This window comes from Chiroxiphia lanceolata, chromosome 12 (assembly GCF_009829145.1).
Source record: "Chiroxiphia lanceolata isolate bChiLan1 chromosome 12, bChiLan1.pri, whole genome shotgun sequence".
In the NCBI taxonomy this organism is placed as follows: domain Eukaryota; kingdom Metazoa; phylum Chordata; class Aves; order Passeriformes; family Pipridae; genus Chiroxiphia; species Chiroxiphia lanceolata.
This window is the reverse complement of record NC_045648.1, coordinates 8,677,009-8,798,904: the sequence shown is the minus strand read 5'-3', so window position 1 is coordinate 8,798,904 and position 121,896 is coordinate 8,677,009. Positions and strand designations below refer to the sequence as shown.

General features: G+C 41.2%; 1 protein-coding gene across 4 annotated transcripts; it reads right to left on the bottom strand.

Annotated features, from left to right (window-relative positions):
- Nucleotides 1-14,569: 14,569 nt before the first annotated feature.
- On the bottom strand, nt 14,570-112,423 carry ARNT2 (aryl hydrocarbon receptor nuclear translocator 2). 4 transcript variants are annotated; one of them, XM_032699982.1, is made up of 20 exons: nt 112,229-112,423; nt 87,200-87,311; nt 81,468-81,515; nt 78,336-78,380; nt 75,526-75,739; nt 73,888-74,101; nt 57,026-57,128; nt 54,993-55,058; nt 54,432-54,517; nt 47,182-47,258; nt 45,005-45,139; nt 44,090-44,164; nt 39,786-39,937; nt 33,955-34,027; nt 33,676-33,799; nt 29,556-29,652; nt 26,943-27,081; nt 24,324-24,489; nt 21,645-21,781; nt 14,570-19,211 (listed from the first exon to the last, which is right to left on the bottom strand). In XM_032699982.1, exons 1-20 carry the CDS (start codon nt 112,257-112,259, stop codon nt 19,113-19,115), a joined length of 2,193 nt encoding a protein of 730 aa, XP_032555873.1. In that variant the 5' UTR covers nt 112,260-112,423; the 3' UTR covers nt 14,570-19,112. The 4 variants fall into 4 exon arrangements, with proteins under 4 accessions (XP_032555873.1, XP_032555872.1, XP_032555875.1 ...); XM_032699981.1 differs by having other exon boundaries at nt 29,556-29,655; nt 112,229-112,421; XM_032699984.1 differs by lacking the exon at nt 112,229-112,423 and adding an exon at nt 93,363-93,495 and having other exon boundaries at nt 29,556-29,655.
- Between the last annotated feature and the right edge of the window lie 9,473 nt (nt 112,424-121,896).

Below are 121,896 nucleotides of genomic sequence, written 5' to 3'. Positions count from 1 at the left end.
ACAGACAGGCTGTATTTTACAAGCGCCTGCTGTTGACCATGTGCCTGTTGACTTCCAAGGGTTAGTGCTTCAGACTAGCCTGTAATTCCAGGTGTTACTGCACATCATGTAGTACTAAGGGTCCTTGCAAGCAATGGCACCATGAAAGATAGGCATGAGAAACTGGGGGTTGAGTAGGATCATGTTTGCCTTGTGCATGGTACCAACATACCCGCTGCATTCACTGGGTCAATGGGTACACCTTTAAAGGTCTTCTTTTCTCCCACCACTGGCTTCATGGCACACTATTTAGGGAGGATAACTGGCTAAATATTGCAGTGAAATAAACCTCTCTGGATCTGCGGTAACTGCAGTGACTCTGGTTGACTTTCAGCTTAATTACACTAGTGCTCAACCAAGAGCAATGGTCCCACTAAGCCAACTGTGTGATGTACAGGTAATAACTCTGAAAGTGTATGTTTGCCTCCTTCTCCATTGAGAAACTATGCATAAAACGCTCTGGACGCTGACTATTACAGGTCATGCTTAACAAACAAATAAAAAAGGTGATGAGTCCAGAACCCACTGATGTCAATGGAAGATTTTGCTGTTCATTCTACCTCAGCTGGTGGTTTTCCTGTCCCCAGTCCGCAGGCAAGACTGGAAAGAGTGAAGTTGGTGCTTGGAGCTTCATGAGTGGTGTGACTTCTCCTTTAAGGTTGTTAACTCCTGTTTATTTTCAAAAAGCCAGTGCGTCCCTTAGTTGTCAATGCATGCTGCTCTGCGGCTGGCAACCCCTTTGCCTCTTAAATTTTAATTAGGCTCTAATCTCTAGCAAATTAGCTTGATTGCAGATGTCCACTTTTATTAGGCAAATATTTGACTTATATGTTGTATTTATAGCTTTCTGGCCAAAAAAAGATCCAGACTCACCACTAGGTTTCCCCAGGTCCACACATAAGCTTTTGGGGCTATAGGCAGCTTTGCCCTACACCCACTACAGTGCAAAGGCATGTGAGCTGAACTGGAAACTGCTGCCAAAACAGTCAGTTTTGATGTGTAAACCAGAAGAAAGGTCAGCATGTTGCGGAGCAGACAGGCACCAACACCAGTGACGTGTGCAGGAGCTGTAAAAAGCATTAACCTCTGCGGGTGATATGATGACAAGTCAGTCTGGAGCTGGGCCGCTTTGGCCGGTCTCATCCTCCACCCTGTACACTGCCTTGGGCTACCCAGTGTGGACACTGTGAGCAAAGAGCAGCTCTGGCAGAAGTTTAGGGGTTGTCAACCACTGGCACTTGTTTTCATGCTTTTTAAAATGTAACTGTTTCATTGAAAGAAAGGGAAGAACCAGACAGAGTCCTCAATCCAAACACTAAACCACTGTTTTGAAGCTTGGAGAGAAATCCTATTTTCTTCCCACCCCCAGGAAATGACTCAGTAGTAGAGAAACATCAAAAAAAAAAATCAGCTTAATTGTCTGTTAGTATAAAAATCAATTAAAAAAACCCAAAACATGAGACGTGCAGCTGGCTTGGCTGAACGAGTCTCCTAGCAGTGGTCTTCCCTTGTCTTGCCTCTTTCTCCCTTGGCCTCCTACCCCACAGCTGCATCTGCTCTGCTCCTTCTCCTTCCAACTGCTACTTCTTCGAACAAATCAGTGCTACCAAGAGTCAGGAAAAGGCCAAGTTCCAGTGCTTTCACCTCATCTCCTGGTGTCAGAAGCTCCTGTGGAGCTGCCTCTCTGAGGTCGCCTCCTCTTTCCTCAGCCACGGCCCCTGGGATCAGAGCTGCAGTCATCTCAGTCCTGCAGGAGTTCAGGACAGCCAGAGCTGCTGCCAGCAGACCAGCAGGGAACAGGATCTCCTCCCTGGTTTGCCCTGAGGCCATGATTTGGCTGTCCCAGCAGCAGGCTGTCTTAAGCAACTACTTACTGGTTGTATTCCCTGGATATATCCTTTAAACCCCATGATTTTCATGGCCTGATAAACAATGCAAATATTTTCTGTGATCACTACCCAGTCAACATTTCCAGCCTTGGACATCCATCAGCCCCCACGCAAGCCCCGGAGGGAACACACCAGTCCCTATGGATCACCACACTTCCACACTTCCCTGCTGGCTGTGCAGGGAGAGTTCTGTGTTACCCACGTTAAAGGGCTGCCTGCTGCCCAAAAGAGACGCTGGGAATGGGCCAGGTCCGTGCCCAGTTTGGCAGCTCCCCCAGGAGCTGTAGCAGCAGACCAGGGCAGGGGTAATGAGTTTGTAGCAAAGCATCTGGTGTGGATCACAGGGCTGACTTCACTTCCTTCCTCCTGGCTCCCTTGTTGTGCCCTGCCCCACCATTTCGTCCAGGCCTGGCTGTTATCCAGACAGTACCTTGTTTCATCAGGGCAGAGCCACAGATAGCACTGGCTTCCCAAGGTGTGGGACAGCTAGTAATCACTCCAGTGAGCCTTCATGGGCACATTTTCTTTCTCAGGAGCCATCAGGTCTCCCCAGTGGCATCTGGAGAACATCCAGAGCTGATGGAGCAGCGAACAGGCACTTCCCTGTTATACCTGCCTGAACTGGAAACCTCAATCAGTAAAACAGAGAGGAAGATTTCCAGTCCCTTGGCCCACAGGGCTCTCTTAAAAGCTGGAGACAGGAAACGCTATCTTTTAGGGACTGATCAGTATTTGTGCTGCAGTGACTCTGGAGGCTACCACTGACATCCTGCTCCTGTTATTCTGGGCACAGCCACCAGATTGAAAACAGTCCTGGCCACAAAGGCTTTGCAGTTGAACTCACCTATGTGAATAAATCGGGCCTGCCCTACCAACAGACCTGCAGCTAAGGGCTTGGCTCTTCCTTTTCAGCTAGGACCACCAGGGACCTGTGCAACCTGCCCAGTTGACTCCAAGTCCAACATACCCATCCCCAACCTGGAGAACACTATTGAGTACCTGGAAGGGCAGCAGCAAAGACGAAGGAAACCCAGGCACCTTCAGCCCTGCTTTCCCTCCCCAACAGCTCCTCATTTCATCAATGGTTTTATTCTTAACTCCACCAACTTCAGTAATTCCTGTAGGTAATAAAGCTAGACAAACACCAGGGCTGGGTGAGAGACAAGGACCCTAACTCATGGTCCACAGCACAGCCAAGGGCTGAACCCAGGTCACCTGAAACTCAATCCTGTGCCCAGTCAGCTTAGCAACACCATTTCTCATGCTTTACCAGCCTGCAAGTCTTTTACTTATGTATTTAGAGAAGGATTCACTTGATTTTTTGATAAATACCTGTTGCTGGTAATGATGACATTGAAGAGTTATTTGGCTGTAGCTGTGGTCCTGGCAGCTCCCTCAAACAAAGGCTTAAAAAAAATTCATATTGAATCCAGGCATCTGCTCCAGTGACTCTCCTGGTAAGAAACAAGGCAAAGAAAAGAGTTTGATTTCAATTCTGCCAGATCCTCCCCCTCTTACTCGTATCTTTTATAGTCCTCAAACCTGTACAGGGGCACACACGACAGCGTTTGTTTCCAGGAGGAGTTCAGTTGCATTTCATATCTCTACCTAAAGCAGTATCTAAAGTTGGTACTACATTTATGACAAAACCCTAGATATAAAGAAAAGCTTTGTCAGATATCCACTAGTATCCATTGATATCATCAATACTCAATCCCACTTTTATTTGATTTCAAAGTCATTGGTACATGCTTGGATAGGATAAGGGGGAAGAAAACAGAGAGGAGAGAAACTAACATTTATAGACTATTGCTGAAGTATTTTCTTCTTCTTTGTGTTTAAATGACTGGAAAAATGTTTTGTCCAAGTAATTTCCTGGGGTTTTCAAACTGGAATAAAAACCTCCCAACTCTGCAGACCTACCTACCTGGCACACAGTGCTTCTTGTTGTTGAATGGGAAAGATGGAGTTAATTACCAGGAAGTGGAAACTGCGCTATAATATCTTGGCGAAAGTGTATACGATGAAGAGCTGTTTGCTCTGCTGGCCTTGCAGAGCTAATAACACCCATGTGTGTGCTGGACTAGGTGCCATCAGGAGTCAGCAGTAACTGGAGGATCTGCATGGCGTTGGTGTGGATCAATCATTAATCAAAACCTGGCAGCAGAGTCTGGGGTTGTGCAGGAGGGACAAGGAGTCAGCTGGGACAGGCAGAGGGATACACAGAGGGAAACACAAAGGGAAATGCAGAGGGATACGCAGAGGGATGTGCAGAGGCTCTCCCCACACCAAGCACTGCCTGTGCTGACCCATCCCTGCAGGCAGTGTCAGCGTGAGCCAGATCCTGCACAGGGAGACCCGTGGCTGCCTGGATCTGGCATCCTTCTCTGGGCTGAACCAGGACACCAGGGCAGAAATATCTGACCTTGAAATCAGTCAAATACATGCATGTAAATTAATAAACTGTAACAAAGTGCTTATCAGTCCCTCATTATTAAAGATTATTCTCCAATGCCTGCACCACTTGCAAAACCTAGAACTGGCTGGGTTTGTTCCTCTCCTGTTCCTCCCATAAGGTATACGTGCAGTCAGCACTATTTAACCATTCCCAGGAAGAGATGAGTTTTCCGATGAGCTTTCCTGAAAGGAAATCGGTGTTTCATCTCCACCCAGAAAAGTCAGCAGGACTGGATAAAATCTGCAGTCCTGTACGTAAGCCTGGGGGAATGGCAAGCGAGCAAGGCTTGTACAAGCACTTTTGGTCCAGATGAAAGGTTCATGCAAAAAGAATTAAGCCCCTGAATTTCTGCACTTTCAGTGTGAAACAGAGGGCGCCCAGCCTGGTTCTGCTCCCTCCGATCTCTTTTTTTCCCCTTGGCTTGCTGCCATTGTCTTTGGCAGAGCTGAGGTGGCTGAGGGAGCCCAGGGAAAGGGGGCACTTGCTCCTCTTGCCCACCATAGCAATTATTTGTAGCCCTTTCAGGTATTTTCTAGCCATGTAAGTTTTGCTCAGGAGTCCGTAGACACACAGACATACATTTATACATCCACACACACCTACTTCAGATATATATTCCTGCACATAAACACATTTATACAGTGACCTTTGTCCTTCAGAAAGTGTGTCAGAATCATTTCTGCCATGTCCATGTAATTCCATCAGCACACATGCAACTCCCAACGCTTTTCCTGCAAAATGATGACACAGAAGGGCAGGATGAACACACCATGGGAGTGTAGTCAGCCCAGTGCTGCCTTATACACTGGTACCTCAACATGAAACTGGAGGGCAGTGGATGGCCAAACTGGTTTGCTGGTTGTGTAATACAGCTGGTCACAGCTCATCTCCTAATCGCTGTCCCCATCCAGGAAGGACCCTGAACACCTACACAACTTTTGCGACAGCAGGCCCTAAGGCCAGGCTTTGGGCTCACTGGGGCTTTGTTTAGTGCACCAGAGCCCTGAGTGCCCTGAAGCAGCTTTCAGCATTCTCCCCTCCCTCCTGGCAAATCCTGGAAGCAGCCCAGCCCCTGGAAGCTGCTTTATTTTGTGTCAGGAGCTTCAGTCCCCTCCACTGCCCACATGAATGGTATTTTGGTGTCACAAACACATGCCCTTCCTGGGCTCCTCTACTGCTTGGGAGACCCTGGGTGCAGAAGCAGGTTCCTATAACTGTAGATTTTCAGGCTGCTGAGGTTGGCTTTTCTTCCCTTTCCTGTTCCTTGGACAGGCCAAGGCACCTGGCTTTCATTAGGTTTTAGTGCTCTACTCTAGGAAGCAAATTGTAGTTTAAGAAGGACTTTTTGCTTCTCACATCTTGCTTTGAAGAAACTACTGTTTAAAAAAAAATGTTTTCTCATCCGATGTCATCACTGGTAATGTTGAAAGGCTGCTTTCAGCCTGCTGGAAACCGGCCTCAGGGAGACCTCAACACCTGCTAAAATCCTGCCCCGAGTTGGGGCCTCTACAAAAACTCTCCACCACAGCCCTCGTCAGCAGAATTCAGAGCCAGTCCCTCTCCTCGGACAGCTCACAAGGCAGCCAGGTGCTCTTCTTCCAGCCTCGGAGGGCTGAGGAGCCTCATGTGAGAAAGTCAGGTCTGAAGGACCCACCAGCAACCTCACGCAGCTGCCAAGAGCTGCCTGGTCAGGATGGGGCTGGTGAAGCAACAGCATCTCCTTGTGAATCCTGCACGGATTCCTCAGCCCGGGAGCATGAGGCTTCACACCCGTGTACAGCTCATCCTCACTCCTGGTGTAACAGCCAGGGGAGGCCCAGACCTGCCCCCCCAGGGGAACAGAACAGCTCCCCTGTTGCACCAAGGCCAGGTCACAGGTTAATCCACCTCACTGCTATTGCCAGGGCCCAGCACAGCCAGTGTCAGCTCCAAATCCCTGTTTGTGGGGCAGGTATCACACTCAACACATCCACAGAGGTGTTTTCTCACCCACTGGGTGGGGTGATCCCCTGGAGAAAAATCCAGCCCAGAAAGGGCTGAGGATGGGAGAGGGGAGGGCAAGGAAGAAGAGGAAAATTGTGGAAGCAACAGTCCCAGCGGGAAACCCAGATAAGAAATAAGCCATGAGAACTACCTACCCCTGACTTGCTCTGTGAGAAATATCCGCTCTCAGCGTTGCCAATGCCAGCATTATCTTTAACATCCAAGACTCCAACTTTCTTCCTGCCTGTACCAGGCATTCCTGCTTCATTAGCATACCTGGAATTTCTGAATCATCTTTGATTTCTTTCACTGTGACTGCCTTTTAGTTTCTATCATCCACTGCCCAACATGATAGCATCAGTGGGGCTTGCAGGCTCCAACACAATCCCATTGAACAAAGAATAAAATACTTCATTATCAGTGCTCAGAGCCCCAGCCTGAGCTGAGCCTTTTTGCTCAATACTTACTGCTGTCAGTCAGCCTCCAGCCTCAGAAAACCTGTGGAACAAGCCCATTGCAGGTGACACAGAAGGTGAGCGTTTCTCTTTCCTGTTGTCGCCGTGCACTCAGTAGCAGAGGAAGACTGCTGGATCTCCAGCCCTGCATGGGTGCAGCTCCCTGGGGAAGTCAGCTCTGCATGTAGCTTCTAGAGAGGAACAGAGACAGCACTACTGATAAATGCTGCAGAAACAACATGATACACGCGTAAGGGCAAAGCTGAGAGCTGAAATGCACTGCCAGAGCTTGCTCCCCTGGATAGAGCATTCCAGTGCTGTAGAGCAGAGTACGGAGCAGTGGGATCACTCAGTGGGATCACTTAGCAACTGCATTGACACCAAAACCTGAACCAAACTGTTTGGAAGTGAGAAATGTCACTACTTTTTGATGCAGCTGTGCCCACATGCTGGAGCAAAGGGAAGTGATTTGAGCCCCGGGTTGCCTGTGCCACCTACACAGCCAAGAGAAGGGCCCTTGACAGTGAACTAGGGAGCAGGTACAGCAATGGTTTTTCTTTCAAGACATCAGTCAGTCCCACTAAGCCTGAAACATTTTGTCTCAGAGGAATCAGCTCACGCAAGTGCTGGGACATTTTACTTAACAAACCCACTGCTTTTTATCTTCATAGTGGTAATAAATGGCAACCCATTCTCTGTTTTTTATACCAAAAACCAGTGACCAAGATGGGTCACATTACTGTTAAATACATCCCTTGTTCTTCTGAGGGTGCTCAGACTCATTAACTGATAGCTCTGATTCTGACAGCAACATATTTTTAAGCAGGGGTGATTGTTCATCAGCTGAGGAAACCCCATAATGTGAAAAGAGGTGTCTTTCCTACCTGCCATATGGGCACCAGCCCATCCACCCCCAAAACTAGCTCTCAAATCAGAAGCCAGGCTAGCAAGTAGAGTCTGGTAGAGGAGAAGAGGCTCACTGTTCAAGGGGAAATGAACTTGGTCATGTCATCAACATTTTCTATAATGCTTTTGTTTTTCCTCATTTCCCTATTTTTTGTTTGTGAAAATATCATCCTGGAGGAGGGATTATTGCTTACAAATAAAATAGACTACAACTTGCCTAATGGGAGCAGTTCACTTTTACATGGTCGTCTCTTGACATGTTTACACAGCTGGCCAGATACCATTAAAACATATTTTCTCAGGAGGCAGTGTGGTCTAGTGGAATGAGCACGGTCCTAGGAGTCAGGAACTCCCACGTTGTAATTTTGGGTCACCAGTGATTTGCTTTGGTGCATAGAGTCATTTAACCCCTGTGTATGTCAGTGTCCCAAAAAGACACCTCCTTGTCACACTGTGATGCTGAAGATCAACGTGTGAGTTCTGGGGTGGGAGGGGATCAGAGTCCTGATGTGGTACCCAGGGTTGAAAACACCCAAATAAAGACTGGAGAGGGATGGATTGGCTTTAACTTTCTTCTCCATCTTCACCTTTGGTGGGTTCGGGTTAGGCAGTCTCTGAATCAGAAATGATGCATCTGACATGGTCTTGTGTAAGTTGTCCTGCTCCAAACAGAGACCATCCGTAAGCACCCTGCAACAGCTTGTTCCTATTCCCAGCAGTAAGGAACACAGGCCTTCTTGGAGAGATCCCCACAGCTTTGCAGATCCTTAGTGAAGAGAAAAAGCCAACAAGTAGAGTGCTTTTACCTCAGGAATCTTAAGGACTAAAAAGCATCAATTTCCAAAAAGCTGATGAACCTATCAAACTACATCTGAAAGGGAGCTTGCATGACAATGGGATTGTAAGAGCCATGGAATGACTGGCTCTAGTTCCAGCTCAGACAGTTAAAAATCAAGTAAAACCTAAATTGATATAATTGATAGTTCACTGATATTAAACTAGGGCCTATACTTTGACACCACTGGAAATTACAGCCTCCCTTCTTAGACTGCATCAATCCAGGATACTTCTGCCACAGCATCGTGCTTCCTGAGTAGACTTCACATTTGACCTACAAAGTGCATGGACACCAATCCACAGTGCTTCTGGGTGATGGTGGAAATAATCCTATAGGAAAACATTTTAGCTGGCAGCTAAATTGTGACATTACCTATTAAAGATTGTAGTTTACTTCTCCCACTGGTGTTACGTCTGGCAACTGCTGTGTTTGCGTTTCACTCTGTAAATAACGCTTTAATTTGATGGGATATTGGAGATCCTCCAGCAAAACAACATTCCAAATCAGGCAACAGCTATTGTGTTGCATCAAGATGGTCTCTATCTTCCCTCTCTTGGTTTCTCAGGGCCTGTAATAAAAAGGAAAAGTTGCTTGCAAAACTCAGGGACTGGCCATGCTGATAGGCTGTATCTCTGGGCTCCTGTCAGCAGCCTTGAGGGATTTTTGTCAACAACTTGAGTCATTTCAGAGAACTGATCTGCTCTTTAAAGGAGGATGGGTGTGGGAACAGCTCAGCAGCAGAACATCTGACAGGCAGTGTGTGGTACAGAGCACTTTCTCAAGGACTCTGGATATGGGAAGGGATGAGTCAAGGGGTGAGGAGGTGGTCGCAGCCCAAGAGTCTTGTGGCCAAGTATGTTCAGTCCTGTGGCTGCTCTGCCCGGCTGAGGAGGCCAGATGGATTTTTTAACTGGCTCAGGGTCAGTGACCACATAAAGGTCTTTGTGCCTTCTCTGACTGGGCTGTGCTGAGGGCTGGAGCTGACCCCACCAAATCCCAGGAACACTGGAGCTACAGCACCCATGGACCTGCCTCTTCCACCTCCTGGGGAATCGGGGCTCTCCCCAGCTTGAGATCTGGTCAACCAAGGCTCTGCCCAGCCAAAGATGGAGACAGCAGAACCCTTGGCAGACTGTTTCCAACTGCAAAAGCTCTCTGATAGAAGTTTTTCCAAATGTCCAAACTGCACCTCCTGAGCCACAGGTTGTGTCTGCAAAGCTCTGCTGTGACCTGCAGTTCAGCAAACAAACCTTCTCCACTACTGCCGAGCTCGAAGTCCAGTGAGGAACAGAAGAAGATGGAAACCATTTCAGCAACATTTCTGGGCACATTTGAGAAAAGTATTTTTTTAACTCAATGTCATAGGTGACAGGGAGCCAAAAAATGCAGCACTTAGTATGTATTCTCTTCATGAGAAACAACTAAAAGAACTAAAAGTTTTTTTTCTTTTCTTTTTTTTTTTTTTTTTTTGAGAAAAAGAGTTTCTCTTCTGGATGGGGGACTTAAATAGCAAAAAAATTTGTGCCTTCAGGATATCTTTAACCCAATTTCAGAACCTCCTGGAAGTTGGAGTTATTAATGGACTTGTTGCTGGAAGCTCAGTTCCAGTGTTTTAAATGGCTGTGAAACATGCTCCTGATGGATGAACGAGCACAAAACCAAGAGGAAAACAGGAATCTGTTATCTGATATTCCCACCCCTGTTAATAAAGTTCTCTTTTTCAATGCTGAGGTCTTGGCTGGTGTTAAAAAGAGTCTTGAAAAATTGCCTTGACGCCTTATTAACATTGGTACAAAAATCTACTCACCCTTCACCAACATGGGACAAAATGGGGATTTTACAAACCTGTCAAAGGAAATCTGTAACCTGAGCTCGGAGCTGGTGCTCAGTCTGCAATGAAGTGTCATGTGTATCTATAGTGACCTACAAATATCAAATATTGCCTTTGACTGATGTAAGGCTTTTGTCTTTTAGTAGCCTTATTTATATAACTGGCACTTGCTTCAGTGGGTTTGTTCCAGTATTTCATTACCAGCTGATGTATCCAGGTCAGCCTTGGTAGGTTAGTGCAGAACCCCACTCCCTCAGCAGGATCTGAAAATTTAGGTCAATTCGCATAACTTTTATGAATCTTTAGAACTAAAATGATTAAAGTGACAACTTCCATTGACTCCCCGCTGAGGTCTCTGACCTTAAATGGTGGAGGTCACAAAAAATATGTGAAGAATCTAAATAAACTCCGATTCAGACCTCCTTTAGATTAAGCATCTCTGTGGAGTGGAGGCATCAATATGGCTTAAAGGAAGTGCACAAAATAGTTTCTCAATAATTAAAAAACTTTTCATAGGCATTTAACAAATTTCACTGCATATCTTTTTTTGTCAACCCCATGAAATGCAGTTTTTAAACAGACAATGACAAAGATAAACACATCAAGTTACCATGGTATAAGTTCTGGTAATTTTTCATAAAGCTGTAATCATCATGAAGTTACAGGGTTGCACAGAATAAAATCCAGACATTTTTCAGTCAAAGAGTTTGACTCTTTCCATGCCACACCAGAATAGATGCAAACATTCAGTGTTTAAGCTTCATGGGTGCAATGACAAAGATCCCTTTTGACGTCATCAAATAAATCATCGGGCAAGAACCTTTCCTGACTGCACAAGAAAACCATGATGACACATGGGCTTGGTATTAAAGGAAGAGGCCATGACTGGTTGATGCTGCATAAAATCAATGTTCAAACCCAGATTTTCTTTCACTATAGCATATTTTTTTTTCCATTTTGGTACAGGAGCCTTGCAGGAGCTCTGGTGGGCTAAGTCACATAGTGGAGAGCACTGGGGGGAATAGGGATGAACAGGGAGGAATGTAATTCCACCTCTGCCAGCTGTGCCAAGGAGAAACTGCCAGGGGGGGCCATGAGTTGGTGTTTCCAGGTACCTCTTATGAAGGTGGGATTCACGTTTGCTCATGTTTCCCAGAGAAAAGCAAGGTAACTGTATCTGTCCCTCACATCCAGAGACCAGTCTGGGTCACTTCAAGCAGCTGTGAATTTTCAGAGCATTCACTCTGTGCTCTCTTGGTGGCTGGAGATGCCAGCAGTAGGTAACAGAGGAAGGATGGGATGGACCCATCAAGAGTCACATTTTAAAATAGAAAGTATTTATCATCACCAGCACTTTACAGTGTTGCCTCCTGATGACTTTTGCTCCAAATTACATGAATCAGAACCTAATGGCATCTGTTTGAGTGAGTGGAAGGAAAGAATCCCACAGCACTTATGTCCCCTCCATGAGTCATGTTTTGGTATCCCTGGGCTGCCACACAGATTTGGCTCTGGACACACTGAAATTACATACAGCAAAGGAAACCCAGGGAGCAGAGTGCTGCTTCTGAGATAATTCCACAGGACAAACACCTTCATGAAATGGAAAGTATTATGATCCAGCCTTTGCCCCCTACTACACACACTGCAGTGAAGGCAGAGTGGGCTGTGTGTACATGTGCCAGGGCAGTGTTTTCTCTTGTGTGTTCATTTAGCAAATTGGAGGCCTCAAACAGGTCTTCAAAATCTTTGCTCCTCAGTAGCAATGGGTCTGTGAGGTCAGTAATTCCAGTGTTAAGTGGAAAACAACTGCACTGCGATTTTAATTTGCAGACTGAAGTCACTTCCCATCAGGTCCACACACAGAACTGCTTTGGGCTCTAAGGGAAGGGTCATTAGCCACAGCAGCCAGGGATGGGCAGCAACTGTGGGGAGGCTCTGAGAGCCACCCCAAACATGTTTGGGATGACAGGGTGCACCAAAGTAGTTCAACCTTGCACTTACTCCCATGTTTCAAGACCTCTTGTTTTTAAAAGCATTCCAAGTATCTAAAACTTCACCTTCTTCACTAAAAAGAGGAACCTGCTATTTCTAAGAGGCAGCAGCACACTGAAGCTTTGGGGGATTCAGTCTCCTGTAACAGGGTGTGTGCTTTGGGGAAGGCTTCCAAACTGCAGTATGGACTTTCTTCAGTCTCTGAGCTCTGCCTGCACATTTGTAATTACAGCAGTGTCTGTACAGCCACTGTATGTTTTTTTGCAAAAGCCATGGTAATTGCACTTCTGCACTGCTGCATTGTCCAGGTGTGAGCCTTGGGTTGACATTTTCTTCCATAGGGTCCCAAATGGCACATTTTGTATATTAGTATTTAGTGCCAGTCTATTATTAGAAGATAATTTTTTCCAGAGCTAATGAAAAGATGCCCTAGCGACCTCTGGATCTGATCCCACGTCCATTAATACAGCTCAAGTGATTCCATTTCATTTTATGTGGGACAGACCACAAAGTTTGAAGAAAGATGCTGCCAGGTATTCCCAACCAGGAATATGATGAAACTTGGTAAAACACGAGGGAAGAATTCAACCTGTATCTCTCCCTGTTACATTCAACTTGGAGAAAATCTGGGAAAATTAAATGAGTAATACTTCCTGAACCATGACGGTATAATGATGGAAATATGGTTAAGAATTAGCTCCCATGGAAAAATTAAGAAAAATGTATTTCTATCATCACAATGAATACTTGACCTGTTGTAATGAGTCATTAGTGCCAGTTTAAGTAAGTGCAGGGATACAGTGAGGCTTAGCTCCATTTCTTTCCTGCACACCAGACTCTGTGGATTTCTATCCTGGTGCCCTGCAGTGACTACTGGTCACCAAACATCTGGCTCCATCCCACACCCAGCATCTTCAAACCCAGATTCCACACCAGAATTAATATCTCCCAGCACTTCCACACCCAGCTGTCACCACGGTGCCCAGAAGTACACTTGATTTAGCATGTGAGAGCACATTTAATGATGATCCATATGAAAGGAGTGCTAGGTGGGATCCTAAAACATCCCAACCACACTGTACCCTGCTTGCCATGGATGCAACACCCACTCTGTGTGGATAATGTTCTTCAAAAGCAACTAAGAACCTATTAAAAAACACTGGAAAAGCAACCGAAGAGCTGCCAGGCAGCTGCATTTCCAAAAGGGACTCACGGTCTGGCACATGCCCACTCATCAAAGATGCTCACAAACATCTGAGCAAATGCCAAAAGAACATCTCTTTGCTGAAACCCCAATTTTCACAGCAAAACAGCTCGAATGGCACATTTTCACGGACCAACCTCTGTCTTTGGCACAAGCAAAAGCGAGCAGAGCCTGACAGAACAGGGGGGGCTGGTGGCTGAGTATGACTAAGCCCATCTGAGTGCTCCAGTTTCCTTTGGGGCCCAGCAGAGCCCACAGCCATTCTCCACAAGCAGAGCCCTGAAAACGGAGTATGAGCTGTGAAAACACCACCTACCCCACATCAGGAACACAGGTCCTGGGGCTCAGCACCTTCAGCTCCTGCCATGGTCCAGTCATCAGCTTTTTGGATTTATTAGAAAGGTAAATCCTGCTCACAAGCTTTCAAGTTGACAAAAATACAGTATAAATGCAATGAAGAACCACAGTGAAAGGCAAATGTGCCTTACATAAGAAGGGCTGAAAAGGTCACCAGAACAGTTGTGGGAAGGATACAAGTATTTTTCAACTTCGAACAATGGGACCAAAAGGTGGACAAGGAAACCACTGTGATACCACCCCAGGGAGTGAATAAATATTGCCACAGACCATGAATTAACTCTAAATCAATTGTGCTCTAATGAAACCCCGTACAATACAGACACCGATTCACACACCTCAGCAAAACAGGCTGTGAATTAATGTTTTTCTGGAACTTCTTTTAGCAGTTGAGCTCTCAAACTATCATTCCTCTCTTGCTCCCTCTGGACAGCCTTTACAAGACAGATAAAAGGGGAACATCCTGTCCCCAACCACAAAGTGCAGGAGGAGATTTCAAAGACAAAGATCAATGTTTCATCTTCTGATTTCTGGCATGAATCTTATAATTCAGGATTACTTCTTACTTGACAGTTCCCAACCGTATATCTTACTTATTTACAGAAAGACAGGAATTAACAACAGCTCATGACATTTTTATTTTAATGAAATTTAAAAAGGCAGTTATTAGTTATACATACACACAACTGATTCTGTACTTGTTAGTCATAAATATAGAACATTCAGAAGTACAAAATACACTTTATCCACAGCACAATTTCACATCAATATGAAGAGTTTAAACAGATACGTAACCAAGTGCCTAACAATGGCAGAAGCCCATTTTTGGAGTTGTTTTCTTTTTCTTTCTTTTCTCTCCTTTTTTTCTTTTTTTTTTAAATACCATTAATCTACACAAAGTAATCAGTGCCCACAGTCATCAGTTTCATGAAATGCACTCTGGAAAAGACTGACCTTTTAAAGACAATTAGATGCCATCACCTTTTCTTTGCTCCATTAACAGCAACAAACCCAAGCCCATATTCTCTTCTTCTACTCACAGTTAACAACTGTGAAAAATGGGACTCTGGCAAAAATCACCTGAAGCCAAACTTGAGCACTGCCAGAAAAAGTGAAAATATCTGAACTAGAAACTAGTCCACTCGATACCTTGCAAACAAAGAGCAACAGCAGTATGACACCAATAAGGCATTAATGACAAAATGGCTGTATTATTCTCGAAAAAAGAGTACACCTATGTATAAAAATATATGTCATAGCAATTGGGTAAATCCAACACTATTTAACACTGTGCCAAAAGTAATTAAGAGTTAAAAAGGCAGTTCTGCAAGAAGTATTTACAGTTTCATACTGCACTTCAAAAGAAAAGAAAAGGCAACAAAGCTACAAATGGAACTATCTGGTTAAAGCATCACTGTAGTACTGCCAGTAGCACTTGCACAAGTAATGTGATGGAATCCCTCTTGTTAAACAGGATTTCTTGTCTGAATAAATGAATATAAATATTTTCATAGCTAAAATCTTCTCAGTCTACATGTCTGCTCCTTGAAATAACTCACCCAGACCATCACTATTTGCAGTTTCTTGCTCCCTTAGTTTAAACCCCAAAAGATTCCGTTTCAAGAAACACTGTGTTTGCAACAGTTTGATCAGAAATCACGGCTTTATTTCCAGCTTAAAAAAACACAAAAGAAACAAGAAATCCACCACCTGTGAAATTCTGGAAACTGGAAGCCAGAGTGCCAGCAAAGCTACACCGACGGCACGTAATAAAAACATCAGCATTCCCAATGCACCTTATAACTTCAGCTATAGGATATAAGTAAGTTTGCTTCAGTAACCAAACACATGACAAAAAGATACAGCACAGCCAAGGCTACACAGCTTTGTCAGCCACAAGGCCTGGGGCGTGGCTGTTGGAGAGGAGCAAGCCACGGACACGAGAGTGCGGAGGGAGGGCAGCGCAGGTGCCCGGCGGCAGCAAAGGCTCAACTTGATCGTTTGCTTGGTCAGAAGTACAAAGTTGCCAAACTCTTTAAGCTCATTAATTGCTCCCTCCTCGCTGGCTTGGGAATGGTAACCCAGTGCCTCCCACACAGGCTGGGAGAGCACTGCAGGGATGGGATGGCCAGGAAGAGGAGGGGAGGAAGGGTGGAGATGCCAAGAACAAAGCACCGGCTCGGGATGGCACAACAGAAATGGGGGGTGATAATGGCTCATGGGGAAACCCCAAACCTGGCACTGTCCAGACTGCCCTTAACAGAGTAGCCCTCACCTTTCCCTACCAAAAAGGCAGGAGTAGTCCACAAGGTAAGAAGCAGTCCATGCCCTGATCCCTCAGGTACACTGATTTAAAAAAAAATAATACTGTATTTAAAAACAACAACAAAAAAAGAGATGTGCTTCAAATTCTGCTAACAGTGCACTTCTAACTGCACAACCAAATCCTGTACATGAGAAGCCTTCTCCAGTAGTATAAAAACCACGATACGCTGAGGAAGTTACCATTGCTGAGGTCAGGAGAAAGAAAATTACTTAAAAAACCCCATTTTTAAATTGAATTCAGGAAGTAATGTAAATTATAAACATACTTAAAGTAGTTTGTTGGGTAAAATAAGACAGAGGAACAGCATTTTTTCCAGTACTTTTTTCACTTTAGGGAGAAATATTTTATAAGAAATTACATTTATCATGTCAAGCATCTTCTGTGCAGGGACACAAACTGCTCACCTACTGCTCCCTCCCTCGTGATCAGCCCCTTTTTCAAGTCCCTGTACAGACACTGAGTGCCTCGCTCAGCCAGCGCTGCACCCAGGCACCTCTTACAGACATCACATGAATTTCACTCTGGGGCAGCAGAGCTTTGCCTGTCCAGTTCCATGAGCACTCACTGATCCGAGCAGCACGAGGGAAAAGGGAGATGGCTCTGAGAGAATAAACATCCATGTATTTAAAAGAATAGTGCGTAAGAGCATGGCTTGCTCACCTAAAAAGGTGTTTTCCTGATCTCTGGGAGAGAAGAGATATGAGGTTTTTTGTTTGTTCTCAGTGTGATTTGGTGAGGCAGGTACAGACCAGGAGATCTGAGGCCTCTCAAGTACTGTATCTACAGATATACAAAAATTTCCTACAAAAGGAGTCCCTAACCCCACTTGCTCATAGGGTAAGAGATTGGTCCCAGAATTAGTGAAAGAAACAGTAGAAAGGACTCTTTCTGGATATGAAACCTACATGCTGATCTCGGAGAAGGCTGGGAAAGCAGTGTCAGATGGGCACACCACCACATGGCCAACTGTGACAGCTGTGTCCCTGGGCCATGCTCACAGCCCAAAACCTGCATGGCCAGAGTGGGCTGTAGGGCAGGGCCTGCCTGCTTCCCAGGACAGAATCCCGACAGGATGGACTGTGGTGATGTGCACCGTGCCCTCTGTCAGAGGCACCCCAGAATTCAAGAGGGGCTATGAGAAGGAAGAGCTTCATGCTGTGAGGTCTAAGAATTACTGCACACACTGAGATCTTTTGGATGGGACTGTGCCCTGGGGTTGCTGTTTCAAGGTCCCTGATGGCCCTTGAATATGCAAAAGCTGAGGGAAGCTGTCCCCTTCCTCCTCTGCAAAGGCTGGCTATCACTGTCCAACCTCAAAGGTCGTGAACAACCTGCACGTGGGAACTTGGGGGTTTCTTGTCCTCGTGAGCGATTCCTTCTCCTCCCATTCCAGAAGAAATGATCTGGATAAAAATTCCGACCTTACAATCCAACCTTTGTAACTCATCATGCATATGAAATACTGAATAAAAAAACTTCCTACCACATCTCTGATGAAGACATACGGTAGGCGACTCATTGAAGAGGAAGATGATTAACTTACCTCTGCAGAAAAGCATATGGCATTCAGAGTAGTCAACATACTTGGTAAGCTGAAAATCCCATATTTAACATAATAGGGTTAAAAGGGTTTAACAGAAGCAATTGCTTGGGAATCCAAGCAAAAATTCAAGTTATCACTGTGTACGCAGTGGACAATAGTCCAATCGATATCTATTACCAACTCACTCTAAAAAAATTATACACTACAAAACCATCTCACTGCTTGCAGCAAATGAGCTTGAATGATTTCCTAGTAACAGGCCACCACCCTGCACTGTTAAAATGTGAGGTTTCACAGTATAAAAAAGTACTTCACAGAAAGGAAATGCAGCTAATATAGAAAATGCAATATCGATGTGTTTACAGTCATTTTTTACGAGGCAATTTTTTTGAGAAAGTAAGAACAATAGAAATTAAAGCAGCCAGTGAGAAATGTACAAGGTTATAGGCCTCAATTCAGTGCAAAACCAGACTAATAGCTTATGTAAGTAAATGTTTGTTCTGAACAGAGAACCACCTGAATTAAAAGTAAGAACACCTATGTGAAGTGATGGAGATTCTCACGATATTCAAATCCGTCACATACATCATCAAACTTTTCAGTACACTCCAGAATGGACCCTTTGTAAAGGCAAAAGAAACCAGTACAGGAAATCACTTCATACAGCACAAGATATACATAAAGTACCAAAATGTACACACATTCAAGTTTAAGTTAGAAAAGGCAGAGCTGAATCTTCTGGTGAGAGAGGCCTACATTATGTTGCTTAATCTCAACATTTAAAGTGACCTAAAAACTACAAGAATCAAAGAAAACAGAATATTGTGTCTGCTTTCAGAAACTTAAGCTTAAAGCAAGGCATCGAAATCGAGCGGTAGGCACTGTAACGAGACATGACCTTACCTTTTCTCTGTTAGTCTTTGTTACTTTGTTATCTATTTAAAAATTACCATTCAAAGGAAATATTAGGCATCATTCACATTCAAATATTTAAGACTCAGAGATTTTTTTTTTTAAATCAAGCAAAGTTTTTCATCTCTGAGGTAGATGACAATAAAATTAAAAAAAAAAAAAATGGAGCTGTCAATGAACACTAACAAGTGCTGGAGCTCCTCTGTCGGCACTGATGCACCCCAAGGAGGAGAGAGCAAGCCCTACACCACTATCTGAAACATGAGAAACGTGTCTTCTGGTTTAGTAGCTTCTACAGAAAAGCAACACAGAAAAAGCAGCGCCAAAATTACACTGAAATGGCCTTGGAGAAGAACTTCCATTTCTGCTTTGCAAGCTACTCAGAAAATGGTGGAAACATGCCCAGGTCAGCAAAATCTTCAATGTTGTAATTGCCAGTGCCCTGCGTCGGATCCCCCGGCATCGGCAGCATGTCCTGCACGATAAGGAAAAATCAAAGTGAAGTGTCACTTGCTAACACATTATCCAGACACAAACTGTTTCCTGTTCATCTTTTCAGTGTAAAGCCAGAAAAGGCCAAGTTTAGATAAATAAGGTGAAAACCAGACTTCAGCAGGGGGCCAGGCTAAGGTTTATGTGCTACTTATGGTTTGCTGGAGTGTTTCTGAGCAGGAGGTGGGACTTACGCAGGGCAGAAGTTTTGGATTGCTCCTCTGAACGAGGCACACTTGAGCTGCCTCCTACTCCTTCCAGACTGGAAGAGTTCCTCTTGGAATGGGTAGCTACACATGGAGAGAGGCAAACTCTCTGGTTTCAGTACATGGGAAGTATAAAACACCTCACAGGCTCGAGCTCCTGCTGTACAAGGGTGGGTTTGGGCAGGGTCTCCTCCCCAGCACTCTCTAAGCGAACATATTAGTGCTCTGCAGAACACTAAAGACTGGACACCCACCCCAGTTCACAGGATGCCCAAGCAGCCTTCATGACTGTACAGAAGCAGAGGAAATAGCAGGAACTTCTCAGGAGAAATGGGATTTCATGGTAATTGCTCCCACGTGTCTTGAGCCAAGTAAGGTCTCTGCAGGAGGCTTCAAAAAATACTCAACCTTTCCTCTCAGCCGGAGACCAAAGCCACAGGGAAAAGATATCCCTTGCTGGGAAAACCAGAGTTTATGCTTGCTTTTCCTGTCACTCCTTACAATAATAAGCTCTTACTGCAAAGCCAAGTCTTGCCAGGGATGGCTCATTATACTCACAATAAAACAAAACCAAAAAAACAAACAAGAAATCTCACAGGATCTGCTCTGTGAAAGAATAACTCAGAATGCTGCTGAGCACTGGAAGTCGCCTCAAAATAAAGACTGATTAAAATCCATCTGAGGTCTTCATAGTATCCCTGTTGATAGTATCCCAGTTGTGAATACAACTGGCAGTGTCTGAGCTGCCAGGGAGGGCCTTCCTTTTCTGACCAAAACTTGTACTTATTTAATGTTTTCCCACATTCTCTCCCAGCCAAAGGGAAGTTGTAGATGCCCCCATCTGTTTACATTTCCATCTCTGAAGGCATTTCTGCTGCTGGGGCCTCTAGGACGACTTCTCCTCAGGTACAGATCCAGCAGGGTCCCCTCTCAAGTCTGCCTCTCTCCTTATGTCCAGCTAACCCAAGGCTGGCTTTGGGCACAAACAATCCAAGCAGCTTCTTGGAGGCCTCTGAACTGAGTTCATCCAAGTTTCTTATCACACCCAGTTATTATCCTAATTCCCTCCAAATGCACACTCACCTCCAAGAGGTCTGCAGGTGAGCCCAGCTCTCCTTTTCTCCTCTGATCTTCTTCCCACTAATTTATTGAGAATTTTATTGGGACACAGCACTTGCCTGACACAAGCAAGACCCTGCTTGGAGCCCAGTGTCTCTGCTGGCCATCAAACTATGCTGTCACTGGATTCCAGCTCCACTGGAATCTCTCTGAATATTCTTTTGGGTTAAAGTACTTGCAAAGTGATTAAACTTCACTAAGACAAAGAGATGCAGCAGATTAATCTTGCCTGGGTCATGGGCTAAAAGCATGCAGACAGGTAATTATTCCAGATGTAGTGCTGTTATTTGTTTCTGTGTGAAGCAATGGTTCATTCACACAGGAGTATTTCCATGCTAACATCTCTTCTGCAGTGTTCCTGCAAGCAACTGTGCACGAGCCTGGTCTTGCAGGTAAATTTACTTTCTAAAAGATAATGAGGTGCCCCACTTCTAAACCTTGCTTGGGGCTTGAACTGTCTTTCCTGCATTTATCTGCATTGTTTTCTTGGAAACTTGTCTTCTTGATCTAATTTAAAACCAGTTATACAAGGACAGTGATGGTATTAGTTAACTTACGAAGTCCTACTCCACCTGTAGTGAAGGCTCAAAATTATAGGTAGTATTACAAAATTAAATAGTTGAAGAGGATTGTTTACCATCTATCTGATATCTGACTGGGTTTAACCTTAAAAAATTATTGGCCACTATCTTCTACACAGTATCAGACTCCTTTCCTGCTTTAACTATCAAAGACAAACACATTGATGTCTAATTGGACTTGACTGAGATGTTAGAGGCCAGAACCAGGATAAGAGAGACACTACACCTGGGAATATTTCTTGGGTTCTCTGCAAAAGACATGAGCCCTAAGTGCAGAGTGCAAAGAGATGGGGAAATAGCATTTTAAATCAGCAAAGATGCTGTTCTGTGGCTAGAAACGAAACCAGCTCAGTAGCTCAGGCCAGCTAACAGCAGTGCAGACCTAGAGCAGCACCCAGCAGGAGGGAACGGCCCCAAGCCCTGCTGCACCCTGACCCTCGAGGGCCACGGCTCTGAACTCAGCAGTGAGAGGCTGTCAGAGGGACTCTGGGCTCACTGAACTCTCCTCACCTGGAACACCTCGGTCTGACTGGGCTGCGGGTGCGAGTGCTGGTCGCTGCTCTGCTGGTTGTGGTGTTGGCTCTGCCACTGCGACCACACTTCGGAAGGTCTCCCCTGGAACTGGCCGCTGCTCTGACCACCTTCAGCTGCAGGAGGGGAGAAAGGGTACAAGTCAGACAGCAGCTCCTCCAAAACACCTGCCTGCTTTGAGGTGTCATCCATCAGTGCCTGGGTTTGCAAATAAGTCTTGGAGAAAAGATCCCAAGGGACACCAGCCCTGTGGGGTGGAAGTGAAAGGGAGTTTCAGCCCTGACTGCAGGGTGGGGGCCAACCCAGGAGCAAAGCTCAAGGCCATGGCTGCACAACCTGGCAGGTGAACTGCCCACAGCAGAATGCACAGTGACACATAAGCCAGGCATGGGAAGACAATTTTCAAGCATGCCCCCAACATTTTTTAATCACTATAAGGAATATTTGCCATTTCACTTAAAAAACAAACTGCACCATCTGAATGCTCTCTCTCTTCAAAAGGCTGAATTGTTGCAGAGCAGTGGGTGCACAGTTTCCTACCCATCTAAGAAGCACATAAGCAGATGTAAGATTACTTAAGCAGATGTAGAAACAGTGAGATCAACACACAACAGCATGACAGTATTAAATGCAATCATTACTGCATTAAATGCAGTGTTGTTTGTTGGACTATCCAACATTAGAGATGCAAAATGATTTATTTAACACACTGTTTACAGCAAATTATCATCCTGTTCTTACAGTGATAGTTTCTTAGAAGTCTGAGGCCATTTACATTTCACAGAGTAACACAAACAGCAAGGCTTTATAATAAATACACTTAAAATGATGATTTCAGAGAGATTTAATTTCTTCTGGATAGTCTACCAGAAAAAAACACATGTTGGCTACCTGTTACACATTCATTTTTCAGGAGTACAGCCACAGAGCACGCTTAAGGTGAACTCATTTTACTCTGTATTTCTACAGACTGGCACTGTATGTGTAATATTTCTGGGTAATTTTCCTTCCATTATTTACAGTATGTCCTTCTAAGAATTAGCACTTTAGAAAGATTGCCACCAGGCTTACGCTTTTCCTCAAACATTTTTTCCTCTTTTTCTTCTATATGTTTTTCTATATAACTACTCCAAATATTTTTGCCCGTTTCCCTCTCACTGTAGAGAATCAAGCTGTGTATATCTGCTTCTTCCTCCTGATGATCAGTGTCCTCTGCCAAGGGTGCCAAATTTCCTGTGCCAAACTTCCACACATGTGCTATGTCAAGTCTTTGATAACCAGACTCAGTCATGACAAATCAGCCACTACTCACAGTCATGGCTTCAGAAAATACAGAAACACCTGCTCAATCCAGTCCTTTTGGCTACCAGCTAAGCCATGTAACATAGATAAAGGGAACATTTTACAGGAAAGTAAACAGGCTGTAGTGATGTATTTCTATCACATCAGAAGTAGATGATTACAGCTCTTCCCTTACCACAACCAGTAATTCAGCTGACTCAGAAACCCTGCAGCCATTTTAAGGGCCAAAATAAAATTCATCCAAGTTACCCTTTAAAAGAAAGATTGCAAGTTTGGTGGTTTTATTTTTTTTCCCCTCAGAACAATACATTGAAATTAACTCAGTGAAGCAAATGATGCTTCTTTTCAGCAGAGCAGTTACAGCCAGCCGGCGGTCGAAGCCATTCGTCTCCGTGAAGGCTGTTATTAATAGCATCCAAGCTGATGTAGGTCAGGAGATGTTTCTCATTAGGTGAAAGGGTTCTTGCCAAGTAGCTTAGGCCTGAAATACAAGTCTGTCTCATAAACAAATGTACAATGCCTGGTGGAAATGGAAATGGAGGCAGAAATAAGCTCTGTGGGAAGAGCTCCCTTCCAATGCATTTTTTCTAGGCACAGGTCTGCAGCGGGTCTGCACCAGGTCTGTTCCCAAGGGACAGGGAAAAATGACACACATTAGCTCACTGCTACCTATGCTTTTTGGAATTGCACATTATTACCAGCCAGTGACATTTTTCATGGAATTCACGTGTGTTTACCATGGATGGATTCACTGTATTTTTTACCCTTGAATATTATTCCGCACCGGGTCATGGTCTGAAAGCCATTAAATTAGCATGTAATAGGAAAAGAAAACTATTTCAAAACATGGCACCTACTCTGATTAGGTTAGTAGCAGTACAAAACAAATCCTGTTTCCAGCCAAACTCCAACACACCACATCTGTGCAAGAGGACACTGCCGTGCAGGCAGAAAAGATGAAAAATGAACTGAATGCAAATTTGTGCCACTTGAGTGTTCTCCTGAGAAGTAAAAAGAAACTGAACCTGCTGACCACAATCAGGGAGGATTTGTACTAGTAATGTAAGCAACTTCTGATTCTTTTATGACAGCATTTACCGGAAAAAAATAAGAAAACTTCCCTCATGCCATAAAATGCCATAATATTCTGAGGCGTCTTGGATGTGGAGCAGATGCAGTGTGGAGGAAACAGGTCAGCTTTGTTCCCTATACTCAGTGGGAGAAAGCAAAATGCTCTCATCACCTGGGCTTCCCAACTGACCCACCAAAACAACAGGTTGGAGGATTTTTAATGAAGTTAATACTGGAGAGTTTCATTTTTATGTGCATTTCTCTGTTAGATCATTTAAAACTTACCAAACCCTGCACTTCGGTTTGCCAAGCTGGAGTAGGCATTCCCACTTGGAGAAGAGGTGGCTGGGCTGGAAAGGGGGCTGTATGACGATGGATCAGCTGGGTAGGTGTGACTTGTTCCAATCCCAAAGGGAGAGGACTGAGCCTTGCCAGACTGAGACGGAATTTGCTGAGGAATAAAGGGTAAAAAAAAAGGACAAGTTTTATTGTTGAGGAACAGCACAGCAGAATCACTTTTTAACAACAAAAAGCAAAGACTAAATAAACTCTGTAGATGTGAACAGGCACGTTTTTCCTGTCTCAGCCATATTTCATTTCTGTCAAAGCCAGCTTACTGCTGCAGAAGGAACACGACAGACTGTAAACCAACACTTACAGCTCTCCTGCTGATTAACTCACATGTACTCTGTATCAGAGCTATATGGAAAACCAGGATATCCTTCATCTCTATTACAAAGATGAATCTCAAACTGAACATGTATAAAGAATTCACCTTTATTTTCCAGGTGTATTGATTTTGCAGTGCCACAGTAAAATCACAGTTATCTGAACATCTTGCAGAATACACCCAGTTCTCAGATGACCAGAGTCTCCAGTGCTTGGTAGTAAATGGCCAAAGAAGTTTCAAAGCTAATGAGCTCCCTTCTCTCCCTGCCTATGAAATACAGGCAGCAGTAATTTTGCCTTGTAAAAGGCTTGGGAGGGTGAATCACCAGCCTTGGGAGATGGGAAGAAACAGTCTAACACTACTTTCACTGGGCAGCTGAGTTAATGCAAGGATACTACAAACCAACTTGCTGTCATTTCACCTACACAGTGGCTTCATCATAGGATCCCCAAGAATGTTACACAAATTATTAAATACTGCAGGCTGCTTTGAGACACAAACAACATGTACAGAGACTAAAGGGGTGAAGTGTCTCATCCAAAGTCATGTGCTACAACAACGTACAGTGCTACAGATAGAATCTGCTTATAAACTATTTCCCACAATATGAACAAGTGCAGCAGTCCCAAGAAAAACTCACTGGCTAACCAATTTCACAAACAGAAATTAAAGGTGACTACATCTCTGGATGCCTTTAATGATGTGCACTGTTACTGGCAATCAATACACAAAAGTGAAGCTATTCCTGCCTGGAAGACAGGGACAGGGAACAGAATGAAGCCCCACAATCCAAGGGGAAAAAGTCAGTGACCTGCTACAGCACTCAGACACACACAAGTGTGTCTTGTGTATGGGGCTGGATGGGATCCATTCAAGGGGACTGAGGGAATTGGCAGAAGTGCTCACCGAGGCACTTTCCATCATTTATCAGCAGGAAAAATATCTTCACCAAAAGGGTTGTCAGGGACAGGAAGACACTGCCCAAGGAAGAGGTTGAGTCACCATCCCTGGAGGTGTTTAAAAGACGTGTAGATGTGGCACTTGGGGACGTGGGTTAGAGGTGGAACTGGCAGTGCTGGGTTAACGGCTGGTGATCATAAAAGTCTTTTTGAAACTTAATGATTCTATGATTTTTGGAAAAATGCAGGGAAGCTGTGGGACTAAAAAAGATCCCAACAGGCACATAACATGAGGAAGAGGCTATTAAGTCTTCAGTTCAGTTCCAAGCTAAGAAATTGCACATTTCTAAAGGTTTCCACAATGGCAGTGAGAGCATGCCATGTCACTTCTGCAAGACTTAACTCTATTTTACTTTATTTAAGATGGATAAATGAATTCCAATTCCTTATAATCACACACAAATTCCATTGACTTGAACAGAATTTGTGCAGCAGGAGGGATGAGTAACTTCTTTTAGCCATTTTCAGCACCCTCCATATCATTTAAAAAAACAAGTTAATGTTATGACGGGATTTCCTTAACCAGGTGTGACAGATAATCATGGCACACTGAGGGCTGGGAAGAATCAGAGATTGATGTGGAAACAATTCAGTTGCTGAAAAGTTACTTAGTGCCCACCCCAACATGCCATTCCAGACTACCAAACAATGGGAAGTCAAGAGTGATTAAGAGCAGCATTATTAAGATCAAACTTGACCATTTCATATTATCTGCCTTCTAACAGTTTCAAACAGGGTTTTTTTAATTGTTACACAGAACAGGAAGTGATTTCTGGGCTAACATTGACAAGCACAAGGCATCTGATGGAGGCATGTGTTGTTTCCTCCAGCACACAACACAGTGCTAATGGAAGGGCAACAGGCTGAGCAGCCCCTGCCCTGAATTCATGCCTGGATTTGTATGTGCTCCTTCTGTCGACCCTGTGGGTAACATTGCTGGGAGCAAGGCCCTGGTCCCAGAAAGATTTAATTCACAGGCTTAATACTAAAACAGAAGATCTGTCCTCTTTTACTTCATCCAGTGCACATATACAACAAAAGCAGGACAAAGACCTTCCTGGGCTTTAGGTCAGCACAAAATCCAGTGCAGTTACACACAGGGCAGCTGGATCAGATTATTACAACCTGCCAAGGAACAGAAGCGAGGTACTGATTCCTCTCCAACCACAAACTAATAACATTCACGTTATAAATGGGGTTTACTAATTCTTTTGTAAAAAGCAGAGAGATTGTAAATCTTTACTGACCATGAAAATAAAGCATTTAAATCAATACCTGTCCTGGGAATGGTGGCCGGTTTCCTGTCCAGGCCACCTGACTCTGGTTGAGCTGGCGAGATATCTGTGTCAGGTTCTGGCCTGTTGATGAGGAAGACTGGATGTCGTTCACACCAGGTACATGTACCACAGATGAACTAAGGGAACAGAAACCTCATTTGTAGGGCAAATTCTCAATGCACAACCTGTATTCCAGATATGAAAATGCTGATAGTGACATTAAAATGAATTATTCAATCTGTCTTGATAAAAAATTACTTGAAACCATCACAAAACCATGAAACATACTGGTATTCTAAAATGTCAGTTCAAATAGACACAGTGGGCAAAATTATTTTTAATTAGACTTCAGTAATCTCTTTGAAAGGGTTTCTAAGAATAACATCGTTCTCACATACAGTGCATAAACACTTAGCCCCATACTAGTTTAGCATTTAACACATTAAAAAACCTCCTTGCAGAGAGTATTCAAGCAGGTACTTCATTGTAAATTTGTGCTTGAAGTCAACAGTATTTAAGTATTTGCTTAAATGCCACTCTAAATGAAGATGGGCACAAAAGACAATACTTGTAAGTACTTCTTTATTTGTTTCCTGCCTGAGAAATGAAGAAATATGTGTTATATATTAAAAGTTGGGCTTTTAACTCCTTTTTTTCGCTAATTGATGCTAAAGAAGAGCATGCAGTTACATACCCAGGCAAAAGAATAATCAAGACAGGAAGTTAAACTAATGTAACAACTTTGGAATAATAAAGTATTTTCAAAGGAACTTGTTTATATGTTAACTGTTCCCTAATTACTGAATTTCACTACAGAGAAATACCCAGAAATTCCTAATTATAAATAAAATTCTGTGAAGGACTGTTACACTTCCTAATTTTACTTTCATGGAAGTCTTGAGCAACTGAATCTACACAACTACACATTGTGAATGGGCTTTTATATATAGACACATTCAATACTTTACATGTCCTATATAAATGAATATAAATGAAGACACAGCATACAAAACCATTTTTGTGCATCAACTGAAACACTTTGTTCTCTTCTCCAATCCCTTCCCTATTGTTTATTTTCACAATCTTACAGAGAAAGAACTGAGCAGATTGGGAAAAGAAGTAAACAGGACTGAGCAGAGAGAAAGCTGGAATCAGAATCCTTGGAAAAGGCTGACAGAATCCCTCCCAGAGTGTAAGCAAAACGTGGCAGGCATTTGAATATGGCCATTGTTATTCTAAGTTATTTCTTAAGCTGCCTAAAAGCAAAGTCTGTGTTTAGAAATTCTTTGTAGAGTTTTTCTATTTTTTTTTTAATTTTTATTTTTTACTATCACAGAGATTCCAAAGAGGGAAACGTAGACCAGAAAGTCCATCTAAACCTGGCTGAAGCACAGAGCAGCTGCTGGGGAGGGCTGGCCCTACTGCCTCCTCAGCTGGACTGGCAAGTCCCATCATCTGAGGAGCTTGGATTATATCTGGAATATGTACTTTGAAAACAGGATTCTGCAAAACAGTGCCCAGAGGCTGCCCAGGCTCAGTAACTGAATGGGCCAGGCTGGAGATTATTCAAGGAGGACAGTTCATTGAGGGTGGAAATGCTGGCAGAAGTGCAAGCCACTGCTTGATGTAAGATGTAACAGAACAGTAGTAGGAAAAAAGCTATAGTTAAATATCAGGAATTAACAAAAGAAACAAACAAAACACATGCCAAACCCCAAGATGCCAAGTCTTATCCGGTAATATACAATATCCAATTAAAAGACATTTTAATTTACTGTCATATCCCCCCAAGTTATTCTTGATTTTAATTTGGAAAACACACGCATGGGGATTTTATTTCTCCCCACTGAGATTATTAGCAATTATAACTTTAAGAATACATTGGTTTAAATAAAATCAGCATTTGCAGATGTTTTCCAGTTCCTGGAACTGACAGGCTCTGAATGGGTGTTCCTTCACTTCCACAACCTTGGTTGGTCTGAATAGGAGAATGAAACTCCAGTATGACAATCTCAGAGCGATACCAAAAGGCACTAAGGTAAATACCATCGCTGTTACCACACTCTTAGAAAGTGACTGGAAATGACAGACACACAGAATAACTCAAAAATGCCTCGGAAAATGCCAGACTGCCATCTTATGTGTATTTGGGAGCTGCCTTAGAAAACTATTCATGCCTGTGTCCCAGTCCTGAACTGGGACTGTGGATGCAGCATCCCTCTGTTCCCTTTGGAAAGGTATCCACATTGATGCCCTTCAAGGCAGGCTGCAGGATTACTGTCAGCTGCAAGTACAAAACAAATCTTTGCACCTTCCCACCTTGGTTGAATATTCCTCAGGATTTGTTGTTGCTTCTTAGCTTTTTTCCAATTACACGATCACAGCAAAAGGTATCTACTTACCAGCCAATAATTCTGAGATACCCAAATCACTTCAGCTTGTAAACCCAGTTTAAGTGCTGAGACACCACGTAGCAGGGAAGTGTAGAGACACAGCTAAGTTCATTCACATAAAGAACAACCTTAGGTTGGGTTTTTTTCCACCAGATCAAAGGGAAGCAGTCCCCCACTCTCAGACAGAAACTGATACATTCAGGATCTGGACTAAGTACCTGAAAGTCTTTCCCGAGTGTCCTGGCTGAAATGGGCTTCCCTGTGAGTAAAGTTGCTGGTTTCCTGCTGTGGATGCCGAGGCCATCATTTTTTTATCTGCTACAAAAGAAAAAGCACAGAAAAAAATTAATTTAGGGGATGAGAAAATGAAGGAAAAATTATTTAAAGACAATTGCAATGTATATAGGCAGCAGGGAGTTTTCTTTCCTTCTTAAAGCTTTATGAAGAAGCCCTGGGGAACACATTAGGAATGACACAAAAGGGCTGTATGACAATTCAGTGTGAAACCAGAGGCACAGCTGGTTTGTGTCTCCTTCATACCCTCCTCACAGGCCATACCTCATTAATGCCATTGTTTGCCTGGAACACAGCACTGGGACGTGCCCTCTGGCCACACAGCCCCAACCCACTGGAAGCTGGAAGCTGCTCCTGACCACGCAGGCAGGAGCAGGAACGTGAGAAAGAGCACAGCTCTGGTTGAGGTGGGGAGTGAGGGGTGCCCAGGTCCCAGCTACAGACTGGAAGGGGAACAAAGGTTTTCTGGAAGAAAGATGTGAGGTCTGCTCAGGGGGATGGAGCAATGTCACATGAAACATGGTCTGAAGAAGGTTTGATGCACGTGCACCTCTGGGGCTACCTGGGAGTGGCCTCAGGTGAGGGTACATTTCTGGCACCAGGAAATGCCCCCCAGGGCCACTGCTCTTATCACAGGCTGCTTGCACTGAGGTAGCAGCTGAGGGCCCCCACCCTGCTGGGTTAAACAACCCAAGGAACAGTGCCAAAGAGCCTCTCTCCTGACCAGGTGACAATCTGCTTTCCCTGGGATAGCTGGAGAGGAGCACCCACCTCCCAGGCAGCCTGGTGGCACATCTCAGGGTGACCACCTGAGAACCTGGGTGATCCTGCAGCCCCCACCTGCATCTCAGTCTCACAGGTGTCTGAGTGCCACAAGACTTGCACACCTGAGCCGTAGCAAGGCAAAACACTGGTCTCTCAGGGATTTTGCTGTCCTATATGTGGCTTGAGGGGGCCATGAAATAGGATGCAAGAATCCCAGTGGGATGTGAGACAAATCAGTGTAGTGAATAACACACAAAAGAAGATGCCATTAACTTTTATAGTCTACTCTTAATGTGGCAACTGGAGATCATTCCCTAATTGAATGAAACGAGGTTGGGTGAACAGCACCATTTGGTCCCTTAATTTAATTAGCTGGCACTGGATTATTCCAAAGCCCAGGGAAATCTCGCTACTACTACTTTTCTTAAAATAATTTCCAGGTCTGCTCCACCATCCTTTATTCACTTTCTTAGCCTTCCCTCCAAGCACAAAACACCCTGCAACTCGCTGATGGTTTTGCAACCATTTGTTGCTACACACCTGACAGGCCTAAGAATCAAATCTGCCTCCTCATTCTGCCTTTGATCCTTTCAGATTCCCACTCATTTCACAAGATGCTCTCCTGGACAAAAGGCTCAAGTCAATTCACAAGTAACAGAAGTATTTTTTAGTTTTCCCTAGCTTTTAGAGACCTTCTGAGTGTGATTCACCAAAGGCCTCCAACACACACCAGCTTTCCTTCCCAAGGAAAAAAGTCACCTCAAATTACCTCACAGGAGTCTTGGAGAGGGAGTGTGCACGCCACTGACGAAAGCTGCCATTGCTTTTCCTTTGGAATCTAGAAATTTGTAAAAATTCCTCGCCAGCTACATATTGCCAAGCACAGTCACCGAGTTTGGGCTGTAAACCTACACTCTCATATCAAAAAAACAGGGAGAAATGGGGACAAGATCTAGAGAATGTTGTGTATGTAGCAGGAAAAATTGAGAATGGCTCAGGATCTCTCTGAGAAGGGCAGATGATTTTTCCTTTTTATGTAGTAATGTCATTCTTGCATGAGATGTCCCATTTTCTAAGGTCACTCTTTGCAGGGACACCAAACTCTCAGGGTTGGAAGAGACTGAGCCAAAATCCTGTGGGTACTTTAGATATTTGAGAACAACTGACCAGCAAAATTGAGAGTGCTCTAAATGAACTGGAATTCCTCAAGTGGAGCAGAGTTGCCATGGCAGCTACCAGGGTCTGTGCCACAGGATGACGCCAAGACAAAGGGGACTAATCGCAAGCAGTTAATTCTCCTTCCTGAGTTACCCTGAATGCTCTTTAGCCTCTGAATCTGGCCCACATCTCTCTCAGCTGTATTCCTACTCAGGACTTTACACACAATTCTCTGCTCTCACCTTTGGTACAGCACTGAAAACTTTTCTGTGTGTGTGTTTTACCTGTTCCTCTCTAAACTCCACCACTGTACTGGTCAATGATGGCCCATCTCCCAGTAGAACCAGTGTTTCTGCTTCTAGAATGAATATCTCTAAAAACTGCACCATCCTGGGCTTCAAAGCACTTGCATGGACCAGTAAAGCCAGGCTTCCTCTCCCAACTTTGGTTTTCTAATGATGTGTGGCCACTACATGCAATAATGGCAGCAATCTCCCTGTGTCGACCCATGTTTTTACAGAACGTAGCAGAAAAAGAGATCGGGTATCAACATAATGCAAATGTCTTGCAGGCAGCATGCAGGCTTGTCAATATTGGTTTTGGACAGGGTATCTCATCTCTAACTGTGAACCATCTTTTATCATTCAGAGGAGACCTTGATCACAGCTTCCATGAGAAATTCAGACAGGGAGAATGTCCCAAAAAAAGCACAGCCTGTAAATTGATTAGAATGAAAAGAGAAATGGCATTTCCAAGAATATAACCTCCCAGCTACTTCACAGCTTGCTACACCCTTAACCCTAACCCCTCCTCACAAACAGTTGAGAGCTGCCTGAAAAAGAGCCAACAAAGCAGCCACAAAGCAGTATGTTCTTGCTTGGAAAAACATGTTCTGGTGTTTAGGGTTGGAGTTTTGCTACCTTCTAATGGACCCCTTTTATGGCCTCAGCTGTTGACTTCACTGTTAGAGCAGACAGACAAGGATGAACAGGAATAACAGAGAAGTCCTAGCAACAGGAGGACAGACTATCAGGTCTATCCTGCAGTTACAATGCCTTCTCCATTTGAAAAGGCCAAGCCAGACATAAGAAACCAACACAGTGAGGTCATCTCCCAACACCCCTGGAGTCAAACCCTGTGGGTCGTTTCCTCTGTGCACTGCGTGACACTTGCACAGTGATTTATTTAAAACAAATGTAAAAATTTCTCTTTTTCAGTGAGGACAGTTAAGAACAATAAACAACCAATGAGTTCTTCCACAAGTAGTGGAATTAATGAGCCTGGTTTCCTACAGATATATTTCAGATGACCCCTTCAGCTGCCAGTCTTCTCAATGACTTCTGCCTGTCAGGGCAACAGGCAGCACAGGCTGGGCTAGTTTGAGTCAGGTACATCTCTTCCAGTGGCAGGTTGGCTGTTACCTCTTGGAACAGGGCTGGGAAATCCTTTGGTGAGAGCACTCAGTAAGGACTCTGTCCTCACAGTAATTTTCAAGAAATATAGAAAAATCTACTGTTCCTGAGACTCCTATCACTCTTAGAAGAACTTGCCAACCAGTTTTAAAGTTGTGGGAAAAAGAGCAGGGACTCTTCGACAGGTAACATGATTGGAGATGCCTCAACTGACCAGAGAACAAGTATATTATTACACTTCAAGGCATATGCCTCTGAAAGCATCACTGCAAAAGCTGATGATTTGACAAAAAACTGCAGGTCTGTCTTAAGACTATATGGCAACTTTCTTAATCCATCCCTATTTAGAGAGGTGAACTCATAATGGCTTTCTAAGAAAGAAAATACATACTTAGAAATGGTAAGATCTGCTCAGTATGTTTAATATCTATGAACACTGTTCAAGGTGTTCCTGTGAAGTGAAAAGGGAAGTAAAACCAGGTAGCTCTGGTGATAAAAGCTGTTCTTCCCTCCTTGAATTTATTCCTATCATTTTTAGGGGAAACACCAACTAAATGCAAATGCCAGGAAATGTCCCCCAAGACTGCTGCTGCTTACAAATTTCTCTGCCACAATGTAGTTTCTTTTCATTCTTTTGAAGCTGTGCTCCACATCATGGAACCAAGCTTAACATAGTATTAAAAATTAAACACCAGAGACATTCACTTACAAGTAGTTATTCCAGCAAACATCTCAGCAAATCTAGGATCTCTCTCTTGGGAGAAGATAGCATCAGGCTTTTCCACAGACTTTCCACCCTCATGAACATTAGGTGGTATACTTGGAACAGGCACCTGTTGAGATACACAGAGGAAGGTAATTCCCTCCACTGTATTTGACAAAAACAATTCAGGGACAGTCACAATATACTTTTAGTTTTGCTGAAATCTGCCATTGCTTTACATTTTAAATGATCAGAGGCACAAAAAGAAAAACATGAGAATTTCACCTGAGATAAGTCATAGGATGACAGCCCATCTCTTTGATGTACTTCAAGTTCCGCTTGCTGTTGCTGAAGTTGTCTGCAAGGGAGACAAAATGACTGTTACAAAACCCAGTTAAGATACAAAAAGGAATAGTCACGGTCTCCTGTCTTACACTCCCAGTGAAACGTCTCTCAGGTGATTTAGTAAATCCTTTCCTGTGAGATTCATCTGTTTTTACAGCTTTCTCGTTCAGAAAGCCTCCACCACAGGAATGCAACAGGGCACAGGAAGAATTTTGCTGTGATAGCATAGAAATGTAGGTGGGTAAGTAATGGAGGATGGAACATAACCTCCTTATAAAGACTTTTAGAATTTGCTATTCTTAATTCATCACCTTTCTCATGTTAATGATGAATATACCAGACCCCTTCTCTGATCCTCCCAAGACAAACAGAATACTTGCTGGCATTGCAGGTCTCAAGGAAAACTGCTTCTCTAACGACAAAACACCTCAGCAACTGCAAAGTTATCCAAATGTTTTGTACCTTCCATTAACAGTTGCTTTCTGTTGCTTGGTCCCAATGAACAAGATTATCTCTGGCACTGGTAGCACACTTATCTTTCTTGGGCTCTTTGCTCAGTTAGAAAAAAAGATTAACCCCTCAAATTATGCTAAAGCTCAGAGATTAGGATAAGATTGGTGTTGAATTGACAAAATGCTTGGATTTGATACTTGCAAATGATACTTGACAGTGCTTACAGTTTCTGTTTCTGGCCTCCTTCTGAAGGAAAAATCACCCAACAGACTGGAATTACACACTATGTGGGTATTCCCCAAGGAGACACAATAATGGGACAGGTGGGAATAGATGAGATTTTACAAAACAGCAAGATCATGGATTTGAAACTCCAGAAAATTGGGATACATGTTTGGCTGCATGCTTAAATTTTAGATTTTCATCCAAATCTTCCTTTAAATTTTGAACTCAAGGGGCTGAGAGAAAAACTGGCAGACAAAGACAAATGACAAATTAGGCACAAACTGATGGGAATGTGTGAAATCACTCAAACAAGCTACCAAAGTAAGTAACAGATTTTTCCACCCCTTGATGCTTTTCCAGAAGACACTTTGCTCAGCCACAAGGTTCCATGGCAAATTGGACAAAAATCTGTGACCTGCAACAAACAGCAGATCGGAGGCGATGACAAAAAGCCTTCTGCAAGCCTTGGGGTGCGAGAACACATAATACAGGGAATCACTTTTGTCCTAGGAGCAAGATGCAAAAAAAGGCAGTCCTCCAGGTCATTAGGGAGCCACGAATTTTCCATATTATTTTAGCCAACAGAAAATTCCTAAAAATTACCTCTGGAATGCAAAGACATTCTTTGTTCACAAGCATAAAATGCATACTTTTCCAACAGAACTATGGGAGGTAATTTAATCATGGGGAATCTATGGGGAAGTTTCTAAATACCACCCTGTGGGCAATAAACACCCATTAAATCCTGTTGTTAACGTGAAAGCTAATTACACTGTTTCATTTGTTTTTATTACCACCAACTTGGTTCGTGTGTCAATAAACAGCACATTAGGTCTCCTCTGTTCCTTATAAAGTATGTTTTCTTGATTCAGCCCTATACATACAAATGAGCCAAACAAAACAGCACACTTACTAGTCATTTGTTTTGTAGGCACTTCTCTAACCTAGTGCTCCTTTGCCCTTCTCTATCTTTCATCTCTAATACTCATTAAGCTGCAGTACAATATAAACATCACATCATGTTAACAACACTGAACTTGGGAACAACCTCCCAAATCCATTTCCTATAAAAACCAAACAGTTGTGTGTATCTTTACTGAACTCTGTACAAGCTATGCTGTACTTAATTAAGACTGAAATGCAAAGCCAGGTTAGCATCTTCTGCTGTTGTTGGCTTCTACAGTATAAATAGTTTAAATGATGCTTGAAACCTGAAGAAACTGTGCAGCAATTCCTGGAGCAGCTGACCAGGGAGAGCTGAGCACTACTGTGGTGGCTGCTTCAGACCCTGCCATCTCACCACCCTTTTGACTGAACAGCCAACACAGGCAGGTCTCTTCAGTCACTCAACTGCTGGACAGTAAAAATGATACAGAAACAAGGAATTAGCACCAGTTTGGGCAAAACTCAGAATGTCTTCTCACTTTGAAACCAAATTCCAAACTGTCCCTGGTTTCAATTTCAGTTTCACAGGTTCAAGGAGTAAATGAAAGAAACTTCCTGGCTCTACAGGATACCCAGCACAGCAAGTGAGGTGGTACTGTCTGGGTCAACAGAGGGTTCTGTCTGTACTGCAGGAACTCCTGGCTCACCTACATGTTCAGCATGAAACTGGGAAAGCCCTTGGCTTGAACAAGGAATGGTTCAGCGAATCTAAAGGCCTTGATAGTTAATTCAAATTTACTTCAGAAAAGGTATGCGGAGGAAAAGTGAAGATGCTGTGAAAGCTCTTTTGTCATTGGAGAGGATTTCTGATGAGTTAATTTCTATGAACACTGAAGTCACCACTTCTCTTTCCAGGCATCACAATAACTAAAAAACTTTGAAGTTAACAGTTTCTATGGTGGGAAAGAAACAATGCTACTGTATCCCTACCAAGCTCTTCTTATGTAATAGAGGCACCCGTGCTTCCTGTATCTGGCTGGGACAAAAGTGGAGCAGTAAAAGCCTTGAGGCTGCTGTTGCAAAATCCTCTTTCAGAAATTCTCAGTATCTCCCTCTTTTAGCCTACAGCATCAACTCATCCCAGTGAAAGGGTCTGTCTAACACCAGGATCAGGGAGCCTGCAGATGGCACAAGATCATGAGAAAGTAAGTCTCTACCACCACTACCACAGCCTGGATTTTTATCAGAATAGCTGAGCTCTATAGTTTGGCCCAGAGAATCCGAAACAGAAAGCATCTCTCCCACAAAGTGCAGGCTGTTTCATCCAGCAGGCTGCCTCCAGCAGGGACCTGTGCCAGCTCACTCTGAGACAGAAGGTCTTGAGGCTCAGGACTCAAGGATTCATAAATTCACTCACAGGATTCATAAATTCACACAGTGTGTGATTTTGAGGTTTACAAAAATGAAACATCAGAATTTATATGAAGGTCAGAAAAATATGTCTCTTCTTTATTTTGAGAGAGATATATACATATATATAAAATATATTATATAATCTGTCACCATGACATTATTTCATTCAAACACTGCTCTATCTGTATATTAAATAAACGCTGATCATAATTATTATTTCTCTTCGGAAACCAAACAGTCCCAACTACACAGGAAGACGTGGTCAAATGGGGGACTTCTCTTTTCAGCCGAACACAGCACAAATGCAAAATGTTAAATGCTCCAATTCTCCAGGAAGTTTCTCTTGGATGCCTACACCCAAGTGAAACTGAGAGAAGTTTTCTTTTCTTTTTTTGCAAGGAACTAAGTGAACATTTGAACCTAATGTTTCCTTATCCTTCTGTACCAAAACCAAGCTTGGAAGGTTGACTATGTGAAGTTTCAAAGGAGTATCTTTATTTAAAACAAGGAGAAAAAAGAAGAAACAAAACAACCAAACCAAGCCAACAAATAAAAGTAAAAATCAATTAATCCCTCCACAACTGGAACCACCACTGCCCTCTACAGTCTTTTGCAAAAATGCTGTTCACTGACCAACTGATTTAAACCTAGATCTTTCAGCTACATTGTTGAATTTTTAACTACCTCAAACTTGTATTTTACGGAGCTGCCTAGGTTATCACAGTAATAGGTAAATCAAAATATATCTCTGTGTAGAACTGCCTTCAGTTGGGCAGAGGCAGGCAGCCCTTCTTGGTCTGCATGGGAAGCACCTTGCTGGACCCAGAGCACCTGATACTTCCAGTGACACGTAAGGATGGCCACGCACATGGGGTCAAACCACAAGTCCCAGCAGGAGCTTAGTGAGAAGGCGGAAATCACCGGTCACTGTGACGTACAACTCCCCAAGGCAGCTAGGAAATCATAAGTTAAAACATGACCCCAAATGTGAAAATAAAACAAAATAAAATCAGATACAGGCAGGAACATCAGTACTTTACAGTAAGTTCTCTTTGGAAATCTGTCTGAGAACTGGGAGAGAACGGGGGGGAAAAACAAAACCGGTTTGAATAATGCATTCTTTCTACTATTCAAAAGCAGACATATAATGGGATGTATCTTGCCCATTTCAGAACATTTTCAACATGACAGGAAAGAGGGAACATCCTCTGTCAAAGTAGCAGCAGGCAACTTCCATATTAGGTCAGCATTTCTGGGTTGTTATTCAAACCTAGCAAGAGAGATGGAACCAGAGCCAGGAGCTGGCACTGTCCTATTCCTCACAGTGAGTGCTGCAGTGCCAAGCTGAACAGTGTAGTGCAGGCTCAGAAAAAAGCATTCCCAGAGTCAACACAACATAAGTCTCCAGCCCCACTTTTTCATCTGTGGCCTCTTGGGAACAAAGCACAATTAAGCCAGCCCGGGACAAATCTCAGAAGTCGTTTTTTTACTCTGCAGGCCTGGTTTTGCATATACAAATTACTTGGAAAATTATTACGGGACAGTAGAAATGTAGAAATACCTCTTTTGATGCACAGTGCAGACAGGGAGATATTTAGCTGTCTTTTCAGGACACATTTTCCTGTTTTCAATGAACTTAACTATTCAGTTGTTTAAGCCCAACTTTTCTGGTATGCAGAGAAAAAAAATGAGCAAAACAATTGTGATGCTGGGTTTTATGTAAGTGAATGCACGGCCCTTTCAGTTCAGGTATGAGCCATGTCCAAAGGAGCAGGACAAGGAACACCCAGAGGCACTCACTAGCTTTCCAAGCTCAAATGCCAAAGCCCCAGGGGTTTGGTTTTGCTGTGAAGCAATCAGCAGGCAGCTCCACTAGCAGACCGCTCGTTCAGCACTTTGGATATACAGTCTAACAGGCTGAGATCTTAAAACCAGTAATTTCCTCACAGCTAAAAACTTGGCAAAAAAATCTCTGGTCAGACCAGAAGCAGACTGAGTTTTAGGAATACATTAAATTCATACTGGAAAGAAGAAATATTTATTAAAAAAATCCCCACACTACAAAGCAATTGAGGCCAGATTAACTTCTGCAGTTACTGGCTGAGAACTCAGGAGGCTCCAAAAGCAGCTCTGCTCAGTCCACAGTGACAAACCTCCATCATACTCCAAGGGTGACTTCCTCTTAAGAAGCCAAATGACAAATTTTCAAAAATAGTAATGCAAAGACAGGATGATTTCATTTCCATTTTAAGATATGGATTGGATTGTCCCCATGTTTGAGGATATTCCACAGACCTAAACTGAATTCCAGGAACCCTCCTCACTCAAGTCTACTAGGAAGTCATTTTCCCAGCTTCATTATGTCATAAGAGTAGACACAGTTCTAGCAGAAGATGCCAGGACTACAGAATGGTATGATCACAATGAACATGGACACAGAATTTTCTTTTGGCTTAGGAATAAGGCTAACCTTCCTCCAGTATCAGGACAGCTGGCCTGCTGCTGGAAGCTCTGTGCTAGTTTAAGGCAGCCTGGACTGAGATCAATGGGTTTGTCTAATGACATAACAGATAAGTGACGTTTTCCCCCCAGTGCAGCCAGGCCCTGGAAGCATCTCAGGATAATGACACAGAGAAACAGCTACACTGTGAGATCTCATGATGCAGAAAAACCCTGTTATATACAAAGGCAGCTAGAGACAGGCTACCAAAAAAATCAAAATCTGCTTTACAGCAAAAAGTAACGCTAACAATTCTTTCAAAACCACGTACACAAGCACCTGGAAAGGCACATACTTTACGTTAGTGTTGGTGCAGATGATGTATTCAATCTCATCAGAATAAGGATTCTGAAACGTGAAGCTGCTGGTTCTGATCAGCATCCACTCCCGGTTTTTGGTGCGAAAACGATACATCACAGACAGGACCTGACCTTTCAGTTTCACCACCTGCAAAGCCATTTGGAAAGGTTAATAAAAGGAGATTGCTACCTGCTGTGCAAATGAATAGTAAACAGCAGCAACTGGTATGTTTTAAACTTGAATTACAGAAAGCCAAGGACAGATCAGAGAAATCCGCAGGTGGAGAGAATAAGCAAAATCCCATTCGTGTTTGCAGCCTTTTCCTTCAGAAATCCTCACACTTTGTCATATAAAATGCCATTTTCCAGCCTGCTTAGAAAAAGAATACAGATTCAGGACAATCATTCAGGTTGTGCTGCTATCCCAACAGGGAAACTTTAAGAATGTTTAATGTGAAGCACTTATCGAGAGAGTGACAGAAACCAAACTGAGGATCTTTTAAACGTTTATAGGTAAACCATAAATCAATTACTGCAGCCAAAACAAAAGACCACAAGAAAAGCCATTTTGATGTTGACTGTCTGCTTTTCTGCTTGGATACCTCGCTATACAATTCATACACCTGATATACCAAATCACACATCAGCATCAAAATTTAGGACAATGCTTAAACACCATGGTGTTTGTTGTTTGGGGGTTTTTTTAGAAACTATAAGGGGTTGGTTCCTCCCCACCGAACACACTAAAAGACTTTCTAGGATGGCAAAGTGCTAACAACAAACACTTTCTTCGGGCTTTCAGAAGAAAACAAGAGCAATTCAGTGTTTCAATGGAGAGAACACTGATAAGCAACTGTCCATTCTAATAGTATTAATGAAAACAAGAGGGCAAAATCTTTGCATGGACAGTCTATTTGTTTATAACTAAGAATTCAGATGTCTGCAAAATGCAATTCAAATACTGAGTTTGGTAGCTGAAGTTTTGTTCAAGTCAACAGTTGGGCACCAAGTTAGAATTAAGAAGCTGCCAACTCCAGTACACTCAAAGCAATCCTCACACACTGGCCCTGTAACAGCATTTCATGTGTCATCCAACAATCTTGGTTTAAGCCAGAAGAAAATTTTCATGGTTTTAAGTCATTCAGCTGGCACTTTCCTGGACTATCTCTGTTTATATTTTATTGCTTTTCCACCAAGCTATCTCAGAGGTGCCTCAAGGAAGGAAAGGGAAGGTCTACTGCAAATAAATATTACATCTTTCCGTGGATTCTTAATCCTTAACACCTGGAATTTACTTTTTATTAGCTATCTGCAGCCTGTATTTTCTAAAAGTAGAAATCCCACTATTTACCTTCTGTCTTTATTGACAAGAAACTGGATTAAGAAAAATGCTCCAACCTTGTTTTTTCAGAGGTTTGCACTTCAAATTAATCAACTGGATACAGGACTAAATGGGAAGAGTACAAATAGAAGACACAAAAAGATTTAGCAAAGCCCAGGAAAGTTCAAAATCATACTGAAGTAAATACTTGGTTGGTTCTACTGGGTTTTTTTAATGCTTTTGTAGTTTGAGTTCACTGAGTGACATTCTTTTATCAGCAATTTTCTACCACCACACCCAGGGTAAAAACCACAGAGCTGGTATTAAAGTGTGCAATCCCAAAAGTAACCTACTGGGTATCCAATAGCTGTGTTCTGAACCCTTTGTTACTATTTGTTGGTCTTGGCCTTGAGACTATCTTATTTTGGCCTGATTTTTCCCACCCTGATGAATGAATTTATCTTCCCAAGGAAGTAAAAGCTCTGAGATAGATACTGGCAATTGACCAAAAATTGCAAAACCCTGCCTTCCTCCTCTGTTATGCACCAACCTGGTTCTGATACTGTCAGCAAATTAGAAGTGTCAAGTTTACAGAGGGTTTTAGTCAAAAAAAAAAAAAAAAACAGAAAAAAAGAAAAAGAAAGGAGTTTATTTGAAATCACAGTTACCTTTTTAATTAAGATATTTCTAAGGCCAAAGAAACAATAATAAAACAAACTGCAGTGATCTATTGTCCTGAAGTCTTGATTAAGCAAACACTAATTCTGTAATAATACATAAAGTACAGAGAGTGCTGGTGGGAAAATTCTGAACTGTCTTAAAACAGTGCACACAAACAAAATAGCACAAAAAATTCAAGGCTAATGTTTAATCTTTACTTTCTTACATTCTTTCGAAATAAAAACCACCTGGTGCAAAGCTTAACTGTTTACTTCAGTCTTTTATTGCATGACTGGAATAACAGCCCTAATCACACTGCTACTGTACTGAACAAAAATATACCCAAAAAGGAATTGCCCACTAAAGAAACAGCACAATATTTTCATAGATTGGACACAGATTGAGTGAACAGGAGCTTTCACTTCTAATTACATTTTTCTCCTGCTGTCTTTTTTTATGACCTTAAGCAAATCATGTAGGTCCATGCTCCAGCAAATCACTTATGCACATGCCTAACAGTGAGTAGTGACAGGGAAGTCCCCAGCAACTGAGTTCAGGGACACTCTGCCCACCCCCCAAGGCCTGATCTCCCTTCCAGTGAACAGAGTGAGGACCAAGTCATTAACTCAGTGTTAGTTAGTCAGCCCTGCTGAGCCCCAGGCAATCACTGGATGGATTCACTGGAGACGGATGTTTGGTGTGTTATTATCCAGCAGCTCTCTGTCACTGTCTCTTGGATAGATTAGTGGAATCAATCACTTGGGCACCAGTGAAAAACAGCGTATGTGTTCTCACTGCTCCTGCGCCGCTGATGCGATCAGGCACCGGTTCAGGGAGCTGAACCAGCTAAAGCTGGTTCCATGCAAAAGTAGTTAGTCCCTTGGCCTACCCAGCAAGTCCATCTGTGCCAGCATCAGGGCAGCAGGAAGGGTGGGGAGCAGGTCAGGGAGGAGAGAAGAGGGAGAGCATGACCTGACTCCTGGTGACAGGTACCCCTCAGGTGGATTCAGCTGCAGCATCATATCCCCAACCAAGGTGGGGCAGAGATGATGTCTGGGTGTGGTGACCTGTTTCAAGCATTGAGCTCTGACAGGCTTCTGCATGTGATCCAACATCCTGAATTTAAAAAGCCTTCAGCTGCTGTTTGAACTCAGTCTGTGCAAGGGACACTGAAGTGGATGCACAGTGCTCACTCAATCAGCCATGGGACTGGTAGCCCCTGCTTGAAGGAGGGGATGATGAGAAATAGCTCAGCAGTACTGATATCTTACACTATCTCCAATGCTTCTGTAGAGACCATAACTTCAGTTTCACAATCTGTTCTATGGACACCGAACAGAATTTAGCTGTTTTCCCCAGAGAGGCTCTTCAAGCTCTGTTCTTTCATGCCATGCCTGAATACATAGCTGGTTATGCGAATTACTTAGAAGTCATTTCATATCCATGTTTCACAGCTGAAAATACATATCAGCATCCAAAATGAGATGGACCAACAAAACTTGGATGAGCTGTAAGCCTGTTGTCAGAAAATCTGGAACCACTTAGATAACTGAGCCTCAGTAGTCAATTAGATGTCCTGTGCTGTGTGTTCTAGTGGTGCAGCAAAGGCACTGAAAAGCCCAGCAACAAGCAGAGCAGCTTGGGGAAAGCATTGCTCCTGCATGGCCCAGACCAATCTGAAACAGAAAAGCTCTACAATGGAATAGATACCATTGATAAAGCTGATGTAATTGTGGCCCATGGTAAAAACTAATCCAAACTATTAACTTTTTCTATATGTTGTATTTTTTTTTTTGTTACTTGTCTCTACACTTCAATTTCTAACAGGAAAAAGGGCAAAATTACCTGTTGATGTAAAGTGGTATAAGTCCATTAAAGTACATGAAGAAGCATGTTGTCTATGCTAGCAGAGAACTAAGTTAAAAACAGTCCAGCATCACAGAGGGGTGTAACTACTGCCATATCAACAACCCATATTGGAATGTAAATACTTTTGGTTACCACTTATCATAGAGGGATCTACACAGGCATCTCCAAAGCAGCTCACCCTGTGCAGCAAATAATTCTTTGCAAGAATAAACCAAAATATATAACTAGATGACTTATTTTCTGAAAATACTATCAACACACGCTGCATAATAAACTACCATTTATTATGCAGCTTAACCAATTTCTAAACTGACCAACAAATTGTTTTGTATCTTGGCACTCCTCCTGCATAACAGAGTACCTTGAGATGCTAAAAATAAGAGCTACTTCTGTAATCAAAATAGTACCAAAAATAACGAATTGTGGAACAAAAGGAGCAGGACACAGCACCTGTTGGAAACTCTCTCGCAAATGGCTTTGATCTTCAGGATGGCAGAATTCTAGAATATCTTTCCCCAGAAGATCCTAGAACAAAACATAAACCTGTGTAAAAAACCCAAACCACAAAACAAATCCACGAGCAGACGTGCAAGTAATCCAGGTCTACCACCCTTAATGTGACTAATCAGTTAATCAGGGATGAATCACACAAACAAGGTTTGCAGGCATCATGTCCTACGTTATATTTGTACTGTTGCACAGACATATGTACGTACAAAAAATTTTGAAGTGCTTTTTTAATAACTGTGGAATGGTGCCTTGAAGAGACTGACATTCTCTACTACAGCTCATTTTATGGCACTGATTTTTGTAAAAACAGTTATTATAAGGCTATCTAAAATCAAAATAAATTGAAAAACAAATGAACAAGAAATTATTTTTGCCTTTAAATTGCAACTGTTGGGAGTTATTTGAGGGTGAGTTGTGGTAGTCAGGAATTCATTTACTATTCTGCTCAGTTCTGTACTAGCCTCCTGTTCAGAGGAGCAGATGTAAGCCTAAAGGAAAATATATGCCATAAATGATGTTTGCTTGCTGTTCAATAGATTGGCAGAAGCAAAGGTCTACAGGATTAAAACTCTCTCCAAGCACTGTTAACTTTCTATCACAGAAATGTGTTCACTGTAAAGCTGCGCAAGGTTTAGAGCACTTTGCTGTTAGAATTCTAATCAGATCTAAAGGTATAAAAAGATATCCCACATACCAAAGGGGAAAACAAAATTTTACAGAGGCGTGGACAGCAAAGAAAAATGAAAAGCATTTAGTGCATGACGTATGAATTATCAGCTACAAAGATTTCATGTTTGCAAATGGAATTTTCTTCATTAGCTCTAACCATTCTCCACCTTCCCAGTGGTCACAGACCTGGGGCTGGTAGCCAATGACGCTGATGCACCTTGGGTCGACAAAGGTGATGACTCCGTCAGAGTTGTGCCTAGACAAGAACTCAGTGGGGACTGACATACCATTCATGTCCATGCACACTGGAGAGCTGGTTACCTAGGACCAAGGAAGTCCACACAACAGTCACCTCAAGTCAAATTTGGTTACGTAACTAAAGAACAGAATCTATTGGCAGACTCCTCACTACTGAAGGAAGTCATACATAAAACAGCAGCAGATAAATGACACAGAACACCTTTAGTCTAGTTTGCAGACCAAATATCTCATCCCATGACACCCATCTATCCTTAACAGCACAGCAGAAAAACAAATACATCAGAAATTCCCAAGAAGGAGGGATATAGTAAGGATGTAAGTCCAGCTGGATTCATCTCACTCTGCAGCACATTAGGTATCTTGGTTCCTATCTTTGTCAACCAAGAATGACAGATGTTCAGAGAACAATGCAGTCCTCTCATTTTAGGATAGGAGGGTCAGTCTCTAGAAGAAGCCAACACACTGTCTGTAGACATATCCAACAGGACTGTGCAGACTAAGCACCCATATTTCAGGTGATGTGAACCTTACTCGAAACACCACAGAACCTGAACGAAGTCCTCCAGAAGCAGAGGCAGAGGATGTTAGGCCAGCAAGTGCCTGCTCATAATGAAAAAACAGTCCTCTAAATCTCACCAGAGATTTGTACCTCAAATCTCACCAGAGAGAATGATGCATTTCCAGCTCTCTGCATGAAATCTGTGCAATCAGGCCATTTCATATCCATTCTATCCTACTGGGGCTACGAATGAGACCATTGGTTTCATTACAGCTTCCAGAGCTATCTCTGCTAACAAGGTCCCAATACAAAATGAGGAAAATCTTTTTTTTTTTTTTTTGCTGTCTTGAAGCTGATTAGTCAGTTAACTGTACACAAGATTTCCATTTGCTGTTATGAGAACAAAATTTAACAGTTTTTAACAGAGTTTTTAAGCACCTTGACTCCTCTGTGATTTAACCCACCCACAGAGCCTCCTCCTGCCCTCCCCCACACACCCTGATGGCTCTTCTGACAGAACAGATGCTTTGACACTCCATACATTATTAATGTGATTTTCTTGGAAATCATCTTCCTTTGGCAGCTATAACATATGAATCCCCATAACTTCCTTCTCTCTGTTAGTGGAATATATTACTCTTGATTATGAAAGCATGATTAACCTAAAAACCATCCTGCAACACTTCTGTAGCTCTGCCATGGCAATGGAGACCCACTCTACAGAAGTGCTCACAATGGCAGGCTGTTCACCTCAGGTAAGATGGGTTTGGCACCTGTGCTGTAATGAAAGGTCATTCCACCTCTCCTCTGAAGGAGTGATACCATCCCAGCAGATGGCAATGAGTGCAGGAGATCATGTAAGAGGCTCAGACACGTTCCCCCGTGGCAGAATTCCCAGACCAGGAAGAAAAAAATTAGCCTCCCTGCCGTGGTGATGGAGATTCACCACGGCTGCTCTGAGCTCTTGTCAGCAATGAAAAAAAGGAAGAAAATACACTACAACAATTGCAACTGTCTGGACAAAAAGGAAGTAAAATTTTATTCTCCCAGTTCCTTCGGCTGGCATCTCATTTGAATGCACAACACAACACACACTGAGAATAAAGCTGTGATTTCTGAAGTGCCTCTTGAGTACCTTATCTTTGCCATTTTCAGAATACCTCCTGCAATCACAGTTTTTGAAGTAGTTGATTAGCCAGAGAGAGAGAGAGAATGAATGGAAAAATGGTAGGGAGCATATCACTGGCTTTGGGGGCCACTTTAACCCACCATCTGCAGCACCTGTACAGCCATGTTTCTCACTATCTACAATATCCCAGCCCTACACACCCTAAAGAATGGCAGATCTGTACACATTCATCTTCAGAAGTATCTCTGCTGTTCTTAGTGGACTAAGTACACACACACACACACCAAAATTACGGTTTTCATTTTGCTCTGTTGAAAGTGACTGACTGCAGACAGACATCAAGGCACTTTATATATTGGAGGCATGTTAGAATTTACAGTCCAGTACCAAAACACTGCACAAATCTTTTACAACTAAATCAAAACAGTGATCATGCTTTCCGAAATAGTTTGTATAAGGAAAGACTGTCATTACCTGAAGCCTTCCTATTGCCACAAGGCAATATTTACTACCTTGTCCAACATCAGCATCTTCCTCTGGTATAGTCATTCCTAGAGTAAATGATAATAAATACTGTTACAATTAGGAAATTGGGATAAACATAGATGCTCCTGACCTGGTTCTGTACTGCTCTAGATGCTCTAAATCACAAAAAATAACTTTATTTTCTTCTCTAGGATTCAGTCATTATTTCTGGGTTCAGATCAGATGATCTTTCTCAGTTATGCTCAATCCTACATACCTCACATGCATACGCAGGACCCACGGCAGCAATTCTGGCTGCTGAAGACAAAGCAGATACTAAAATTCCATTATACAGTGAGATGGACAGTAAGATTTCCATGAGTACGGCTCTGCAGCATGTTACTGGAACCATGGGGTCACTTAAATGGTCAGTGCATGCACACTATGTTCAGTTTCCTTTGTGAATAATATATTATAATGAGCCTTATAAACAAGGCACAGCCTAAATTAATCACTAATTTTACGCTCATATTTAACAGCTGGTATTACTTTTTTTCTATAATGGACTAAATCTGGGTTGTTACGCTGAAAGACTGAAAAAATGCGGATGCTTTGCTAACAGCCCTTGTTTCAGTTGTGTAACAGGAGTAACTGTTATAAACACAGGAGTAATTTCAAAACATACATGTGTACTATTTTCCATCTCAGTGTTTCAGAAATAGGAACATCCAGATTAACACTGTTTACTTGCTCGTTGGCTAAGCTTTTAGTTAAGGCTATTTCCCAACTCCAGTTTTGAGATACCAATTTCCTATAAAGCATTTGAAAAAACAACTTCCAAGAGTGAACCACTGACTTATTTTAAGTGATTTGTAAACTCTTTCACGAGGCTTTTCAAATAAATCAGTCACAACAGGCAGTGAATCACTTAAGAGGCACTAACAAGCATTAATGAAATTAATTGCAAAGCAGCTATCAATTACAAAACAACAGCCAATTTATTCTTTAAATTTATAATTCCCAATGTAAGTCAATCTTTGGACTGTGCAGAGGATGACAACACACCACTTTCTTAAATGACACCTCTGAAAAATGACTATCAATGCTGCCAAATGAACTGAAGTCATCTCTAAGGAAGTTATTTTGTATCAAAATAGTTGAATCTTATCTGACAATCAGCTTCCAAATAGCACTTTACAGGTATTTTTTGGTCCTCACTGAGCTATATAATAAAATAAAATACACAGTGTATGAAAGAAAACCCCTCATGTTTTTGTATATATATTCAAACTTGTTCTGCAATTCATTTCAGAATCTGGGGGCACAGCTTCATTTGCAGCCCCTGACTGATAACTAGGATTTTATGAAGGGATCTCAAGAGTTTTACAGAGGAGCATTATTGTCCCATCTAACAAGAGCTCTTTCAAGGAAATAACTCCAGGCACTGCAGTTGGATAACCTTTACCAAAAGATCCCTTTTAAACAGAGTTTTTCATTTGAGAAGGACAAATTTAAAGTATTTTCCCTTGACTTCAAAAGCTTTCTCAATAATTTCCTTAGTGGTTCAGAGTATTGCAAAGGACAGCAAAGATACAGCTGGATGGCTTCCACTTTGCATAATCTTTTTTTTCTGCAGCTTTCAACAATGCTTTCATTTTTAGGAACTTGGTCCATGCTCGCTATTGCCCAAATAAACTCAAATAAACTCAAAGCAACATAAACAATCTCCAAAATTAAACCTAGCTAAGAAACATTATTGTTGACGTCACTCTGTTGACAAAGGGAGGCTGTTATAATTTTCACCCCTTTTTTTTTTTCCTCCCCAAGGTGGATTACATTCGCTCTGTATAACACATTGGAAAATGTATTAGTTGGGTTATCCCACAAGACACTCTATGAATAAAAACCAATCTGCCTGGAATTAATCAATACATGATCCAGGGGGGACTGCTAACCCTTCCCTGAAGTGCCTAGAGAAAAAATATGACAAAATGATTGTGTGCTCCTTTGCAATGTAGGTGCCATTACTGGCAGCATTTCATAGAGGGAAATTATTTTCTTTACTCTTCTGCTGGTAGTTCCAACGATTCAGCTGTGCCTGTGCTTATATGGGAGGATGCATTTGTAGAAGAAATTTACTTTTGCTTTAGCACACTTCTTCTTGAACATACTCCAATATGGACAGGTAAATAAAGATATGTGCACTGCACTTAATACCAGTCTGTCCAGCTCTTAACATAATGTAATTTTGCTCCTGGACACCGCCAAGTACCATCATTACCTCTAAAAAAAGTAAGAGCTTGGAGGAATGCAGCCATGAAACTGATCTTTAGGGGACATCAACAACATAAACATACATTAGTTATTCACATTCTTTATGCATAACCCCGCAAGAGACTTTATTTCTCAACACCGAATATACGCTCCTCTTGAATAATAAACACAGTGCTGTGCTTGCTCGAGTTAATATCAACAATTTGCAAAGCTGAGCCTGCAACTGAGCATCACAAATAGAATGCGGTGCCATCAGAGGTTATATTTAATTTCCAAATGTCCTTTATGCCAGCAAACAGTTTCCCACAGGGCAATGGCTCGTGTTTGTGTGGACATAAGGAACTTTTCAGTTTTCCCAATGAGCTTCCACTTGGCTTCAACACCAGAACAGCTTCATCTTCTGCCTTTTTTTCTCTACCCTTCTGCCCCATATTCTCTGTGAGACACAGAACAGTGTTAGTGGACTTGTGGTTTTATTTCACTACACTAAAAATTAAATGATTTACGAGTCTTTAGAAAGATGTAAGCTAAGTGTCCAGAGATCATTAGCAATCCCCTGCTAATGTCTGTCTCCATCAGAACCATTTCTAATGGTTACTTGCTTGGGGATGGAACTGCACTGTGTGACTTTATCTCCCATGCACAATAATGGAAAAAGGCTTTCATAAAAAGAAAAGCTGTGCATGTTTATGGCATACCAAAGAAAAAATCTTGTGGAAAATCCCAATAACAACTAAATTCTTCTTTCTTTAAAAAAATAAATAAAGCCTTGAAAAGGATGGCACTGCAAGGAATATTCAGGCAACTACTTTGTTTTGTATTGGAAGAAGGGAGTACTTTGCACAAATGTCCAGATTCTGGCCAAAACTTTAAAAATAACCTAACAGCTTCGGCATGCTGTGGTTAAGACGTTACCGTAAGTCTGACTTAGAAGACTAAAATGTTTCTTATTTAACTAAAGAGAAAAAAAAGATTTCAACATTATCTGAATTTGACATTATTCTGGGACTTTTTATTGAAAGCTTTTGAAATAAGTATCTATCTAAGCCTCTTCTTCACTATGTGCTTTTCTGCTGGTCCTGGCTTTGATTTACAGAAAACAACCAACATCTTGACAGACTGTATATTCTCTCTCTACACCAAATATTTTCCATCAATTGTTATGGCATGAAAAAAACAACCTATTAGGAAAACATCATATGGACCACAGAAGATTCATTTCCTTCCAGGAAGGAGATGTTCAGAGGGGAAAAAACACAGAAGAAAAGCAAATCTTGCCTAAGTTGAAAATGGAACAATCAAGAGAAGGTCAGCATTTCTCAGTTTTGTGACTGGTTATGAATTTGAAATACTGTCTAGGCTAAGGATCACAAGTTCTAGCTGTGCTGCTTTGCTGGGAACAAAGGGACAAAGGCTGGAATTGGTGCTCACCCAGTTCCAAACCAGCGATCCTCCTACCTCGTTCAAAATAACCCAACTCTACGCTCTCACTGTTCAATCTCACGTGCAACATAACTGGTTGGAATGTCCAGCTTGATTACCTGACTCCTTTTTCCTTTGACTTCCACACAAAGTTTACCTGATATAAGTGTGTAGGTATCACATGCTGGGTTTTGCACTTGATCTTAGTTTCACCCTTCTCTTTTCAGGCACCGTGGAGGAAAATGAATGGACCATTAACAAACATAGCCTGAAGAGAGGATGAGGCATGATGCTTCCTGAGTTTTCTCTTCCATTTGTCACTGAAAAAGGGGCTAAAGGCAGTCTGCAAGTACCTGAGCTTTGCTGTTCCGTAAAAGTGAGAAAAACCACAAAGGCAGACAAGATGTGCAAAATATTTTCATGCTGACCACAGACCTGAGCCATAACACAAAAAAAACAGTCCTTAAAATATGCCACCATACTGGTGCCAGTTGTCTGTAGTTTATACTTTTTTACCTATTTGAAGTACCCAGATTACTTCACAGATTTGCATACACTTCTCACTGCAGCAACACTGTCAAACCTGATAGTCTGTCACACTAATAATGATCACAGAGCAGTTCTTGATATTTCTGTATCACCACTGATTCTGTTATATTCAGTGTGGGACTAAAAAAATTACACATTGGCCACAGACAATGCAATTCAACCCAGAAAGAGAAAATAACAAGTGCTAAACAAAAGAGGTTAAGTACAGATTAAGTGCATTTGCTAAATATTTGTTATTTTGTTTTTGAAAGTATGTTTTGTGTTGTATATTACCTATATAATGCACATGCCACACTGCATGCTTTGAGAGAAAAGGATCTGGAGTTTCCGTTAGAGTGACCACTTGGCAATTGAAAAATAAATGAAAATTATCTTTTCCACAGATGAATTTTTAAACAGTGATTTAGTACAAGCCCATTTATTTCAAAGAATCCAGAGATGATGCAAAGGCCAGGGTTTGCTGCTCTCTAACTGATTTGAACAAATGTAATTTTATTACAGGGTAGAAAGGCCTTAGCAAATTCCATTACTGCTGCAGTTATTTCATTTGCTTTGCAGATTATACACATCAGAATTACCACAGGAAAAGAGAAGAAATGCAGTATGTTACCACTTATTTACCTAAAAATATAGGGGAAAAATTCAGCCCATGGATATTCCCACTCAACCCTGAAAGTCAATGAATGCATGACAACCACCAGCACAAAGTAGGGAAGACTGGGAGGGTAAATAAACACTCATGAAAAAGGCCCCAGTTTTCAACACTATGTGCCCTGAAAAAGGCACTCAGTCATGACTAATATGAGTAAAAATCTGGATGGTAACATAAAAGACCACTGAAATTCCACACAAGGCCATCAAAATCGAAAACATCCCTTAGGATTCTGCTATAGCTTGGAGAAATTAACATTGTGGAGGAGCACTGGGATATCATAAGGGAGCACTGTGTGACTTTGAGGAGTGGAGTAATAGAAATGGGATGAAATCCAACATTACTAAATGCATAAGCATGCACTTGGGGACTAATAACAGTCATAAGCTACAGCAACAGAAATGGGATGGAACTTGGTATTACTAATTGAAACATCACACAATTCAAAGCAAGAAGATCTGCAGCTGACAACTGAGGAGAAGGCAGGCTGGTACATACATCAAATGACTGAGGATGCCAGCAGGATGCACTACACAGAAGAGAAGGATGCTGAAGGATGACTGCCAGTCAAGACAGGAGATATTGTTTGCATTATACACCACTACAGTCTCATCTGAAACAACAGTGTATAGTGCCAGTGACCTGCATTTTGGGAAGTGAAAACACAAACAAGTGCAAAGTCACAAGGATAAAGAGAATGCACTGTGAGAATGGAGAGTAGAAGAAGTGGGCAGGATTATCTGTGCTAAGTCCAGGCTGTCAGGATATGACCTCCTTCTGGAAATGCACCAGAACACTGGAGAGAGACAGAGACACAAGGCAGGAAAACTCCCACTTGACCTTCAGCGAAATAAAAACTTCCCATAAAATAATGAGGACTGAAAATTAGAGATTGTTAGGCATGGGAAAGCAGTGAGGTTTTGGAAGAGTTGGAGACAGGGAAAACATCTCACTAACGTAAACTGGAACTTACAATGTGATTGATACCTGGCCACTGGGCACTCAAAGATCCAGAAGATCCTTTTAATCCCACGCTCCTGCACTGCACACCTGTTGTCCTGCAGAAATGGTGGCTGAAGGGCACACGCTGCCAATGTCATAACCTAGTGCAGGTTCATGCATCTGCAGCTCTGCACTAGCAACATACACCCCAAGTGTTAGATCTCTTTGAACATCCCATAACGTGCAGCAAGCTTCTCATTCAAGCTAAGCAAGGAGCTGAAAGAAATCTTATTTGACCTGTACATTCCTGAAGAGACATCTTGTGTATCACGGTTGAATTCAATTATGTTTGGAACTACCAATAGAAAAGTTAATTTCTTTGTGGAAGAAAACAAAACAGAAAAAACCTGCCATTTTCAGAGCACTTGACACACACAGTGCTCTCACTCTTTTGAGATAGAAGTGAAACTGGAACATTTTCACTCCTATTAAATCCCATTAGCAACAAGAGGGGAAGTTTTCCTCTGCTTCCCAAACTGCAATTCAGCAGAAACCCAACAAGAAATTCACATCTGCATGTTGGTGTTTGCACCCCACTGCAAAGACTTGGTACAAACCACCTCTCAGCACTCATCATCTCTGGATAAATGTGATTTATGGCTGTGGTACACGACCGCAAAAGGGTAGGACAGCTCCTGGTTTGATTCATGCCAGCAGCACAGTCACACTGCAAACAGCCTCTACAACTCCTGCAAGCGCCAAGGTCAAATAACCCTGCTTCATAACCATGTCTGGATGAGCTCCTCTGTCTCCTCTTTGAATTTTTCAAAGGTAAATACTCCCATATGTAATATTGAGTTCCAGTAGGTAAATGTTTTTCTCTGTAGTTCAAAGCAATATGCCAAGACTTATTCCCAAGAAAACAGCTTCAAACCAGAATTTATCACAAATACTGAACATTCTCAAGTAACACCATCACTGTGAAGACCCATGTGCCTAAACTGGAATTACACATTTTCATACACAGGTGCTTGCAATTCAGTACTTAAGTGTAAAGTATTAGCTGGTGTTTTCTAGAGGTACACATGCTTTGCATCCACCTTCTTCAAATCAGACCATTTTTATGTTGGTTTATGAGGTTCAAAACTTTTGTTCTCAGTTGCTGGAATCCTGCATTACTGACAATTCCTACAGTTGCTCTGTGCCAATGAAATTGAGAAAGGTGTCACATGGAAAAATGGGGATGCCCTGAGTAAATAACAACAACTGATTTCTCGTTATCAAGAGCTTCTCAAGATGAGCTTTAATCGGTGACGCCACTAAAACTCACCCTGTTTTTCTAGAAGCAAAGAAAGCTGAGCCAGGTTTTCAGCTGTCACTGACAGTGTGGTGCACACCACCTCCCATGAGAGACACTCACCTGCTGGTGGCCACGCCTTGATATAGCCAGTGCAATGGACAACAGCATACTGTGCTTCTCCTTCCTTCACTGGGCCAAGGCCATTCCTAAATGAACAAGAAACACAAAAATACCACGTTGACTGACATGCAGAATAGCTTTGTGCTTTTAAACTATGACAGTTAATGACTTACAGGTATTTGTAAGTTATGTTGGAAACAACCAAGTGTCAACCTAGAGTTCTGTGCACTGTCAGCTCCGTTACGTTGCTATTCAAGCTTTACCTGTCTTGCATAATATTTCTCCAAGAAAGATACTGAAGCTTAATTCAGAGATGGAGTTGGTAAAGACAAAGGATTTGAGCGACATGTGCAAAAAGATTTTGTTTGCAAAAAGGCCCAGTGACTCCAGCACAGCTGAATTTGGTGGTGAGCTCTCCTCTCCCCAGCCCCAGGGCTGTTTTATGCTGTGTGCTAATGCAGGTGTTTGTCCAGGTAGCACTCCTGGAGAGAGCATGAGCACTCCCATTTCCCACTGAGCTAATGGCAACTAACTGGTTTGTGGTAAAATAAATAATAATACCTGTATCTTTTTCTCATGGTTGTTATTCTGTTCAGAGGTAAATGATCCAGAGGAGCATTTCCACACCTAAAAGTAAATTAACAGTTTATAGGACTCAAATATAAATATACATGATGAAAATGCACTTTCAGATCTTTATTAGCATATATAAGTAGACAATAATGGATACTTATTTCTGACAAAAAGTTGCAGATTAATGTTTTCTCAGAATGTGCTGCTTCTGCAGGCTGAGCTTTTTACATGTGCTACAAATATTTTCTTAATTTTAGAAAAATAGAAGAGACTAGAAAAGGATTCCCTTCTGCACTCCCTCAACCTAAAAATTATTTGAAATTGATATTCCAAGGGTGGTTAAAAAATAGACACTCTCTAAAATACCATAAAACCAGGGTGAAAACTGGAGAAGAACATAAGTCAGGACACCAAATATCCACACAAACCAATCTCAGTTTTCCAGTAGCTCCCCTGGATAGAGCATTTTGACTGCCATACCCCAGCTACACTGTCAACAGACATTAAACTAATGTTTGCAAGATCAAACTATGTACGTTGTCAAGAAACTTTAACACTTATTCATGTGCATTTTGTGCTATTTCTAACCATGCCTAACTGTACAATTTCAAAAATTCATTTGAAGCTGAGTAAATAGTTTGAAGGGTAAATGCAGTTCATTTTCAATGGGAAAAGGAATAATAACAATGAAAGAAGCAATCACAAGGAAAGTTCACATTATTTGAGGCTCATTCTTCCCAGAAGGTTTTTTTTAATTCCCTTTTTTTTTTCTTCTCAGTCATTGCCAAGGAGAAGGAATGAACAATTAAAATAAGATTTAGAATTAGAAAACAATGGGGCTACTGGCACGTGTACAATCACTCTGGTGCACTGGAGTTTACAGAAACAGGGTGCTAGGAAATAACTGCAATGTGAATTGTTTTGAAAGCTGGGGAACAACTGCAAACAGGACATTAGGCCTGGTTTTCTGTATACAAAAAAGTCCTTTTAACACCATCAAGTGTGTGCAGCTTGGAGAAGGAAACAGCAGAGTTCCCAGTGCTGCTCTTCCTAACTGAATTTCTTTCCTCCCAGTTAAGGGGGGAAAAGTGCTCTAGGTGTTCTATCTGTGAAGTCTGATCTTGCAAGCATAAAGTGTATAAACACCTTACAATGGCACCCAAGAGCCATATATTCAGTCTCCTCACATGACGAAGAAAATTCACCACAAAACCAAAGTACAGGTATTTGTACTTTAATATGTCAAATATTTTGCTTTGTGCTTTTCACTCTCTGACGAATTTTGCATTTGCTGTTTTCAGCACATATATTGCATTTAGGCTGCAGATGCAATTGTGTACTTTCCCCTCTTAACCACACAGACAGAAATTTATTGCAATAGCAACAGGCATTTTAGCCTGTTAGCACCTAAAACAACAGAAGTGCTCATGAGCCCCAATGAAAAGCACTGGGCAGGCAAATATCTTTAAAGAAGCCCAAGCACTGCAGGAGAGGTTGGAAAATTGTGAATTAAAAACCCTTTAACAATTACTCATTTATCTAGTATCAGCCAGCTGACATCTGGTAATTCATACCAGGCTTAGGTTAATTCCTACATAGCTGGCTAGTTTGCAACTGAATTCCTGTTTATTTTCAAAATTCTTTTAATATTATTCGTTTGCTGAAAAAATACACAGAGTTGGGCTTCCATTACTCTTGCGAAAGCTTTGTTCCTAAAGTATTGATTCAAACAACTTAACTGGAAGAGACAATGGCTAACATTCCAAGGGTGAAGTGGTCATGAAGTTCTCTGAAAAAAGTATCCTACACCCCACACTAATAACTACAACACACAAATAAGGTGCTGTTTTGTCATTAATTGTAAAGGAAGACAGGTTTCAGTTTTCCTCCAATTCCAAAAGCAAGCATTCTAGAAATGCTTCATGGGAGTGTCATTACAGCTTTGGTTTTTAAGCAAGGTCTGAAGTCAGACAACCTGAGGCAGGACTGGAACTATCATGGAATCCAAGGTAAATGCATACCTCATCCTGCAAATGAAAGAGCGCCTGGATCCCATGCACATTCTCATTGAGGACTGCTGACCCTCTTTCTTTACTGTTCCAGTCTTCAAGTCCAGGATTCGTCCTAGAAATGCCAGGGAGAGCAACTGGTGTTCAGTGCATAAATTTAATTCCATTTACTAGAAACTAAGATAACAAGAAGTTCATAAGCTGAATACCATTAGCCCAGTTAGGGGAAAAAAATTACCAACAAAAAGTCTTGATCCTGGTCTCAGAGGGGAGGATCAGTTATGTGCTGGCTTAACTAACAATTTCAGCAAGGCTGACTCTGAGTCACAACTGTGATGGCTCTTCTCTTGATTGGCCCAAGACCAACTTCCAAGGCAGAGTCAAATGTCTGGAGGCAGACAAGACAATGACAGCAGGCACAGCTTTTGACTTGATTCGCTCCACTCTTTACCAGAACTGTGGATAAAGCAACTTGTATCATTCCCCAGACAGCTGCTCTCTTTCCCTGTGCTTGTGCCTATCCAGACACTCCCATCACAGCAGCACTTCACACAGCCAGAACTGTTGTGATGGTGAGAAGCACATAAGACCAAACTTTTCTCCTGGATAACGAGATACATCACTTGCAGTGGGGCCCTTTCACAGTTGATGAAAACCTGACAAGTCAGACTATTTTTGAAGTTAATTTTCAGCTGGACCAGTGAGAGGATTTGACCCACCAAACAGAAACATGAGTCCATGCAAGGTCCCTGTCCAGACCCTGCTGACTACAAACCTCAGAATCACACACCAGAGGCACAGCATTGAAAAGTGCAGACAGCTACCAAGTTGTCAAGAGGGACCACTGAGCTGGTACTCCTATGGTAAGTTGGGGGAGGTCTTTAGTAAAAAGGGGGTAACATTAATTTTTTCATTCAAAACAGAAGGCAGTGGTTACTACAGATAGGTTCAGATCAGTGACTGCAGGGTACTAGTTATCACCTAGAATCCTTCTGTTTATCACCAAAGATCTAACGGAATGGACTTTTGCATCTAAAGCGCAGTTGATAACAGATAACAGATGAGTATAAAATCTTGCACAGACTAGAAATGAATCATTGGCCCAGGTCCATGATGCTATAAGGCTGGAGGCAGCCACGAAAGTGACAGTGGGCAAGAGAAATGCAGTGCAACAGCTGCTGGGCAATTAAATGACAGCCACCAGTGCTGACGACATCAGACCATGAGCAAACTCACATGCTTAAGGTGAGTATCTTTCAGTAACAAACTATATAAGCCTAAGTCTTTACTGTGATATAACCAGCCAAGTTTACAGCAATCTAAGATACCATACTCTGTCTGTACTGTAGAAATCATGTAGAATACATTCAGTCTCCTCACCAGACTGACTTAAAAGTCTCTGTCCAAAAATTAAGTTATGAAATAATCCTACTGCCAAACACCAATTTCAGAATTACTTTACCCTTAAATATTTACTTCCATCCATGAACGAGAATAAAATAATTATGTAATAGTTTAAAGATTAATGTTTTAGCTAAAGAACTAGGCAGTAGCATTTTACTCAAGGTATACTCCAAATAACTTTTTCTGGAGGAAAGCCATCCTTGCCAACAGGTTATTTGGTGTATCTCCAAGGTGTATCTTGCATGGTTAAGAAGTTAACAAGTCTGGGAACAATTTCTAAAGATGTTTCAATTCAGAGCACCGCTGTATATCAGTACTGGTCTACAATTCAGGTGTGAGATGGGATGAAATCATATCACCATATTTCCCAGGTCAGTTATGACCCTATGATTTAGGACGGATCTGAAGTTCAAACACACTTCCTTTCCCTGCATTGGAGTCTGTCTCTCTGTCTTATTTTGTATAGCCAAAGCCACAGTCTATTTCCCCATCACCTCAAATAATCACACAATTTAGAAAAATAAAGTATCATCAGGCAGAAGGCAAGCTGTTCACAAGTGAGGGCAATACATGACAAAACAAAGAAGATAGAATACATGTGCAGGACCCAATGGCTGTCCATGTAAGCATGCCAGTCAAATCAAATCATTAAAAGCATTTTTCTCTTTGAACACAATAACTCTGTCATACACATAAACAAACGTTTTTTCTGTGAACTTTTTTTTCCATTCCAGTATAAATTCTTGAAGAGACACTAATATTAATCAAAAAGCAGTGACAGTAAATATAACTCAAACAGCTAAAAGGAATTTCTCTGGCTTTATCATCCAAGAACATCTATTAAAAAAAACCAAAAAGGATGCCTCACAATTACGTGGCCACTAAGTCTAGAATTGCTGACACGTGTTCCTTTGGCATGTGTGGAACCCCCAGCAACAAAAGACAGAGTTTTTAAATTTAGTTTTTTGTTTGGCAATGTCTTAGAAATATGTACCAGATAACAAACAGAAGTCTAAATTTTGCCCTGACTTACAAAATCACTGCAAGGGGTATGTGGGAGTATGAGTCAGAGAAATGTTTGGTGTACAGATATTACGACAAAGCTCTCTCAGCAGCTTGTTTCAATAGTCCATCATGCATATGTTAACCTTGCAGAGCTTTAACAACATACTGCAGATTTTGACAAAGAACAAGCAGTTTGTGTCTCATCTGGTACTAGAAACATGGTAAAATTGTATCAAAAAGAGAATTATAGATCAACAGACTAAGTAAAGCAAAACAGCATAAATTGCATCTCAGCGTCACAAAGGCAGCTCAGTTCAAGGAGGTGGCATGTCCTGATGATAGCTCTGCCACAGAACCATAAAATACTCTTATCTCTGTGTTCCTGCATCCTCCATGATAAACGCTCATTTAAGTTTCTCCACAGGATGCACATGAAGTGCATCTGATGTTAAAGTTGACAATTATATTTTTATTAATAAGAAATATTCCAGGATGCTCTAACAACTTCTGTTAACTGAACAGTGCATGCGTGTATTCTTTTAATTTCTTCTTCTAGTTTCTTCAGTAGAAGAGTTTAACATCCCAGTGCCACCACCAGCTGGACTCCTTATGAGCTTCCCCATAAACTGGTAATTGCATGCAGTTCATTTTCATGTTAAACTTTTCTCCTCTCCAGCTCCAGACACAACCGTGGGAAACAGCGAAGTGCAGGAGCACTGCTGTGACTGACACTGCTGTCTTATTGCCACTTACAGCAGCTGCACAACTTGGAGGAAACCAGAGTTTGCTCTGCTGCAAAGGAGAAAGCAAACAAATGAGCACAATGCTTGTAAAACTAGCACATAAATCTCTACGGTTGGTCTGGGTATAATTGATAATTTGTTGAAATCTCCCCACTACAGCCCCCATCCAGAAGGCAGTGTTGCTTCAACCTGTAATAAAACCAGTTGTCCTCAGAGCAGGAGCCTGCTGCGTGATCCAGGAACCTGATGTCAGCTGTCATGACAGGAAAGGGCTGTCAGAGGGGGCCACAGAGATGAGGACAATGAGCAAGTGATTCATTATTTGGGTAAAATTAGAGAAGCCATATAAAACTCTTCCCCCTAAAGCGGTAAGTTGGTAGCAGATTCAAGGAATGAGGATACATGCCAGAAACATTCCCTGCAGGGTGTTTTCAAAGATGCCCTAAAACCACTCTCATGATGATCAGGGGGACAAATGTTCATATTGGCACCGATACATCCCTTGCATGTGCAAACTGCGACCGGATTATGCACAAACCTTCCCCTTTTGGACCTCCAATCGCTACTGTGAATGTTCAAACACATTTTCTGTGCTTGCAGTGTTTGAGATGAACCTAAGCCAAGGATTGGCCCGGGCCTACTGAAGTTCATGGGGTTTCAAATCTGGGAGTTTGGCTCAAATCCACTTTTACACAATAGCACCAGCCTGTTAGAAAATTTGTTACTCCGTGTTTATGCACCGCATGCTAAGGTTTATAGCCTCGTAATCAAACACAGTCTGTTCTTTGTTACTTCTTTCATTTCTTTCTCTTTTTTTTTTAGTGGATTCAAAACTCCCATAAACTTCAACACCTAATTCCACCACAAATGCTTTCTCTGCTGGAGTTCTAGTTCTAAGAATCCTTCAGTCTGTAACCAGAAGGAAGGGTTGCTACATAAGGACATTCTTCTGCAAAAATTTCAGCGCAAGTTGAAATGACTGCCTCTAAAAACAGGCATATGGTGCTCACATCCAGTTTGCAGCATGGAAACACCCAGCTTACAGAGATGGGATGAAATTTGCTTTGGCCTCATGCAGAAAAATACTATTGGCAAAGTACAAGATACAATTTTCCATTTCCCTCTAACTCATGAGTATATGGACTGCTGTCCTGCATGGAATCTTGGACCTGATAAGGAAACAGTCTGAATGAATATATGGAGTCTCACCTTGCCCTCAATATCTTCAGCAACCCAGCAAATTTCACTCTCTAGATGATAATGTCTTGTCTTACAAAGAACAAGTTAGATATTTCATAATTCTTCTCAGCCACCAGATTGTCCACATATTTCTTTCCAGGCAAAATAAAATAAAGGATAAACTAAGTTTGGTTTGGACAAGATAACAAAAGATAACTTTGTGCTCATCAAAAATACTCCACAGGCTGCTCAAGGAAGATAAACAGAACACAGGAATACTGAACCCAACAATCCTTATGAAAACTAAAAACATCTTTATCTTACTATAAAACCGGAAAAAGCAAGACAGGGATGCAGGAAAACAAGAGGAAATAATTAAAAATAAAAACAAAGCGATGGTCAAGGTACTGTTGCTTCTGAACACAGCTTCAAATGCAAGCTCACCCTCAAACTGAAGGGTCAGACAACAAAGGACTTCTATGGTGATGTTCTACTAGTACATTAAGTCTTTATAAATTAGTAGCAAAGATCAGCTGAAAGACGACTGTTCTCAACTAAAACAGTTTGTTGAGAATCAAGATACAGGTCACTGCTTGGGACAAACAATCAAGTTCAAGAAAACAAGGTGAAACTTTTTTAAGCTTTCATTTATCAGTTTACACCTGTGCACTGACTAGAGCTGAACATTCGGTTTTACACTGACTGAGGTGCTCAGCTGACAGAGTCCCTCTTGAAAGCAACAGAGACATTATGAATACATGAAGAAAATGTCTTCAATAAGATTAAATAGCCTAAATTTGATCAACTTATGTTAAATTACTCTTGATAAGCTTATGACAGAGCGATTATCCTGCATTAATTCAACAATAAAACAAAATAAAAATCTTTACAAATGTACAGCCTTAAAACTGTAAGGGATACAATTTTATCTCATGTTCAATGCAGCTCAGCAACTGCTTTAAGCTCTATTAAGTTTAATAAATATACATCCACCCTGTGGATTCCAATATAAAAGAAGTTATAGACGATGATACAAGAATAAATTAAGAATCACAATTGCAATGCAAACACCTTTCAGGAGCTCACATTTACATAAACTAGATTCTAGAAGCTCACAATATACAAATAAGACAATATACACATAAAAAAACCCTCAAAACCCCAAAAGAACCATGGATAGTCTTTCTTTCAGCATTTTAGGGTTTATTATTTACATGAAGGCAACGCTCATAAATGCAAAGACCTATCTACCATGCACATACACACACTGGAGCACACAGTCTCTGCCCTGAAAGCCCAAGTCCCTGCCCTACAAATATCAAGGTATTTACTGCAGGGTTGGTGAGACTGAGAGCAACTGCCAGAGCTCAGAAATAGGCTGCAGGGCATCCAAGTATCCTCTATAAACAGGAAAACAGAGCATCTCTTCAGCATCACACCACCACATATGTGGAGTGAATCCACCAAACAATACAATACTAACAACACTGTACCAATAAAAAGTGCATGTCTCTGCCCCCTCATTGAAAAGAAAACAAACACATGAGGAATAGAAAAAGCCTGAACACTCAAAACAACAGACGAGCTTAAGACCATCCTAATTTAAAATTACAGACTAAGGGCAGAACCACATGACTGGCACCAGTTACCCTGTGCACCTACAACCAGCACTGATTTTACAGCGGGACTCCCTTGATCACATCAAGGTTACAGTGCAGATCCCACAGGCAATGCCCACCCAAAACCTGTTGTTTATTGTAACACCACTCCTTCATATTTGCTGATTAGTTAATGGTCTTTTAAATCTTTGACAAAAAAAGACACCAATTCTTGAACATTTAAAACACATTGAGAGGCCATGAAGAATGCACAGCTCTTGAAATTAAGAGCCTGATGAGGTTGTTTTCCCTGAAAAAATTTGCTAACTCGTGATGCTCATCTTGTTCACAAATAAGCCCAGCGTGCAGACACTGGCACTCCCCACAACACTCCTTCCCCAGTACCAGACACAGCACCACGACGTGGGACTGTGGCCAGGGATTGGGATGATGCAGAGCAGATGGGCTTGGAACAGGCAGCAGGCTCTGCTCTTTCATACTTTGGATTCATGTACGTACAGTTTTAATTCACATGTGGAAAGGGTCTGTTCTCCAGACTGTCTCCCCTGCGGTGCAGGAGCTCCTGGGTTCTGCTTGGAAGGTGTCTGGTGGCACAAGTCACCACTTACTGGTATCACAGCATTTACAGACCACAATCACAACTCCAATCTCTGGTTTATAGGAAAGTCAGGACATCGCACGGGGTGAAGGGATAGGGATGAAAACAACAGTGGACATGTTCCTATCATGTGGAGATGGTTGATGCAATTTAAATCTTTCCTGATTCTTAAGCTAAAGGAAGACAGGTCTAGATTAGATATAAGGAAGAAATTCTTCACTATGAGGGTGGTGAAACCCTGGCACAGGTTGTCCCATCCTGGGGCAGACATCCCATCCCTGGAAGTGTTCAAGGTCAGGCTGGATAGAGATTTGAGCAACCTGGTCTAGTGGAAGATGTTCCTGCCCACGGCAAGGAGGTTGGAACTAGATGATCCTTAAGGTCTTTTCAACCAAAACTATTCCATGATTATAAATATAAACCATCAAAGCTCACTCTCCTCACTAGTCTAGCTTCTCAGGGGGATTACTTGAACCTCTCTAAATATGTTAAGGTTTACATCATCTAATTGCAAAAGGCGTTGTATAAGCATTAGAGTCAAGTTATGACATTCTTACAATAGAATGAAGAGTTGATCCAATCAACAGCAAAGTTAAAAAAAAATAAAAGAAGTAGTAATGCAATAGAAATGTAGCTATTTTAAAATATCTGTCTATCCCCTACTTACCAACTGGAGACACTGACCCACAAAGGGAGAATTGAAAAGCTTTCTCACCCCCTCTTGTTTTTCAATAAGAAACCCCTCATGTTACACAGCTGTTTGCTTAATACAACTTGTTATTATAAAAGCTCACAAGACCAAAAGGTCTCTGCTGTGCCTGCCTTCATGTTTGACTAACCAGTCTGCATCATGTCATTCTCCACAGTGCTGGGCAAATATGCATCATTTTAATTAAATTAAAAAGGAAACTATGTGCTCTTTTGAGCCTTGCTATTGAGTTAATTTTAAGGGACTATCTGAAGGGATAGTGTTACAGATCACATGCATGCTGATGGACCTGGAAAAACTGGACATTGAAAAAGTGAGCAAATAATTCAAAGCATATGTTGAAAGTGAAGTTATAACATCAAAAAAAACCCAACCAAAAAACCAACTGATAAAACATTTTAAGAACTAAATGTATTTTGAACTCTCGAGAATGGCTACCTTATGTATGGGAAACATTCAGTGTACTAATGAAAATAGTTTATAGAAGCCCACATAGATGTATAAGCTCTCCCTAGGCATAAACACGGGGCATCTATCTCTGTTTCCAGTTCCCTACCTGTAAAATGGGGCAATGATCCTTTCTTTTTTCATCTTTGCATAGTTCATTTAAACCTTAGCAGCAGCAGTAGCTTTATTGTGCTATAAGTTCATACAAGCCCTGACTCAGCCACACTCTGATCTTTGCAGGTACTTTCAGGCTCAGTCCCTAAACAAATGTACACGACAAAGCTCGTGGTTCAATGAGCTGGGCAGCTGGGCACTTCTGTTACAAATACCATATCAGATGTCTTTGAAGGAAAGACTGAGCTGGAGAAACCTATCATACAAAGGCCTGCCTGTGAGCCAAGATACAAACGGCTCCTCAAAAGGCAGTCAGACTTTCTGTAACTAGAAAAAGGATGTAAAACCCCAGAAACCCCAAAGCACCATCAGCAGATACTCCCAGGACAGGACAGCTATCCAAAATAACACTGAAATACGTAATTGATTCTTTTGCCATTCACAGCTGCATAATAAATCAATATATAAAGGTTGTAAGTAGCTTTTAAATTAACCTATTTGTTTCACTTGAATGCTCAGCAGAAAGCTTTACTGAAAAACCCTTCTGCCAAAAAAGCTTCAGCTCCTGGCATTCCGTATTATTTGTACTTCATTACCAAACTCAAATAACTGAGATTTATGCTTATTAGTAAACACTAGTATTGTCTGGTTCTGAAACCTGGCTGTGGTGACACACCACAGAATAGTCCATTAGAGGAAATAAATAATGACCACAAGATGACTTTGTAAGGTGTTTTGCTGCGGACAGAATGAAATTTAAACACATGAGAGGGAAAGAGAGAGAGGAGAAAAAGGCCCAAGGATGTTGTCTGGCTGTTTTTATAGGCTACTTCTTTACCTCAATTAAAATAAGGTTTGTGAGGCAAAACATCATTGTAAGTTTTAACTCTCTTTCTGAAGACTCGAGACACTTAGAAATCACATGCAAAAGTGATCCAAAAGTGATCTCCACGCTATGAAAATACAAAGTAGAATGTTTGATGACATAAGTTCAGATTTAAGGCGCTACAACAAAACAGATCAAACCACAGAAAACTGCCAGTGGGCCACGTTCCCACTCCAGTTATGTGCTGCCACACAGGAGGCTTTTCCCTCCCTGCAGCTCCGTGCAGGGTATCAGTGAGGAGCAAGTGAGTGCCGTGGTCTCAACAGGCTGGTGGAAAGCCAGGGAAGGATCAAAGACTGTGGAATTCCTGTCTCTGCTCTCTCAGTATCATGAAACAGCTGAGCCTCAGGTAAGGACAGAAAGATGACAGCAGCATGGGGTAAAACAATTATTCCCCTTTTGAAGCAAGCGGGTGGAATACTACCACACACACGGGGCACTCCTCCTCCCTGTGCCTCCCCAGGCTGTTGCTACAGCTCATCACGTAATAATAAAATATTTTAGTGCATTGTATTAACTGCATTGAGACAACACAACATTCAAATGAGGCTAAAGGAAAAGCTCCTGCTCCACAGGGCAGATGTTAAGGCTAATACTGCACCCTCCCAGCATCTGTGGAGTTGTCATCAAAGAACAGAAACACCTGAGATTTACAGAGGATTGCAAGCAGGGCCAGTGCCAAAACTTTCCAAGATGCACACTTGGACTGCTTTGTTGGCGATGTGTTAACCAAAGAAGTTGGTCAAGTATTTGTAAAACACTGGTATTTTTCAAAGAGGGTAAAAAAAATACCATCAACTTCACATATCTCATCGTGTTTAACTAAACAGAGCAGGTTGAATAAATATGGAACATTAAAAAAGTACCCACCACCCTTGAAATCCAGCAACTGAAAATAATCCAGTCCAACATCTGTGACAACAGACCAAAGTACATGGCAGTTTCCAAGTGAGAAACTGAAGACTGAAAGAAATAGTGACCGCAAAACCCACTTGCACATGCATGTCCAAACACCTGAAAATTCACCCTAAAAGCATTCCCTAATGCTAATCAGGTGTAATAAGTTTGTCTCAGAGTACAAGGCTAAAACTGCTTCCTTATTTTGGTAAAAGCATGTACTGACCTCTTTAAACCACCATTATAATTACCAAAGCAATTTAAAAAAAATGCAACTTATTATCACTGGTTTTCCTTCCAGCACTTTCCACCCAAATGGAATGTGTCAGCAGCAGGGATACCACTGGGTCACTGTGTTTGTGTAGGAGTTGCTTTTTGAACTATTTTATACATAGTTGGCTTCTCCCAACATTTGGGATTTTTTTTCCCTCCAGAAACAGTCCTAGAGACCAAAGGAAAACAAAATTCTCTCGGAATGTTTCAGAGATTAAATGTACCATACACTTAAAATATGACCATTTGAAAGTAGTGATTTTTTGAGAGCAGACTGGGTTTTTCTTATTTCTGTGTTATTGTCTAGTATGTGACAGGGCAGGAATGGCACTCTTAAGATGCTGTAGAGTCACAGGTTCCCTGTTTCTGCTCCTAAGTACTTACTGCACTAATGCATTTCCTTGCAAACAGAATGGGGATTGAGGAAGCAGAACATTCATTTCCTCCATTCTACATTTAAGAAAACTGTCAGATGAACAGACTAAAGCTGAAAATCCATGAACTCCTATGCTTGGCACTGCCCAAGTTCAAAGGCCATATGTGGCTGGCACTGTGACTTTCCTGCTATGGGAACAAACAGTCCACAAAAATGTGGGCAGATTTTTTGCTCTGGAACAATAGCACAGCAATGGACTGGTGTGTGTGGAAAGTCTCACCTCTGAAACATCCTCTTCACTCTCCGCAATGCCAGTGGGACCACATAACTTTACTGAAAAACAGGTATCACATGATGATTTGGTAGCTGTCAACAAGCCAAATCTCTTCCAAGATTTCACACTTAAAAGATGCCTTGCCAAAACTGGTTTTTTCTACAGTAAAAACAGAATGAAACTTGAAATATTCTGTTCATAATCACTCATATATATTCTGTACATGGCAGTATGTTTCAGGAATTGTTCCCTCTTTTTTCAGGGCAACTACAGTGTTAAAGCTTCTGTTTTCCAAAATCTCTATTCCCTTCCACTGCAGGTGCAATAATCCTGGCACAGCTGTCTCCAGTCTCCACTCTCCTAAGGAATAAAGTGGGGGCCTTGTGGGTACACGTGTGCGTGGGTAGGTGGAAAATCCCATAAAATATTGAGTCAAGTCTCAGACAGTTCTGCAGAGACATAAAAGAATTCAGGACATCTCATATAATGTCTATGGAAACTTTCTCTCCTCCCCATCCCACCAGCTTTGTTCCATGTTGTTTACTGGATGCCTGCTCATCTTCATCCTACAGGTTGTGGTGCTTCATGGACATTCCGTGAAAAGAGTTGATGAGGAATCATTGTTTTATCCTGGGATACAAAGCACAAGTAGCTATTAATCTCTCTATAAACAAAATATTATACAACTCATTCCCTACCTGCCCAGAAGGCAACTGTCATACTGGGTCAGTTATCCTGTGCTAAGATATTAAAATCGAAAATACTGAGATCTGGTTTTAATTCTCTGTTCTCTTACTTCCTAGGCTGCTGGGCTGGGCACATCTCAGAGACAGATGGTTCTTCAGGGTTCATGTACTTAAAAGAGCTCACAGACAGAAGTAAAAAAAATAATAAAGAAATCAAGTGCTGTCAGTTGAAACCGCCCTTTACACGCAGAGTACCTTTCTGATGCATAAACTTCTGATAAATGTGCTCTTCAGAACCAAAGGCTAGAGAACAAAGTCCCAAAGGAGCTTTATGACAGCTCCTTGTTTCGTTGATTGTCTCAGCAAGGACACACTTCTCTGAAAAAAGGGTTTGTTTTGGTTTTTTTCCATTTTTTTTTCAAGGAGCATTAAGAGCTCTGGGTAGAAAAGCATCAATCTTTGACAAGTATCTTAATGTCTACAAAAGACACAGGGAAGACAGAGCTTCTGACAATATATTATTGGTATAACATTTTTGGCACAAAAGCCTACAATAGAATAGACTTTTTTACCTTTTTTTTTTAATAAATAGGCTGATCCAACTTTTAAGTGGATGTGAAGAAGCTAATAATGTGGCTTGCTAATATAGTGCAGAAGTCACCCCATTAATTGTTTTGATAATATATTACTTTTCCATTAGACTTGAGTTTTACTGTTACTGATGATGACATTTAAGGCATGACAGAATTATATTTGCCAGGGTTGAGTTTCTGGTTATGCCTCAAGTCGGTCTTTGAATTTCTTTTGAGAATTTTATATGTGAAGCCAAATAGGAGTCTCATCCAGCTCTTCTCTGTATCAGCTGGAGTTCTAAATAATTCATGGAAAGTCAGAGTTCAAATCACATTTGCATTCACTTGGCTGGCTGTCAATATGAGAACCACCCCCTCTCTTCTAAGAAAGATCATGCAGAAATCAGAGTTGGAAAACTGACATGGGAATATAAGGCAGCTCACAGCATAAAAATCATTTTCAGGAAGAGTATCTGTTGTAGAGAGAAGTTATCCCTAATCTTCTCCTTCACGTGGTTATCTACCATTTGTTGAGCACTTCTCTTCTGTTCAGTGCTGTGGAAAGCTTTACTTTGCTTCTCCACTGGTGAGCTACTGATCTCTGGCACTGCCCTCTTTCAAGTTGAACACCATTTTTCTCATTTTTACAGACAATTTGACTCTATCTACAACATCTGCATTTTGTGGCTGTGTCTACAAACTGCTTGGTAACAGAGCTTTGCAGCTGGACAGAAAACTGCATGTGGTGAAATCATCACTGCAAGGCAACACATTATTTGAAGGTTCTGCAAGACAGAAAATCTCTGCTTGTATAACATTGAGTGATGTTTCCATAACACACACAAACCACAGCAAATTGTCACAAAATGCTTTTTTCTTCTCAAAAGGTACCTATCAGCTCATTTTTTTCGGTGGTCAGTCACCATTTCCATCATAAAGTTCTACTTTTTTGCACTTATAACATACGGCAATAAAAGATCATGCCAAGACTAAACTTGGCATACAAGTTCTGTCCAGAAGTAACCTCAGTCTTTTTCAGCTAGCAAGTGAAGTGACTTAGTCATCTTTAAATCAGTTGAAAATGAAAGCTGTAAAAGTTCTGGTTCTAATAATTTTCTTGCAGTCATGGGTCTACACTTTCAGCACCTCTTAACTGTTCAGCTGAAGCAGTTTGCAAGGACACCTTCTGAACCCGAATGTCCTGAGGTGGCTTTGCTGCTCCCTGCCTTGCCCTAGCATAGAGAGGGAGGCTGAAGGTAGATGTTATAGCTCGATTTCTACATGCTGTCCTGCCTGGAGCTCCGAATTGAAGATAACCTCAGAGCTGAAGGTAACAAACTTGGGTGTTTCCCATTTGCACCACTGGAGATGCTGGGTTCAAGAACAGGGATCTCACAGCCTTGACAAGCACATCTCAGACATATCACGGAATCACTTGGGAGTATTTCCAGGCAACCATACAAAAATGTCTATATTCATCACTCTACTCTTTCATTAACTGCTTATGGAGAACTAGACTCGTAGAAATCAGTCTTGCAAAGTGGTCTGGAACACTGTATTTTAACAGAAGGACAGTCTACTACAATACTTGCTCAGACATTTTTTTACAGGTAAATGTAGCAGAAGAATTCTTCAAAAGTGTTTTTTTTCTCTGCACTTCAACCTAAGTTCTGTCTCTTCTCTGCACCATTAGAGATTTGGTGTCTGTTTAGAGGCTCTCGCTTGCACCAGGACCGAGCCTGCATCTGAACCCAACATCCACCAAGTTCCATCAGTGCATCCTAAGGGCAAAGAGGTCTTCGCTAATGGATCCTCCTGTGGGATCTGATCTTCATCCATATTTGAAGTCATTTGTTTTGCCATCTGCGTATTTCCAAGAACAAAGAGGAAAAATTAATTATCACTTCGCATATCTGCCCCATTCTGATTAATCAGGCACATGACGCATGTAAAGACTTTTTGGGAGTACTATTTATTGCTATCATCAAGCCTCAGCTGCTCTCTTTTCTAGAGCATTTCAAACCTTGCACACACTTCACAGTTCAGCTTTCCTGTTGCTACAATGTGTTAGCAATTAACATACAACAAACAAGCAGTCAATTGTTCCATTTCCAGGGAATAAAATCTCCAAGGGCACAAAATGAAATAGAAACTATGCATCCTTCCCCATAATCCTAAGAGTTTAAAAAAGAGCAAGCAATTAACTCCCCAAACACACTATGTGGTTGAGGCCATAGTTAAACAGCCACTTCAATCTGACATAAATTTTTACAGCTCCTGAAGTCCTGTCTTCTCCTTATCCTTAACTATTCACTTCCCACTTCTCCTTGGTGTTAGCACTCTTCAGAGTTCAAGAACCCCCATGGTAAGGTGGGCCAGAGAGCTGTCTCTACCAAAACCAAGGGGTTTTAGCTTAGATTAGCTTTCAGCTGGGCCCTTGATGTGACTCACTGTAGTACCACATAAGTGCCAAGGGAGAGGGTGAGATGAGGTGAGGATTGCATAAGCTGTGTGACTGCCAAAGAAATGCTCATGTGAGCACAGCCCCAGTCTCAGTCTTACTCCTGGGGGCAGAAATGTGAGCAGGAGCCTCCTTTCTCCACAGGCTTGTTCTCTGTCACTCCCCTTTGGCAGTGGCAGCCTCCCAAGCTCTCAGGGTCTGCAGTGGCTTCTCTGGGTAGCAGGATTGCTAAGACATGCTGGGAAAATCCCAGCAATACAGCACTAATGATCAGCACTTGTAACAAGGCAAATATAACCAAAGGACACTGCTCCAATCTGCTGCAAGGCAAGTGAAGTTTCTCCTTTGTCAAGATGCTGTCACTGCTTCCCCAGATCAAGGGCTGAAGGAGGAGGTTATAGGGTTGAGAAAATGGACCCTGAGAAGATGAGGAAGAGAACAAAATTAAAAATAATAACATATTGTTACACTTCCATTTGAAAATCTTTTCCCTAAGCAGATCCTGTCCTCCACAGCCAGAGGTCACTAAAAGATGAGGATTTTCCTGCTGCCTGAAGTGAATTTCACTTTGAGCAGGAAAAACGTCAAATGCAGCTGACTGGCTAGTGGTTTCCATCTCTTTCAAACTCTACATTGCCCTTTGTTCTGCATGAAACATGACTTTTAAAAGCCCAGGGAAACTTGGGGGCTGCCTAAATGGTTTAATAAACACTGACTTAAAGGAAGTGCATTTTAAGTGTCTCTAAGGTACAGATTATTTCAGGTCACTGCAATGCTTCACTTAGTATCTGTTACAAAGCAGCTACTCTCAGTATGATCTGTGTTACAGGAATAAAAGTGCAACTGGTTGAATGCACTCTAGAATCACCTTTCTCCCAGAAAGGTATCTCAAAGGAGCAAGAGTAAAGTGCTGAAATCCTGCTGCATGCTGTTTATAAACAAACCTAGGCTGGACTGACAGCCCTAACAGAAGACTGCTTCTCTTACTTAATGGTACCTTATGGAATCAAGGAAATAAAAGTTTAATATAATAAATCTAGAGCTTTCTGTTTATCTGTATGCTCCACAGACTGACAGAACTACCAATATAGCTGGTGTACTTCACCAGTCACATCTTTAAAACAAAATTACTCAAAAAGTTAAACAGGCAACCCTGCTATCCTCACACTGGGAAAATGTTCAGCTGCCCATGTACACCAGATTTATAGGTCTCCTGTGTCAATCTGACAACTCCAAAAGACTCAGGCAGGGAAAAGATTTAGCTCTATAAATACTATTGATCTCTTTCCACTGGCTACAGATGAATTTAGTGTAAAAGAAAAGCACATAGCTAAGGCTGGAAAAATACAGAAGTGCTCCGAATTTGTCTAGTCCTCCTCTAGTCTGAGCAGGTTAAGTCTCATAACTCAGCTCTTCTGGAAGTCAAAACATGACTTCACTGAGGCTTCTTGGAGGAAGATGGTACATACACTAAGATGTATTACAGGCTACAGAATAAAAACAGAGGTTGTGCTCCTTTGCAAGTCTCATGGTATGAAACTCTGCTGTTTTGCCCTGCACAGGTTTCCCTAACTGTTCACTTGGTTTTGATCCATCTGGATTTTCACCACAGAATTTTGCTTTGAGCTTACAATGTGAATACATGAAAGTTCTGCCAAAACCACATCACATTCAAACCACAGGAAATCATGAATTTGGCACTGTTTTGACATGGAAGCTGTAAACACCGTGCAGGTTCACTCAGAAGTGGATCACTGTTCCTTGAGTTATGAAACACAACAAAACTTCCAGCAAACCAGGTCAGAATTCTTAACTACTAAAGCAAAGAGAAAATATGTGATTTTTTTTCATGGATCAGGATTTTGTTAAATATTATCCCCTAGATTTTTTCCTTTAGCTATAAACATAATATGTGGATAATAAAAAGAGAAGTTGGGTTCCCTCCTTTCCAAGTTTGAGTTAAACCAGGATTTAGCTAATTCTCATAGCTATAACATACACATATCCTATTCAAAACTAGGTAGTTTCCTATTGGCAGCTTTGAGCATGATGGAAAAGCCAGAGTTATAGTGGATATATGAATATGGTTTAGTTTTATGTGCAACACGATAAGTAATCAACTTACAGGTAACTTACTCCACTACTATAGGAGCAAGTCTCCCACTTAAAATCCACTACATTTTCAGTTGCCAAATGTTGGATTTTTTCCCCAGGATTCCAGTTAGCAAACCACAAGAAACTTTTACAAAAATGGAAAAGTCTAAAGTATGATTTTTGATTTCAAATCAAACACTGCCCTAAAGAAACATATATTTGTAAAGAAGTCACAAGTTCACTGAGGATAAAATGAAAACAACCTAGATTTCCAGACCAAGCCTGAGAACAATCCAGATTCCAAACTAGAAGTCTGAATGCAGAGCTACGTGAAGGTGGTTTGACTGAAGTCAAACAAATAGGGAGCAAAATGCAGTCACACAAAAGAAGACTTATATTACCGCACTACCTGCAAGAAAACAGCTTAATCTTGCTGAATTCCATTTTTACCAGATTTTTAAACCAGGCATTCTGAACGTCGGGAAAAACTCTGCCGGGATCCGTAACACACAGAGCCATACATCACACGTGTCTGACCTGTCATTGAGTTTTCGGATGTGCACAGTTGCTCTCGCAGCTTTTCCACGTCGTCTGGGTGAACCTGCTCATACAAAGTGCTGCCAAACCACTCAGACTGAGGCTGGTTCAGCACAGGAGTCACAGAATCTGATACGTAGATCACTCTCCCCGTCTCAGCTGCAACTACAAACAGGAACCCATCTGCAGCCTCCAGGATAAGATGTTTCAGTTCCTTCCAAAGAAAGGATTTGATTAGAATGCCAGCATGAAAAGGGAATTAAATAAAACATCTGTCCCTGTCAAAGAACATTGTTTTCTTGCGATCTTATTAGCTGATCAAAACCTAGACTGAAATTTGCACTGTAGTGCTGATGTAAAAACACAACCAAATTTGTAGCAAGCCATGAACTGCCAATCTCAGTAACAAACAACACTTTGTTTTCCTTTATTGCCTTTCAGCTGGTGATCATCTGGTGTACTTTAGGACAATCAAGCAACTAATACTCACTGCATACTGCATGATAGGCATCTAACATTATATACAGATTAAAAAAAAGATATTTCAGAGTGAAAACAGAAGAAATGAACAGCTCTAACTCATATAGCAAATTCATTCCTTAATTAAATATCCTGAATAATTTAATTGGAAAGAAACCAACAAGATTTTCTAGTTTGGTTCCCCCTGGTCCTTCTCAGGATGGGCTCCATTTGTAAATTAAACAGTCACTGGATAAAAGAAAGAAAGTGCAATGGGAACAAAGAAGGAATCCCCAGCCTCCTCTTCCATTAGGGGGCCTGAGCCACAACACAAGAAGGTTGTATCATTTCTTGCTTTCATTTTCCAGTCTGTGCATATTAAGCCCCAGAGATCCAAAGGGTCTGAAGCAACCCTGTCTTCGTCCTTTTCTTTACATGGTCCCTTGCTCAGCATCCTGGGTGATTCTGTCCTGAGACACCCACACATCCACCAGAGATGCAGCACTCAGAGCCCTGAACTCACCTGGAGGCACAGTCCCTCCAGAAACACACTTCAGGAAAGCCAGAATAACTAGAGATGAGCACTGAGAGGTCAGCAGCAGCTGCTGTCTCTCTAATAGAAAGCAGCATTGCCTCTGGTCATAGCTTACATGTGTAAGTGCTTAAATCGTTTCAGCCCACAAAAATGCACATTACACCCATAGGACTTCAAAAACAATGAAGGTGGCAGGAATTTCAAATGCACTCAGTCAAACACAGTTTTCCTTCAAGCACTAGGTACATCTCCCTTCTTCCATCGAAAATGTAACCAGGAAGTACCTCAGCCAGTACAGATGGGATTCATCTCTGCCCAGTTCAGCTGCTGGGAAGTCCACTATTAAGACTAAACAATGTTTTTAACCTTCCTCTAACCCCCAGAGGGACAGACAGGTCTTTCCAGACTCATTTTTTAATTATTTAAGAGAATATTTGTTAGGATGGGAAGAACTCAGACCCGGCGGTGAAAATTCCTTTCTGAGAGGCAGCAAGTGCCTTGCTTTTCAGACAGACCTCAACAGTAAGAACACCAATTTGCTTCTTCAAAGAGGAAGATCTGTCAGACTTAAGATCAAGTCCAAACGGTCACAAAAAACTGACCGTATTCACACCAGAGGAAACAGACATTTGTTGAAATTCTACCTGTTCTGTAAGAAATGAAGGCTTGTAAGCTCCATCCGTAGATTTGTTTCCAGTGCCCCTCATTGATTTCATGTGTGAAACAGCCATCCGAAGAATTGTCAGCTTGTCGGGCTTACGAGCCAAGGCGCTACAGGTGGGCACCATATCAGACAGCTCGGTGATGTACTGGGTCATCTTATTTCTCCTGCGCCTCTCGATTTCACTATGATTCTCCCTGAACATTTGAAGAAACACCAAACCAACAGAAAAGAGACATGAGCAGTGTAAGAATTCAAATTGGAGGTAACTAATCATGATACTTGGTACTTCTTTTGCTGTTTGCACCCCAGGAGAGCAAAGTCCCTTACAAAGCAAACAACTATTATCCCCCTCAGTTTACAGGCAGAAAATCCAGGCCACAGACAGACAAATATGATTTGTTCACAGCTGTGAAAAGAACCCATATTTCTAATTATTAGCTTGTGACCTTAATCTCTTAACCAGCTTAATCTGCTTTGGCTTAAGGACAAAAATGAAGTAGAAAGATACGAGGAACTGACATCAGCCAAACTCCCAAATTTGCTGAGATGCATCTCTCAGCTTTCAGTCCTTGCTCAATATGTTGGATCTGCTTATAAAGGTGTCTTTTAGAGGAAACCTCCCACTAACAGCTGGATCAGGTCAGCAGTGTCAGTGCTGACTTACAAAAAAAAAAAAAAAAAAACATTCAATGATACACAGATCTCTAGTCCTGAAATACTCTTTGGAACATCCCACATCCCTGCAGGGAGTAACTACATGACTGCAGGATCAGACTGCAGCACTGGGACTATATATATGGTATAACAGTACACATGAAAAAAAATCCCAATAAATAAATAAAATGAGTACGAAAGACAGCAAGTAAACATCTGGCTTGTCAGACATAGACTGGAATTTATGCTCAAAAACAATCTAGCACAGCAGGGAAATAACAATGACAGTACTTGATGCTGCCCAGATTGGGCTGAGCTCCAATGTTCTCATCCTTTAGAGGAAACATATGACTGGGGTGGTGAGTCAAATTTGAGAATTCTCAAAATGGACAGCCACCAAAATCTTTGAGAAACAAAGACCTGGGAGTTCAGTTTTCCCCTTCTGGAAATCACCATAGTTTGATCACTATTAAGGAATCACACCAATATATCTGAAATGGTCCAAGTGGACCTAGAATGCTTCAGTGCCTTGCACTTATTCTTCTTATACTGTACCTGTCAGATGGCAGCTAAATACAAGTACACAACAGGTAGATGATGCTTCAGTTGTCAAAGCAGCATCTTCCACTCATTTCAATGAGCTGAGCATGGCATATTCTTGTGGGATCGCTGGCTGATCCAACAAGACGTGAGAGGTGATCACTTGGAGAGTCCACCAGCACTGACTGATGTGATAACACAACATTAAAAGAAACTGGAACGTTCTTTAGAGCTGACTGCTATGAAGACTGATCATGAAAGCAGAAGATAGGCTTGGTACACTTTTTGGCTTCTTTGAAGAATGAAGCCTTTTCTTAAAATGCAGGAAATAATCTGAGTTGTTGCATGCTGCTTTCTGAAATAGAAGAATGCATGGGCTTGGCCTGCTTTACAATGTGTATCCTGCCCCTGCATACAGGTGTTACATGCATGAGGCACTGTCTCCAGAAATACCCCTTGCTGGGGCTACATGCAGAGTTATCACTCCTACTGATGCCTGTGCTTACTGTCTGATACTCAGGAAACCCAGCTGTGGGTGCCTGCAATGACAGCCCCTGGTTGCTCAGTAAATCACAGCCAAGCCTTGCCTGAGGTCACTATTACACTGTAATTGTGAACCTTTCATTTCACCTGGCTGATAAACAGCCTTTGTGGGGGTCTGCACAGATGTGGAAGTTGGATCATGTACACACACATGAGCAGAGTAGCTTGTGTGACAGTGCACATGTACATACAGCACACCTGTGTACATGTCAGCTTATACATGCAGGTAAATGTGGACAAGGGCAAGAAAAAAAAGCACTTTTACATGATGAAAGCTTGCTCTAAGTTCAGCATTTTCACAGAAGCAGTGATCAAGAAAGAGAGACAAAGAACAGACATATTCAACATACATTTTACATTTATAAATACATATGACATTGTCTTGCCACTAAAGTATTTTAATGCTCCTGAACTATGAAAACAACCATTATACAGAGTAAATAAAGAGACTGCAAAACTTCCCGAGAAGAAAAGAATATCCCAACAGTCCATTTCATTTATGATCATAAAAGCTAAAAAGTAACAGCATGTTAATCTACTGGCCGTGAAAATGTTCAAGCAAACAAAAAAACCTACACTTTCCTGAAACTTGTTAAAATTTAAATCCTTAAAAGAAAAAGAGGAGCTGTGGTCCTCTTCTGAAAGTGTGTGTCCAAGGAACCCTGGCATTCATAAACATGTATACAGAATGATGTCCTAATTCTGTCATTTCTACCTTTGTTTTTATATGGAAATTCTGGAAGGACGTTAAGTTCTGGGATACCGGGCAGCTGATTCAAAATCACTTAGGGTTTGTATTTCTGATTTCAAGCACTTTTGGATCCACCATCCATTCTGACTTTTGATCAGTCAGAATGGCATCTTATAAAGCAGAAATGGAGGCAAACCATATTTGACTTCCCTTTTTCCTACCTGTGTCAGCAGTCCTTTGATCATCATCCCACCTAAAACAAAATAACCAGCTCTCTAAGCTAAGGCACACGTACTGACATTTTTGGACACGAACATCCCCCTCTTTTCTCTCAGCAGAAGAGCTCTACAGGACACGCCTACCTTGCAAACTTTTCCTTATCACCAGAGATTTGATCACCATCATACCTAAAAACAAGAGATAGTACGTCAGTCAACAAGGGTCACACGTTGCATTATAGTCAACACACAGCAGAAAGCAAAGAGGTGCACAACTGCAAACTATTACAAATAACAGCAAGAAAAACAAGGGAATGAGAATGACACAGCAAAGAAAACACAGAGCCTGATGATACTTCCAAGCCATGCCGATTAAAAAGCTTCACTTGTATATTTAAAAAAGTAGAAGACAAGTTTCAGTGGATTTATGCAAACACTTTGACATACACTGATTGCTTGGGAAACTTGACAACCAGCACCATTACAGAAAACACCAGTGAGCTTTTATCGACAGCAGCCCATGAAATATTCATTGCTGTGTTGGAAGTGAACGAGCTGTCTCTGTTCCAGCTTGCAACCACAGCTCACTCCATTCAGCAGAGGGCACTGATGGTCTGCAGATAACACGGGAGGGCAGAGACTCGGCTGAAATGCGATGTGTTATGTAAGGACGCCTTCAGAAAAAAGTTTTGGAGGTACAGATACTGTACTGGCTGTTGTGGAGACCAGCAGAAGTCAGGCAGGCAGGTGAAACTGCTCGGTAAATAGAAGTGAAATTTAAACTGGCTTAAATCCCTAGAAGTAAACAGGTACTTTGCTCCTACACAAATCAACAGAAGTTGGATGCCCAGCCAGGTATGTGCAGTGTATTGGCAGCACTTTTATGGAGGAAATCCAAACCAATGGGACTTTTGCCCTGTGAGACTAAAGCTTCACTGTTTCTGAACCATTGTCCCAAAGACAGGCAGCAATGTGACATTTCAGCAAAAAATTACATGCTGCTCCTCTTTCCCTTTCCTGAAAAACATTCCAGTCATTTGAAACTAGATTTTGCTAGCACAGTTACAAAAAGACACAGCTGTTTGAAAAAGTTCTTACTTTTGGAGAAACCAAATTGCTTGTTCCAAAACAGAAAATGTAGGTTTTGGAAAATACAAAAATAAGGTAATGTCTTTTCTAAAAGTAAGGGTATTACTGCTCAAGAATATTTAAGTGAGATTTTTTATTAGAATTACACCTTTCCAAAATGACGTAATTTATTACAACAGACAGCATATGAAGGTCTCATGCATTAACTAACAAAGTAATACAGACTAAATAAGTATGTTTTTCTCTTCTAAAAAACTAATAATGAACTTTTTGTTTTTCCTTGAATTAAAACTAAGTTCCTAATGAAGTTTCATATTTTCCTTCCTCATTAAGAGTCAAACACTGAAGACAAAGCTTAAGCAAGACTTGAGTTGTCTTTATGTTGTGTTTAACACCAGCACCCTCAAAACGTTCAAGTAAAAATGCCCCTTTATTCCCCTCGACTGTGCCCAGAGAACAGACTGAGACTAAAAATTTCCAACAAAAAGACAGATTCCATGAGGAATGGCCACATGCCACCATGTGGGAAGCACATGCACACGGCTCCGTGTGAGGATGAGATGCCATGCAGAGATACCTGAGCTGACCTGGCAGTCCCTGAGAAGCAAAGTGTGTTAACTCATGTGGAATACTGTACTACACCACTACTCCTGTGCTCCCCCACAAGCCTGGGGCTTTTCCACTCATCCTTCTCTGCCTGACTGGGCTGAAGATGTTATTGCCTCCAACTACTGCTTTTTTACTTCCAGTCTCCCAGCTGACCTTTCTGCACACATGCTCCTTCAGGCACTTCAGTCAAAGCCAGCTGGGTTAGCTTAAACATTTAAACAGCAGTTCTTTGCTAACCAAATAGTTTTGACTGAGATAAGCTAGGAGTCAGTCATGTGAGCACCCTGGAGAAGGAAAAAGTCATAAAGAGAGAGAGAGCACAGCAAGAAGAGGATGTCTGAACATAGCTGTGGGTTGTCTCTGCACTGTTTTTCTGTACTCTCTAAAAAGAGACAATCTGAGGTCTGTACTGCATTTTGGATTTAAATACCAGATTTTGATCTGACATCTAAAATCAACTGAGTCTAAGCACATCACAGCATACCTCTCCAATAAAACTAATGGAACTATTGGCTCAACCCACTAGCAAACTTTGAAAACCTGAAGCCAGAATGGAGAAAGACCAACACATGTGCACCAGTGTGCCTAGAAACCCTGATGCTTATGCAGGCACGAATCAGGTCCTATTCATCAAAAATCTTGTTCCCTTAACATGTATCTTCTAGCAAATATTAGGACTAAGCCCTCAGATCACCAGTTTTAACAGCAAGGACTGGAGCAGCCTTTCTGTAAATGACATCAGCTCAACAGGGGTGCTGCTGGTCTTGTCCAGTAAATCCCGATAGAGTGTTACAGAGTATCTTCAGCACACTTATCTTTCAGACTGACTAGGAAGATCTGTTAAACCCTACAGTGACAGCTGTGTTTCAACATGGCTGCTGACAGAGAGCTGCAATTACAATTTGGATAATCAGCAGTTACCTACAAGCCTCAAAGTGTCTACACCCCTCACTGCAGCTGCTTGGTTTCTGATGAAAAAACGCAAACAGTGTGACCAGAAATGAAAAGGAAAAGTGAGAAAATGACAATGATGCTTTACTGTTTATTTCTAGCTTAGAATATTCCACGTTAATTAACATTTATTTTGTCAATTTTTACTATTCAGTTACGCCTAATGGTACATTATGTAAAGCTCACTAATCTTAAAAAAATTCAATCCACCTTTAGGATCTGTCAAATTGTCTTAACAAGCAGTTAACATCTGAAATAAATTAGAAATAAAATTCCACTTTCAGTGGCAGAAAGACAACTTCAGCAATGTTAAATAGCCAAAGTACATCTACAGCAGTTGAAATAATAAGCTAAAAATCACAAATTTTTTTATTTCACGTAGCTGCAGAGTGAAATTATGACACACACACTGTCAGCTTTATAAACCAATAACTACATTAGGCAGATTTCTATTGAGATGCCTAATTTGCAGAGGAAGCTGATAAAAACAGTATCTAGAATTTGGGTCAAGTTGTTGGCAAGTTCTTCAGCCATATTCATACTGACTTTAAAACATCAGTAGTGAGACAGCTGTCTTTCTTCACTGAGAGAAGTCTGTGATTTGGCTGACTCTTCATAAATGCTCACCTTGAAAATTTGCTGGGCCCCTCCCCATCTTCATCATCGAAGTCCATTCTGTGAAAGCAAGATTTCCAAATCAGTAATCAAGACACAGGCAATGGGGCCATGAACATTCAAGCCAGTGGTTCTCAAACTTGTTTGTTTTGTGTTTTGACTAGAGGTGTTAACGACTGCAGATTCCAGTCTTGCTCATATTCTCCAGACCTAGAAGCAGCTCATTAGCTGACTTATGTCCCAGACCTCCTTCTTAAGTCAGCAGAAGAGATGAGCTCTTCCTTGAGCCAAATCCCAGCCCTCTGGTTTGGCTTCTCCAAGGAGCCATAAAAAGCAGGAACGTCTTTCTTCACTTCTCACATAGAATGATTGGGAAGATAAACTTCCTAAAGTAGACATCTAAATTAGTTTCCTATGTTAGGCAGTGTGATTGTCTCCTTCCCACTGATATTAAGCCACTACAAAGCTAAGCAATAGTATAATTTCCGAAGCATTTTATACATTTTTATACTTTAAAAGAAGATGGACAAATATATATATCCTAATCATGAGGTGGTGACTCTGCCACTAATTTAGAGTAAGAACCAAGCCAATATAAAATTATCACATACAATTATTGTATTAGTGTATTTATTTAAGATAATACATTAGTATGATATACAGATCTTGATTAGTCACTTTAATTTGTGTAGACAGAAAATCATAGATCTGTTTTGCAAACAACTTTGTCAGATTTCTTTGACACTCCAGGTTTTCTAACATTTCATTGTAATAAAACTTCATACAATTACAGATTACATATGTAACACTCTTCATATTAACGACACATATAAATCCTATTAAAGGTAAAATCCCTGCAAAGTGACAATGACATTTATCCATTTATCTCAGTATTAAAAGAATTCCTACCAATTACAACTTGAGATTTCTATGTTTAGGGTGTGGTAACAATGATGTAAAAACATTCTCTAGAACTACATCAGCATAGAGAAGTACAAGTGCCAGTTAGGCAGTACTGCCTCACTTCCTAACTCTGATAACCAAGACAGACTGGCCCATAAAAGATGTGTCCAAGTCACAGCAACCTCCATACAAGTGGGACAAGGGCAGTAAATCAGCACAGGAATTGGACACAATATTAGGAAAGTCACAATAATATTTTCCAGATGGTTATAGTGATTATTCATTTCTGAAGGAAGCAGAGGGAAAACCATTTTCCCCAAAGAGTCATAAGAAAAGCTGTGTATTTAACTTGCTTAACTTTGGTGCAATCATCATTTTCATTATAAATTACATCTTTGCTCACCTAATCACCACCAAATCCGGTCCCAAAGTCTGTGACCTTTCAGCTGCCTTGTGCAGAACACCACCGACCTCCAGTGGCCAGTGCCCTCACCCATGTCATGGGGCTGCAGCTAAGCCAGGACCCAGCTGCTGCTGTCACCCCAAATGTGGCCTTCAGTGCTGACACCAGCAGCCTGAATTCCCCTTTTACCACAGACAATACTCCCAGCAATTTAACATTTACATATTATTGCCTAGCCCCAAAGGTCTCCTCTTACCTACCTGCTTTTTCCCCACATATAATAATGTGCCTGCAGGTGACGTTCCAGAACAAACTTCCGAGTTATTCTAATTGCAGTGTTTCTACTCACACTGAAAATGTGAAAGTCAAAGTTACAGGAGAACTGCTGGTCCATAAGTGGAGGGCACATCACACCAGCACTGGGCTGGCTCCACCCGAAACCTCTCACAAAAGCATCACATCCTTCACTGATGAAGGAAATAACTGAGAGAAACCTCCAGTTTCAAACCAGGGGAGAAAGGGCTGCAGAAAAAAATATACACCTATGGGGAAAAGTCTTTCTTCAGGGATTTTATGAGACACTGCTTTAATATGGGACAGATGAATTTTGTAACTCTTTTCCTTCCTCTCCAGTACACATAGATATCTCATGCCTTGGTAGATATGATTCTACGATTTTCTTAGCTTCCAGCCAAATACTCCAGCTGAGTGGATTTTCCCCCAAAATCAAAAATTAGCTCTACTGCATTTAGTCTAATTTATGATTTCTGGAATACAATGCAGAGAATTACAGAGAAGCTGATGACAGTTAAAGGCCTGATCCTGCTGCCCACGCTGTGTCCCCACCTCTGAAGGAGCAAGGGGGACTAACACACCTACTTATCAGGATGGTTGGATATCAGCTTCTCACCTTAGATGGGTTAATACCATAGGTAACAACTCCCACATTGACAGTAGGCTCATCATGGCATAACCTGAGTGCTTAGGGTGCACTATCAGTCTGTACCCTCTATCTTTAAATAACGCCTTTGCTCTGTTAAACTACCCAAAACCCTTGACTTTATTCCAAATGCAATCTTATAAAGAAATCCAGATATTGAACATAAAGTTCATTAAAATTATCAATACTTGTAAAAATGCAACAGCAAAATGTATCTTTGTCCCATCTTTGTTAATAAACACATTTCCTAATTTCACATTTCCCATTGCAAAATGAAAAAACCTTTTTGAAACATTAAAAAAAAAATCTCAGGTATAAAGTCATTGATTCCAATGTCCTGCTTGATCCACCGTGTCTGCTTTACAGTGAGGCAGAGGGGAAGACAGTGAATCAGTTGTAACCTTTAGCAGAACACAGCAGAACATGTAAAAATAATATTCCATCAACCTCCTCATACCCTGACAGATAAGATCTTCTGTTTAGATAGAATATACTGCACATTAGCAAAACAGTAGAAGCAGCTTCCCAGAAGACAAATGACATCATTTCAGAAGATTCAGAAAGACTATGTTTTATCTTCATTTAAAATTCCCATTAAAAAGAGGCTTTAAAAAGAGCTGCACTATTCTCTCTTGTTTTGAAGAGACAGCATAAATCTTGTTTTCCTCTTTCATACTGTTCACATCAATCGTGAAAAGGCCTGATGTATGAGGTACTTATTAAAATGTATTTTCCTTAAAAGATGTGTGGGTACCATAAATACAGTGATAAAAATATTGTTAAAAATTTAATTATTCTCAATTATTTTCATACAAAACCCCCCTAAAAGTCTACAACAAGGTAGACCTGCACAGGTTAAAAAATTGAGATGGGAGAGAATTTCAAGACTGCAACAAAATTACTACATAAAATTCCCAGGAAATGTCAAAAGATGCTTGCCATGATTATACAGTGTAGGAAGGGGACAGGCAGGAATGGTCAGGAGCAGATGCAGCTGAGAGGCAGATGGGGATCTGTACTACAGCCTTTTGTTCAGTAAAATATTGTGAGGGTAAAATGGGGGGCTGAGGTCTCTTCCTCCCCAGATCTTAATAGTTCTGGGTCAAAAAAAAAAAAAAACCAGAACAAAACCAATAATCAAAAAAAACCCAAACCCTCCCTGCCCAAGTACAGACAAGCCAGGAAGGTGAAAGAGCCCCTTATTCTCTAATACAGCAAAGCCCAAATTAAAAACACATTAAATAAAGAACTGAGGGTGCATTAATCTAAGGTAGTCATTGACCACTGCAATGCATTATCTTATGCTGTCACTCTTTTCCATAAAGCAGTTGGTGTAATTTATAGAAAGGAAAAATATTTTTCCAAGCTGTCAATGAAGCCAAATGCCTACACAGCAGAGAAACCTTCTGGGTAGCCAATGAGTTTAAACTAATCTACATTCAAGTCCATACAGCAATTATTCTGCCAGCTTGCCTCAGCAATTATGAGAAAAGAAACAATTTTCAGAGATAACCAAAACTGGGAAAGCTGGCTGTGTACACCAGCTCCATTCCTTTATGTCTGACACAAAGCATTCATTTCTAAAATGCCCAAGGATTTAGGTGTGCAAAGATGTATCGCTAGGACAGTAATGAAAGGACCAAGTGTTAGTTGCAACTTTGTTCAAAGACAGGCTTGGAGGAATCAGACACAGCAGGCATTCTTTCCCTCAAGGTCTGAATACACACACACACACTGAGCATTAAAAAAAAAAAAATGCACCCTCAGCTCAGGCTTGGAGAAGGGTTATTAGTTCAGAGCTGTGGTGCACAGATGAAATACCACCATCTGGGTATAAAAGCAAATCTATACTGACTCACTGAATTTGCATGTTAAATACATTTAAAATAATTTGATTTTATGTTCCTCTCACCCTCCCCTCACTCCACCTTCTCGCAAATAGATGACAATACTTAAAACACAACGGTTAAAGCATTTTAATTAATATCAAGTCAGTACTTAATATAATCAGAATAATTCACAGTCAGCAGCACCAACCCTTGGCAACAGTAAATTGCAAACTGGTACTCACAGTTGACATGGTTTATGATCAAAAAAGAGATCAAATATCCTGTAACTCAAAAGTACAAAAGCTTATCTATGTTAGGTAGCAATGGAAATATGTTAATGCTCTGTTTTCTCTTTTGAGTGCAAGTTTAAAAAGGTTTTTTCATTCAGCAGCTTGAAAATAAAAATGTGATGCCTGTCAAAGACAGATTTCAGGAGTCTCTCAGACCAGTTTCATACAGCTAGCTCAGCAAAGGAAGGACACTCAGTGCGAGCAGATCTCCAAATTGTTCTGTTCAAAGGAACCTGTCTCGGAACAACAGCCGGAGTGTTCATGTCACACCAACTTAGCTCCCCTTTGGAGGCACAGACCACCTTCTCCCTTGTTAATTCACTCCAAGATTGAGAGTCCAGCACTGCTACTTGAGCAGACACCTAAAACTGGCAACAGACCTTGGCAAACAATCCCCAGAGCAGTCTCACAAGGAATAATGTCTTTTCCTTAGGTGCCCCTCATTGAAGGTTTTACTCACACTATCAACCCTGTTAAGCCCTACCATTGTCTTATTCAGGACCAAATATAAGACTAATCAATCTCTTTTGAAGGCAGTCTCAGATCAGGTATCTCTGAGGAAGCATCACCTAAAGACCATTATTATATGTGATCAACCACTGATAAAAACAGGGGGTTACTGTTAATACCAGGGAGGAGTTTTCTACTCTTTTGAAGCTCTTGCTACACTTTTCTTCTAACACAGAGGATTACTGTGAGTTGCCACAGAGCAATCAGATGTGGAAAAACCATCCCTGTACCACATCAACCTCTGAAGTTCCCTGGGTTCTCCTTCTTTAGCAGAGCCCCCACGCTTGTGTAAGGGCTGAATTTGCTTCAGGCCCTTCTCCCAGCAGCAGACTGTGCTGCGCTTCCAGAGAGACCCAGACTATCATAATCCACGATTTGTGAAGGGGGACTGTTCATGGTATTTCTGTACCTGGAACTATAAAGAAAACATCTTTAAATAGGCCTCCATTTAAGAGACTCCAAGTGCAACCTTCAGGTGAAGTTGGATAAGTCTGCATGTGCAATCTTGCTGCTTTTATTCACATGATAAATCATTCTGGGATTAAGCAGATGTAGGCAATATGCATTCATTACATCTACAACAGTCACAGGATCCAAGCTCCATTTCTGGATGCTTTGCCAAACCTGAAAGTCTTTTGAAACAAGCAAAACAAGAGGCCACACAGCAGCACGTTTGATCTTGCAGAAGGAGCAGGATATATTGAAGAGAAAAACAAAACGTCAGTGACTAATGTCATAATGTAATTTAGACACATAAAACATTACATACTAAATGTACACATACATACAGGTACACTTTGAGTTTTACAATACCAGTAATTTCCAGTTCCAGACCTCAAAAAAAAAAAAAGAAAAAAGAAATGGCTTACCCAGAGCGACGCTTTCCCCCTCTGGAAGGCATGGATCCTGCCATCCTCACTTGTCCACTTGCCATTGGAGCCACTGGCAAGGTCACCGAGCCAGGAATATCTGATGCCATTTCTGTAAAGCAGAGGTCGGGAAAGAGGTGGGGTAAATCCTTTAATCCATTACCTTCAAGGAGAAACCCGTGGTGACAACATTAGATAAAGCCCCTTTCCAAAATAAACAGAGAAAGTTTTCCTTTTTATTTCTAAAGGAAAAATAAAGCTCTCCTACCAAAACCCAGCAGATTTACAGCTCCCTTACAAGAAGCCCAGTTGTGTCAATAGCCATTACCAGTGCCTGGGAGACAATCACAGGTAGGTACCTCTGTATTTCAAGTGACCTAATGGTTCTCATTTTATGTCTCCAAGGGGCTGTCAGATCAAGGCCAACAACCTTTTTGCAACAGTTAAAGTGCCCAGTACAGAAATGCAGAGCTGAATTCCCAAGACAAATGAAGCTGTGGATTGTGGTACCAGGGTCTCAAGAAAAACAAAAAAAAACCCCACCTTCTCAGTTTGCCAGAGAGGTCAAGAGTTTAGAGTAGAGATGAATTATCAGATGACACTGGTTTTTATTATTTATGTTCTGAAGGCATTAGAGGACCAGACTGAACTTAGCAGACCTTGAAGGTTTCCTGCACTTCTGTGTGGTGTCCTGCAGAGCAGAACTGAGCCCGAAATCCAGGCTGATATTCATCCCTCTGCCAGTGCTCAAGGTATAGCCACAAGTTAATGGGCTCCTCGAACCTCTAAACTTTGATCTGAGAAACAGCAAGAGCTCACCTTATGCAATGGTTTTCATACCACTAATGGCAAGTATTTATAAAACCTATTAATAACACTTTAAAAAAGAAAAGTGGAATATAACATATTTATAACCTTTCTTTCTATCCCATGGATTAAGCATGTTTTTCCTCTGTGTAACTCTTATAAACTATATGAGCAATTATAACTTTTAAATGCAGATATACTTTATTCACTCTGGAGGTAAAATCTACAGTCAAAACATTTAATTATCTTGAAAGAAAATGCATCTTCCTTCCAACTTTTCTTTTTAAAAAATCTTGGCAAGTTATCTGGAGCTATAGCTAAATATAATTACTAATGGAAAGCAAATCTGTTAAAAAATCCTGTGTGGTTTTTTTTTTCCCAACAGATAAGTACAAAATAACTTCAATTATGGAAACAGGAATCCATGTTCTTTCATTATGTCTGGAGAGCACTTCCATCTCTGCCATACTTTATATACATCCATTATGCAATATTATGCATTTCAAATAATAACATTTTATCTGTTCACTGATTTCATGAATTTCTTCTAGTACATTTACTTTTATTAACTCCTCTTCAACTAAAAAGCAACAGAGCAATATTTTTTAACAAAGTCTACAAGGCCAAACAAGGAGATCTCTGCCTACAACCCCACACCCCAGAAAGTCCCACTGTGGCTAAAGCTGCAGCTATCTGGAAACACAACATTAATGTACATTAGCATATTTCCATACAAATAAAAGCATGAGCATCCAAACAACAGTAAATCAGTATTTCCAGAATAAGTACCCTTAGCAGTCTAATGCCCATAATTCATTCAGAACATTCAAACTCACATTTCATGGACAGAACTGAAGGTCATTTTGAAATGCTCTGCTTGCTCATTTATTAAAGCAGATGGTAAAAACCATAATAAATCTACCTACAAAGTGTCCCTGTCACTCAGAAACACATTTCAGTATAGATCATCAAGGAGATCAGATTTTTTTAAAGTAGTAGTTGTAAAACAATTTCAGATCATCTCTGAGCAGTATTTTTAGAGAGTAAAAACAATATAGTTTTTGTTACCGTGATGAGAAATTCTTGTAACCTCATCTTCCTCAATCTAAAACAAAGATGATGAAAAAACAGGCCAAGGGTTGGATTCACCTACTCTTAAAAGTCCAAAAGCCAAAGTTAACTATTTAAGGCAACTTTACACATCACTAAAAAGGAAACAAAGCTCCCTTGCACTCCCATACGCATCCCATGCTTGGAGGTACATCCAAAACAGGTTGAGCAAACCTCTTTCTATAGGGCACTTGTTCTCACCACTGACAACTTGGGGAGACCCAGACAGATATGTTTCGATCATTGTGCAGTTTGAATGGTTGTGAATAGGCAGAATGAGTTGCTTTTCTGCTCTTACATTCAGCCTTTCATGTATGAAGATGAAAGAGGCAAGGGTAGCTAGCAGGTTTCAAGTAGGAAGGACAAACAGAAACTATGTATAAGGAAAAAGAAAAAGAAAAGGTTAAAGGAATGGCCAAACTACCAAACCAGAGGATCAGTTATGTCACTGTCCAAAAACACCTGAAAGAAAACACTCTGCAACAAATAGATCATCAGTGTAAAAGGGTGTAAGCCAAAGAGTTACTATATAAGTATCTTGATTCTATAGAATGGCACATCGAAAACAGTGCAATACCAAAAGTAACTTCTTTACAGCAAAGAGCCTTCACGTACATCTTCACAGTCCCAGGAGAATGAAACCAAGCTCATTGTGCTGACTGCTCTAAAAAGACGCCTTCAAAAACTTCCATTCCCCAAATATAAGCACGACAAAAAAAATTAATCAGGGGATCCACTCTCATTAATCCACAAGAAAGCTCAGATAAGAGGAAGGAATCCTTCAGGCCCTTCAAATCACAAGACTTTCCATTATACAACAGTCTGAAGGTATGAGAAACTTGCACATACATCGGTTTGTAGGACACTTTTAGAGTTTCCATGTCAAAGAGACACCAGCCCTTGTGTCATCTATTGCAGCTTTCCTGAGACCCTCGAGGGTGGACATACACTGCTAAGAAGTGCAGTCACTTTCCAAAATTTCTTCCCTTACACAACAGAATCAAAGCTCTGCAGATGGAGAAACCAAGAGGGCTGGGTCTCTTTCAAGCCAGGCAGGAAATACAGCAAAGAAGGCAACTCCAAGAGCAACAGCAGCACAGAGCAGGGAACAATCTGAACCGGACCTGCCCCAGTGAGGGCAGCCAGAGCAGCAGTGAAGCACCTCACACACAGTCTTGGCATACAGTGACACCAGAGCACCACAGGAGGACTTCAAGAACAGAGGTGACAACGTGACCAAGTGCTCAGCTGCAGCCAACAGGGTGTTGGAAGCCCTATCGAAGTTGGGTGGTTGTGCAGAAAAGTAAGCAATAGATTCTGGCTGTAAAAACTTGGCTCACAAAAGGACCAGTTCTCTGCTGAAGGCTGCAAGAACTGGGGAGACAAAGGAATGGATATGAACTGCTTCCCAAATTACTTTCATCTCTACTCATTCACAAGCATATAAAAAAGACAAGATGATATTTTTACATTTATAAAATACAGCTGGTGAGAAAAGTAGAAACTTTGACACGTTATCTCAGAAATGAGGGCCAACCTGGGAAGGCAGGGCCAGATGCAAAATCTGATGGAACCATCAGCTGCTTCTCTGACCAAGCATCTGAGAAGTTACCTGTCTGTACCTGCTCAGGAAAGAAAACAAGAGAGACGAAAAAAGACACCCATAAATTGGAGACTCAGATAGAAATATTGTCGTAGAGAGGCATTCCAGGGAGCCTATTACCATAAATAAAACAAAGAAAAGGTGTGGTGTGTGCATTGGACACAGAGCTAAAAAAAACCAACATAAAAAAATCATAAGAGTAACCCGCAATTGTGTGAAGTTACATCAATATAAACTGAGGGCAGTCCCAGTTACTCTGTTGGAGCATAAACTAGTATAACAGTCCAGCACTGCAGAAGGGTGTCAAGTTGGTTATTGATATTGATATTTTTATATATATAAGGACATGCTGGGTCAACAATCATAAAGATCATGTTTCCAGGCTCATATAATCAAACCCATGTCCAGACACGTTAACACTGATGTTCACAGAAATGTTTCAGCCACAACAAAAGTTATGAAACAAGCTGTTCTCTTTTTGAGATTGAACATTCCAAGAGTGGACCTTCCTTCTTCCAACAGAAATAAAGCAAGTGCTGCTTACTTTACCCAAAATTAAAACATGAGCATAAGGGTATAATTCTCAGAAAGTAAAACAAGGTCAAGCTGAACATTCATGGAAATCATCTGCAAGCATCAAGGCAGTGTTCTGAACAAATTTACTTAAAAGACGTTCCTTAGCATCAAACAGAAGTTACTTTTTTTGCTGAAAAAAATGTATACAATATTTAATTTTGAAGGTTACAGAGTTACCTAGAGATCTGGCAAAGAACACAGAAATGCTATTAAAACAAAACCCAACACAACACTCACAATCTTCAGTGATCTTCACTCACAATTCTTCCAGTTTAGATGACACCTTACAGCTCGTCTTACCACTGTCACGTCTGGAAGCAGGCCTGATCCTGCCCCTAATACTTATATTCATCTTTAGGATCCCTGAGGGGCCTCATTAATCCAGGGACAATGTCAGTGCTCAATGTAAAAGCAGCAGAATTAGTCCCTCCATTTCTATCCAGAATTAATTTCACTGCTGAACACTCCAAGTTTGGATATTACGCTTTTCTTCAGTGCCACATGTAAGTCACCCCCAAAATAATCAGGGCTCTTTTTGAAATGAAAAACAATCTGCAAATGCACATTAAAAATACAGGGATAAAACACAGGGTTTTACTCCCAATAAAATCCATGTTCATCTCAAACTCTGTTATACAGACCTGCACAAGAAACAGTTACTGTGCTCTTCACAAAGCAAAACACAAAGCGCAAGCTAAATGCTGCACAAAGATGCTGTGAAAGTGCATGAGAACCACAATCACAGCAAGAATTACTGGACAGTGCAATATGCCAGGATGAACCTGGACTTCTCAGGCAGAGAACTATTAAACCATGGCTCTTAAGGCCAAACTTTAAATCTTGAACCCCACCCCAGAACAACCACCTGAAATGCAGCCTTAACTTGTCTCTGACACAAATGTTGTGACCTGCTGAGACATCCCCCAGAGAAGTGCAGCTCCTTGGCCAGGTGTCTTCACAGTCTGCACCACACAGCTCTGGGGCTGACGGTCCCTGCTCTGCTTCTCTCCAGAATCACAGCCATGCATCTTGCTGTGCAGCTTTGAAATACAACCAGACGCTGTGCATGACAAGACTTTCTAAGTCCATCTTACAAAAGGTCCTATTAACTACACTATTTTCAGCAACTCAAGCACCCAAGCTATACTCCCCTTGCCTACAGACACCGGACGGGGCCAGGTTTAAATCCAAAGTCTACTGGAGAAATGCCAACTCCAAGAGACTTTGAATCCCTGACACTGACTTTAACGACCAGTTCCAGGTTTGCTATTACTGAGCATGCTCTCCACAGGGTTCTTTTATCCTTCATCATCTACTGTAATAAATGAGATTAAAGTCAGATACCAGCATCTGACTGAACGAAGGAGATTCTGCTTTTATCAATACAAATGTGACAGATTTCCAGCCACTAATCCATAGAATGACTGAGATGTCAATCACCTCCAAGTAAATGTGGATCTAAGCCTAAACACAGAATTACAAACGTGCCCTCTCCCATCAACAGCATCATACACAGAGATTTTAAAATGTTCTTTTAAATATTCTGAGAAAGCAGATTTCAAAAACTTCTTTGGAAACTGTATTTTTCACTACCCTGAAGTCATACGGGAGTTGGATGCATCTCAGCTAAAAGGTTTTGATTGCAGTCAATTGCAAAGGGGATTTTCTGCCTAGCACAGAGACATTTAAGAATAAAATTTATCATATCTCTTACTTCAGAATATGCCAATTAAAATATGAAGCCATCATGTAGTCAAAAATATTTCACAGAAACACTAATGCTAGAAATGTAGCTGTATATTTAGTCATTGCTTTTATGTGTTAACTACAGAGATTATAAAACAGAGCTCACTCTCAAAGAATATAAAAAATAAAACATTTTCATTGTTCCTGATAACTCCGTTAAATACTGTTTTACTTGCATTCCATTGCCAGACACTTTAAATAGGCTCCACATCAAAAAGATCTACTGTACAGACAGGATATGCAGAAAAGCAAAAACATTCCTTTCCATGCTCTCAACAGAATCACGATTACAAATAAATCACAAAATATAAGAGATCCCACCTTTAAGGAAGATTCTTACAAAGATGCTATTTCTCTCCCGTGAACAAAACCTTCTAGGAGAGAAATTTTATCCGCATATAAGAAGAGTCAGAAACCTCTGGGAAGAAATGTAGCAGCATTGGTATTCTGCTCAGAAAATGTCATCACAGATCTGTTTACCTTAACTGTGGACCATGATTCAGCCGGTGACAACCGTCTTGCATACTGATCAATTTATTTGCAGCAAAATTACTAACATTTTCTACTTTAACCATTTAGGTTCTGGAAACAGCTACTAAGATAGGAAGGGCTTTTATGAATAATATATAAACCCTAATTAATTAAAAACTTCCCCCTCCACCACGATGTCCTGCGTTTTGGGCTCCGTGTGGGGGCTCACCCCTGATCTTGAAGAAAAACTAGGGCATATGGTTAGGTACTAGAACGTTACTAGAGAAACGTTCCCTTTTTTAAAATTAAAATCAGAGCTTTATCATCCATCTGCATCACAGGTGAATGTTAAGCATACGTGCAGGGGGGGAGATGAAGCTGTTCAGTTGAGGGGCTGTTCAGCAGAGACAGGGACCAGCAATTTAAGAGAGTGATCTAACTGGTGTTCCAGATGCCAAATCCAGTCATCTTGCTCACTGCCTTTTCTGCTCTGACTCTGGAGGAGATGCCAGTTAGTGACAAATCTAAGAGACATTTACCATATGCCCCATCAGTAGACCAGGAGAGCAGGATTAGAAGCCAAAGAGCAAACTACTCTATGGTGCCCCCACACCTGACTGCTGTATTCACACAACCCATTCGTGGAGCCCTGGGATCTCAGTACAATCCATACTTTTTTGTGTGCCCTATAGTTCAACACCACCACAAGGATGTGCAAAAGAAGGTGGGATGCAGACACGGAATTAGAAATAGACCTTTACTAAGAGGGATTTGGTCTGCTTTAGGGGAATTCTTGCTTCAAGTGTTCATCTTGAGGGACAATGCAAGACAGATCTCTGCAGGATGAGCAGCTGACACTGAAAATCAGAGTCCTCTGAAGCATTCAAAACTAGATGCAGAAACCATGGTACCCAAAAACCCAGTTGTAAAAATGTCAATCTTATGATTCTTTAAACAAAAAAACTATTTCATACAGTACTATGTGATTTTGAATGCTATTTTGAAAATATTCTTATTTCCTATTTTCATGTTAATCACTCTGTTTATTCCAGTCATGTCTGGTAATTCCATCCATCCATATCTAATATCTATCCTGTGGTCAAGGCACAACAATTTCCACAGATATCAGGGCATAAGAAAAGGGTGGGGACCACATCCATGCTCAGTGCCTACATGACCAACAACAACCCATATACAACTGAACAAACTCAGGATGGCCTTTAGCATGATCCAGAAGAAGACCTGGAGTCATACTTCTGCCTCTACTGCAGGGAATGTTATAGACTAAAAATTAAACTTGAGGCATAGACAGAAAATGCACTTTGCTACCTAAAGTTAGGGTGGGAAGAAGGGAAAGGGTAGCTACTTTGTCATTCCTCCTATCTTCCTGACAAATGGCATGGCACCTATGACCCTGAATTTTTCCCTGGTTATTTTTCCACTTCTTATTCATAATTCCTTGTTATCTCTTCTTGACCTATTCAGCCTCTGACTGAGATGAACTATTCCTTGTACTCCCTCTAATAAGCCAATACATCCAACTGCTGACAAGTCCTGCCAAATTGTGACCATTCCCCTCAAAAGAGGTTGCTGGAATTCAAAACAAGGAGGAAAGGTTAAAAAAGAGGCTTAAATGGCTCCTGTCCTGAAAGCACATCTCTAGTCTTAGAAAACAATAAGCCCTCTCAGAATTAAAACAAGGCTTGTACCTGCACTGCAGAAGGAACTCGAAGATGCACCTGAACTTAAGCACCTGGCCTGCCTCTAAAATTTGACAATTTTCTCACTGCAGAAGTGACAAACAGAAGAGTGCCCAGGTCTGGACCGCGATTACAACGGTGCATTAGAAGAAAAGCACTTCTACAACCAAGGTCTGGAAATGCATGAGAGAAAGTGAGCTAGAAACAACTCCAAGGACCTGAGGTAGACTCACATTGAAAACACAACCTGAGCCTCCAGCACTTGGCAAGTGTCTCAGGTATAAATAGTCACAAGTGGGAAACTGAACATGCAAATTGCGCGGGGAAGTAGGGCAGCAACTGTAAAAGGCCGGTCTGCAGAGAGGATGAAAATCTGGCTTTGAAAGGCTGTTTCAGGATTGATGGAAACACTATTAAAAGAAGGGAGGAAGGTCCTTACACGAAGGGTCACAGTAAAACTGTAGTCAACAGCAGAAGGATCATTTGAGGTGTCTGAATGTGAACCTGACAGTCTTCGGCCATTATACACATGATCATGCACTGATAGAACATAATTCTACACTTAATTGTCTTCTCCATTAATTTGCCCTGGGTTTATTGACATTATTTTGGTTGATATTACTGACACATGGCAAAAGTAGTAAGTAAATTACCAAAAAACAAAGCTCCCTAAACTATGCATCATTTCCATTCGAAATGAATGGTGATTCTCTCTCCTTCTCTGACATTTTGTATTTGCCAAAAATAACTGCATAATTATAAGTTGTGTGCAAGAAACAGAAGGTAACATTCAGTGTTATTTTCCATACTTTTTACTTAGCATCAGACCGAGCAAACAGCATATATGGCTGTTCTGTTATGAAGAAGTGTCCAAAGCTGACCCATTAATGAACTCACACAAACTGTGAAAGCACACGCCCAGCCTCAGCAAACAAACACCAGGAAAAAATAATAAACTGCAGTGACTTTCTTTCAAGTTTCTCAGAGACAGATCACACTCAGTCCATTAATTCTTCATTTAACAAGTCTGTTTCATTTAGCTTGTTTTAGTTGGCATTCAATTAGAAATTCACGTACAGGACAATTTTTTCCCTTTTTGAAACAAACACTTGCTGTATTTCATCCAGTAAAACTTCAGGAGGTAAAGTGGAAGCTGCAAGACCAGCTGAAACTACACTAAAGCCAGGCATAATAATATTGAATTAGGCAAAACACTTGCACTGGCCCTGTCCCACAAGATTATCACTAATTGTTAAAAGGTCCTGGTAGAACGCGTGCTGCTCAGTAAACATACAGACTGTACTGGATAACTCTCAATTTGTTCAAGTGCAAGTTAAAAAAAATAACCCACACCACTGTACATCAGCTTTACTGTGATTTCAGTTATGGGCATGTTCTGTCACATCTCCCTCTGCATTCCGAAGATTTACTGAGATTGGACTTCTGCCTATACAGAAGGATAAACCCTCTCATCCAACCACTCCTCATTTCCTGCCTTGCACACTGTCACATCCGTTGCTGGCCGCCCTCATGACTACAAAGATAAAACACGAGAGTAAACCTAGCTTCCTTCTCCCACTGCATTGCTTGTCCCCTCTTGGGAGTCACCTCAAGCCAGTCCTCTCCTCAAGGGCAACATGAAACCGTTTCAGCTACAGTCAGACTGTCCCACAACTTCCCCCTTGTCACCTTTTATATCTTCCACACCCTTGCTATTTTTGCCAAGCCTTCCTGACCAGCCACGACTATCTCTGGATGCCCCAAACTCCCTGCAAGGGGAACCTGAGGATGCTAGAAAATTACATGGGTTTTAGTAGAGCCTGTCCAAAACTGTGGAAAGGAAATTCACTGAGCTCTACAAACCAAATGTCATGCCTGTCTCAAGAAGCCTCCGAGTCACACATGGCTGGAGGGTGGGATGGTACCCAAGGGAAGCACCACACATGCTTCTTCTGATTTTACACTCCTTCAAGCACCTGCTTTTGGCCAGTGCTGGAAAAGACAAGTTGGGCTTGAAAATTTTTACTTTTGGGACAGGACAGCACATTTTTACATCATGAGCACTGGATATGAATATTCCTTAGGTGTGTTTCTTCTACAAATATAAGAAATTAGCCAATTACCACTATAATTTATTTTATTAGCAATCAAATCAAGCAAATCCATAGCATTTTCCATCAAGCAACATGGAAAGCATGATCTAGTTGCTCTAGATCACTCATTATTTGTTTTATACCATCACTGCTATCTGTCCTTCTCATCTTTTTTCCTCTCCATTATATAATTCAAAATATAAGTCAAAAACGTTTGCAAGTGAATTTCCTTTTATAAAGTCCTATGCAACTGTTTTATGATAAAAAAATAAAAACAATAGTAACTGCTTGATAGTTTATCTGCACTACAACATCATTTAAGCTTTCATTTTTATTCATTTATATTCAAACTATTTATTTTTAAATAACATTTCTATGATTTTCTATCAAGAAGTCTGGTTTTTTACTATCTATGTAGCAACTATTTTCCAGCAATAGAAGTTGGTTTGGATTTCAAACAGTATCAGTGCTTGATCACAAATCTATTTTGTTCATGTACAAGTTCAACTACTAATTTATGGAAATTGTTTTGAAACTGCTATTAAAATACTTACACAAGAAAGAAACCACCAAGATCAATACTGTAGTTCTCCAGTTTACATCATAACAAGACGACAGTGCTTTAAAGTACTAATAACTACATAAAACTTACTCAATAGCTATAAATATGCAAAGAAATAAAGCTAATTGGTAATAAATCTGTCTACAACACCGACCAAACCGGATCTTAACCAAATACAGATCAGAGGCAGCCCAACCTTCCAAGGAATTCAATGTCTTCTCTCAACAATTTTACTTTTTCTCTCTACCCAGAAATGCACAAAATTCACATGAAAGTCATTGCCAACATCACTTGTCCGTATTTTCTGTTAACTACAGTAGAAGTCAGGGGATTTCAAGAGCATTCAAGGCAGTATTTATAACTTTTGGTTCACAATGGAAGAACTTTGACAAGATATTTCTGAAATAATGAGCAGAGATGTTTTTGTGAACGAATTCATTCCATGACTTGGCTCAATAGATTTCCATTGAGAAAATATTGTCTAAGTTCACAGGTGCAAGTATTTATAAAATTTATCCTAAATTTAAAAATTTGAAAATCCAAGAAGCCAGACCGAGACAGAAGTGGTCGCACCCGATCTGCTTAATACAACAGAGCAGGAGGAATCTTCTCTGGTCGTCACCTTAGTGAGCCAAGTCATGGAGGGGCTGTTAAGGAACACCATGAAAAATCTGCACATCCTATTTCTGAGGAAGTGGTGACTGTCAAACTACATCACACCAAACCCACCACCACTGCTGTGGTAGTGACCCACCAGCTGCCCTGCAAGCCACTGACCAAGCTGGGACCAAAGACCTGAGCTCTTTGTGGTTCACCCACAGAAACCAAGACATTGACTCTCCATGAGCTGCAGAAAGCTCAGGAACAACACGGCCCAACGACAAAGATGTAAAATGCAAACCACTCTGATTTAAATTACTCATTGAAAATTACTTACTCATGTCCTTCAAATGCCTTCGTTATTTGTTACAAAGATTTTTAAGAGTGCCTCAGAAGCGTATGTTAATTTTAAATTTCATTCAGAACAGCAACTTGCATCACCAAATACTTAATTATCAGTATATTTACAGTGTCCTTGGGCACTGTTAGGTAATCAGAATGCTATTGTTTTCATTAAACAGCATTCTATTGATAGCACTAATGACTTCAGTTCTGCTTGATCAACAAGCAAATGATGCTTATTTGATGTTACAATAATTAATGGGCCTTTTAGGTGTTTCCATACCCCAATTTATTACTAAGAATAAGAATATTTATGTGAAATACCTTAAAAAGAAAATAACTATCCATCACAAACACATTCTAAAAATAGGGTGTGGTTTAGTATTTTTTTCCTTTCCTCACAATTTCTAAGGTAGCATTCTCTGTCTAAAAATTGCAGGGGAAAAACCCCCACACTTAATTCCATTTCAAAAACCCAGCCTGGGCATAGTAAATATTCAGTTCATTTTATCCCTGACTGAACTTCCAGTAGGTCAGAGGAGATTTTCTGATTAACATTTCTTTTTTTTTTTTTTTCCCCTAAAGATGGGAGAAAACAGCCAACCTCACTTTCCCATAGTAGCAACAAGGTTCAAAAACTTTACATGACTTTATAAGATGTACAAGTGAACAGGCTGCTTGTGTAATCTATTACTCCAAGCCATCACTTCTCCAAATCCCAGGCCCAGTTTATAAAACACTATAGTCCAGCCTTCAGACCGTGGGAAAAGGGCTGTGGATATGAAAATTTCAATCCAAATCAAACTGAACCTTGAAAAGCCACCCGAAAAGAATAGCCCAGTCTTCCCACAACGCTCATCTGGCACCTCAGCGATCTGGATGTGTTCAGTTTAACCTCCCACCAAGGACAACCTTCAGAACTTCTTCTGAAGTCTTAACTGTTCTGATATACCAACCCTTATTAGCAGCTACCCTCATCTTTGCAGATGAGTTTCCCAAACTGTGAATTTTTCTGCAAATAAACAAAATTACAATTAAAGTCTTTGTGATTTTCCCACCTTTCACTGCCCCTTCACTAAATGCTTTTTAGAATATTTTGCCTTTTGGGTCATTTCACATATTATATCTTCCATATCTGCAAATAACAACAACAACAAAAAACCCAAACCAATCAAACAAAAAAAAAAACAACAAAAAAACACCAAAACAAAAGCTCACAGGCTTTTGGATACTCAAAGGTAGCTGCATTTGCCTTTTTTTTTTCCATTAAATTCTAGAATTTTTTATTCCCACAAAAATGCTCCAAATAGCATGGCTCATCATTATGGCATATAGAAAATACAAAATGCCATGCTCTGCTGCATAACTCTAAGATTTCTTACTGTTACTTTAGGATTACTACACACCCAAAAATGTCTCATTTTCGAATGGATTTTCAAAATTTTAATGACTAACTTCTTCATAGAGCTATTTCCTGAATAGCTTTTATAATACTGAATTTTATACTTTGCTTTCTGAAATTACCAATCTTAAAATAAGAGAGAAAATGCTGTTTCCAGGTAGGCTCTGTTAGACTTCCAATAAGCAATCAGTAATAGCCAGGCTCTTACTGCTTTTTCAGAAGTACAGAATACAAGAATTCACTGGATGTTCTACCAGTGAACTACTAAACAAAGAAAGCATAAAACAACAAAGCATTATTTTTCCATGTCACCATACTCATATTAAACATGATTTGACATCCATTACAAGCCACTTGCTCCCCAAAGTATACAGACAGTTCTGTGGATATATCAAATACAGAAGTGAAGAATGATACTGAAAAAAGCCTCACTGTAAACAAACTGGCTGTTTGTTAAAAAACAAGCTTATTATTTGTCTGTAAATATTGACCAAACTAAGGTTTTTGCTTCGCTATTTGCTGACTGAAGAGCAGCCCAGACAAGTACACAGGACACACAAGATTAGTCTGAATTCCAAGCTGGGTGATCAGGTTCCAGCTACTACAGGGGACCCTGCACAACAAAGCAAACAACCAATGGCAGCCAAACGCGTTTACCAAGAAATCACTACAAATACTTTATGATTTATATTTCAACATTAGAAAGAATCATGATTTGATTTCTGGAAATGTATTTACTTCCAGTGACAGCTCGTTGACTTGAATTAAAGAGCAGTTTGAGTTAACCCACTAACCAAATACCCCCATATAATGCATTTTCCTACTTTCAAATTCCACTTGAAAATACACAATAAACATTCGAAAACTATATCAGAATTTTAACTCAGTGCAACTGTATTTTTCATATAGTTTGATCCTTTCTCTGGTGTATGAAGCAATGTACATTTTGCTCTCAATCTTAATACAAACGGTAACTGGATGAGAACAAATTAATGCATTTTCAAAGGCAAATTAAGTGTCAAAAACAACCTTAAGTCAAGACAACAAGAAATAAGTTGTAAAACCTGTATTAATACTGTAAAGCCAGGTGGATCGTTGCTAGTTACTGAAATAACTATCCATCATGTGTATATTCTAAGGCACTTAAAAAGCACACTATCCAAATATCACATCTACTCTGTAAAGAAAATACAAATTAATGGTTATTCATGTGCCTGGAATAAATAGTAACTGCTGTTTCCAGTGAGAAAGAAGCTACATATTCTGCTTTTTTATCTCTGCTCCTTCCCAAAGGGAGAAAAAAATTTCTGCTAATCCAACGTAAATGTGGTTGCAATAAAATTCTATTATTAAAACTATCAATTAGGACATCACAACAAAAAAGAAAATATTCTCTGCTTGCACCAGGATAGGCACTTCACACTCTCTCGCAAATATGTCATTTTATAACGGACACAAATGAAAAAAGCATCCCAGAACACACAGTCTTATAAACAGAACATGCAAACTGGAGGTAAGAGAAATGGAAACAAAAAATCACATGACTTAACTGTGGCATGCAAATGTTACTTGTCAGAGGTCCAGCAGGAAATCTGTAGTAAACCTGAGCCCTGTCCTGTGCCCGTACCACCAGCCTGCCTTCTTTCCCTGCTCAGTTCTCAGACACGAGACAGCCAGTGACACACAGGAGACATGCAGCCAGTTTGTAACAGCCAAGAATTTTCCTGCACAGTGACAATTTACCGGTCTTTGAAGTTCTTATTCATAATCACTACATTCATTTTCAATTTAGCAATGATGAAAGAACATTTTGTCCTTAAGACCATCTTGAAAAACCAGTACCAACAGAGGGGCTTAGGTGGAGACACAACAAGCTCTGGAGCTGAACTCGGATACAATGTCATTAACCTCTACAGGTAACAGAGATGGAGCCAAGACTCCTCACACCCTCAACCATTTACCACATGTATGCCCTTCCTAGAGCAAAGTGAGGACTGGCACAGTGCCTGTGGTTTGTTCAGTTCTGCCAAGGGCAGAAAGGCTTTCGCACATCATCAGTAGATGAGGCAGAACCAATTCCTCAATGTCATATCAACCTTTTCATCAAAGCCGTCAGATACTACTTTAGAGAAGGAATAAAGAGGCATGTGCCAGCTATGAGACTAATGAATAGTTTTCCTCAAGGAAAACATAATTCAGCATGAACTTCACGTTAATGTTCTTTCCACCCACTCACACATCTCCAACTGATTCTACTCAACCAAAATGCCAACAAGTAAAACCACCCATCTTTTAATTGAGCTCTTGTACACTAGTGCTAAGATTTCATTTACAGTGCCATCCTACAGCTGCCTAACCTCAAACATTATTTATATATTTACGTGCCTTCTTCTTTTAAAACATTCATGGAACTTGGAGAGAGAAATACAAGTAATAGAAGGGAAGAGCAAAGATACTGGCACCGGCAGCTTTCACTAAAATGTTAAAGACCATTATAAGCCTCAGTCCCATTTACAGTTCAGAACCAAAGGGTTCTGAAGCAGAAAGGAGGACCATTAAAAAAGTAAGATTAAGTCTTGAGTCAGGAAATGGATGATGGTAGCCTGTCTGAACAGTGAAAGACTATCAACATATATTTAAGCAAAAGACTACTGTATCTCAGAAAGGCAGATGTTTATTTGGTATATCAAGAAGACATCAGAGAGTACAGAAAGTCCAGAAACACTCAGGTTTAACTTAGAAGAAAAACAACCCAATAGCCGTGATCATTCAATACCCAAGTCTCAAGCTTGAATAAACTACAAGGAACCCAAAGATTCATATACACCCAAGTACTTCACAGTGACTACCATCAACAAAGAAGGAAGAAAATTCTCCATTGTTGTCCTATTCTGTTAGTATCCATAATGGAAATCTTATACTTAACTCTAAAATGTCTGTAATGGTATATTTTTGGACAGCAGTTCCATGTAGCACAAGTCTGATCTAGAATGCTTTGTTCTTAGTGAGAATCCAGTTCCAGCACAATAGCTCCACTTGGACCAACCTTAACTCAGAGATGGCAGGGAATCTACAGAGACATTAAATATTTTAAATTTGGACTCTGTAGGCCTCAACACGTGGCACTCAGGAAAGACAGTTAACGTTCACTTAAGAAATTCTTCATTCCAGCAGTCCCCTGTCCCCTTTCCTGGAGATCCCTGCTGTGATTGCAGAGCCAGAACAGAACACGTCCTCAACACCTTGTGCCTGCTCAGGATCATGGATGGTCAGAACCCAGTGGGCAGGAGGCATCAATCCTGCAGTGCAGACACACAGATACCTCTGCAACATAAAAATGAAGGGCTGAATACCCCCAAAGTTATTTTCACAGAAACTCTGGTCTGCTAAGTTGTCTGCAAGAAAGGAGGTGATGAATAATTATTAGGACTTGAGTGCACCTTTTTAACGACCTCATGCAGTCAGAAAGGATTCTTATTTTCCAGTCCTCACAAAAGAGTTTGAAAATACTCTTGCATTTTTCTTAGCAATGGTTCGTTTACTTTAATTTCAACAATGAATATGCATACTTCAAACTTTCACTGGTAAGCAAAAATACACTGCAACTAAGATGCAATTGCTGTTCCCACAAACCTGATTGCACAGCAAATTAAACTTATTTTTTCTTTTCTTTTTTTTTTTCCCCCATAAACCAGAAACATTGCCTATGAAAACAAAAAAAATTAGCAGAGGAAACTTTACCCTAGAAATTCTTAATTCTTTACATAGTTCCAATAATCAGACACTGTATTTCTAAGGTCACTGAAAATCTCATTAAAATAAAGGGAAGTTTTCATTATAGAGCCTTGTTTTTTACTGGTCAAATCACTGTGCATTACAGAAAGTGCAGAGCATTTTCAGGGTGAGCCAGTAATATGCAGAAGGCCAGGGGATCTCTTAAAAATGCTTTAAAAAAAAAAAATTAAATCTGAGGAAACCATTGGTGTCCCCAAACACTATTACATGAACATGACTCATGGGAGTAGTCATCAGACTGGCCTCTCTTTTCCCAAATTCTCTCACAGGGAAGCTTCCACAGACTGATGCTAAATGATCTGCCCCTCAGTGGCTGTAAACGTCAGAATTTAGCATTTCAAACCAAGCTTCTCTATCTAACAGCACTTTTAAGTCTTTAAAGCGGAACTCAAAACTGAGCTGGGAACTTTGCTCGCAACTCCACTGGACGCAACACAATGGAAATCCAGAACCAACAGCAACAACATTTTTTGTCCATTAAAAGATGAAGCATGACTCAGTGACACACAGTGCCATTTTATAGCTAATTTTATTACTATAATCCACTTCCCACAGCTACTGTTACAATCAGCACCTCATTTCAGGGGTTGACTTCTGCCACCTGCTGAGGGTCACCGTGCCTTGGGCAGATTAACCACTTTGCACCTGGCAGCTTAGCAAATTAAAATACTAACTAGACTCATACTCACATGCTGGTCAGCCACATAACTTCAGCAGCCTGCCCCTCTCCAGGACATTACTGAATGACTTGGAGGCATATCAGATGCAGCCTGTTATTTATTGCAGTAGTACATGGAGACTGGGGATGCACTTTGCAAAGTACTGTCCGGAAAACAGAAGACAATCTGCATTCTCTAAAGAATTAAACTCTAAATTAAATAACATTTGAGACTGTGATCTATTCACAAGAAGTTATTTTGGATGCAAGGAGAATTAAAGTAATCAGTTTTATCCCAAGTTTTAAAAGTATTTCTATTCCAGTTTGATTTTTTCATTCCAGATATTGCAGTTTTAAAACATGTGCATTTCAAGGGCATTTAACAGCACCCAGCTGTCCACCTACCTTTACTAATAGAAAGAGCCAGCAGTAACAAGCCCCTAAAATGACCTACTTGCATAGAATTGTGTTCTGGATTGTTATTGGTAGAGTACTAGAGACCATTTTTCAAAATCAGGCCTGCATGTTCCTCAGAAACAGGTTTTGCTTTTACCTCTGAAGAATACAAATATGCAGTGTTTTTGTTCTTTGCAGCTCAGTGATTTACTGGCATGCCTCTTCCCATAAAATATTTGCATATATCTGAGAGTCAAACTGTTCTGATACATTCTGTGTTTGCCAGGAAGTGAACGCTTCAGTTCAGTGTAACTGAACATTTAAAGAACGACAGGCACCAGGACAAATGGCAGCATAATTAACATACCAATGAAGAGCCAGTTGTTAATTACTATCCATTTCAGGCATTTTGTAGGAGCAACTTACCTGAAAAGCCTTTCCATCTGCATGCTGGCAAAGCCAGTAATTAAACAATTCAACACCCCTTTTGGTTGATTAGAGAAAAAAATTATAATTATTCCATATTATTCTATTTGTCACATGCAGTTGACATTCAGATGAGAAAAACCTGCAGCAGCTCAAATCTAAGCATTTGAAATTAATATTATGAGCTGTCCTTGAACAAAACAGCAACACATACACATCTAGGGCAGATGCAAGCTAATAGAGGCTCCTAATTTGAGCCAACTGATTATACCTTACAGTACCTGCTGGGTTACACAGAAGGCAGCACAGTTGCTACTTACAACAGAAGAGTACCACTTTTCTCTAAGGGGAACTTCAGACGAACGGAATCTGAATTTATAAGCTGTTGAAAGACCTGGGAGTAGCACCAGTAGAATGCCAGGATTCATTTACATTTAAACAATACTAACTGAGAAGTCAATACAAAGCTCAGCACAGCTCCACAGAGAAAATATGGTACTTACAGGAGCTGTGAGAAAGGTAGAGGCACCTAAGTGTGGAAAGCAGGATTGAAACCACAGGACACAAATACTAAAGATAGGCAAAATGGGAAAAAAAGCTGACAGAAAGGAGAGGAAGCAGAAAGTTTAGAAACATTCATCAATATGTAGAGTATCCAAAACAAAGGATTTCTCTTTCTCCCTGCGCAGATGGCTTTGCTCAAGGAAGACCAGCGTGCTTGGGGTACAAAAAAATGGAAATTACATCTATCTTGAAAACAGCTTCTAATTCACTGCTCATCGCATGACTACAGACATTAATCCATGTAAACAATAAAACCGAGATCCATTTGAAATTCTGACTACCCAAACTAAAGTTTGAACCAGCCCTCATTAAAAAATCCTGTTTCTCCTTGCAGTTTCAAACCACGTAATTTCTGCACTTTAAAGGCCAGATTTTGCTGGAATCCTGTAACATTTTGTGACAAAGTAGTTCTTTCTGGAGCAGTCAAAAAGTGGATATTTGGTCCACGTGGCTTTATTCAATCCATTAATTTTCACATGTATTTTTTTTAAACAATGGAAGGCAAAGAATTTTTTGGTTTTTAAGTTTTTGCTTTGCTAACAATGTGCATCTATCTAATTCCGATTACAATCAGAAGGTAACTTAAATGTACAAAGGCAGCTTCACAAAATTTTTCTTTTCCCCACTTGACAGAATGATTGATACAGATGGGGTGTCAGGAAATGCTTTACAGCTGAACAAAGAAAATACTGTTAGCAAGAAGTAAACTGTACCAATGGTTTGTACAGCAAGCGCCCACCCACGATTTCTGGAATGTCAAATTTTTTGCCTGTATTGTCCAGCAAATCTAAGTTTTTGCACAAATTATGTTACAGAATAGTAAAGTAGCACCTCTGTCTTTGGAGATTTCTTTCCCACATAACCTTTACTGAGAACACTCTCACAGTCAGAAAAGACTGTAGCTTGTGCTGGTGGGTGCACACTTCTGCATCCAAGGCAGCATCTCTGCACTCCACAGAGCTGGCCAGACAGAACAGCTCATCCTGAGCTGATTCATCCATCTCTAGACACTGCTGGCCAGCCAAAGACACTTTGCTGTAGATAGACTGGAAAATCTGCCACAGATCTACAACAAGACCCAAGATCTAAATTCCCATCTCTTAAACTCAAAGACCCCTCTTTCCCTTTTCTACTGTATATTTTAATAACATTGTAATTTCTGCAGGTAGCACTGAATTAACGCATTTTCCATTCTCGCTTGTCAGTTATGAAGCAGTAAGCCCCCCAAAATTACTCTAAACAACACACATATCTGATCTTCACAACCATTTAAGCATAATCTCTGAACACATCTTAATAATGACAGCCCCATTTGTGTCCTCTTAATAACAATAATCACTACATCAACAGAGTTATTTTGCCTGCTTTGAAAAGCCTATTTTTTTTCCCTTTGCTACCTAATCTCTCTTGCAATTTTCCTTACTGGTAAGAAAAATCAGCAACACCATATGGTATTACAGAAATCAGCAATCTCTCTTTTATTTTGCGTTTTTATTAGAGGCATGGGGAAACATTATTCTACTTGGAAAAAACATTTGGAACTAACCACAAGCTACTTATGCAAATTTTAAATAACTATTCTGTGATAGAAGAGATATCCCATAATGAAATCTTTTGTTATACCTACATATTAGAATTATTAAAAAAAAAAAGAGATTTCATCAGTGCCAGTTTATGTTCAGTACACAGTCCTGAAGGACAAAACATTATCACAGAACAATTCAAGAGGCACTAGCACCTCACAGTTTGACTGAATTATGGACCAATTCTGCAGCAAAAAAACCTACGAAAACAAGAGAACAAAAAGATCTGCAATGTAAACCTCCCATTAGCTAATGAGTGTTCTATTTTTGAGACCTTTTTTTTCAACTTTATCTTAGAATGAAGACTACATTTTTGCATCCCAGAAACATCAGAACTCATTATAACCTCCATCACCAGAACACTCCATTTACTTCCCAGGATGCTGTGAAATTGATTTCCTGGTTTACTGGATCGGCTGCATTGGAATGAAGGGCAGAACTGCAACAACAAAACACAACAACTTTTGGGTTCTGAGTTGAACAGACAATTCAAAATCTAATACACTGAAGTAGATCCTTTTTTTTTACTGATGAATTTCAAAGCTGGAGAATGTGGGCCAGACTGTCAGCTTTAGAAAGCCAGTTCCTTATGGGAACATGGAATGGGCAGCATCAAGAAAATTCATCCACAGCACTTAATATCTCAGTAACTTGAGTGCAAATGTAAAACTGGGTAACAAATTATTTGGTTCTCAGAATGTCCAGTTGAAACAGGAGAATGATTTATCTCCAAGAAACTCCCAAGTTGAACAAACACAAACAAACCAAAACCAACTCCCAGAACCCAGTGCACTTGCCTAGAACAAGAGCTCAGATGCAGGGCTGAGTTAGAAGCTTTCACTGATATGACATAAAATTACAAACTGGAAGCAAAGAGAGCTTATTTAATCATCTTTCTTCGAGTTACAACCCCAATTTTTTCATATCTTGAATTAGCCATTGGCTAGAAGTACCCTTCGTGAGCTGCTGTGGTTGTAATGATCATATTTAAGCCCCAGCAACTCTTTTTTTCTCACATCCCACCACCTCAAGACAATCTCTAGCAGATGCCCTTTTGAGGACATGCTGTCCTCCATACCCTTTGGATTTTGGGCTCTCTGCTTAAAAAGAAACTGTTAAAAGGAGCTTTAGGGATTACATGAACAACCCAGGCTTGGGTTTTTTTTTTTTTTCAATTAAATATAAGGATATAACCCTAAGGATTCACAAAATCTTAAAACGTAGCCAAAAATGCATCCTAAGGGATCTTCCCTCTAAGGTAACTATAGATCAACTCAAAATTACCTCATGATTTCTCCTAACTTGACTTTTGAATTTGTGGTATTTTGGCAATCTATAGGGATACCTCACCAGGAGGAACTGAAAGGATACAAACAGTTCATTTCATATCACCTGACCACAGTAGAAAGTTGCTGCTCACACATTGGACTGAGCCAGACTAGAACTCATTACCCAAGACCAAGCAATGTCTCAGGAAAAAAAAAAATCCTACATTCATTAAGAGTTTTATGTTTTCAATCCAACTTAGCTAATACACAAACCACCACATCACGTACTGCACACAAGTTAACCAAAGTTTGACCCCAAAGTAGCAACAGCTATGGACAAAGTTTGCATTCCAAAAATACACACATTTAAAACAGACATGGCACTAAGTTATTTTGCTGCAAGCAATAATTTATGAAATGCTTGTTACACCTCCACAATTTTTTTGTTCTTAAATCCCATTTAATATGCCAATCTTATTTCAGGAGGAAATAAATTAACTCTGGTGCTTTGTGCCAATGCAGATGAGCTTCCCACACACCTGTATTGTGTTTCACACTCCAGTTAGTCATCCAGATTATGACAAACGAAGTACTTCTAACCAGATCTGTTCCCAAAGCTAAGCATGCAGGAAGAGGAACAAGCCTATCTCGCAGAGCCCCCTTTTTTGTCAGTGCAATGTCCAGCTGCAGCTACGGACAAACACCTTCACCAAAAAGAACTATAAGTTTCGATCTAACACAGCCCAGGAAGCCCAGAGAGGTGGTGTGACCTCCACCACACTTCAGTCCCTGACACTGCAGTTCCCATGAGCCCCAGCCTGGAGAGGCTGCCAACTGCCCCCACTCCCATGAACTTCTCCAACTCAAACTTGCCATTGAAAAAAGAACAGTGGGAAAATGGATAAATCTGCATCTAACACGAGAGAGAAGATGCTACTGCAGAGCAGTGCATGGTTCTGAACCAAGAGATCCCACACTGAAAGACGTCCCAGAGTTACAGAACACCCAGCTTTTCCATCTCGCCTAATCCCCATTCCACTGCCTAGAATATGACTAAAATCACATGTATTTGTATTGTGGTAGCTGCAAGTTAATGTCCTGCCTAAATTATCAACTGTTATTAGAACCCCAGACAATTGCTTAATAAAAATTTAATCATATTGTAATTTCTAATCATCATTAAAGATGCTTAACAAGTTAATCTCTCTGTTGTGCTCCCCTAACACTGCAGATCAGAAAGTCAACTGGCACAAGGCAGCACAGCTTCGCTAACACTAACAGGGCTACTTTCATGGTCCTTCAGCTGAGGATCTGTCCCCAAGAGAAAACAGCAGGATTAAAATAATTTCGCTACAGATTTTGACTGTTTCTCTGCACCACTTCACAGTTAAGGCAAAAAAAAGAGCAGAAGCAACAAATTATGACTTTAAAAGCCACAGCACAAATCAAGGTATTTCACACAGCTCTCTGTCTTCTGCTGTCCGTGGTAGAGCAAATGCAGCACTACGCTACGGATCAAAGGTCTCCTCTCCTCATAGCCCAAAAACCCCTCATTTTGACTTTGCCCATGCACAGCTTCGTCTGACAACGCTTACACACAGGAAAGGTGGGAGGATCATTAACAACCAGCAAGTTTGTCTTTCAGCTCAGATCTATTCCATCTGCCCAGACAAGGAGTGAAATGATGCTCTGTAACCTCAGCCTTGCAGAAGATGTTGGTTCACTCCAGGAAACCAACACATTTCCTCATCCTTCCGGCAGACCATCAATCTGTGCTTCAGAGAGTTTGAGGACCACGCTGCAAGTCAACTTTCACCATATCAGATGCACAGAGTTGCACACAGACAACATACTTGGCTCTTCTTTCCCTGTTTTTTTTTTTGAAGTTTCTTCCATAATCCCGTAACGCTCTCTCATTTCCCAAAGTGGTCACAGGAGAACAATGGTAAAGCCCTACTCTGAGGCTAAGCAATCCATGCACACTGGACCTCCTGCAACCACATCTTTCTGTTGCTTCAGCTGCAGGCAGGTAGAAACAGAAAGAGGAGAGGGCTGGTGCAAAAGGGGCACCAGGCTCTGCTGTAATTCAGCAGTTTCAGCACTGACCTCTAAGCAGTCAGGGCTGTTCCTTCAGTGTGTAGCTCGGAGGAGCAGACGGGAGACTGGCAAACCAAACCCATGTCAAAAAAGGCTATTTGTATCCTCCTCTCTCTGCAACACCACTCACTGAATTGTAGCTGTGAGTGCACACTGTGAAACTCTCCATTATCATGCGCAACATGGTATCCTGGAAACTAAATAATATTAATTTAATAACCTTCCATTAAATATTGATTTTTATTTAATATGTAGAATTCTGACATTAAAACTTAATCTGATTGACAAATATCAGTTCCTGCTTACTTCATTGGCACTTACTGAACCAAATTAATTGTTTATATCACAATATTTACTTTCAGCATGACAGCTACACTACCAACTACAGAAGGATTTAATCTAATGAACAGGCTTTACACATTAGTTGGCATTTACTCAAGCAAGCCCTTAATTGTCAGAACTGAACCTGGCTCTCCAAAAAGTGACACAATGCAAGCACGTACTAAAACAAGTAAACCAGGAATCGACCTTTGATAACAACACTTTTCATTAGTATTGAGCCCAGTGCAAGATCTCTTGTCTCACTTATTTTTAGTGTCAGACACCTGTTGATTCACACTAAGTTGACCCAAGTACATCTCCAAAATATGTCGTTTCATCCAAATATGTCATTTCATCCAAACTCACTTTATTTCATCAAGTACCCAACAAAACAGATGTTGCATCTCACAGACACGTAAGGAAACGTCAGGGAATGTCTTTCCTCACGCAAAAATTCAAAGGGAAAATTTCTTGTAAGTTTCTTCTCTTAGTAACTGTAGCACTAACGCAAAATATTTACTGCGTCCTTTGGGAAACAAATAAACACATGGCACACGCCGAGGTGCCCTTGGTCAGTTTCAACACCCTGTTTTGGCTTTGCACGCCCGACACTAAACCTGCCCCTCGTACCGGGGCACGCACAGCTCTGCGCGGTGCCCGCTGCCCGACCCCGCTCCTCTCCTGCCCTGTGCCCGCGATGCTTATGCGAAACTGTTCATTCCCGAGGAACCCGCCCAGGGCTCCCGGCTCCGGGGGGCTCCTGGCCCGGCTCTCCCGCAGCGGGGGCGGCGGGAGGAGCGGCGGGGACCGCCCGGCCCGAGGGCTGCGGGGCCGCGCCGAGCCGGGCGGGTGCGAGCCTGCGGCGGGGGCGTGTTGTGCCACTTGGGGGGCGAGGCGGCAGCTACTCACCGGGAGGGTTTACCGCCGCCGGCGTTGCCATCTTGTCTCTGAGAAGAATTAACACAAATGCAAGAGGGGCGGAGGGATGCTCTGAGCAGCCCGGGGGGGAGGCGCGGGAGGGGGAAGGCGGCGGGGCGGGCGGGCCGGGCGGCGCGGGGGCGGCGGCTGCTCCTCCCGCCCCGGGTCCCGCTCCGCGCTCCGAGCGGGGCGGCCCAAGATGTCCGATGGCCCCGCGCCGCCTCTGCTCATGCGCCGCGCTCAGTGAGCATGTGCCGGGCGGCCGCACATGTGCGCTGGGCCCGCGGGCCGCGGGTGCCCGCCCGGGACCCCCCGCAAGAACCGGCCAGAGCGCCCCGCGACCCGGCCCCGCAACGGCCCCGGCTCTGGCGGGGCTCGAACCCGCGACCCCCGGGGCGCGAATTCCCCCGAGGGAGGGACCGCTGGTGGGGGCGGTGAGGGCGCGGGGCGGGGGAGCTGCCCACCTCCCTAAATTAGGGGAAGGGCGGGGGGCTGCGCAACACCCCCGAAACCAGGGGCAGCTGTGGGGCGCTGTCCATCACCTCTGAAACTGAGGGGAAAGGTTGGTGTGCTCTCCATCACCTCCGAAACTCCGAGTGAAGGTCGGGGTACTGCCCACAACCCCTAAAACCAAGGAGAGTGCTTGGAGTGCTGTCCATCACCTCTGAAACTGAAAGGGAAGGCTGGGATGTTGCCCACCACCCCGAAACCAAGGCGAGCTGTGGGTGCTGTCCATCACCCTCTAAGCGGAGGTGGAAGGTTGGGGTGCTGCCCGCTGCGCCCAAAGCCAAGGGGAAGTGTTTGAGGGGCTGTCCATCACCTCCAAAACTGAGGGGAAAGGTTGAGGTCCTGCCTGCTGCCCTCAAAACCAAGGCAAGCAGTGAGGTGCTGTCCATCACCCTCTAAACAGGTGGAAGGTAGGGGTGCTGTCCACCACCCCCAAAAACAAGGGGGAATCTTGGGCCACACCTGCTGCCCCCAAAACTGAGGGGTAGTGATTGTGGTAGAGCTTACCCACTTAAGTGGTGAAGAAGGGAAGCTGTTGGACAATGTCACTGCCGCCCCTGTTGTCCCCAGACAATGACACCCCTGAGGTGGCGATGTCCTCTGGGACGTGGAAGGGGAGCAGGGCCCTGTGAGTTCATACACCTCCAACACTTTCTCCATTTGGGTTTCAGGAGAGCCATTTCTGTGGTTCCTCAGGATCACACGTGCTGACATGGTGTGCAGCTTGGTCAAGCCCTGGATAAAGATCTTTTGGGGAAAAGAGTAGCTGTGGTGTTATCTACATGTTACAGTACCTCTGACTTTGAGGTGGAAGACTTGGTGCTTCAAGTGGACAGTGTTGTACAGAAACATCTTAGTTCTTTGTTAATAATACTCATTTCCTGGAATTACAGAGGAAAGTGTAATAACTCTTGGAGTTCTTTAAAAAAATATCCAGGAGTTCAGAGACCTTCTATGCCCCTCCAGTGGAGCATATGAATTGTATCATATTCCTCTAAAAACCTTATTTTGCCTCACACTGCACTCACATTCCCGCTAAGTAGCACAACTGAACAACTGAGCCTTTGTAACTCGGCTCACATTTCAAGCCTTTCCATTGCAAACACAAGGACAAAAAATACACTTTCAATGAAATTGGAGATTTTTCTCATAATCTCATAACTCAGGTCTTTAAGGGAAAAAAAAATCAGTATCACAGATTTAAACCACAAGATTTCTGAAAAGCCACTGGTGTAATAACTGTAGCAGTCACGTGCAGCGTGTGTGTAATACTGGAAAGAAATTAATGAATTTTGATGGCTTTGTCATCTCCCCAGAATGCCACAAAGGCCTGTTAATCTTTAAATGCCTGCCCATGGCTGTGCTCAGTTGTCCTGAACAGCCCTGCAATAGTTGATGGGAGCACTCAAAATGAAAAGTTGCAAATCAATCCCTTGCTTTGCTGAATGAATAACCTGGACCAGTTTATCCATTAAGATGCAAATTGGCAGAAAAATGGGGAAAGCATGGAGGCTGTGTTTACTGATTTCCTGTAGAGGAGTTTAATCAGAACAGCGTTAAATGCTCCTGGTTATCTAGAAAGTTTACTTTATCTTTGATTTATTGTGCTTTTGTCTATCAGATGTGGGGCTGTTTTTCTGAACAACTTACTGCTTTAGTGCCTCCTGATGCTGTAGAGTTTTGGATGCTCAGCAGGCAGTCTTAATTCTTATCTTGAGGCATTTACCCTGCTAATACAGGAAGACTGTGTTAATATCAGCAATTTTGTAAATACAGCTATTTCCATTCAGATAAAACGTTGTGATTTGAACAAAGCAACATTTGGAGTGACTTACCCTGGTGCAGGGTCAGAGCTCAATTCCTTTAGGTTCCTATCAAATCTGGTGTTCAGATTGCATGGCTAATGCTGCTCATGAAATCTTTTCAATGAGCCTCCATTATGTCAAGTTACATACATGCATAAAGGTTAAAGGATTAAACCCCTAACACTATAATGATAGTAAAAGACCTTATAAAACCATAACTTATAGCATTAGGCACTTCTGAAGTGTCCTCTGAAGGCATTTACAAGTATTCAGGGGTTAAACCTTATCTCTCTCTTGCCAGAAAAGCACTAATATTTCTTATTTCATTTCTATTTTAGAGATAAGGAAGCCACCCCCCCAAAATAAAGCCCAAACAGATCTGACAGTGTGCTATCATAGCTTTCAACAAACATATGGGATAAGTCCTACAATGCCTGAATATAAACCAACAAAACCATTCAACTGCCTGTGCTGTCCCCATGCGTGATATCCCATGAGATATTAGATTAGCCCAGAAAGAGCACATTACAGCCAGAGTATTTCATGTTGTGCTCCGCCTAAATAAGACCTTAGGGCTTAGCATGGAACAGGTTCTGTCAAATCTACTGTGGTTCAGACATAATTATGCAAAAATAAAGCTTCTTTTCTTTTTTGTTTGCTGTGAGCTTTGTTGACTCTCTCTGTTCAGTTTCACTCGCAATTCTTTGTTCACTTAAATAGATTAAGAAACAAATTGATTTTTTTCTCCTCCCCATCTTCTCTATCTTAATAGGCAGTGTTAGCAGAGTCTTTCAGAATCCCTGAAACAATCCATAAATGTAATGGAATTATTCTCTGTTTATCTGTAATAAACTGCTTCCTTGTTATCTCATCCTGAGCCTTTCCATACCTCTGGTAAGATCTGTAACGTTGGTCACTGGAGAGAGAAACCATCACTGCTCTTAAAATCATGTTCTAGTCATGGTGGAAATGCATGCTCTGTGTTTTACTTTCAGTGTAATGCAAAGAACATGTACAGAGTAAAGCAAGAAATCAATTTAGTTGCTGAATTCATGTTTCTCCAAGTTCATGCCAAGCTATGTACATTGAAAGCCTAATTCCTATGGAATGGAGCTCCTCACAACAAAAGCAGGGACAGTGCTGGACTTTACCTTTGTGCAGAGAGACTGAACAGTGCTGTATCAATACCAAGCACAAAATAGGATGGATATGCAAGACAGCACTATTCAAACTTTACACTGTTCCTGCCTCACAACAGGGGGTGCGTCACCATTTTAATATGATTACAAACAAGTGTTGACATGATGTGTAGCAACAGGAAAGTAAACGAATTAAGAAAAGTGATTTTTACCTCAATCTTGTTAATATGTACCGGAGAATGTCTGTTAGATGTCTTTACAATGATTGTTTCCAATTTAGAGGGCTATTACCACTGATAGCAGTGCTCAGCATACATGTGTATTCTGCATGTTGGCTTCAGAAGCAGAAATAGATCAGATGAGCACTGCAGCTCACTGAAAATGCTCTCCAATGCCTTTCCTTTAAAGCTTAGCACTGCCCTGCCTGTTGGAAAACATGGACGTGGTACTTTTCCATGCCATGAACGAATAATTTCTAATATTTTTTTAATAGAGGAAGCATAGAGAGAGGGGTTATTACTTCCCTTTAAAAAGTGAAGTCTTTCCAAGATGGATGTGAATGAGTAAAGTCCAGAAACAAAAATCACAAAAGAAAAAGGCAATAAATTGAAGCAAATGGGATCATATTTTCAGTATCAAAAATGGTTAAAAAAGATCTTTGGTGTTCTTTACCAGTACAAGTCCTCTCTAATAGCAACATTGAAAAACAAGGTCTGAAACCTTGAACCTACAGTTCCTCAGTAGAATTTTCTGTTCTGGGGACATGAAATGAAATTTCAGATGATTTAATACAGTATAATCAAAACCAGTGACATTTTAATAAAGTCTCATACTTTAATAAGACCTCCCAGCTACATTCTTTGATCTGTGTTTCCATTGTAATTGAGTTAATATATTGCATTCAATTCATTCAAAAGTCTTTGATACTTTGGAAGAGTATGATATATGTATATTAAGCAACCCCATCCACCCCAGGAACTTGGAACTGGAACATTATGTGCCCTTTTTAATTTGTTTCGTCACATATGGGTGACCACACTCGCCTAAATAAGCTATAGAGAAAATGATAAAATTTAAAATGTGAACTATCATAGGAAGGTCTTAAAAGCATTTGTTAGGGAAATTACAACCTTGTTCTTTAAACTATCCCATATAATGTGAGAGAAAATTGTATTCTTCCTATAAAATGCAATAAAAGACCTTGATAGGAATGTGTAAGTTATATTAATCTCTATTCGGTCCTGGAGGTATAGAAATGTAATTTCTATGATGTTCTCTATAACTATTGCTGTTAAATTCTGTAGTGGTTTTCCTGTAGGGAAAATGACATTGAGTATTACAGAAACCCTTCTAAAGGTGAAATGTCTGTGGCAGATGTCTGTTACCTAAGAAATGGAACCGAGATCAGACAAGTATTCCTGTGCTAGTAGAAGTCTGGACTGGGAGCCAAACACCTGACAGACACCTTTTATCTCTTAACTTCAGCTCTAACATTTCAAGCTGCTTCAAAGTTTGTATCAATTTAACCACGTATTAGCAACCAAAATTTAAACACTGAAACTTGATTATAAAGCCTAAGAGAGGAATAGCTGGTGCAAGCACATTAACACATAACCTGTTTTCTTCACAATGTTTACTAAGCAGATTTTATTTTATTTCCTGATATTAACCTCGCTCTCTGACAGAAGTACTGCCAACAATAGACATCATTAAGCTGATAGAGGCTGTTGGTGGTTACCTCAGGTAGAACTGACCACAGGGCATCTGGGAATATAGTTTTCACAGTGGCATACCTAATTATATCCCTGAAATCATTCTGTGAAGCAAATGGGTAAAAACCCAAAACCATATAAACAATACTGGTCTACTTACATAAACCCAAGACATGAACAAAAAGACAGATCCCAGAAATAGCACTTGGGCCTGAATCAGCAAGCTGACACCAAGAACTATGCAAGTCAAGTCTTTTTTCCCCAAATGCAATATATCTTATTTTGAACCAAGAGCTTTTTCTTTTGGAATGATGTGTTTGTGGTCTATTTTGGTCAGGATATTATTGTTTAAAGCATGAAGCAAATGAGACCTGTTGGGTTGAAGAAATAGGAATGGAGTTCCAAGTCAGTAGAGAGTCCTGAACATATTTATCCCTTTCCACCTTCAGAAATAAGGTCCTGAGCTAAATTCTGCTGAAACAAACATGCACATCACAAGTAGCTCCAGGAAGGTGAAGACTTTTTGTTAAAATTTTGCCACTGTGTGGCATCCCCCCAACTCACTAGTCCTATAATAGTAGCTGGAGTAAAAGATTAGTCAGTTTAGTAAAAATGAACAGTAAAACCAGAGCTGGTCTTTTGCAGGGAAAAGGGCCTTTTTCACTCACTGCTCAGCATGAGACCAAACTGCCGATTTCCCAGATTCCTGCTGCCCCATCTGCTCTATTACAAAGTCTATGAATGTAATAAAATATAAAGATTCAAGTAATACAACATCCACACCACACATCTTGACAGAAGTATTTAATTTCTCGGTTCATGATTTCTAGTTTTACAATATTTCTAGAATTGATCTATTCGTAATCAACGAAAGATTGATGTGTTCGGGCACACAATAAAACATACAATAGGACCAGGACACGTTTACATTTATGGCAATGCAGTTTGAAAAGCATACTTTAAGAACGTGGCATATTATAAAAATACTGCTGCCAACTTGAGGGAGGCCTTTGCCTTGTTTACAGTGAGAATTTACGAAGAGTACTTTGATAAGTTTCATAAACAACATTCCATCCCCTTTAGAGAGTTTTCTTTATCTCATCAGAGAGATTTACTGAGTATCATAAGCTACAGAGACTGAAATGGCAGAAAATCTCTCACAGTTAATTGCAACAAAACCATCTGAATCCCATGAGACATAGGAGGCAATCTGTGTCCTAAGGAAAATAAGAAATTATGAGGAATTTGAAATATGCTGTGCTATTTCAGTTGAGCAGAGGACAGCTAGAAAAAACAAATATGTGAAGGAAGTGACTGTCTGATATTTGCCCTCTGTTCTAATGCTAATTCTGTTCTAATTCTTCTCTGCTTTCTTTAGCCTCTCTTTCTCCAGCTATGCAAGATAACAATTTCCAAGAACCATAAAAGAGAACAGAAACACATGCATTTAATTGTCTTATAAATTGAATTATGATTTATGACACATTTTACGTTTCACGAGTAAGATGTTATGCAAATTCTCAGCAGACCCTTTTATTTAAAGAGCTTGCACAAAATATTCCTACTTGATTTTATTTCTGAAATAGACAAACTGAACACATGTACCCGTGTCTCAAAGACCAGGCAGTACATGCTTAATTATGTTCAGAAATCTAATCCCTGAATTATGGAATGCATCATAATTTATTTCTACATTAGCAAAAGTGTGCTTTAAAAGTGATGGACCATCCCTTACCATATGCTTTATGGTTCTCACATTTGTATTAAAAAAGAAGGAACAACCATCTTGAACAGATGAATATACAGCCATAGATAATTTTTCTTTCTTATCCATTCTTCCAGATCACCTCAAATACAATAAAATTCTTTTACCGTATCTGCTAACATATAAAAAAGTGTAGTAGTATACTTATATTAAAAACAGTTACCAACACATAACAACTAATCAGCCCAAAGATCCACCTGGCTGAGCGTTTTGTGTCTGACAGCGTCCACTAACTCTGCAATGATTGAGGAAGGAAGGTAAAGACAAGGCAAATGCTGAGTTATACTTCCCTCTGGTGTACTCTTGCAGCTTCCAGCAAACTGCTGCTGGGGGAATTCATGCAGTAGAACATTTCATCTGCGTCATTAAAACCACTCTTAGCATTAGCCCAGTGTTCTGAATTAATTGTGAAATGTCACATCAATTAATTTCTATCCATCCAGGCCAGATCATGTATTGATCCCCTCAAACAGAAGGCTGAGTGTCAGGATTTTAAACAGTGGAGTGATGGAAGTTGGCATCCAGATTCCTGTTTGGTGGTTGCATCTTTTGGGGTAGGAGATAATGGTACAGTGGGAATAGCACTGCAAGGCAGCTGAGATGAATGCTTATAAAAAAAAGACTGTGGAATAGCAATGCCTACGGTGTGTGCTTCGGACTGGACAAAATCATGAGGAAATTTGTCACAAAATATCCTGGATATCCAGAGACTGAAATGCATTTTTACTCTGCTCATCTAATCTCAATTCACTCTATCTGAGTGTTTCACATGCACAGAGTTTTGTTGAAGACTCCCAGACAATATTAGGCAAGTGAATTGTGGGGGTTTGGAAGCTGGAAAACCAACATCTTCCTTTTCCTATTCATCTTTGTCTAAGAAAACATGAACAAAAAGTAGTTAGCTGTTTCACAATTGTCACCATATTGCAAAATGGAATGTGATGAGGGCTGGGATGATATGTTGGGCTTCTCCTGTTTGTCTTGTGCTCCAGTTCACACTTCTGGAAGAGCCACTTACTGGCTGCCACTCCAGAGCATCATTTTTTCCTGAGTCCATGGAATTCACTCCAGGATAACATGCTCACAGCTAACTTGGAAAGGAAATACCTTGAAAGCTTTGTTGGTGGGGTGTAAGCAGGGCACTGTCTTTTCATACTGCCTCTTTCGTGCTGTATTTTATTCTGTCCGTTGTTGTGAGGCAGAAAGAGAGACAAAGCCAGAGAGACCAAAAGGAGAAATGTGGGTTGGTGACTGATTCTTCAGAGCCTGAGTTATCTTTTTGTAATGTGATGTTTACAGGTTTTGTCAGGTATTTCCCATTCTGAGCACGTTGTGTTTCACCTTAAAGTTACCATCTATCAATTAGAGTATTGAACGGTGATGGAAGGCAAAATCTGAGAACAGGATTTTCGAGAAATGCCCTTGGTGCACTGAAGCTATAGAGGACCACAGAGATTATGCTGATTCCCAACCCCAAGGAGGGAGGATGTCAAGGCTGTGCAGTTGTATCTGTCTGGACAAGGCTACATGTTTTCCCCCATGTTACAATTATATCCCAACTGCCTATGGCAGTGACTGTGCATGATGGAGACAGATCAGAGCACTGAGCAACTGTAGGCAGGAGCTGCGTGAAATGTGGTTAAGTCAGAGCATAAGTAACAATATGGGATCACAGGAAGGTACTTCCAGCAGCACTTCCTGCAGTGGTGCTGGACACAGCTGATCCTTGTCTAAATTTGCCTTTAATCATGCTCAGCATCAGTCTAATGTTTCCTCTGCTGCTCCTGTTGCCTGAAACAGATGATTTCCATAGAGAACAGCAAGTTTTCCTCGTCGTGAACCAGCTGCCTGAAAGCTGGATCATGTGGGTGGAGTCACCTCTGGAACGGTCACGGTCTGGAAATGAGAAATGTGTACACAGCTTTGGCACTGTCCAGTGCCAAAATGTGGACTGGGTAAGTTCTGCATCCCCCTATTTACCCTCAGCCACCCCACTAAATTTAGGATCTTCAAAAGGCCTGAGCAAACCAGGCCTTTGAGAATCTCACCTTGAGATGACCAATAGTCATGAAAAATAGGATTGAGTACTCTGTGCTTTCCCAAGTTAGAACAGTTTATTATTCTTATTCTCATTGAACACATTCTTCAGTATGTGTTTGAGGTATTTGTTTTGCTTCTTGCTGCCTTACCCCTAAGCACAGGTGAGTGAATAGTAGGAATGTGTCCCAAAGAGTAGCAGCTGCAAAATGCATCTTTTCTCACAGTATTTTTCATGGAAAAAATATTGACACGGTGTTTTCATACTACCATGACTAATATCAAGTGCTGTTCTTGGACATTATTTGAATAGTATAAAATAAAAAAAAAATAAAAAAAGGTGAAGTTCTATTAATACCATATGGAGTCAGATTAGCCCCTGCTGCTCAAGTATTCACAAAGAAGGCAAATCCTTCTATCTTCTCCTACCCAAAGCAATAGCAAAATAGACATAAGCTGTGTGATTACCAGTCTGAGGGTGATGGAATTCAAGGTCATGTTGAATTACTAATCATCTAACCATCACTTGGAACACACAGCCACACATGCCAGGCCAACTCTGCTGAGTTGTGCTACAACAGCATAGTGGTAATAGGGACGAAAAAGAATTTCTTAAAATACTAGTGGTTTTTCTGGTGCTCATGCTGTATTTACCCCATATTTTTATGTACAGGTTAACTCTAAATTTTCTGGT

Bases quoted from the DNA above. Each gene is read 5' to 3' on its own strand.
- ARNT2 (XM_032699981.1), bottom strand. From the start codon at position 112,259: ATGGCAACGCCGGCGGCGGTAAACCCTCCCG. The intron at 57,129-73,887 runs GTCAGACACGTG...TGGCATTTCTAG, and splicing joins ATCCGAAAACTCAATGACAG to GACGAATCCTGGACTTGAAG. The intron at 34,028-39,785 runs GTATGTGCCTTT...TCTCCCTTGCAG, and splicing joins TGCACCAACACTAACGTAAA to ACAACTTCAGCAACAGCAAG.